Here is a 144,179-nt window from a genome sequence, read left to right on the forward strand (position 1 = left end):
ACATGTTTCTATTTAAATGGGAGAAATTATATATATATATATATATATATTAAGGAGGTTTTTGTGATCATTTTATGACATGCACCTGAAAAAGTGATCCCTGCACTCTGCCAGCATGATCGATGATCTGTGATGTAAAGCAGCTTATAGTGAAACAACAAAGTGTCAGCACTTGTAACATATGCAATATTTCTTTAAAGCACTTTATATAGAAAGTACAATCTTAATTGCACGTTAAATGTAAAATCAACTAAGTAAAAAATATATATGCTATAATTTTTACTTTTCAAGTGAACGCAATGAAAATTAGCAAAAAATATTGTAAGAGCTACCAGCTTGGTTTGTCTGGTGACAAGTGCATCATCTGAATAATATTGCGTGAGCATATTGACAATTTGCTCAGCTAGTACCAAAACACAGTGCGAACCGGCAAAACCGAAGAGATGGCATGTGAAAATACCTTAATTAGTTCCAGCCTCTGTGTAAAGGACTAACTTTAGTTTTCTTCATCACAGGTTTTAGAAAATTCTAATTCTGACTAAAATTAACTAATAATTCTTACAAAAACTTGCTGCAAAATTTTCTAACAATCATAAGCATTCTCTGATTGCCACTGAAAAGAATAAAATTTGAGGACACTTTGGCGACTAAAGTGATGAAAGGCGAAAGCCTGAGTGCTGCATTCTGCTACGCGACTGTTGCGCATGTAGCGATGAGTGCTGCTACAAGTAAAGCAAGTGACTACTCTTTCACATTCTGCAAGTGCATTTATTCAGTGCATTCTGCATGGCAGCGCAGTGACAAGATCGTGCTCCTTGTATCTTTGCAGTTGTTCTACATTTACTGTTGTGTGGTTGATTTTACCAGGTGTGTGGCATTAATTAGTAATTATGAATGAATTAGGCATTAATGTGTAATTAGTAATGAAATAAATAATAAGTCATTTATTTGCAGTTAGCCATTAATTGATTAGTAAACAGTCATTGATTGCCATATGGCCATATAAGCCACGCATTCGCGCATACTGTGGTGGTGCTCTGCGATTGGTGGAGACCTCCATGACGTCATCCTGTCTCAACCGATCAGAGCTGCCGCAAAAGTGTGATACTTTGGCTGACGACAACGATGAGGCAATATAAAGGCCTTTGCCAAACGGATGCACCTGCTTCATATTCGTGCAGTGCTGGACACCGGATATATTCAAGTGCGGGGGGTCTCAGACCTCTCGTAAAAACTGATGAGGGTTCTCAGACACAATGACACCCCCCTGACTTTAAGTGATAATCTTTTCATGTATCTAAAATAATAATGTGGGCTATTGTGAATTGCACCTTTATTGTAATGCTAGTGTAGTGCATCTGGCAAGTATATTCCCACTGAAATCAGGGCTAGCAGCTGGTAATCGATATGCCTCCAAGAGTATATGATACCTATATGATACCTTGCTTGTGACCATTGATGAGATAGAAACTTCAAAAAGGCTTGAAATTGAACCTAAGACAGCAGCAAAGGTAGGAAGAGAGCCTAGTGGATTAGTGAACCAGCAGGAGCTCAAAGGCAAGATATCCAACAGTTAGTTGTAAAGGAATGAATTCCAGGAAAAGATATATGTAACAAGGGGACCCAGATAGCCAGGTGGGCTGGTGAAGTAGATATATCTTGTATTGATAAAGCAGTTTACACTGGAGAGGGTTAGTTGGAGAAAAACTATAGATGCCTTTGTCCTAGCTGTATAGTGAATGCGATTATGCTAATGATATGTAACTTGAAACTTACATGCCCTGGAGAGGCATGCTGTGTTGAACATTTGCATGCCTAAGAGAAACTGAGATATTTAATAATTAAAACATCTCCATTGTACCGTCATATATTTAATACAAGCTGTTTTCATAGGCAGTTGAATTTGACACACATTTAAGATGGCGCACATATCAAGCACATTAATTTGAGTGTACTAAAATTGCCCTTAGTAACTAGGTCTAGGTCGTTATCCCCCATGAAAATAGACACCTAGTAGACTTTGTTTAAACGTACCCATTTCAGCTGGAAAAGCACATTTCCAGCTGAATTTCTAGCTGGACGGCCATATTTTCCAGCTGGAAAAAAATGATATTCCAGATAGAGGCTTGACTGGAGGTGTAAATTTTCCAGCTGGAAATCTCAAAATTCCAGCTGGGCATGCATGATTTCTGGTTCCATAATCTAGCAGGAAATAGATGTCAGTCTAGCTGGAATTGCTTTTTCCCAGCCGGAAATCGCAGTTTTCCAGTTGGATAATTTCGGTACACGGTTCCATAATCCAGCAGGAAATGAGTGTTTTTTTTCGTCTGGGATGAGCTTTAACATCCTAGAGCGGCTCAAGCTATGCGACATGCTGTAGTGGAGGGCTTCATAAATTTTTACCACTTGTGCACTGACATCGCATAGCACATGGGCACCTCCAAGCAGTCTCCACAGCCGTGAATCGATCCCATATTCTTCAATAGAGCAGTCGAGCACCCAATCACTGAGCCATCAGGTTGGAGCGCTATTTAAATACTTATACTTACCATGTGGATTGTATATAGACATACGCACATCAAATGAAAAAAAAAAAAAAACTGAAGTTATCTATAGGCGGCAAAATGGAACTGCAGTTTCACTTCACTAGCTGTACCATGCATGTTCTGCAGCATACAGTTTTACTGATTCTGACAGAATGTATATGATAATATCGATAGTATTAATTGGTAACTCATGGATGCATTTAGAAACAATGAGCTTTGTTCACCACTTGATGCAGCATATAACTACAGTAGAACCCCGTTGTAATAAACTCGGATATAGTAAAGTGAAACTGAAGTCCCAGTCCATCTTCCATAGACAGCTGTACTTTTTCCCCCCTTTATGTAAAGATAATTTTGGTAAAAATCGGTTATAGTAAAGTGGGCCTGGCCGCGGCGACGACTCCCAAGATATGAAATCGACGCCCGCGTACTACCTAAAATCACGGGGAAAAGATATATATATATATATATATATATATATATATATATATATATATATATATATATATATATATATATATATATATTTGTATTTCAAGACAAAAATAACACCCTGTTTTTTTAAGTGGCTTTACCACCAGACTTAGCAGTATTTAGAAGAAGCCTACTTTACAAAGACCTTGGAGCCGTGAGGGAAAGCACGCAGCGCGTAGGATAAAAAAGGAAAAAGCTGTCTACAAACATGGAAGCGGCGCGGTCCGTTCAGAGAGTAAAGGAGAGTAAAAGTGTACCAAGAAATAGTTAAGGGGAAGAAACGGGCGAACATTCCCAGCACTGTGCAGCAGAAAGCATGAGGCAGCGGTGGCAAGAAGTGAAGGTGCAGCATGTGTAGTTTTGCAGCGTTTTATATGTTCTGTATGCTGATGATAAAAGCTTTTTCTTACTGATTCGTCCATATATAAGTAACCTATTAAAAAGAGGAAACATTGTTCTTCAGTCACGGTTAAGATCAAATGGACTTGTTAAAATTGTGAATAGTAAGACATCTCTTTTGACTTTTAAACTTTAAAGCAACTTTATCAATGCCCATTTTATTTACCTTAAAAATTAATAACAGAATAGAAATTATCTACAGCTTTAAATCGCTGGGCGTCATTTTTGATGCACATACAGAAGGAACAGAACAGATTACATATATTGCAAAAAGAGTGCCACAGTCTGTTGGTGTCCTTTGCAGATGTCTCAGAATTTTCTCCAAATCTAAAGTTGATAATCTACAACACAATATTTGAATCTTATCTTAACTATTGTCATTTGGTCTGGGCCACTACATCAAGCACTAACATTAATAAGTTACTAATGCTTCAAAAGAAAGTAATTAGATTAATTGTCGGGGACAGTTATACAGCTCATAACTGCAGATTTGTTTTCTTAAATATAAGATTATTTGCATTAATGTCCTCTCTAAATACCAACTAGTATATTATCTGAGGTTCTCTTCTCCCACAGCAGCTGCTTTTCTTGTGTCCCTCGCTAAATTAAAACCAAAAGAGAAATATATCTTCACCCGATGCACTGCATGATAAATTGGTTCTGCCACCCTTAAGAATAAATTATGCAAGACACTGCAGGCACTAAAGTAGTTCTCATTGCCTCATTTAATTGGTAAATAAATATACTTCCAGGGTAAATGATTTCTTTTCCCCATCTCCGAGGGCACTGAAGTTGCATTTTGTCGTGAGTATGGTTGATGTACACCAACATTATTATTCCATTATATATATATATATATATATATACATATTGCCGTGTAATTCGTTAGCTTTGTTTGCAAGCTCCCTTGTATGCCATTTTATTGTTTATGTTGCTTTTGCACTGGGTCACTCACTTTCAAGCTACAGAGTGGTGGCTTTTTCGTCTGCGGTCGCTGAGTCACAACCATTCTCCGAGCAGAATTTAAGGTACGTGTGGTGTCGAGGGTCCGTCGAAGGGACAGATGGTGCAAGGTGGTTGAAATTCAAAACTAGTTGAAAGTGCTCAGCAGCACTCACTGTTGTGTCAGCTATAGGCACAGTGGTGCCTTACACTTGCCGTCACGGGCGAAAAGGGGGGGAGGGGGAGGAGAGACAGGTGGAAATGTTTATGGCGTGAACATTACCAACTGCAAGCTGCTGTGGTCAAGTGTAAAATATATAATGTTCATTCATTCATTCATTCATTCATTCATTCATTCATTCATTCATTCATTCATTTTATGGATAAGGAGACATGAAGCAGTAATCTACTGCTTTTGAGTACTGCAATTCCTTTATTTATATTTGCAGTCTTCTGAAAGTGAAGCTTCCAGTACAGCACGTGGAAAATATTATTTAAAATATAAGACTGAAGAGAAACAAGCCATATATATCTCCTGCTTGCTAACTTCACCTTGAAAATAAACTGACATCTGATGTACAGACCAAATGGCTAGCCAATTGAACTGAATTGAGCATAGAACTTGCTACAGCAAACAGCTCATGGTTACATTTAATGAAAACTCAAGTCCCAGTTCGTCTTCTGCAGACAACTGTAATTTTTTCACTGTATTAGTAAATACATTTTTGACAAAAATTTTAAGTGCGTCTGGCCGCGCCGACGTACTTCCCATGAATTAAAATATACCTATAGAAACGCAAAAGCAAAAAGCAAAGTTTTTAAACTCTTTACCACTAGGCTCAGCAGCTCTGATAAGCAGATATAGTAAAGAAATTTGCTGGTCCGAGTGACTTTACAAATTAAGGGGTTTTACTAGTACTTATTCAACCTGAATTAATGCTTTCAGGGCCTGCATTATACGAGCTCAGTCAAAAAAGACCAATTGGATATTTTCAACTGTAACCATTTAATTTTCCAACTGGAACCAATGGTGTTTTTTGACACTTAACCCATTGCAGCCAATAGGTGAGACCAACTGCACTCAGTGGGTCCAATGGGAATGTGCCAATGGTACGTATATACAATGGGTCACACTCATTGCATACAATGGGTCCAACGGAACATACCGAATGGGACAAAAGGTAGACTGACTTACAATTTGCATGGAAACATGCTTGATGGATATCAAGGAGTACAGGCAAGCATACGTCTCGCATAAGAAATGCAATACTGTACAGTTTCACAGATGCATTATATAACACAAGATTCCATACACCCAGCAAACATACTTCTTAATTCCTACTCTCATGCTGGGGTCAGTCTTGCCATTCTAGTGTAGCTATTTCATTTAATTTTGTAGGCGCAGCGATAGTAAGAGGAAGAATTGTGTTTTACAGGTTAAGCTACTGATAGTCATATATCCAAACCAACTCGTCTAGTTTTCTGTCTTCCAGAAGTTAACTGCTGATTGTTGTTATTTTGAATATTGTGTTTGTTTTCTTTGTGAAATATGGAAATGTTCCCATGGATACACCCAGTGCAGTTGGCCAGACCAATTGGACTCAGATGGTAATTGTCTCACTGTGTGCATTTGGGTTTGATAAAGTGGGCTAACCAGTTGGTAAAGATTCATTTAACCGAGTAATCATTTGGAACATATATGAACTGATTAATACTATAGTTATGCACAGATGGCACTCTATAGACTACTTTGCACAAGTAGTTGCAGGATCCAAGTGACCTATCAAATTGGAACCTACTGGAATGAGATTTTCAAATGGAATCAAGTGTTCCAAATAGACTTTCCAGTGGGTTCCTATGAATTCCAACTGGAACCCATTGAGCCCAATTGGGCTGCCCACTTGAAAGGAAAATTCCAATTGGAAAAAAATTGAGTGCATCAGTTGAGTGACATTCCAGGGGTTCCAATGTTTTCTTTTTTTTTTTTTACTGGGGCCACTTTAACTCCCTCTTTGCCATCGCACAGATGAATCGTAAGTGTATCATACTTTCTTGCGGTACACTAGCTTCGACGTTGACATTTGTTAGCACTACATGTTTACAGAATTTTCAACCTCTAGTTGCTTATTTCATCTGGAAGTTTTCTAAATGACATGAAATAAGGAAAAGTTTTGGTCATATATAAAAGACGAAAGAATATTTTCCAAGGGCCTTGAAAAGGTTATTCTAAGCCACCTCGACATAGTCAAGCACAATATTTTATCAAAATCTTGGCATGGCTTTCGAAAGGGCAGGTCGATCCACCCTTCTATGGTTAAAACATTAAGGCTGACATATTCACTTTTGGCATTTTTTGTTTTATTTATTATGCCATGTGACTCTTAATAAATTAGATTGTTATAGTGTCCATGCTCTTTTGCAATCATATCTAACCGGCTGAACTCGGTACATTCACATCAATGGCTATCATTCTAATTTGCTATGCCAGGTGAAAACCTTAACTGGTCTAACTGGTTTAAGGAACAAATTTCCAGTTAATCGCTGTTGAATTACAGTTGGGGATCCATTGTTATCCAACTGGGATGAACTAGAAATTTGTTCCTTAAGCCAGTTAGAGGGATTTGCACCTATGTTCCACAAGTCAGCATTCTTGGGCTGTTCTTAAATCTAATTTATACATAAATGATCTCATGCATCAACTTTTGTTTGTTTTTTAGCTCAACTAATAAACTTGATATGTTTGAAATGGCTAACGGCTAGTGCACTGTAAAAACTACTTGACCTATCAAATAAACAGCCTAAAAATTGATGAAACTAAAATCGAAGGAATTTTATTTGCTCCTAAAAACAAACAACCGGGTTAAGTGGAGAAATATGGGAGAGGCCTTCGCCCTGCAGTGGGTATAATCAGGCTGATGATGATGATGATGAAAAACAAACATGTTTCCCCAAGCCTAAATTTAAAATTAAGAAGTCATGAAATAAACGTTGTGATACAGCATAAAATCCTAGGTGTATATTCTCAAGTCAGCTGACATGGGATAGTCATATTGAGCAGGTATCCAAAAAACTCCTGTTGTAGGTATGCCCTCTTTCAGACCAAGAATCAAGTTTACCATGTCATATTCTGTTCCCACCTTAACTATTGCATGCTGGTATGGAAGGCAACTACTAAAAAAAAAGACATCAGTGCACTTCTGCCTCTAGAAAAAAAAAAAAAAGCCGTTTGTTTCATAAACAATTACTGTCAAGCTTCAACAGAGCTAACCATTCAGCATCAAATTGTCTATCTATATTATTTCTTTATAATTTATTATTACCATCTTTTTATCATTTGCACTTTGATGATGAAAAATGTCAGCAATTTAATAACCCAATCAGGGGCAACATTGTTTTAATATTTTCTACCTGTGAAAAAGGGATGATTTGACATTGCCAAACTAATTACCTCCTTCAGTCTTTTAACTTGTACAGTGCTGGTTCTACTAAATAAACTGTATTTTTCCAATATCAACCTTGTGAGTGACAAAGTTTTGTGTTTAATATTTCTAGAGGGGCCTGTGTTTTCTATTTTACTGTGCATTGCATGGTACCTTGTTCACTGAACCTATAAATGTGAATTTCGTGTGCATTTTGCTATGTTATTTTAGGAATAGTAATGTTGCATATTGTCGGTACTTTGGTTTATCTTTCATTTAATGCATGCACTCAGAAAAGGCTGAATTTCTTCATTAGAAACTTCTTGTTTGAACTTTTGATAATTCTGTCACTGCAGCCTCCCTTACCTCGTCCTAAACTGTCTCTGCAGTTTTTTGTCCGAGAGTTCATAAATGAAATGTTCAGCATAAATTAGATGAATTGAATTAAAATAATTTGAGTTACAGCTGGGCTTTTGAACGGGAAATCACTTCTTTCCAGCTGGAAACCATATATATTCCTGCCAGAATGACAGTTTCAGGCTGGATTATTGAACTACCTATCCATCTGAAAAGTATTTTTGTTTCCAGATGGAAAATTTACATATCCAGTCAAACAGCTAAACAATTTTTAGCTAGAGTGACTCCAACAAGTCATATAGTGACATATATATGATCCTGCACAACACTAAACAACATATACAACTGATCGGTGCACTCGCGTCGATACCATGCATGGAGCCAAGCATACAATAACTAGGCCATAATTAAGAGGTGCTATATAGTACTTGGTTTTATACGCTAGTGTACTGACTGTGTTTGTGTGATATTATGTAGATATGTTAACGTAATGCTTAATGTCAGACCAGGTGATTCATATGAGTGGGTGAAAATGAGTAGCCAGAGCCCTCTGCTTTATTGTTTATGTAAATAGAAAAAAAAAGGGTGCCCCACGGGGTGATGAATGGGTAGTAAGCAAGCCTTTCTAACAAAATACTATATCTGTGCATGCGCTCTGTTGCAGGCAGAATTTAAGAGATTTAGTTGCAAAGTACTGTTAGTTAAAAATGTCTTCGCGGTAAGAGACAGGGAGAAAATTCTGCAACCCACTGCTTCAAGTATATTTTTATTATGTTGTTTTACAATTATTATTGAAAAAGTGCATAATGATGTAGAGAAGACTATATCAAAGGGATTTTGCTTTGTAATGTTAAATAATGTTTATAATACACCATAATGATATTCTTTGATAATTTATAACAACATAATAATTATAACATTGAAAAGATCAGATAATTACTTATGTAACACAAACAATAATACAACTTACACAATAGTTTTATTATTCTAATGTTGCTACCAGCTGAAGAATTATTTGGCAATTGCTGATTTGCTTCTTGTTCATTGTTTATTGGCATAGATGAAGCATGTATCTATGAGCGGAAACAGATCTTGTCATCACCTTTGCATGCGGTTCACTCTGCGGAGCAAGCACTTTACATTAACATGACCAAAATATGTGCAGCAATCCCATCCTTTGAGCTAAATTGTAGAATATATTTGTAGCAAAAGTTATAAATTTTCAACATGGATCTTCTTTATTACATTAACCAATTCCTATCACTGCTTTGCCGGCTTCCGCCCACGATGCAGCATCACAGGCAGTGAAGAGGATATCGGGTACTTTTTTGTAAAAAAAATATCATAATGGGTGGGCTTTACAGCAACATAAGTTGACATGCAGAGAAGCCCCCTGTTTGTATACTGAAGACGTCCTTGCATTCCATCATTCTACAGTGTTCCTTTTTTTTTCTCTCTTTCAAAAACAGCGTACCTGGAAAATCATTGAGATGGGGCAGTAAGTAAATATTTTCCAGCGCTGAAAAATTCGGCAGATATAATATGTGCCGCGTGACTATAGTTCAACCCGCATGTATTAAATAAAGATTTTAGTTTTTTATTATTATTTTGCATGATCACCACAGCTCGTTTCGTAATATATTCAACCAGCTGTTACGCCCAAATGCGAGCACCCTGTTCTTTCTGTGGTAAGTACATATGTCTCACTTGTAATATATGTGGCACATATGATAACATGCCGCGCGCACTACCGCGACCCTAGTGTGATTCGCATTTCATATAACCTAGAATTGCTTACACGGAAGCTCTACGGATGATATATAGCTACGCTTCGGCGTCGTTTGGTCGGATGTCCTGTTCACTGCAATTCTCTGAGACACTCGAAGTTGTATACTATCTCGTGTATGGTGTTCTCGTGTCTCCCAGGCCGCGTCGTCTGCCATCTCAGCTGCAGCCATGGATGGTATAACAGAATCGGCAGGCAAAAACTAAAACACACCATCTATGCAGACCTTTATAGAGCCTGAAATTTAATTTTTAAGTGCAATATTTTCATTTGCGGTTGCTTTCTTTTTCTTTTTTTGTCAACAAATGGTACAGTGCGGCACTGCTGCAAGCTACTTTCACTGCGGGACGTATTACAAATGGCGGCGCACTGTAACAGGCGTTGACTTTAGTTATAGAGGATATTCTAGGCACTATATAGAGGCTAGTCAAATGTGCTAGCCTCTATAGTGTCATGTCTCTTTCCAGGGACCATTACCACATTGAGAACACTTCCCGCATTGACTGTTTTGGTAAGGCTCTCTTAGCATTACTGAAAGTTATATAAAAAGAATTCACAGTGGATTTATTGCATCAGTCATTTATCGTAAAATTTGCGCGTAGATACTTTAATCATTTGTGCTCCCGGTTCCTTCACGTCGTTGGGATACAAGCGGGACAGTGTGTGTACTTGCGAGGTTTGTGTACAGTGCGAGTTGCTTACAGCCCCTTCGGTCACGTCTTCTTCAAGTGTGCAGTGCTGTACTTAAAGTAGTACGTAGTACATGTTAATTTGGTGCGGTAGCTACCCTTATAGCTACTCGCTGTTGCAGTATTTTTTTTTTTTATGTTGCTTCCCCGAGAACTGGCCTTCATATGTAAGTGCATCGTTGTTGCTTTCAGCTGTTTTAAGCACAGCCTGCCTGTATGCTAGCACACCGTTTGTTGTGTATGCTTCGCCCCTCTGTACCTGTGCACTGCAGAGAAGCACCAGGGCAGATGATCATCACTGTATTTTAGTTCATGTCATGGGCTGCCGGGACTTCATGTACTGCCTTGTTGTACATGCTTACATTTTAGTAACTATTAATTCGTAAAATATAAACAAAGGTTAACTTTTCTCATATAGCTGTAAATATTTCGTCATACTGTCTAGGATGCCAAATGAGTTGTTGAAATGTCAGGATGATGCTAGAAATATATTGATCCTTGTTTACCCTTTTGTGCTGTGCTACTACCACAAATTCTGAACAGAACCAGTCAATTCATTTTCTATTGCTGTCCAAAAGAACTTCAGTATACTTTCTTCATCAGTTTAAAAGCACTTCTGCTTGTGTTGCCTCATATATGTTCTGTTTTCACCCAGAACCTCTCCACCTTCCCCAGTACTTCAAGAAATAAAAGTAGTCACTGAGCCGAGCTTAATTGTCCTTTGCTACTTTCACTAGAAAAACATGACCCTGCTCGTCCATGTCATGGGCACGGTTAATGCAGATTTTGCAGAGCATGCTTTTCTTGTCTGCAATATTTGGGCATTTTCAAAACATATTCATCATTGCTCGTAGCAGGCATGCCCATGTGGACTAAAATACTGACTCTTCTAGAAATGAGCCCCACTTTGGCTTATGTGTCATGACATCAACTGTAGTTGATGTTGGGACTTGAGTCACAGGTGCTGACTCTGTAACTACAAAAGGCCTCAATTCAACCGGAAAGGGCATTCTTACACATCTTTTGACTGTGGACCAGTGCACTTGTGCTATTTCGAAAACATGAAAAAATACAGATCAAAACAGGATTGGTGTGCTGGGTGTCTAAATGTACAGCAGTGGACAGTAGGTGCAGCAATTTCACAAGAGTCCATGTGCCTGGTACATTGCCACAAGAATGCACACAAAGAGACATATATATTACTTTGGTTGTTTTTATTCTAAAAGTCTTGTGAGCTTGAAAAATTCCTTTATGCCGACAAAAGTATGTTCTCTGTGCGAGTTCAAAGTGTTGTGGTGGTGCCTGCTGGCCACAAGGTCAAAAGACATGCACAGAGAGAGAGAGACCCTTTAATGAAGAACAGAGATTTTAGTCGTTTAAATTTCTCTGACATGCTACTCTGTGTAGGAAGGGGAATTTGGGAGGTAACGATGGAAAAAGAATCCTGAGGAGATTAAAAGAAATGAAGAGGGAGATAAAATGCAGCCATTAAGTGCGTTCTAAGGTGCATCGTGGAGTCATGGTATAAAATGAAATGATGAAATGCATAGTCCGATAAATGTGCTTATAGAGTTCACAGCGTGAAAAATGCCACAGTGTGACATTCAAGGTGAACTTAGTTTGTCTAAAAGTCCAATGTCTTTCAAATACGTAAATAAAAAGTTTGTTGCGAGTCTCTGTTGCCTAGGGCAGGCTGAGAGACCTAAAACAATGCCCATTGTTAAAGGCACTGGGGAGAGCTTTTCTATGCTATGTTCGTAGTATGCACGCTCGTCAGCATATGCAGCACACTCAAAAGACATGCACATGTTTATTCAAAGCTTTAGGCACTAAAAAAAAATTATTACTGCTTAAAAGTGTGCTTCCTGTCATAGCAGTATGTGTACACATGCATGTCCTTTTAAGAACCAGCTGGCAGTAAATTTACTACTAGCAGATTATTATACCTACAGCTGTATGCGCTCACATTTTCTGTGATTCAGTTAACTTTCTTTTCAGCCGTATAATGTGCTACTCCTGTGTGGGTAAAGAAAGATCACTTGGGGTTTACTTCTTTAGTTAATGGGTTTAACGTCTCAAAGCATAGTAGAATGGTCCAGAAATTTCAACCACCTGGGTTTTATAACGTGCACTGACATCGCACAACCCAAGGGCGCCTTGGTTTACCCATCACAAAAGGGGTCGCCGCGGCATGGAACTTAGGGTCTACCCCAGTCTTTTTGTGAGCCGAAGTATTCAATGTAAGTGTAGTTAATGCAAAAATGATCATACTTAGATCTGTACTGTAACGAAGAAATGCTGCTCTTTTGCTGTTATATACACCTGAAAAAAATTTTTAATGTGGGAAATTTAATAAAGCAAGCAAGAACACTAGTTTGGCGTAGTTTATTTTGATATACGTGATATAAGGTGTATGTAGATGACTTTGTATCTTCTTGCCTGCTGTTCCTTGTATCGCTTAGCGCAAGTTTCTTGGCATTTGACAACTGCCACAAAGGACCATTCCTGCTATTTTAAAGCAGATTGAAGATCAGGACAGTTTACATGGTTAAACCACATGAGAACATATGTCGCTGCTGATGTCACACGCACATTTAATGTAAGCAAACACAAAGGCAGGTAAATTTAAGACGGATGATGTCACAGAAACAGCCGAAAAGTGGCCAGCCATGCCACCTGCCAAAGGCATGCTGTGAGGTGGGCCGTGATGTGTGCTTCTCAAGCTGCCGGGAGTGACATAGATATAAAGCCCAACTTTAACCAAGCCGTATGAATGTGCTTGTGTGACCTAGGGTAGCATGTCTAGCCTGGGACTCAAAAGGCTATTCTGATCTCACCCTCCCATCTCAATGGCGAAGCTAAAGTTAGCAGCACTTGCTGATTCCACCGTGACGTGCGGTCTTGTGACGTCACAGGAGTCACCTGTTCATGTCACCTGCCAACTGCAAGAGGCATCCTCAAATAGTTGAAGACAAAGGCCACGGCATCAGACATACCTCACATCTTTATTTACCCCATGCTTTTGCAGTAAATTTGAATTCGGCATAATTTTTTTGCTTTATCTTGGTTATTGAAAAGTCCTACCTTTGTTAAGAAACTAAGGTGCCATTTAAAAGCACTTTATGAAGCAGAATGTATATAATAGGTCACAATCTTTTGACTCTTTTATGAGACACAAATAGCCCAAAGCTCAAGATGTATGTAAGGTGAGGATGGTCTTGTCTGCTTCCCTGAGAAACTTTGGCAGCTTCAAAAGTTCCCCATTGTGCAGCTTGACTGCACACCCCAAGGCATGGGGTCCTTTGACCAACCATGCAGGTAACCTGCATGCAACAAGTGTGCTACGAAAGCTTTAGTAAAAGTTCACGAGGAATCTGTGCTTGGCTTACTGACTACTGCTGTCAAACCTTATAGGCCACAATGTCATGCAAAAGGTGCTGTCACAGATACCAAAGCCAAGGGAGTAAGTAGACGGGGCATTGCGACAAAAGCAAGCATTTCTGAAGAGTAACAAAATCATAGGAAGTGCCAGGCAACTCTACTCTTTGTTCTGGCAGAGAATCAGGGTCTGCCATTATAGTACTCTCGGTGGAGTGGCACAAAGAAAAAAATGGGGGAGAGTACTGCTCTTCATAAACATAATTCAACAGAAAAAAAAAAAAAAAAAAAAAAAAAAAAAAAAAAAAAAAAACAATTGTAACAATGAGAGCTTCACATGCTTACCAGGAAGGAGGCATTATATGAAAGTGTTCTTTCTGTCAGGGCCCGAAAGGGGCTATCGGATAGCTTTGTAGATGGTGCCCGCCTGCCACCGTCTCTCGCCTTCCTTCGCCATAGTCATTGCATACAGTGCATTAGGAGTGCACAGTAACTGTTCAAGCTTTGAAACCTGTCACCAAAGTTGCAAGATCACTTGACTGGGTGGCAGCAGTGCCCTCAGCACTGCATGGGCTAAGATGGCCTTAGAGCTTGGGTTTAAAGTTGCGGCTCCATACGCAGAATTCTATATGGGGTTTTATGGCGCATAAGCAACTGTGGCTATCACAAATGTCTTGGCTTTTGATTCATTATTGTCAAGTGAAGTAAACTTAGGGTGTTAGAGCAGAGACATGGATGAAATAAACTATGGTGTGTGCAAAGAAAAAAGTCAAGGCTTATATACCTATTTTTTTACTTTTACCCCGCCACAGTGGCTCGGTGGTTAAGATGCTCAACCACTGAACCAGGGTACAGTGGTTTGAGCCGTGGCAGCCGTGTTTGAATTGATGCAGAAAGCATAGCACCCGTGTACTGTGCATAGTCAGTACCTGTTAAAGAAGTTAAAGGTGATCGAAATGATCCAGAGCCCTCCCCTACAGTGTCGCTCATAGCCCAAGTTGGTCTGGAATGTATACAGCTGTTGTGCTTTTCGTCCGGTTCGATCATGAATTCAACCCATAAAGCTATTGATTAAAAAATGTAATTCCACTGGCTGCAAGGATGTTTTAATATTTAGACATAGTAGGTAAAAAAATATGACTGAATAAACATGTTTACTAAATTCTAAGTAATTTAACTGCATGTGTATGCAACATTCCCCATTTAGGCTCTTGGAACGTCCGATCACTGTTAAAAAGAGAGCTTATCAGTGTAGCGCCTTAACAAAGGAGCACTATTTATTTTCATGGAAACCTGAAGTAAAAGCAGATAACCTTATTGGTGGAAAGTAGTCCTAATAAACAGCGTCGCAGGTCAGTTCCAGCCCAAAATGGGGAGACTCGACTATTCCTCCAGTAGGTGCGCTGAATAGAGCGCCTCTGCAACTCCAGCCAAGGAACAGGCCTACTGGTAGTCTACCAGATATGGTTCCCTCACCACCTTGGATACACAATGCAGTGCCTGCCTATAACGATCGTTTGTGTGTAGAAGTTGAGTGGTCTGGCTTACATTAGCTGTGTACTTGTTCTGGTCTCACAGGAGAATGGCAAAGAAATCGATTTACGCCAAAGGCTCGCTCTCGACAATGCCGTAAGCTAACCGGTCAAGTGAATTGGTAAATGAGAACATAGATGTCATTTGCCCCGTGCAAACATCTTTAGCTATTTCTGTCTGCTCATACAAAGTCGTGACTGCGACATGATGAAAAATATTGGTCAACATAATTCACTGTCCTAGTCACCGTGCAGCCACCACACGACACACTATTTGAAGGTTAGCAAAAGTAAGGAACATCCCTTTATCTTGCGCACGACAATATGCACAAAAGGCCAGAAGGGCTATGTAATATATGCAAAAGACTAGCTCATTCCTACCAAATGCCTATACCTGAATTGAGCAACACTTTACATAACCAACTACTGTTCTGAAGCACCCGGTTCGAACCAAAGAAACATAATGCAACTTGTAGCGTAGACAAGACAGCAATGCAGCAATTGACTACTCTCCAGCCATTCTGTATTTCACTTCCTAGTTTTCTTGCGTACACATGTGCAACAACACCGTCTTCATCACATTTCCACCGCACTTAAAAAAAACAAAAAACCTTGCTGGCAAATGGCTAAATATCCTCTAATACATCACAGTCTTTTAAACCTTCCGGGAAACTTCTTTTCACATTTACTTCTGCGGGGAGAAGGAAGAGGAGTAGTAGTTGCTGCTGTTGAGGCACACTTTGGTTGAGGGGGGTCTGTCGGTTCTATGTCGGGCAAGGCCAGGAATGAGGAAGTTCCCGGGCTAACATCTGCGTTATTGGGGTTATGCGAGGTTGGACTCTGGTCTGCGTTTCTGGTAGTGGACTGGTCGACACTCGGGTGCAGTCAGTGGGCAACAAAATGTTAGCGGGGAGAGCCATCAGAGCTGAGGGCTGGTTGGCGCTGAACAACTGCTTTTCTAACAGCTCATAATTTGGACGAGTGACACACTCGCCCATCATCCAGCAGGTGTGAGACTGGTCCAATTCGCTCAACAACTCTTCGAGGCTCTGAAACCGAGCAGCCAGCTTGCCTCACACAATCGGCTTGCAAACTCGCACATAGTCGCCAATCTGAAAGTCATAGTGCTTGGTTCCACTTCGCTGGTCTGCATAAAGCTTATATGTGGCTTGCTTCTGCTCTAGCCACTGGCAATAGAGCTTCAGCGCTCTTGTACGATCAGTCGAGAAGCACTGATCCGGGCAGGCACACAACGTTAAGTCTTATGCGAGGCATCTGGCCATGAACTAGGATGGCTAGTGCGATTCCTGTCGTGGAATGTGGCGCACAGTTGTAGACACAGTTATAATAGCGGTACGTAGGTCACGTCGCTCGCAAAGAGCCATCTGAGCATATGCCCTGAAAACCCTATTAAACTGTCCTACAAGTCTATTGGCTTAAGGGTCATAAACTGAGGAGTAGCAGTTACGTATACCCCGAGGATGAAAATTGTGGTCCGTGATCCGACACTATTTCTTCAGGGTAATCCTCGTGAACAAATGTACCTAGAAGCAATTCTTGAACTGTGGCAGTTGTGAAAGAAGCCTCCGGCCATTTACTGTAACAGTCAATGAGTGTTATTGCAAAGCGACAGTTACTAGGAGCTTGGTCGAAACGGCCCACGATGTCAATAGCAGGCTTATCCCAAAGCTTGCCTGGCAAAGCAACAGGTTGCAGAGGAACAGTAGAGACCTGAACAATAGCAGCACTGCTGGAAGAATCATCTTCGACTTTCTGCACTTCACTAGAACGATCAGACGACTTGCAGACAGATTCCAAATAGCCCACTTCGCTGCACCGACGACACTTTCGTTTGCGAGCTTGCCATGTGGAGTCGTTCGCCAAGTGGGCAGGAGTGCGCATGATAGACGGCCAGCAGTCCACGCCGAGGTCCTGGTTTAAACTAACATCCTCGTCGCCAAAGAGACAGGAACGCAGCAATTGACTGTTCTTCTCGCTGCGCGCGTGCAACACTTCGCCTTTACCGCACAACTCACAACACAAAATAGCTCATGCAATAATTAACACCGCCGCAACAAAATTAACACCTTTAAAGCTATGACGAGCAAATATCACACAGATGAAACGCTACTCGGCTGAACACTTGCAGAGCGCCATTTTAAACGGAAGCGCGCATCCATTGACGTCATCATGCGCGGGTCACGTGAGTGTGACGTATTTCCGTGCGTGGCAGCAGGAGAAACGTGTGTGGTGTCGGCTGCTGCCACGGGCGTGTCTCTAGCCTCGGCCTACTTTTTATTGCTCTTCCTCTGGTTGGCTACTTTCTGGCTACTTTTCCCATTTTTGTGGCGACTTTTCGTTTTTTGGACCTGGCAACCCTGGCCTTTTTCTCTTGTGCGTCTTCATTCTCTCAAGATATACGAGGCACAGAGCGCAACAAAATAGCTCGTGCGATGTGCAGAAGCGTGGTCAAGTTCTGTGTATACCTGTGCATAAAGTGTGCTGGCGTGCCCGACAGGTAGTGCGTTTCCTTTGTGCGCTTTCACTGCAAACACTACGCTGACGGCGGGACTATTGGAGGGCGGCCACCACCCGGCATACATTTGACATCTCAGAGGTAAGTTAATTTCCATCTTTCCTGTACATTCTCCTGAAAACTTTGCGCAGAACTGATGATGCATGCCAACACAGCGCTAGTTCGTAAACACCAAGACGCGCATGTTATTATAACATACAGTTGTTTGCTTTTGACGAGGGAAGGGTGAATGCGTTTGCAGTGTCTTGGAAAACAGACAGTGCCATGGGCTGCACGGTCAGAGTAGAATATGCCGTACAAATCATCACTCGTAAGCCCATTGCGGGGTGCACGATGCCGGCGCCGTACTGCGATTCAGCCTTCGGCAAAAATTTAGAATGGGCCAGTTCGAAGTGCCTCGACCTGGGCCTTATGTTGCGCTGCAGTTGAAGATCCGGCGCTTGTGCAGTTGCAACTACACAGATTGAATAAGCTGTAAAACCTACCTGCGTTACGACAGGTCTAGTCCATTATTCTTATGTTCCATAAATATTGCGGATTATAAGATAAGGAGTCGGCGAACACGCGACGGCAGTATGATTCAGCTGCAACCGTACTTAAATTTGCATTGTCGAACCTTGTATATAGAAGGGGGAAAAAAAAAAATTGAGCTATTTTGAATTTTTTTACCTGTATTGGCTTGCCATTTTCTTTTTCATACTTTCTGCCGTGACTGAAGTAATCCCCAAAAACTACAAAGCGCGTATAAATGACAGACACCAAACTCAGACCTTCAGTCCAGAAATGCCAGTAAGGTGTAAAGGTAATTATGCATTCAACAGTACCAATAGTATTGATTTTCTTGTCTAATTTTTTTACAAATGAAGCGAAAAAAGATCTGACTTAGTGCTGAGATGCCCCATTGGCATCTTCTCTGATATGAAATGTGAATCAAAATGTGTGCAGTTTTTTCGTACTCAGTATACAACTGATTCATCACAGATGTGGGATTATGAAATTCATGCAGGTTTCAAATTGAGGAGTGCATGTAGAATTCCAAGCAAAACAAGCCTTTGTTTCTTAAAGTATTATTCAGTTGTGGTATATTTGTTTAAATTTATACATGTTTTGTAGAAGCAACTGTAGATGTTGACATGGAATTAGTGTTGTGTCTGGATCTAGCTTATGAATGGCTACCACATTTATGAATTGCTTGTTTGCCACATGCACTTCCAGACATGGTTTGAACAGTCACATTACATTCTGCATTTGGCTTCTTTTTACTTTTTTGCATGGAAGTGTTTCCACTTTAGAGTGCGTAGCCTTTCACAATTCATAATTGATCAGGTGAGCATGTTTTGGCATGATAAAAGGTTTGGAAGTTTGAGAGCGTTGGCTTTTCATGAAGCACAAGGGGCAGACTGCTTACTACATTGGTACCACTATCTTCCTAGATTTCCTTTGCCTCCTTTTAGGCAAATGTCTAAGAAACAAATAAAGAAAGAAAGAAAAAAAGATTACTAGATATCACTCATATTTCGATACAGAATACATATTTCCAGAAATACCAGAAATACATATTTTTGGTCCGACTCTGCACATTCTTCAGTTGACATAATGGGAGCTAGGGACGAACATTTTGCCATTCTTGGTGCACTGCGCCTATTTCGTTTAAAGAGCCGTCACATTTTGTGTAACCCGAGTTGGGGTGCAAACACTGCATGTTCACAGGGTGGTGAAGGAGCAAACATGGTGGCACTGTGAAGGCCATGAACAATACGCTGATGATAGGCTGCCTTTAGACTGACTGGCTTGCATTTCTGGGTGTGTTTTGTATGTGCGAGGGTTCCATAAGCTGCCATATATATTGGTTTGATTTGATGTTGAGGTGACTGGCATGATTAAAAAGTCAATGTGATGATCGAAGTCTTCAGAACATTCAGAACATGCTGCGATTGTACTCCTGGCTTAAGTTGCAGACATTGTTTGCTGGTTATACCTTTGAAAGGAAATCTAGTAGATGAAGCTACTGGCAGAGTGCTTGCTTGGTATTCCAACCTAACCACCCAAACGTCACCGTTTACTGGAAACAGATTGTTCAAGCTTCCAGCCTTTCGCTTGTTCACTCGTGCATTGCAGTGAAGCGCATTTACGCCTTGGCACATGGCAGGCTCAGGCGCTCGTTCATCGCCACTGTACTAGGTTAGACCTCCAGTTGACTCGAAATGCTTTTTGCCATTGCCGTGAGATAGTGTTTAAAAGAATGTTCGATGACAGACATACTGTTTGCTCTGTTAGGAGGTAAAGAAGAGTTAGCATAACATTTCTTACGAGTTACATTATCTGGCACCTCTAGATGCGTGTTGTGCCTGCTATGGGCACTGAATCTTGGTGTGAGATCAGAGGTCCCTGCAGAATCGCAGACTTTTATAATGCTACTTAAATTATGAGCAGATCGAGGTGATATATGACAAGACTCTACTAATGGTGAATTCCAATCACAGGGTTTGGCGACTTACAGAACATTGTTTTCTGCTCTTTTTGGAGTAACTGTATTCCAAATGCAGATCCAGAACACAGGTCTCATCTTCCCAATGCAGATGGGGAGCGATTGCTGAGCCAAGATCGGTCCATGGAGCAGTCTGGATTGCTCTGCCGAAATCAACAGAACTGGCTAGAAGTTTGCTGGAGTATTTGTTCAGCTGCACCTTCCATTTCCAGTAGCATGCTCTGCTGCGCTGACTGTGCCCTCTGTGCTCCATAATAGATGATCATTACTTGCCTCTGCTATGAATGCAAATTGCTGTCCTGAACTAGTGCTTACTCTTGAGGACAGCAAGTCTAAGAGCAGCAGTATTATGCAATAATCTTTTTTAAAGACCTCAGCTCGGAGTGTAACTAGAAGACTATGTGTGGAAACTATCTTTATGTGCTATTCATGAACTTAAAGCCATTCCTGAACTCTGAAAGAGTGAAAATGGTGAACTGCGACTTCCTTTTATTTAAGAATAGTGCCAAAGATATTTTACCCTGCTTGTCCGCACTTGGCTATACGAAAGATTGGTATAAACTGTTGATGTCAATACCATCCCAAGAAGCAGCGGGAGAAATGCAGACCAATTACAGGTTTACAAACAGCTGGCACGTGTAGACAAAGCACGGGCTGGCACACAGAATAACGCAATTCTTCTGTCATTTCATGGGCACCACCTACTTGCGCAGGCATGAGTTCCAAGCTGAGTCAGGACACAATCTGTACTGAATGCAAGTGCTCTTTCGCGGAGCAGCCAGACCACTTCACTTCTGGGATTGTAATTCACTGTATGTGTGGAGAAAAAGCAGGTGAACGTGTGTCTGCTGGCATATGTCGCATTGCCTGATGTCATCCCTTTTACTTTCAATATGTGCTAGTGACAGGAATGCTCATAGCACAAGTAGGAGTGAAGACACTGATCTGCGTCATTATGGAAATGCCGAGATGTTAGCATGGGCAAACATCTCTTCACATCACCGCGAAGGTTGCGAACGCTCAGTTTCATGTACGAGCAAGCTGGTACAATGCGGGCATATGTCAGACAGCTCTTTAGCTATGGGCCTACAGCAACTGCTGCCATACCTTTAATAAGAACTCTTGACTAAAAAGGCAACATTTTACAAAGAGCAAAGTAAATGATAAGAATGACTTTTTTTTTTTTTTCATTTAACAAGGTGGTCACAGTGAAGAACTCATGCCACGACTGTTAATATGCCTCTACTGCCCCATTTGTAAAGCAAGCAGATTGAAGTTCTCGAATGAGCATGGTTACGGTCGTGAGCAGCTCTGTTAGATGTGTGTCCATAAGGGTGGCACATTGTTTCATTGTTCAAAAGAATTCTAAACAATAGGTGGTTTGGAACTTAAAGGGGAAAGAACAGAGAAGCTGGCTGTATAGGCAGAAATACTGCAAATGGTGAGTGGTGGACAGGTGCCAAGCTGTCGTGATCTGCACCTGGACTTTGCAAGGAGCCTCGTGCTACTCGATAGCCGCAGCTTGGCCATACCTAGCTTATATAAGCTTGGCTTGTACAAAACATGCCTGCAAATGTAACCCTATTCATGGCTTCCTACACCCTACTGTGGCAGCTTCAGTGTTTAGGGCATTTGACTAGTGAGCTGGGTGACGCAGGCTCGGTCCGAGCAGGGGTGGTTACATTTCGATGGTAGCAAAACGCTAAGTCCCCATGTGCTGTACAGTGTCAGTGCACATTAAAGAAGTGTAGATTGTCAAAATTATTCAGAGCTACCTACTATTGCTGGCCCTCATTGTCTAAGTTTGTTTGGCATGCTGAACCCTATCATCAAATCAAGGCTGCCTACTGTTTGCGTTAGTAGATGACCTTCGTAATGTCCCAGTCTGCCCCTCACCACTCTATGAAATTTCATTGTTTGCAACTCAACTCAGGCTACTTACAGCTTGATCACCCCTTTTCCGGAAACAGTATCAGTTGACGAAAAGAAGTTTAACAGCATATCTCACTCCCATGCAGTGAAGTCTGAGAAAAGTACTGATTTGGTCATAAAAGTTTTTTTTTCATGAGAATTTGGTCAGTGTTGTGACCCTTGAAAAGTCATCTGCTGAAATGTTCATGTGACAAGCTAGGTAGCTTTATAGATGGCTTGGATATGATATCAGAAGAGCTATGATGGTGAACTATGCTTAGTGTCTGCAATACCTTCATGATGAATGTGGTGAACGCAGATTAGACAGATTTTTGCTCCACTCTTGTTTCACCAGTGGGTGCCTGGTGAGTTGTCAGTGCAAGCTATTCATAGTTTCACTTTCTTCATGCAATTTACATAGCTGTGAAATCCTCTTAATAGCAGAAGTATTATATTTATGGGTCACTAACTACTTTTTTAAAATATAATATAAGTAAATACGCCATCAGCAACCCTGGAGTGCAGCGTGCTATTCACCTGGACGCCATATATATTTTAATCGGGCCATACTCCTGTGTTGCTTTCAGTTTTCAATTCTACAAGCCTTGATCATGGTAGCACATCACTATACTTGGGGATAACTATGGCTATGCAGCTGAAGTTAGGCAGGAAGGAGGAGGCAACATACCTCTCTCCCCTTGCCATGTAGAGTGGGTTACTTCAGCCCTAGTGACCTTGCATTAACTCTCGAACTTCCTCCCTTCACTTCAACCCTGTAAACTCCTAGCCCAAATAGTGAGCAAACCACTCTTCACGGCAAGGGGACAGAAACTTGTCTCCTTTCCTTTCGTACCTAGACTCTGCTGCATAGCCCCACAACATTGTCCCCGTGTACAGCAAGATTCAATGCCACATTTCTTCTCAGTGTCAGAGCACCCTCTGCTTGCTCTGTACCACCCTTGCAGCAGCCCAGTGTTTTGTTTACCACAGAAAATCATGTCTGTTCAAGCTGTGTTGGCATGGAGAGCTGCATTTCTGAGCCAACTTCCATGCTTTATGATGATGCTCTCATTGATTGGCTTTAAGTTTCATCAAACCTGGTCATGTGTGTTGATTAGTGTCACGTGAGGTGAAATTTCACTGACTAAAATATAATCATAAGGAGGGCAATTTGGGTGAGTTGGTAAGGTGTCACCTTGAAAGTAGCAGCACGAAAAAAGGACGTGAAAGGAAGCAAGCAGATGCTAACTCGCAACTAAAGTTTGCTGATGCAAGCAAGAAATATATAATGCCAAGCAACACTGCAAAGCACTCAATCACCAATAAGCAAACAGCAAAACATGAATCACTAAAATTTCCGAACGGTTCCATCTGAGTCGGTAGAGGTCAGCTTGGCTGTGCATTGTAAAGAATGCACTGGTTGCTTTCAGTTTCTTTCTGCTGTGCACATTCTGGCTGTCATCCATTGCAAATCATCTGGGAAATCATTGAAGCTAGACACATTTTACAACTAGGTAATGAATGTGTTAGTGAGCCATCCATAGTGTTACCATGCAGTGAATTGGGTTATCTATATAGGGAACTGTTCTTAAGTTTTAGTGAGTCATGTCTTGCTTTTTGCTTATCAGTGATGGAGTGGTTTTCATTGTTGCTCGACTTCTTTATATATATTTCATGTGTGCTTCAATAAACATTAGTTGCAAGTTAGTGCCCGTATTGTCTCCTTTCATACCCTTGTTTTTTTGTGCTGCTTCTTTCAAGATAAAATACAATCTCTGCTACTTCGGTCATAAAATGAATTGTAATGAAGTTCCACATCTCTTAGAAAAGTAGTATTGTAGTTGCAGGCATGTATTAGGCCCTGCAGTACCAATTAAGGTGCTTGCTTGATGTAAAGCATAAAGAAAGGGAGGGCTTGTCTGATCTCGAACTTAGTGGGAAGTGGTGGATTATGGATAGGCTGATGTTAAAATCCACTTGCAGTTAAAATCAAATAAATGCTTTTTTATTTGTAACTAGGGGCACTGTGATGCCTGATTTGCTTCTTTTGGCAGGCTGGCGATGAGATGGAGTGAAAGAAGGTTTTATTTCAGTGTTGGTATGTCTCGGATGATGTCAACATTGTTTCTTCTCTGGCATTGTAGGCAATCGCCCTTCAGCTAATTCAATCCCAAAGGGAAATTTTGAATTCAAAAAATATTAATTTAAGATTATTTAGCAGGCAGAGGCAAATTTCATTCAGTGACCTGCACCAGCATGTCGTGCATCATTTCAAGAAAAAAAACTATTGTGGTGTTCCTACTCTGTGCCTTTATTTCTTGCTTACAAAGCCTGTGCAAGTACGTGTTGCACTGTATTAAGTTTTCACTAATTTATTGGGTCACGGTACTTTTTACCTTACATCAAGCTCCATGTGGCTTCATAAGAAATGGCTCGTTCAAGCTCTATACCCTTTGCCAGAATTGCTTTGTGCTGTGGTGGGCAAGAAGCAGGACATTGATGTAAGCACTGAAGACATCTTTCAGCATGTGTAGATTTTTATTTGCCTAACCCACTACTGCATTTGTGACCCCTCATGTTTATTTTGACATTTAGGTTTCTTCAGTGTTTTCTTTGCTTGCTGCCGTTGCTTACTGGCTATGACATTTGGCTGTTGAGTTTGAGAATGCGGAGTGGAACGGTGCCTGTGGCCTATTGATAGAGTCAAAATGCAAATTTGCCCACATTTGGTGCCAGTGCATAGCTTGAAGAACTTTTTGGGCTCAACGTTTATGCAAAACTGCTGTGAATAAATTTGTCTGTCTCAAATTGGAACTCTTTGAGGACCTTTTTGGACTCTGGAAATTAACCCAGAGCCCTCCTTCATGATGTCTCTCATAGCTCATGTTCAGCTTTAGGGTAATAAAAGGACATTGAGGACAAGCTGAAGCTGGCTTTTATTATAAAAACTGCATTCTATCCATGAGGAGTCGGACACGACTGAACTGAACTGATCCACTAAAGTGCTACTTACTGAAAATGCAAGCTTTCTTTAAGATAGGAAAAGCCAGAAGTTTTGAAACAGATATCATTACCAGCTGATTTCATAAGTTCTACATGATGCATCCATACTTTATTGGGCACAGGCCCCAGAGGCTGGGCTGGTAAGCCATTCACTTCAATATGATGATCATGGAGTGTGATTTACACAGGCCTTTGATATCATTGAGTACCCTTGGTTTTCAGGAACTATTTCAAGGAGCTTTGGAACTCCTGAAATTATTTGCTTCTTAAAATTGTAAAAAAAATTACATGGTTTTTCTCTAAAAGCGAGCCTACATGAAAACTAACAGTGCACTTCAGAAGGAACAATCGAAGAGATCATGAGCCTATATAATATAAACCCAAAGTGACTGCCTGGCATGCGGCCAGACCAGGGTTACAAGTGGCCCACTTTTTCGCAGTTGCCACTTCTCTTGTCCCTATTCAATTTTTTTTTTCAGCATGTCTTTGTTTTCCTAAATTTCACACATTTACTCAAAACTGCTGTGAATAAATTTGTCTCAAATTGGAACTCCTTGAAGACCTTTCTGGAGGGTTATTTTTCTGGTCTTCCTGTCTTCAACTAGACCTGTTGATGGCTGCTTTCTTATAAATCAGCTCCGACAAATTTCCTCTCTAAAAGGCCCCCCTGCACTTTTTTGGTAGCTAAACTGAGTCCGAGTACATTTTGTACATAATACTATGCCATATGTAATCATAGACCATGAATAAAGCATGGGGTTTTTCTGGCAGAATATTTCTGCAATGCTTTCTGCTCAGCGAAAACCCCTTCACTGTGGCGGCCAAACCTGCTTTGGGGGCAGAAATAGGGGGCTGCCAGGAGGCATTTCTTGTGACAATGACCACATCCATTACATACATTACATTACATACTCATAACAAAATTCATAACCCCCCCGCCCCTCCTGGTTTTCAATAGTGAAGGCATGCTCCTCGTCAGATGCGTGCATAACATGAGGCTTGATACAGAAATATTCAGCATTGCTGCCCCAAAGAGAATTGGGAAAATATTTTTGCATGTCTTTAGCGCACAGTCACGTGATACATCAGTGATATAGCCTATATGTTATGTACACATATCTTGCGGAGTTTGTATTCTTGTTTTCCTTGAGAGAGAAGCACTGCTCAGTCAAAAGGCATGATGCAGGGGAATGTAGAGTGAGCGCCGATTCTGTGTGTTAGCAATCTTTTGCTTAGCTTTCGTTCTTTTTCTTCTTCCGGTGGTTTAGCGGGGTTGCTGGTATTCGAGCAATGCAAGGGCACGGAGTCAAGAGTCTGCTTCTTCACAGTGCGCTGCAGGGATTGTGCATTTGTTTTCCTCATTGTACTGAAAACATGCAAGGCCACTTACCCTATGCGGGGCCGCGAATTTATTTAGTGCTAGTGCATGAGTTATTTGCACACACGCACGCATCACAAATGCAGTTTTGCAGTGGCAGAAAAGAAATAACTATCAAGACTGAGAGCATCTTCTAAGGGCACATAAACGTTGGTGTTTGAAATTAAGCTGTAAATTCAGAAAAGATGTGTCAGCTTATGAACCAACAATTTTCCGGCACTATCGTTTCACATAACGGGTTTAGCTTAAGGTACAAAGATGGCCGATCGAGCCCTGTGCTCTAACGCGCTGCGCACAGAAGCAATCAAATCTTTAGCGCTCCCTATACTGCTGCTCAGGTCAACGCAACCCATGCCTTGTTGACTCAAAAGTGACTTGTCTATGTCACTCCTGCATGTCCTGCATTGGTTTTTTCGTTTTTGTTTTCATTCTACTGGGAAAAGGGCTGCCCGGTCTGTGCGGGAAGGTCGCCAGGGTGCTGGGAGGTTTTGCCGTTCTTTAAAACGAGTGGCGGGTGGGAAGGGGGAGGGGAGTCTAGCTGTCCTGCGAGCTAAGCGCACAGCAGCATGCATGCTTTCTTTTTTTTTTTTACTTAGCAGTGCAGAAAGAATGAAAGAATAGGGGGCAGGCTGGCCAACGCAGGCGGCACGGATTCAAGTGAGTGATGGCTTGGAGCTGCCTCAGCAAAGCACAAAGCAGTATGCACGCTTGCTTTTCTTTTTTTTTTACTTAGCAGTGCGAAAAGGATGAAAGAATCAGGGGGGGGCAGGCTGGCCAATGCAGGCAGCACGGTTTCAAGTGAGTGATGGCTTGGAGCTGCCTCGGCAAAGCACAGAGCAGTAGCACTCAAGGTTTGACTGCCTCTGTGTCCGCACATGGGCCGCTTTTGTACCTTGAGTTAAGCCCCTCATGTGATACAAGCCTGAGTCGCTTTGGGGCGTTAAACCCCATAAAGTAAACCTTATGTGAGACATCTTGTATAATTTCATTGCTTAATCCAAAAGTCAATGTTTACGTGCCCTTTAGAAGATGCTCTGTCTTGACAGAATTACTTTTTTTTGCGCCACTACAAAACTGCATGTGTATGGGTGTGCGTGTGCGCAAATAACTCACACTCTGGTACTCAATATATATGCAGCCCCGCACACGGCAAGTACTCTTGCATATTTTTTTTAGACTGCAGAAAGCAAATGCACCATCCCTGCAGCATGCTGCAAAAAAGCAGACTCCGACTCCAGAATCCCCGCGTCGCATTGCATACCAGCCGCCCCACCAAACTATCGGAAGAAACAGAACGAAAGCAAAAAACTGCTAACTGACATAATCGGTGCTCACTACATTCTCACGCATCGCGTCTTTTGACTGAGCAGCACGCCTCTGTAAAAAAAAATCTAGGAGATATGTGTATTTGACATACAGTCGAACCCGGATATATCGAACTCGAAAGGGATCGCGAAATAGTTCAATATATCGATAACTCGATATACAGAAATCGGCTTGTGACGGCACTTACGATGCGAAAAAACGATACCGTATTTGTCACATAATCAACCCACTCGCATAATGAACCCACCCTTCACTTTTGCACCCGAGAATTTGGAAAAAGGAAAAAAAAGCGTTAAGGCCAGCTCGCTCACATGCAAGCGATTGTGCGATCTCAGCCACGAGCGGCAGCGACAGAGCAAAAAATTTCAAACTTGCCGCTCGAGACACCGCGGCAGCTCAGAACAAGGTTTCTGTGTCGCCGCGGCAGAAATCGCGAGCGTTTTCGCTGCATGTCGAAAGCGCGCGCCACTCCGTTTCGGTTGTCTCATCCACAGCTCATTTCTTGGCAGCGTGCCAAGATGCTGCGCAGCGATAACGTCAAGGCGCGGGGCGGCGCGTTTATCTTTTGATAGCTCCTGCGGTGGCGGGGAGCGAACTTGGCAGAGTGCCTGTGATGGCTTGATTGCACAAGCCTGGTTCCATTTATCACGCCACGCTTGGGGCGGGTGTCATGATCGCAGCAGCTGACCACGTGCTTTCGTTGATTCATACGTGCAAGGATAAGCGACCCCCCCCCCCCCCCCCCCCCCCTCAAAAAAAAAAAAAAGAAAAACCTGCTGCTTTTTAACGTCCGCAGCCGGCCATATCTTACGATGAATGACTCGCAAAAAAAAAAAAAACAAAAAAAAAAACACACACACACAAAGAGAGAGGGAGAGATCTGCCGCTTCTTAACGTCCGCAGGCGCCATAGCCACGTCAGCCGCCGCGCGCAGAGTGTTCGCAACACATGCTGGAGAAAGTGTCCGATGTCTGTCTGAAAACGGGCTGAGCTGGCTTGACGCATGCGTAAGCTCGTGCTGAAGGAAAGAGATAGCTCGACAAAAGAAGGGGCACACCCACGCACATGTCTTGCAAATGTCGTGTACTGGCGCGCGGGAAAGGATAACTGCAGATGGGCGCGCGCCTTTGGGCAATGGGCGCGGCGCTGCCCAGACCAGCCGTCGCCGAACTGTCCCCTCATTCTTTCCCCGCGTGGCTTGAAAACGTCACGCGGCAAACGGCAAGGGTGATGCGATCGTCTTTGGGGAAGGCACACTTTCCAGTGTGTGGTGCGGAGTTCGATATATCGAAGACCGGTGAAATTGAGTTCGATATATGACGCGGCTTTCCTATACTTTTACATGGGATTTTCAAGGGGATATTCCGTGAGTTCGATATAACCAAAATTCGATATATCCGGGTTCGATATAACCTGGTTCGACTGTATAGGCTACGTTGCCAATGTGTCACGTGACTGTGCACCCAGGACGTGCAAAAATATTCTCCCACAAGGATTTCGCTATATAAGATAGGAGACGGACTCAGTTTTGCAAAGGGTCTAAGTAGGTCTTTGTGCTCCTACTTTCACCCTGGCCAATTCAATGGGCGAGACGCACTTAGGAGCACAATTACCTACTATAATCTATATGATCTCGAATGGGCCAGGTGTAGCAGACAGCTTGTGAGGTTGAGTATAGTGACAGGAAATCTTCACTTCATAAGAACACATTCACTCCACGCAGCCCTGAATTCCTGCTTTTCATTTGTTGGCAGTTATGTGACCTTGAGGGCTCATCGACTGGCACTCAACTTGTAAACACTTGACATCTTATCATTTGCTCTCTCTGTGGGCTTTGTTCTGCGGGTTTACAAGCTTTTTGCCAAAGTGGATACAGTGAGTATGCAGAGATCTGTTCTCTGAACCATTGGCTGAGTGGCAGCCCAGGTCAACCCTGGTTAACTTAGAACTTCTGGCACATTATTTTTTGTGGTTATAGCTTTGGCTACCCTCCTGACATCCCAGCTTCTGACACCAAGTATGCAAATCATGGTCTATCACTAACTCCAGTGCTGTAATTGATCATCACATACTTCTGTGGTGCTGCACATTTCAAGTTGTCACTGTATATGAGCAATGTTTCAGAACCTACTTAGTGCCAAGCTATGGTACATATTTGAGGACTAATAGCAAGTTTGCTCTGCTTGGTGGCTTCCACAGACAAGGACACACTTGTGGGGAAGGCATGTTGCATACATACCTGCAGCCAACCCTTCCGATTTTTTAGAAGACTTCAGATTTTTGACCAAACTTTCTGATTACATGATCACTGCCCTAAATCTTCCGATAAGGGGCTTCTGCCTGCAAAGAATGGCTTTTGCGGAGCCGGCACCGAGGAATCAGCAGCCGCATCTCCATCAGCGGCCACACTAGCATCATCGGCATCATTGGCTAAGCAGGAAATAAATCAAAGCAGACTTTACCCGAGCGAGAGTAAGTGTGGCTGGCTGCAAAAACAGTTGGTGTACTGCGTTTCTTGTAGGCAGCGGTGCACAGTTAATGCAGCCACAGTAGATATAGATGCTCTGCTGGCTTCGCTTTCGATCTCGGCTAAGGGCAGCCTTTCGGTGTACTTGAGGTTAAAGGCTTTGCCCAAATGTCATGCTATCTGATCCTGCTTATTGAGCTAAGCCGCATGCCTTATGTTACCAAGCTGCTTTATGCTCAACAATGGCGTGATTGCTCTTCTTTCAGAACCAACACAGCCAACAATGGTTGCGGACGAAATTACGTGTAAAAGGGCTAGTTATGGTATTGCATTAAAAAACTTAAACAGCACTCTGATGGTGGTGAGAAAAAACTTTGGTGGTGGGCATGCAGATCAGTTTTGCGTTGGCTATAGAGAAAAAACTTTGGTGGTGGGCATGCAGATCAGTTTTGCGTTGGCTATAGAGACATAGTGAGAACACTCGGTGGCGGCCTGCAGATATCTCGACGCACACCTTTAGACATGCATTGCATGCTTGCTGCTGCATGTGTTTATACTTAGGATGTTTAAATTAGGACTCATCAGACACTGCCTGAAAGTAGCAGCCCCCCCTCCCCGTTTTGTACACAAACGCAGCCTCTCTCCCCCCCCCCATTTGTGCAGTCTTCCCATTTTTGGTCTTAGCAAGTGCGTATAAAGGAAGCTGGGACCACTAGTAGTGCGATTGAGCCTTGTGAGCAATGTCAACATCTGTGCTACAGGCATCACTGGCTTGTTTGTCACATCAGGGTACTACGTACGTCTTCGGACACACAGTGCTGTCAAAGCGGTTGGTTCACTTGTTCTGTGGAGAGATATTCACGGTAGGCAGAAGGCATGGCTTTTCAAGTGCAGTGACCATTGTGGCTCTCAGCTTTGTTTAGAAACTGAAATCAGCGAGTTGAATTTGTTGGTTTGCGTGTATATGTAGCGAAAAAGCACGCATGTTTTCTTCCCTCGCCCCTAAGCCCTGCAAGGTCAAAGAGCAAGTGTAGCAGCAACTTCAAACCAAACCTTAATATACAAATTTAGTCACTAAATTTCACAGCATTTCTCAATGCATATGTCATGTTCTACATGAACTGTATCACAGCGGCAGTGACATTTTGTTGACATTAAGCGTTCATGTAGCCTGGGAAACATGTTCTGTTAGCCTGTGAATATCGAGTTTGCTTCTGAATGTTCAGAGGACTTGACATTAGGACATGAGTGTTTTGCGTGTGGAATAGTTATTTCAAATTTTACCCTTTTGGCTGAATTCACAAACATGTCTTCACTCGACACTACCTCAGCTCCATAAAGTGGTCTTTTCTCTACTTAAGGTTCAGTTCAGATTTTTGAATGTTTTTCAGAATTTTCTCTGACATCGTACCCTTTAGAAATATTTCTCCACTCCAGGCAGCACAAGTGGCATACAGGGACAAGACTAATGGCGAATTCGAGTGGGAGAGCAGGCGCCCTCGAGAGCACTTCGAAAGTGCTCTCAGACAAGCGGGTGCCCTCCAGTGGGAGAGCAGGAGTAGAATCACTGGCTTCCAGTGGTTGAGGAGGAGGTCTTTTCCTTCGTTGAGAGCATCCGAGTGCACTACCGGCTGCTCCCTCATCTAAAGCGAGTGTAGAGGAAGTCACATGACATAAAGCGTTATATCCGCGCCATCGTTTTTTTTCTCGAGTCGGCGACGCTCTAAATGGCGGCTGCAAAGCATTGCTCAGGTTAGAGAGTCGCTGCTGGCATCGAAAGGGCCAAAGGAGGCAACTGTACAAGCTAAGGTTCACATGCCCAATCAGGCACCGTAAAATGGTTTTTAGAGCTTTGGGTGAATTTGTATTACAGTATGGTGTCACAGTGTATGGCTCTTGTTCGAATTTCAGAATTTTTCAGGTGAATAAACTGCTGTACCGAATTGCAAAGAATAATATGTATGGGACTGTCCCAGAAAACTTAGACGAGAATGCTAAAGTAATCAATGCAAAAATCTGTCCTCTATCGGATCTTTTTGCTTTAGTACTTATCACAAGAAATTTTTTTTCGAATAAATTCAAACTCCCTCAGGATAGACCTAGAGTGTTTCGCAGGAATGAACGTTTTAAACTACCAAGAGTGTACACTAATTACGAAAAAAAGTGTCGTGCCTATTCCATTCCCTGTCACTTTAATAGATTGCCAAATGAAATTGTACAGTTGACATCTCTTGCTCAAGTTAAGCGAGAAGCACAAAAATGGTTGTTTAGTAATTCTACACAGCATGCTACGTGAAAGTGTTTTTTGCCATGAACTATATTGTATGATGTACCTTTAGTTTATTATTGTTTATTTTGGTGTGGAGCACGTGCCCGTCGATTGTTGTGGTTCGCTCACAAGCGCTCCTGCGCTTCTACGGGCACGAGAATGTACTCTGTATTGATGAATGGTGATAAAATTATGTATGTATGTATCGCCGCGCTGTGAGAACAAAGGCATGCAAAGCAAGCGGTTCTACACGGAGTGTTTGCGTCTCCTCGGGTTGCAACTGCCGGTACTGCGGGCAGGCGGAGAATGCTGGGGAGAGAAGGGCGGTCACGATGGTCGTGGCACACTGCTCTCGACACGCAGAGAGTGTTCTCGTGGGAGGACAATTACATCCTCGCTCTGTGTGCTCCTGTGCTTCTCTGTACTGCTTGGCACCTCTGCTCTCATCCCCCCAACCGAATGGGCCATAAGGCCAAAATTTTTCCTGGAAAGTGCATGTCACTACGTGTAACACACTCATTTTCTAATGTCAAGTCCTTGTGAACAGCATCCACAAGCTGCCTCAAGAGTCACAAGCTAGTAGGCTGTGGCGGCCGCTTTTCGATGGAGATGAAAAGTAAGGCGCCCGTGTGCGGTGCGACATCAGTGCACATTATTTCTGAAGTCCTCCACTACAGCATCTCTCATAGCCCGAGTCGCTTTTGAATGTTAAAAAAAGTCAGAGCCTAGTAAAACATGTTTTGCAGACTGCATGAAGAAGGTAGCTGCGAAAAATGGCTGTAAACAATTCATGTGTACCAACAATCGCTGCCAGTGACATATGGCTCATGTAAAACAGGATTTAGGCATTGAGAACTGCTCGAACTGTTGTGAACCCTAGTGACCTCGTTGCATATTTGCCCTCTGAGTGCTCAGCGGCGAGCGTTGAGCACATGTGAGGTGCAAAGAAGCATGTTGTAGCGCATGCACCCGGGCCAACAAATTTGACCTTCCAGAAGCAAAGGCCACTTCTGTTTCCATGCAAGCTAGGAGCTATAATCGTAAGCATACTTGAAAAGCCATGCCTTTCACCAACTGCAAATATCTCTCCGCAGCTAAAATGACAGAATTGACCCCCCCCCCCCCCCTTCAGCACTCTGCATCTAGACATACAGGTATATTTGAGGCAATCAGAAAGCCATTGATGTGTGCAGCACAGGTGTTCCGTGGCACAACTGCACCTCTGGTACCTCGCTGTCTTCCTATTTACAATATGCCATTCCCCACAATTGCACCACTGTCCACAGTGGTTCACAGAAACCACTGCACATGCTTCATTTGCTGTTACCCATCAATTGCTTTCTGCAACTTGGCACTCGGCATGCTCTGAAATGTTGCTAAGGTATCTGGTGATGACTTGAAATGTGCCTACATCACAGTAGCGTAATGTGATGGTCAACTACAGCATTGAAATCTGCAACTGACGATAGTTATCCATGCTCAACGTCAGCCGCAGGAACTTGGAAGGTTTGTCTTGGTCGTACTTGAAACAATGTTTCAGTATTTTCAAGTCAGATTGAGGTTCTCAGAGCCAATGCTTCTGAGAGTGGGTCTGTGAATCCTTATTGTATCCACTTTCATGAAAGGCTTGGTATGCATTAGAATGAAGTCCGCACAGTGTGTGAAAGCTGCGATGTCCCATGTTTGCAAGTGGAAGTCTAGGTGTCCCCATAGTAGTGTCATGGCCACTTTTAGATTCTCGGTTTTCTCCTGCACTCGAGGAGCAGCAATTCAAGTGGAGCTTATTTCTAAAAAAAAAGGGGGCCTCAAGGACCGCCTGGAGTAAATGTTTTAGTCAAGGCATGTTTGTGAATATCAGTTAACCTGATCCCCATGCACTGTTTCCACTGCCTCGGGGGTTAGGGTATTTCTCAAGACCTTATTGGAAGGAAGGCTGAGGGGCCATCATGAATCCTAACCAAGCCTTGAGTAAACTTGGGGGGAGTTGTGCCACTTCTACATGGCATTCTCGATCACCATTTAAAGATTCCATCATCTTACTGTAAGCTCTTGTGCCCCCGCTGTCGCAATCGATAATTCGCTGCTGGGCTCAAATAATACTCGTGCACTTTTGGAGATGTGTTATCAGCTGTTTTTGTACAAGTTGCAATGATGATATACTTTCCGCACTGTTCTGTGCGCAATTTGTTTTCCATCTATGATCATATATGTAGGATTGCATAATCTTTCATTTCAGGTTTGGTTTTATTCCTTAGCCCTGTGTGCTAAGCCATATTCTAGAGTGCACACTTCTATTTCTCAAAGGCCATTTAAATCTCCAGTTTTGCACTGCTCTGTTGACTCTAGTTATTGTAGCTTTCCATGAAGCAGTGCTCAAATGTCTTTGATTGATAGGATATGGTTTAAAGACCCTTGAAATATCTGTTCGACTAAGGTATTAGATTTTGTCATGGACTGATGCTGAACAGCCTGTATGCATGTGTCAGTTCTTCAGATTTCTCCCCGCAGGGGCACCTTGTGTAACGAGGTGTTGGTGCTTGGTGCCACCACGGATCCTGAGCCCCCTTACCGAAGCTGTCATCCGTACCATGGCGAAAGGTTGAGAGGTGGAGGGAGGAAACCATGAACGGTGGCGGTCGAGGCCGTAGTCAAGTCTCGACCGATGGGCTCCTCGCTTGTCTACCAGGTGAGGGGCTCCGGGACCTTCCTCTGCGTATAAGGGTGAACCAGAGGCGACATATATTAGGACCCCAGACTATCCATACTGTATGGAAAAACTATCTTAAAAAAAAACATGATCGACCCCCGAAAAGGAGTCTCACGGAAGTCACGCAACAAATCATGGCACCAATTGATAACTTCCCGAAGTTTTTTGTTCTGCACTCTGTAGTCTAGACCTGTAAACGAGCTATCAGTTTTTCTGATTGCAAACTCGCTGAAGGCCATCATTGGGGCAAACTATAAAGCCAAAAAACTAGGATCTGGTTACCTACTAATAGAGGTACCAGACAAAAGCCAGTCGGACAAGCTCCTCATAACAGACATTTGCTCACCTTGACACTCAGGTATCGCCCCACCGCAGTCTTAACAGCTGCCAGGGAGTGGTTTCTGAGCGAGACCTCCTAAACGATACAGAATCAGATCTTGAGGGCCTACAGAACCAGGGTGTAACAGCAGTACAAAGAATAACAATCAGGCGAAAGAATGAAGAAATAAAAACGAAACATATTGTTCTCACCTTCAACCGGAGCACACTTCCTGAATTGTGGAATTCATCCGATGCAAAGTTAGCCCGTACATACCAAGCCCGCGTAGGTGCTTCAAGTGTCAGCGGTACGGGCATGGTAGCCAGACATGTCGAGGACGTCTTACATGTGCAAAATGCAACGCACATGACCATGCAACCGATAAATGCAGTGCAACTGACTACAAATGTGTGAACTGTGAGGGTACCCACACTGCATACTTACGGTCCTGTGCAGTCTTTCAGGCCGAAAAGGAAGTAATCAATATAAAGGTAACGGAGAAAATAACATACGGAGAGGCGCGAAAAAAGCACAGAATGCGTTCCTCCGCTCCCTATGCTGACGCAGCCCGCTGAGGGGCCAGGCCGCGTCTAGTAACGGTGGCCACGCAGTGCAATGCTGGTGACATGCTCCCACCACGGCTCCTCACTAAGCAGCCACCGGCTGCACCAATCTTTGCAATCCCGGAGATCACTTTCTCCCAGACGTCCGGGCACCAAAAACATCTAAGAGGTACTTGGTTCCTCTTGAAAAATCTCCTGCCTCCATGCCTTCACCAGAGGCGACGGAGGTGAGCATGAACTCCGCAGCGTCAGCGGCACTTAGGGAGTCCGCTAATGAGAGGCGGGGCCAGCTGGATGGCTTCAAATAAAAAAAACACATCAATTAAGCCACCCAATAAGGGCGGCGAGTCTTAATCCTACTCTATATTCTTTACACACTTACCAAAATGGCTACCGAGAGCGTCATTTATTGGAACTGTCGAGGACTCCTAAAAAATCTGGATGACGTATATGAAATCCTTACCAAACACCAACCAAACATAGTTCGTCTGCAAGAAACACATTTGAAACCAACAGACACAAGTTCTCTCAAGCAGTATCGTGTATTCAGGAAAGATAGGCAAGGCAGTACTCACCCCTCCAGTTGTGTTGCCATTGTAACTCAAAAGTCAATTGCCTGTCGAAACTTCTCACTTAACACAGACTTAGAAGCAGTGGCAATACAAGCCTTAATATTCGGTAAGATAACAACAGTATGCTCGCTGTATATTCCGCCAGATCATAGACTGTTTAACAAAAATTTTGAAAAGCTGATAGACCAACTTCCAGAACCATGGCTGCTGGTTGGAGACTTTAATGCCCACCACCTATTATGGGGATGTACAAGAACAGACTTTCGAGGTGTACTAATTGAAAAGTTCTTGTTGTCCTCAGGATCATGTTTGCTCAACACAAAACAGCCAACATACTACAGCTCAGCTCATAATACGTACACAGCCATTGATTTAGCCATTGGCTCTCAGAGGCTCTTGACAGCTACAGAGTGGGTTGTTATTGACAATCTATATTGGTTTGGTTTGGTAAAACTTTATTTCCCACAGTAGGGGTCCTGGAGGACACTCGGCTAGGCGCCAGGTGTAGAGGGCAGCTCCCACGTCTGCACAGAGCCCGAAGCTCTCCGCCGCCGTGCGGCCCTCCTGGACAGCCCGAAGCTGATCATGTAGTGAAGCACTTTTTAACACTTTGTCCCAACGTTCCTTGTTCTTGGCGTAGGCGTCGCTCGATGCACAACCACACAGCATATGGTTTAAGTCTACACGGTCACTGCACCGTTCACACACATGTTGGCTGTCGTAGTCTGGGTCGATGTGCTTCATTCGCCAGGGGTTGGGGTACGAGTTCGTTTGGAGCAAGCGTAACGTGACTGATTAGCTGCGGGTTAATTTCTTATCCGGGAGGGGAAATGCTCGTCTACCTAGATAAAAGTGCTTAGTGAGCTCGTTGTACGTGAATAATTGATCTCTGTACTCGCGCCGCCTCGTGTGCGATCTCATTGAGATTCCGCAAGCCGCCCCCTAAGCTGCCCATGTGTGCCGGGAACCATACGATGGAGTGATCGGTGATGTTACTTCCGCCTAAGATCCGTAGCGTCGTCTTGTCTATCCCGCCCTTGGCGAAAGCTCGAGTGGCTGCTCTAGAGTAGCTGTATACAGTTGTGAAGTTCGAGTCTTTTAGAGCTAGTGCTATCGCTGCTTTTTCAGCTACCTCTGGCTTCTTGGCGTAAAGTGTGAGTGAGTTGCGCGTACGCCCGTGCCTGTCGACTACTGCTACCGAGTAGGCATGCTTTCCCAGTATGTACGCTTCATCCACGAAAGCTGTCTGGTCGGGAAACTGTGCCGCGTCCGCAGCGAGGGCTTTGGCGTGGGCGAGCCTTCTTCCTTGATTGTGAATCGGGTGTACGTTTCTTGGGAAGGGGGACACGTTGATTGCTTCTCGCACGACTTTAGGTAACTGCAGGACGTTGTCTATTTCTGCTATGGTGTTCAGGCCGAGCTTAACGAGAATCTCTCTGCCCGCTTTGGTGCTTGATAGGCGGGCAATCTGTGCCGTGTGCTGTGCCTCGATGATTTCGGCAAGGGTATTGTGCACTCCTAGGTGTAAGAGTAGTTCAGTAGAGGCATTATCGGGGAGCCCCAACGCTGTCTTGAAAGCTCGGCGTATGTGTACTTCAAGCCTTCTCTGATGCTCCTTTTTGCAGTTGAGCATTGCAGCCACGTATGTGATGTGACAGAGTACAAAAGCATGGACCATTTGAATAGCTTTGTTCTCGCTCAGTCCCCTGTGCCTATTCATGATGCGCCGAAACATCCGGATCGCGTTTGCAATCTTGATCGTGATGCTGTCAAGCATCGCCCAGTTGGACCCGTTGCTTTGGATGATTAATCCTAGAATTCGTATTTTATCGACCGTAGGTATGCGATTTCCATCCCTGTCGTGTAACTCTATACATGGTGTGTGGTGTCGACGCCAGTCGTTGGACGGGCGCCCTGGTCTTGGGGGGTGGTAGATGAGTAGCTCGGATTTTCTAGAAGAGCAGCGAAGTCCCATTGGGGCAAGATGGGCCTCGGTAACCGTGATGGCTTCTTGCATGCGCGCTTCCTATTCCGCATCGCTGCCACCGGTGCTCCAGATGGTAACATCGTCTGTGTATATGGTGTGCTCCATATCAGCAATTTCACCCAGTGCGCGAGAAAGCTTTATCATCGCCAAGTTAAATAAGAATGGTGAAAGTACTGAGCCTTGTGGTGTTCCCTTATTGCCCAGATTAAAGCTCTCTGAGACGTGTTCGCCTATCCGGAGAGTGGCCGTTCGATCCTGCAGAAACGCTTTGACGTAGTGATAGAAGCGTGTTGTGGTCAGATATGGCTTTGAGAATGGCTTGATGTTGGATTTTGTAGTGCCTTGGTGTCTTGTGTGGGGCGATCCAACAGACTTTTCTTGATTCGTAGCATAGCGTCTTGCGTTGAGAGACCTGGCCTGAAGCCAATCATATTGTAAGAGATTTACTCCTTTTCTTCTACGTATTCCGATAGTCTATTCAGCATGACGTGTTCGGCTAGCTTTCCTAGGCAGGACGTCAGTGAGATCGGCCTTACTTAGGTTGGGTAGGCCCAGCGGCTTGCCCGGTTTTGAGATGAGGACCGTATTGGCATGCTTCCACTCTGCAGGTAGTTGGCCAGTTTTCCAGACTTCATTGATTTGTTGCGTTAGGAACGTGACTGAGTCGTCCTCTAAGTTTCGGAGAGCCCGATTTGTGCTACCATCGGGGCCGGCTGCAGAGTTACTGTTGAGTTCGTGAATTGCGAAGCGTACTTCACTTTCTGTGAAGTCCGTATCTAGCTCTGAGTTTGGGGCACCGTCATAGCTTTTCCTTTGTAAGGTACTGGGTAGCCCCGATTTAAGCGGTAAGTACCATTTGGCAAGGTCATCCAGAAGGGCTTCGGCGGTACTGATTTGCTTCTCGCGATGTACTAATTTACTTAGCCTGATCCGTTGCATAGTTTTGGACTTTGTTCCATGTTCGTCGAGGAGGTGTTTTATGAGTCCCCACCCCCTTCCTCTGCGTATTTGCCCATTGAGGGAGTTACAGACTTCGTCCCATTGTTGTCGGGAGAGAACCATGCACTATTGTTCAATGGTCTTGTTGAGTTCGGCAAGTTTCCTTCGTAGTCTTCTGTTAAGACGTTCACCCTTCCACCTGGCTAGAATGGAATGTTTGGCTTCGAGAAGATTCGCTAGCCGACTGTCCATCCTCTTTACCTTAACGTCCGTAGTAATTGTCCGTTCCGAGTCTGCGATGTCTGCTTTGAGCTGCTCGGTCCAGCTTGTTATCGTGTGCTTTGTGGTTGCTCCTGATGAGTTGGATGGCTGCGCCCGTATTGCACGAAATTTGTCCCAATCGATAAGTTTGTACTCCCTTTGCCTCTTTCCCGGTATCTCTGCATCAATTCGGAGAATATAGTGGTCGTCTATTCCCGAGTTGTGCCAGGCACATTTTTCTAGGTTACGGACAAAAGTAAGGTCCGGTGTGGTGTCTCGACATGTGGAAGTGCCACATCTGGTTGGAGTCTCCGGGTCTGTGATCAGCGTGAAGTCGAGATCGGAGGCTGTCGTGAGAAGACAATTTCCCTTGCTAGAGGGATACGCGTAGCCCCAAGCCTGGTGTGGGGCGTTAAAATCTCCACCTATAATCAGCAGACTGTCTTTGGCGATGTGCGCAATCTTGGCCAGAATGCATCTAAACCCTTGCCTCGTATCCTTAGGGCTGCTGTATAGATTGGTGAGGAAGATGCTTTGCTTGTTCCCTAAGTGGTCCTTCGGTATGATCTCAATCGTGAGGTGTTCTAGATAGCAGGCTGTGTGGCGGATCTCATGCCGAATGTACGGGATCTTCTTTCCAATCAGTAAAGTGACGCCTCTGCCCTGCTCTGTCCTGTAGGCTTTGGCCGTATATCCCGTAATGGCCAGTTCGGTTGTGAGTGTTTCTTGTAGCATGATGACGTGTGGTTTCTCGGTTTCTGATTTGACCATCTGCAGGAGGACCGCCTTTTTTGAGGCGATCCCCTTGCAGTTCCATGGAAGCAACCATTTTTCCATCTCTGTGAAGTACACAGGCAATAAAAATGTAAATATGTCTAGTCCCAGGAAATTTAAAGAATATGCAGCCAACTGGGAGATATTCAGGGAACACTCAGCTCTGCCCTGTTCATCAGTTACTGCCTTAGGCTTGGACGAATTTCAACTCTTGATCATGCTGCAGAAAAATACATTCCACAAACATCAAGTAAGCCACGAAACAAACGGAGGCCCTGGTGGAATGCAGAATGTAAGACTGCCCGTGAAACACAAAACGGCATGGTCGAAGTTATGCCGATACCCCACGGCAGAAAACCTAATAGGATTTAAGCGCGCAAAGGCAAATGGCAAGCGTGTTCGACGCATCTTCAAGCGAGAAAGCTGGTCATCATTCCTTTCTTCCGGGAACTCTTATTGTGATGCACACAAAGTATACAACAGGATAAGAGCACTCAAAGGATACAGCACAATCCCAACACCCCTTGTCAGCACTAGTGGTGACTCTCTTGAACATCAAGCAGACACACTAGGGCAACACTTTGAATACACATTCAGTTCAGCGTACTTTACAGATTCCTTTTTGCGGCACAAGGTAACTGAGGAGAGAAAGCCTATGTGATAAAAGACCGTGCACAGTAGGGTACAATAGCCCTTTCACCATCTGAAGGAGCTGAAGATTGCACTAGGCACATGTGGGAGCACAGCACCAGGTCCTGACAGGATCACACATGGAATGCTCAGGCACCTGTGTATGGACACGCTTGAAACCCTACTTTGCTTGTATAATAAAATATGGGCCACAGGACGCCTTCCGAAAGCATAAAAGCAAGCAATCATTATCCCGATATTAAAACCCGGAAAAGAACCCACTCTTGCTGGCAGTTATCGGCCTACTGCTCTAACCAGCTGTTTATGCAAGCTTTTTGAAAAAATGGTAAATCATCGCCTTCTACATTTTCTTGAATACAATGGTCTTCTTCATCAAAACCATGCTGGTTTTAGAGCTAGGTGGTCAACAGCTGATCAGCTCATTGCATTTGAGTCGTATACAAGGGATGCTTTTGTACACAAACAACGTTGTTTATCTGTCTTTTTCGATCTTGAAAAAGCATATGATACCACTTGGCGCTATGGTATTATCCGTGACCTCTTCTCTCTTGGTATCACAGGGAACATGTTGAATACAATACGAAGTTACTTGTCTTAACGGACCTTCAAAGTTCGTGTTGGCAATGCATACTCAAAGCAGTACATACAGGAAAATGGTGTCCCTCAAGGTGGTGTTCTCAGTTGTACACTTTTCATAGTCAAAATGAACTCGCTAAACAGCGTGTTGCCAAAAACTATTTCTTCTGTTTATGTTGATGACGTCCAGATAAGCTTCAAATCTTGCAACCTGGCCATCTGTGAATGACAGATTCAGTTAGGTGTTAACAAACTGTCCAGGTGGGCTGATGACAATGGGTTTAAATTTAACTCTGAAAAGAGTGTTTGTGTACTTTTCTCTAAGCAGCGTGGCATCTGACCTGACCCTAACATTACACTGAATGGTCAGAGCCTTGCCTTTAAAAAGGAACATAAATTTCTTGCCGTAGTTGTTGACGAAAAACTTTCCTTTGCCCACATAAAACAGTTGCAACTGAAGTGTCTCAAAACAATGAATCTGCTCAAAATTCTCTCACCGGTCATGGGGCACAGACCGTGACTGCCTTCTGGGCCTTCTGAATAGTGTAGTTCTATCACGCATTGACTGTGGCTCGATGGTCTATGAGTCAACATCATCCTCTGCTCTAAAATTGCTCGGTCCCATGCACCACCTCGGCCTTCACCTCACCACGGGCGCTGTTCGAACTGGCCCAGTTAGTCTTTATGTCGAGGTGAACCGATGGTCACTGCAACGAAGAGAATTTTCTTGTGTAACTTATGCCGCGAAGGTACTATGCCAACTGGATCATCCATGTCGTCGGCTCCTGCTTGACACAACTAGCACAGAACGTTTCTCAAGAAAACCATCATTAACGCCATCATACCCAATCAGAGTTGCCACGCATATTGAACATCTGGACATTCCGGTTACCAGTCTTCATACCACTTCCATGAAAGATCTATTTCCTCTTTAGGAAATACACGCTGTTAATTGTGATCTATCATTCCTTAAAGTCGGGAAGCATGCGTTTCCTATTGCCATACAGCAGCACTTCATGTCACTTCAGGCAAAGTACATATGCAATGAGTATTATACTGATGCTTCAAAGTCTGCCCAAGTCTCCTGTGCAGCACATGGACCACAGTTTTCACAGTCAAACACACTGAACAGACATACAAGTATATTTACCGCTGAATGCCATGGTATCCTTTTAGCTGTGAGACACATTATAGAAAATAAAATATAGACATCGATCATCTACACAGACTCAGTGTTTTAACGACCCTATCCTTTTGGAAGTGGCATAAGAACCCAGTCCTGAATTCTATTTATAACACCCTTATGTCTGCCCATAAACTAGAACTTATAATTACACTGTGTTGGGTGCCAGGCCACCGCTGTATACCAGGTAACGAAGCAGCTGATAGGCTTGCAGCATCAGCTGCCCTTCGAAACACTAGACATTGAAAACATATATCAGGACCTGAAGCCACACATCAAAAACATGATTCGACAACAATGGCAAGAGGAGTGGGACACAGCAATTGAGAATAAACCACGCAATAAAACCGAGGATAGGCAAGTACACTACAGAAAAATGAAACAATAAAAGAAGTAGCTTTGTGCAGGCTGAGGATAGGTCACACATATACAACACATTCATACCTTTTAACAAACTCTCCTGCACCACATTGTTTGAGATGCGGTGACCGACTAACAGTGATCCATGTTTTAATTTAATGTCCAAGACTTCAACATCAAAGGAGACATCATTTTCCCGAATTACACAAGCAATATATACCCACACATTCGTCCATCTTCCTTGGTGATGATCCAATGTTCGCTTTAGATAGAGTTTTTAAATATTTATTAAAAGTATACTTTTTATACGTAATTATTCATCAACATGGCCGTAAGCCCATTTCTTTTACTTGGATAGCTTTCTTTTTCTTTTTACTCAGACCACTATACACCGCAATTCAATGTTTTAGGCCCTATACACCACTGTTTTTAGACTATACACTCTGAAAGAACTTTTAGGCCCTATAAACCACCGTTTTTAAGTACATCATTAAACACCACACCTCGGACATTTTATTAACTTCAGTCGACATCTCACCTTGTGTTTGGCGCTCTTTTGCCTAAGATGCCCTTGCGCCAAAAAAATCAGTTCATCATCATCAGTTCCTCAGATTTCTGTAGTTCAGAATCGAAGCTTTTTGAATTGCTATTAATTAATAATTGAGCACCTACTTACCCCTTTCTCAGAGTTTTGAAAAGATGAGCTGAATTTTCGGATTTTGGAATATAGTCCTGCCTTTTTTTTTGCATTTTGCAGACGTCGCACAGTGAAAACCTGTATCCAAGCTCGAATCCAATAGGCCAAGAGCAGCTGAAGAAGGAAACTTGTTCTAAGCTCGTACCTGGTGGATCGAAAGCAGATGTTTTGTGACCATGGTGTATCAGCCAATAAAGCCAATCCAGGTGACCACATGCATGTCTTTTGGAATCTTGCATTCTTTACACTAGAGGCTCATCTCATGGAGAGCATCATTTCTGCAAAATATTTTGTGTCGCAATTGTAGCAGACACTGATTGAAGCCTTGCACGAGGCCTAAAGCTGGCATATTAGTATTATGTGCAACACAAACATGAGGTGTGATGTAGGAGCCTTGCAACCATGCAGAGTATCACCATAGCATGGTAGCATTCCCATGTCGAATGTCTCTCGTCTGAGATCAGACTAATGTCTTGCACCTTCAGGGTGCACTCATTCCTTGCACTGAGTGCACACATCCATGCACTCAGAATATTGATAGCTATGCACAGATTTTGCCGTACACACAGTACACGGGTACAAAAGTCCGCAGTGTGCACGCCTTTATGCCGTGAGCACGTCGCATGTCCTCCCGTCGTGCACACATCGCACATCCTCGCGTCACATCCTCGCGCTGTGCAGGTCGATAATCATGCAGTCTCGCATAATATTTTCAGTAGGGTAAGCGCACCGTCGATTGCTCTAACACAAAAAGAACTGGCATATCTAGACCACACATGGAACTAATCTCTCCCATCACTTCCTTCATCTTGTTTGGTAACTCTTGTTTGCTTTCGTGATTATGAGGCTCTTTCTGTTTTGTTTTTACATCTTATTTTAGTAAGCACCCCCACCAGCTGTATCATGCCCTACACTTTTCCTGTACTTGATGCTATCACATTTGTTTTCGTGTGTTTTGTTTCGTGAGATGGGTATTTATTCCGTGTTTTTCAATAAAAAGTTTAGTTGTAAAAAAAGCGCTCGTGTTGTGTCCTACTCTTGGTCCTCGTTTTTTGCGCTACCTTCAAAATGGACCAGATTCAACTCGCCCAACTTTCAACCTTACTACTGTACAATTTTGACAAAGGCTGTATGTGACGTGTAACACGTAACTGGGTGCACCACATGACAACTGGCAAGAGTAAGCGGTTGAAGCGACGGTCGGTGCTGTGGAGGCTGTGTGTGCGAAGTGCACAGCTATAGTGGTGGTGCTCCTTCTGTTAGAGGTCGTTTCCAAGCATGATCTGAGCTTCAGATCTGCATGCTAGCAGTGTAGCTTCGCTCCAACATCAAGACAGAGTATGGCACATGCCCTGGAGTGGTGGCTATGTGGTTAATATGCGTGACTACTGAATGGAGTACTTAGTGCAAAAAATTTCTTTGTGATTTGTTTGTCCTGAAATGCGATTTTAAAGTTCATGCGGGCACAAAAAATAGCCGTGCTGAAAATCTGTTTTCAAGGTCGTCATTTTATTGTCAATGCAAAAGGTGGCTTTCTAAACTGATGATTTTGTGTCACAAGATTGAAACACATGACCCTTGACAGGCACTTTTGATATCCAAGCAGAGAGGCAGTTTGGTGCTGACAAGCGAAGACTAATTTTGTGAATTGGGATGCTGGTCTAGCGGGTACAAAAGGCAAGTGGCCTGCATGAAACCTTGGGCTAGCCCTGTGGGCCACATTTTTTTTATGTCAGTAAAGGCTAATTACTTCTAGTCTGCTCTTACTGCCTTGCTTGAAGTGCCTGGCTTGTGTCTGTTTAGGTACAGAACAGAACAAACAGTATTAGAGTCTTGGAAATTTATGCATCACATCTGCGCATCTAATAAATTTTCTCCCTTACAGGGGCCCATCAGAATATGTAGTACTTCAGGGCTACAATGATGAACTTGACTGGTAGGCTTCTTTCTGAAGAATCGTCTCAATTCCTATGCGAGTGTAGCAAGTGTAGGAAAATTAGAAATTAATGAGACTCATATGCATCGCCTTGTATATGGCTTGGTAACATTAAGCACTCCTATTTGCAGGTTTCCTTTTGTTATCTCAGTCGAGTACAGGCAATTTGCTACTTGCTTAGCACTATGTTGATGTAATCAAGAGTTCGACGAAACATCGTCTAGTCAGGTAGTGACAAAGAAAATTATAGGGTCACTGACCAAACCCCATTGTGAACAAGGAAGCCGTAGGGCTTCCAAAATGTTATTTCGTTTCTATTAAACTTTGACTTGGTCAGTGACCCTATAATTTTCTTTGCTTAGCACTAAAGCTCTAATGTGTACCTCTTATTTTTGCATATATTCATTAGCGTACGGTCTTAACATACCAAACTGTGAAAGACCACCCGACGCAGATACCTATAAAGCCCCATTTTAACCGCGCCGTACGAACATTCTTGTGTGGCCCCAAGGTAGCTTGTCCTACTCAACCAAGAATTCTGAAAAATTTGAATCTGATCTCACCCTGATGCCTCAAAGAGGCTAGATTTGGCTGTGCTTGCCATGGTCCCATATATCACTCAGCCCGCTGACCCAGGAGTATCTAGCCATGCCGCCTTCAAATTGCCACCTGCCAGAGACGTGCAGGATGTAGAGGTAAGCGGAAAGGTTCGATTCAGGGACCATGGGATGGTAAGGTCTCGAATTAATCTGGATTTGAAGAGGGAACGGAACAGACTAGTGAGGAAGAAGTCCATCAGAAAATTTGCGGTAAGGGTAAAAGTAGAATTATCACTTTCATAGCAGAATAGTTATTCAGTGCTAACCGAGGAAGCCAAACCTTAGCCTGAAAGCAATGAACAATAATTTCAGAGATACCATTAATGAGTGCGTCGTTGAAGTAGGCGGTGAGATAGAAAGTATGCCGGTAAACTAAGAAGAAATATTTAATTCAGAAGAGGAGGAAAAAAGGAGGGCGGAAGGCCTCCTTTTAACCAGAAAGAATGAATTCCGGTTGGCTACCCTGCACTCGGGAAGGGGAATGGGGGATTAAAGGGGGAGGGTAGAAGAAAAGAGGAGGTGAGAAAGTCAGTCTGTCAATCAGGCTAGTCTTAAAAAGCGAACAAGTGCCTTGTAGGCTTCCAGTGCCGATGACTTTTGTGGCCATGGTGCCAAGAACTTCCCTTCTGTTAAGGGGTGAGCGTCCAGGCGATCCATTGCAGTACGCAGCATATGTCATTCAGTTGCAAAACTGGGGCAATCACAAAGGAGGTGCTCAATCGTTTCATCAACGCCACATCGTTCACAAGCAGGGCTGTCAGCCATCCCGATCAGGAAGGCGTATTTGTTTGCGAAAGCAATGCCAAGCCATAGGCAGCACAGCAACGTTTCACGACGTGTGTGGTGGGGAATATGCAGGCGCAGTCCGGGGTCCAATGCCTTGAGGTGACGGTTGGAGCTCTCCGGTGTTCCACGCTGAATGTTGCAGCTCCACAGCCAAACGGTGAAGCCCGCTTGCTGCATCGGCTCTCGTTAACAGACTGGAAGTCCTTCGTTGTGGGCAGAACGGGCAGCGTAGTCCACCTGGTTGTTTCCTGCAATGCCACAGTGTCCTGGCAACCACTGGTAGATGATGTCGTGGCCTTTGGATATTGCGGTGTGGTGCAGCGTGCGGATCTCTTCAATTAGTTGTTCATTTGAGCTGTGGCGTAGTGCTGCTTGCATGCCTTGAAGCGCTGCTTTGGAGTCAGTGAAAACTGACCCTTCTTGGGGGAGTTCCTGGCTGATGTATTCGACTGCAGCCCATAGGGCAGCTAGTTCCGCGCCAGTCGAAGAGGTGAGATGTGTAGTCTTTAGCTTTATCAAGACGGACCTTGCCGGTACTGCCATTGACCCCGCGCAGCTGGCGGACGTAACTGAGCCATCCGTGTACACATGTATTCGGCGATTGTGCTTAGAGTGAAGGTGATCCAGCATCATTTGTTGCAAGGCAAGCATTGGTACCCCAGCTTTCTTCTTTATGCCAGGAATTGATAGGTGAATTGAGGTTCATGTAGGCTCCATATGGGTGTGCATGGTCTTGAAGCAGGGGTGAACTGCGATGGAAGACAAGTGCGGTGAGCTTCAATGGTTTTGGAAAAGGCAGTACATGGTCTAGTTGCTGGGAGATTTGCCAGATGGTGATTGGGAACTCGTGCGAGGTGTTTCATGTGTGTTCTCAGGGTCTCGACAGCAACACAGGTAGTGACAGGATGTTCCCCGGCTAGAAGAATAGTTGCTGCCATTGAGGTGCATTTAGGCAAACCGAGGCAGATGCGAAGAGCTTGCGCTTGCACACTTTGGAGAGTCAAAATGTTCGTCTTCTTGAAGTTGTTGAATATCGGAAGTCTGTACTGCATGTTCCCCACAAATAAAGATCAATAAAGTTGTAGCATCGAGTGCACTGATGTGCCTCATGACTCCCCCGAGGAAGGAGAGAACATGAACAATGACAAGTAGCCTCTTTTTCATGTCATTCAGATGTGGGCTCCACGAGAGATTCCTGTCAATGACAATTCCCAGGAAGCGATGGCGTTTTTCATAGGATATGGCTTTCCCGTTTATAGATATGGTGTAGTGTGACATTGGTTTTCGTGTGAAGGCCACAAGAGAGCATTTCTCACTTTAAATGCTAAGGCCCTGCAAATGTAGGTAAGACGTCACATTTGATGCTGCCCTTTGAAGTCTCGCACGGACTTGGGGACGAGTCACACTTGATTCAGAAATGCTGAAGTATGAAAGCATCCAACCCACCAGAGAAGATAGAACTTGCATAGATATTGAAGGTAATAAGCGCAAATTGGCCGGCATTACAAAGCATAACATGGGAAAATTTGAACATGCACTAAAGAACGGTGGTAGCCTGAAAGCGGTGAAGAAATTAGGCATAGTAAGAATTCAGATGTATGCACTTAGGGACAAGGTGGGCAATGCCATTACTAATATGGACAAGATAATGAAGATAGCTGATGAGTTCTATACGGACCTATGCAGTAGCTGAAGCAGTCGAGACAATGAGATTGGCTGTACTGAAGAAAAATCAGATGCTCCGCTAGTAACTAAGGACGAGGTTAAGGAAGCTTCAGAAGCTATGAAAGAGGGAAAGGAGCTGGGGAGAATCGGGTAACTAAAGATTTGTTGAAGAGCATAGGGGACATCATGCTAGAAAGCAATGCCTGATGACACTGAAGGTACCTCAATCATTGAAGGATGCTAACACTATCTTAATTCATAACAGGACACTAAGGACTTGAAAAAATACATGCCAATCAGCTTACTATCCATTACGTGCAAGGTATTTGCTAAGGTGATCGCTAATAGAATATGAATACGGATCAGAATATGAATAGAAGGATCACGCAGGTTTTCGGAAGGGGCGCTCTACCATCGATTATCCATACTATCATCCAGGTGATAGACGAGTGCTCAGAATATAACCAGCCCCTATACATAGATTCATTGACTATGAGAAAGTATTTGACTGAGTCGAAACCTGAGCAGTCATGCAGGCATTGCGAGATCAGCATGTAGGCGAGCTAGATGGGAAAGTTCTGTAAGATATCTACAGTGGCGGCAGAGCAACTATAGTTCCGCATAAAGAAATAAAATTTCAATTAGGAAAGGTCTTAGGCATGGAGACACGATCTCTACTCTGCTATTTAGAATTTACTTAGAGGGCGTATTTGGACATGGAATGGGCGCAGTTCGGCATCAGGGCTAATGGAGAATATCTCCGTAATCTGCGATTCGCTGACATGGCCTTGTCAAGCAACACAAAGGGCAGATTGCAACGAATGATTAATGACCTAGACATAGGAAACAGAAAGGTAGGTCTAAAGATTAATATGCAGAAGCAGGTAATGTTCAACAGCCTTGAAAAGGAATAGCTGTCAAAGCGTTGGAAGTGATAAATGAATGTGTCTACTTAGGACTGGTAGTAACCACAGATCCGGACAATGAAAGGGAAAAATAGATACATAATTAAAATCGGGATGGAGTGCATTTGGAAAGTACTTGCACATTATGACTAGCAGCTGAGTGGTATTGCTCAAGATGAAAGTGTATAACAGGCACATCTTACTAGTGCTCACCTATTGGGCTGGAACATGAAGGCTAACAAAATGGTTCTATTTACGTTGACAATGCAGAGGGCTATGTAACAGTAAATGGTAGTTGTAACATCAAGCGGTAGGAAGCATGCAGAGGGGGTCAGAGAAATAACTTGAGTTTCTGGCATTCTAGCCAAAATCAAAGGGATGAAATGGGCGCGGGCAGCTCATGGCAGTGTGGAGAGAGGATAACCGATGCTCCCTAACACTAACCAATTTGTTTCCAAGTGAAGGACAGTGTAGTAAGGTGCCGCAGAAAATTAGGTGGGTGGATGAGGTCAAGACGTTCGCAGGGGTAAAGTGGATGTAGCTAGCACAGGAAGATGGGAGAAGCATTTGCCCTGCAGGGGGCGAAGTCTGGCTGATAATTACGATGAAAGGCATGCCAGTTAGTTTTCACTCACAGTGCATATGGTAAATTTTCTGCAGAATAAACCCTTTATTGCTGTGTTAAAAAAAGAATTAGACCTGCATTCAGTGCTAGGCCGCTGCTTCAGCTATTATGGCAGCAACTTGAGCTTTTTTTTTCTGCGTTTCAGTGTGCAGCAGTCTAATTCTTGGCTGATTTGTATCGCACCCATTTCCTCTGCCATGGCGCTTTGCAGCAGTAGGTTTGATTCCCTACCTTTTGTTTCCATTTAGCTTTTTCATGTTGGTAGAGGATTTCAGTGACATACACTCTTCAAGAGGCAGGCATGCAACAGATTTGAAACAGAGTTCCCTTTCTATGAGTTTGTTTTGTAGCCCATGCTAAGAACACAATCTTTCAGCCGCAGCAAACTTTTTATTTCATATTGTATTTCCTTTAAGCACAACAAACTTTATTTAAAGAGTGTCTGGTGGGATGACCACATTTCTCCACATGCTGTGGTGGCCTACTCGTCGGCAGGAGTGTGGGGATGCTTTATCCCCCATCATATGGAGTGTTCTTGATGGATGTGTGCCTGACAGTCACTGTTGAGTATAAACTTCTTGTTGCAGTAGCTGCAAATGAAGTATCCACCTGTCTGATGAAAATATGCATGGGCCATGGCCGTTGCTGCGCAACCAAATTCGGCTCCACACTTCGTGCAGACTCTTTCACCAAGATGAGTGCTTGTGTGAAGTGCTATAGCTGCCTTGCTCTTGCACGTCGTGTGGCACAGGGGACATGGCCTTCCCCTTTTGTTGTCCAATCCGGCTTCGGCAGGGAGGTGCTTATGCACTCTATGTGCAAAGTACTTGCTTAGAAGATGAAAGGTTGTTTTGCATTCTTTGCAGCGATTTACAGTCATGTCTCCATTGGTCCGTATCTGTTCAAGCAGTTCCTCCTGAACTGAGATTTCAAATTTCTGCAAGGAGGGTAAAAAACAAGTCAGTGCAGTCTGGTGTTTTACTTGCTCTACTAAATCTAGTCTACTGCTGTTCAGACATACCATGCCTATACTCATACCATTTTTTTCTTGTATTAGTTTGAGTTATGATCAATTGTGGCATATATCCTGTGCATAAATGCTAGGTCAATAGGTAGCATCCTTGATTAAATGTTACCCTTCATGCTGTTCGTTTCTGCAAGCAAGAAAGGCGGCATGTCTCAAAAGAACAACAGACACACCTCAGATCCTACGTTTGCAACTTCTCTGTCCAGTTTTGATAATAATAATATTAATAATTGGTTCACAGGAAGGGAAAGGCGCTGTATCCGTCACACTTGTAGCTGTAGACACCTGAACCGCACCGTAAGGGAAGGAAGGAAGGTGGGAGTGGAAGTGGAAAAAGAGAAAGGGGAGCCGTAGTAGAGGGCTACGAAGTAATTTCGACCACCTGGGGACCTTTAACATGTGCTGACATCGCACAGCACAAGGACGCCTCTTCGTTTGGCCTCCATCAAGAACCAGGGATTATTTGGCATGCACTGACATTGCACAGGTGCCCATGGCACCACCCATGTAATTCTACAGTGCCGGTGCACTGCAGGATACGTGGCCCTCCGCTACAGTGTCCCTCATAGCTGACGTTGCTAACGGACGTAAAACCCCTAATACTATACCATACTCATACCTTGCTCTTTTCTTGGATGAGAACAGGTTCCTGCAGTACAACTACCACCAAATGCCACATTCTGTTAAACCAGTGGTGACTGCTTGCATAAAATTTTGGCGAGCTGCCTCCTCTTGCATAACAGTGCCTCTCCATACACGCAGAGTCCTTGGGATGTATTGCAAAAGCATTATATGTCCCAACAGCAAAAAAGTCAGTGCCATTCATGGCACAAAAATCATAAGGCTGCCTCTTGAGGGTAGCATTTGGTATAACTGCAGTGACCGAGTCATTATTAAGTTTCCTCCTAATTACCTATTTTCCCAAACAGTGGCTGAGAGCCATCCCTTGCATTGAAATAAAAGCTTTATTTATTCATTCATTCATTAATATAATGTGTAATGTTTGTGGATACATACACCTTGCAGTACAATGAGCAGCCAACTTAGGGAGCATTTAAAATGGCAATCGAATTCTCCGGCAACCTTGGATCCTGAGTTTGGCAGAGTATATTCTTATTCCTAGGTCATGCAGGCACAGTCGGATAGCGTAGTTTAAAGTGGGGCTTTATGTCGCTCCTGACACCTTGGCTAGCATACAGCACAGTCCTTTCGGCGAGCATGCCTCTGGCAGGTGGCATGGCCGGGCCATTGTGATCGGTTTGCAGAATTTCATGCTATGGATGACGCAATCACCGGCTTTTGCCATTGCCACCTTGTTGGCAGTTCACTGTACTGTGAGGTTCGGAGCCAGTACTGACGGGATTAAAATTGGTCACCACACTCTGCTCCTGGAAACTGCTTTACAGTGCTGTCTAGGGATAACATGTGAATGTAGAGGAAAAGCATGGCCAAGTTTGGGAACAATAACGCTCAGCTATACTGACCAGAATACCTAGGTTTGAATCTGACAGCAGCGGCTGCCCTTTGTACGAGGCAGAACGCTAAAGGCACCCATGTGCTGTGCTGTGCGATATCAGTGCATGTTAAAGATTCAGAGGTTGTAAAAACGTTTCATAGCTACCCACTATGGGACCTCTTTTGTTTCACTCCAGCCTCTCATGGTGCGGTTCACAGAGAAGTGAGACAAGCACCTTTCTATTTCACAAAAACTAATTCATTTGTTTTGCTAATGCCATGTTTGCGACCATTTTTGGTTCCGCTCTTCCCAATATAATTCTGCCTCTACAGTTTGCACTAATACATTTGCAGAGCTCACCGCGCATGCTTTTAAACGCAGGTTCTACATTGCTGGTCATGCAATGTCTACAGTCAGCGCATGACCGCGTATTAAGGAGGCTGAGTTATCCATTTTATCATGTCTAATATCACAGCAGTGGAACAGCTTTTTCTCCTTAGGGGAGTTAAAGAGCCGTACCTCACGCGCACGCTGGGCACGTGAAATGGAAAGGATAAAACGAAAAGCAGCCGCAATGCCGAAATGAAAAAAAAAAATGTTTGCAACAGAATGCCACTCCCAGTCCTAAAGGTATACCATGCCACTTCAAAAAAAAAAAAAAAAAAGAAAGAAAAAAAAATGCAGCCATCGCCGGTAGGCGTTGAAATGCAACAGCGAAAGCTGTTCAGTATTGAAGATGCTCGGCTACTGAACTGGAGTGCCCGAGTTTGATCCCGACCGCGGCGGCCGCGTTTCGACGGAGGCGAAACGCAAAGGCGTCCCTATGCTGCTCGATATCAATGCATGAAAGTTCCCCAGGTGGTCGAAATTTATTCCGAGCCCCTCCACTAGGGCATCTCTTTCTCCGTTTCTTCTTTGACTCCCGCCTCCCTCCCTTCCCTTATGGCGCGGCTCAGGTTTCCACCGAGAAGTGTGACAGATACATATGGCTTTCCTTTCCTCGGAACGAATTTAATAATTTATCGCCATGGCCCCCGAACATTGCATCCCTGTTACAGTTTCAATGACAAGAGATCATTGGTAGAGCTCTATCACACATTATTAAAGATCGACTCGATTAGCTTCACGTGCATTAACCAAATGAGCTGTTTAACACCGGTCCGAATCTTGGGTGACCAGTGATTAGACCACAATATCGAACGAACTGACCCCCTCCCTCCCCACATTTGCCACTGTAGTTCCGCATTGGCCCTTTTGAATTTGGAGCCAGACAAACCGACAGAAAATCGCCAAACTTGGTAAGCGGTTACGCTCTTAAAAGCCTAGGCGCGCTTTATCATCGGCGTCTTAGTATGTCTATAGACAGGAGAATGAAGAGTGCGCCACGGACACTGCGTTGAGCGGCCTTTGAATGCAATATTCGTTTCGTCCGACCCTTAGCTGCCGGAAGAACTCAGAGGTTGGGCATGGCTTTCGAGCCTTTCTCCAGAAGCTAAACGCAGGTCGGGCAATCACTGTGGACCACGCATCGACCAAAATATTGTCGATGGTATTTGGAAAAGAGTCGCGGCTTACCTCTTCGGACTCCAAGTCAGAGTCAACATCACAGCTTTCGTCCTCAAACTCCGTCGCTGTTTCTGCATCTGAAGAGGACCTAGGACTCCGGTTGGACGTGGAGGGATACTGGTCCATGGTGCAGGTTTATATTAGCAGGTTATATGCAGTAGCGACGATGAACAACTACCAGCAGGGCACGGAGGGTGAGTGTAGCAGCGCGGCAATTAAAGAACGCAGACGGAACGAGCAGACAACGACGAGTGAAAGGTACGCATGCAAAGAAACACTATGCAGACGAAAAAAAGTTGCACAATTCAAAAATATAGAACACTCTCAGCGGTAGTTAGCTAGCAAAAGCGATTTCTTAAAATGTGGAAGTATTCTTTATGCCACTTCCTTTACGTCTGCGCGGTGCTCTGTGTCACGGAGTTTCTTACTCTTACTTAGACGGAAAGCTGTGCTGCCATCTATGGGAGTTTACATGCAGTTTCCTGACGACTGGTTCAGCCACCATGGGCGCGACCATGGATGAAGAAAAAAACTATGAGGGAGCGCGCGCAGCCTCCGCAAGCCAACCTCCTCTGACGCCGCTCCCTTCTCTCTCTTGCGCGCAATGATTCTTGGGAATTTAGTCAACATAGTTGCCAGGCTCAAAAGCAGCAGGGTACATGGTATTTTTAGTGACTTTGAATGTCCCCGCGGAAAGCCTACCGAAGTGGTCTGCCGAAAGTTGCGCGTCTCGTCGTAACACATACGTTACTTTGTTTACAATTGTTGCATTGTACTCCGGGTTTGTAGGCACACTAGTGAGAACTGCAGGTGGCCTTTTCATCTTTGGTTTCGTCAGGGAGACTACGAATTCGACATAACCTTGCATGCCTGGGGAACTGGCTTCAGCGTAACAATGTGTATTTGAGGTCTACATTTCCTAAATGAATCAAACGATTTTCGTCTCCTGCCCTGACAAACAAACGTTTCGTTTCTCGAGGAGTGCGCATAACAGGATACTCACCGTTGGAGCGACAGCCCAGAGAGGTATATCTGTGTAGTTCTTGCATCCCGGCACGCAGCATTTCATATGGCAGTACTTTTTGTTAGGCTAGTTGGTTTGATTCCATGCTTGCGAGACTCAGCGCACCAAGACAGAGCACAAGAACACAGCGGACGACAGGACGAAGCGATGATCAGCGCTTCGTCCCCTCGTCCCTCTTGTTCTCGCGTGCTTCGTCTGATCGCCGAACCACGCAAGAATTTCATATGGCGCAGCTGAAAGAACCCAGCCATAGTTCGTGAAATACACGGGTGCACTGCGCGGCGGTGGCAGCCCCTACGGGCTCAGCCCGTCTAAAAGTCCAAAGTTCCATCTACAACCTGCTCGCAGCGCGCGCCTCAAGTTTCAAGTGCAGGCGTCGCGTAGCGAAGGCTATGGAGCCACCATAGCGAAGGCCACGCGAAGGCATTCCTTCGGAGCGAACGAAGCGTGCGAAACTGCAACCGAAACCAGCTACCGGCTACCGCTTGCCGTATCACGTGACGGCTAATTTCCCACGATTCTTTCCATTATATTTTTTTTATGACTAGGCTTCACTTTTCCGCCGCGGCGCTCCCTCCTAGATTTTTCTTCCTCCATGGGCGCGACGGAGAGCATAGAGGAAGGAAATGGCCGGATAGCTACCGAGTGAAAACTACAACTTTTGGCCAAAACTAATGCAAAGATAAACGTTGTTCTACCATAAACAATGTTCTAACATTCAATTTTGTGACTATGAATTGCAAAAAGAGAGAGAAACAGCATTCAGTGTGAAATTTATCTAATATAAGCAATGGCTCTTTCTCCTATTGGCTTAGTTTTGAGCAGCACAAATACCAATATTTTGCACCTAATAGGCACACTTTGAAAAGAAAGAAATGTTTTGGAAATATTTATGGTTGCGCAATTACTTAAGAAGTTTTTAGTGGCATTTCGGGAAACAGAAACCTTTTATTGATGACGTCTGCTTTTGCGCCTTCGCTACTATGACGTTTGCGGTCTATTTACGCCCATCGAGATGATGATGAAAAAGAAACATCATAGTAACACCACTTCGCGCACCCGAGAAAAACCGACTGTCCCGCACCAAGTAGCACACCGGCCCATGATACTTAGTGCGCGCATGGTGGCTAAAACCCTTAATAAAGTTTATTGAGGGGCTTTAATGGTGGCTGAAGTGCAGCGCCCTCAGCTTTCCCAGTAGTTAAGAGGTAAGAAACTGCTCTGTGTCCATGGAGGAAGGAAACAACTTAGGAGAGGCCCTTGCCATTCCCCATGCATTGGAGAAAGTGTGGCTGAAGTGAAGCCAAAATTTAGGGTTAGCCAAGTCGGGCCATTAGCAACGGCGGCGCTGTTGCTATGAAAATTCGGGCCACTAGCAACAGCGTTGCTAAGGTCTCTAGGTACGTGAGCGTCGCGGAGAAAAAAAATGCAGAGGGTAAAGGAGGAGGAGAGACGCAGCGTCCTGTCGCGGCGCGGCCGCGCCGGTTGGTTGGTTGGTTCTACAACTTTTAATTCCATCGGAAATGGGCTTCCTCTTCGGGGAGTCGTGCGCCCGCGGATTAGAGGCTGGCAGGTAGCCCTTAGCTTGTTGCGGCCTCTTCCGCCAGATGGACAGTGCGGTGCTGGATCGCAGGGTCCGCGCTTCACAGCAGGGTATCCCAGGCTTCTCTACTTGTAATATTTTGGCCTATCGATTGTGGGCACTCCCCAATTATGTGGTCGAGGATCCCTCTCTCCCCACAGTGTTTGCACAGATCATTGTCCCTAAGGTCTGGTAGCGCGTGAAACTCCCAGACCGGGTTCATGAACATATTAGTTTGTAGCCGCCTCCACGCGACAGCTTCTCTATTATTTAGTCTAACATCTGGCGGGGGTACCAGTCTACGTCGTGCGCTCGATGATTTCCCCGTAATTTTGCAGACGCTCGTCGTATACCCAGTGTTCGGGGGCTCGACGGCTACCTGGAAGTAGAGAGCTCGGGCTAGCTCGTGAGCCGCCTCATTAGCAGGGGCGGCAGCGTGAGTGGGTGTCCAAATTAACTGAATTTTTCTATTCAGCGTTCTTTGGGTGAGAATTTTGGCCGCCTCCGGCGATATCCTCGCCTTCCCAAAATTTTGAATGGCAGTTTTGCTGTCGCTAATTATGAACTTGGCTTCCGTTCCTACGCAAGCTAGCGCTATCGCAACTTCCTCCGCAGTCTCTATGTTGCGGCCTCTGATGGCTGCCGCGGATACCGGTGCCCCTCGGCCATGGACTACCGAAGCTACCGCCGCACCTGTTCTGCCACTTGCCGTATCAACATAGACTACTTCCTTTGCTCCCATGTTCTTTAACCGTTGCTCTAGAGCTTCGGCTCGTTTGGGCTTTCTTTCGACATTAAAGTCTGGATGCATATTTCTAGGGAAGGGGGGGACTACCAAGGAATTCCTGATTTCACTATTAGTTGTGACTTTTCTTTGAACTCCTCTGTCTGGGTTGAGGCCTACTTTTGCAAGGATTACCCTGCCCGTCTCGGTCGTGCTTAGTCTTTCTAATTGGGAGACTCACACTGCCTCCGCCAATTCTGCCCACATGTTATGAACCCCGAGCCCGAGCAGTCGTTCGCTCGAGGTACCCATGGGCAGTCCTAGCGCCTTCTTAACGCATCTTCGAATCAGGCAGTCTAACTTCTCTTTTTCGCTGGCTTTGATGTCCAGGTAGGGCGTGGCGTAACTGATTCTGCTTATTACGTACGCCTGGATTAGTTTTAGTAAATTTCTCTCCTTGAGGCATCTTCCTTTGGTGGCGACCCTCCTCAAGAGCCCGATGGTTTGCATTGCGTAACTTTCTAATTTTTTCAGGGCTTCTCCGTTATGGCCGTGGGATTGAATGACCATCCCCAAAATTCTGATCTGATCTACTTTTGGCACCGGTTTGCCCTCCACCTGAATATGAAACTCCCCGCTATTCTTGCAGCGAAGGTACTTTGGGTTATAAACGAACAACTCAGATTTATGCAGGGAGCACGAAAGTCCCCTTTTCGCCGCGTAATCGACAATGATGTCGGTCTCTGCCTGCAGGCGTTCCTCCGTACTCGCATCGCTCCCATGGTTAATCCAGAGGTTGATACCGTCCGCATACATGCTAAAATTTAGCCCCTTGATTTGGTTAAGTTTACCCGGGAGGCCTCTCATTGCCACGTTGAATAGGAAAGGCGATAGCACTGAGCCCTGTGGTGTGCCTTTGCTTCCTAACTCTATCGTAGGAGATTCTAAATTTTGAAATATCATGCAGGCTTTTCTGCCCGATAAGAAGTCTTTTATGTAGTTGTACGTTCTCTCCCCTACTCCGAGCACTTCGAGCCCTTCGAGGATAGCCTCGTGCCTGACATTGTCGAAGGCCTTGGTGAGGTCTAGGCCCAGGATCACTTCGGCGTCTCTCGACCGCGAGTTTATGATATCATGCTTTAGTCGGAGCATTACGTCCTGCGTGCACAAGTGTGGTCGGAAACCGACCATTTCGTGCGGCCACAGGTTGCTTTGCTACATGAAGCACGTTATTCTCGTCTGTATTACGTGCTCCAGCAACTTCCCTACACATGAGATTAGGGAAATTGGTCTCAAATTTTCCATTTGGGGGGTTTTCCCGGTTTGGGTATTAGTATTATGTTTGCCGTTTTTTATTGATCTGACAAACTGGCTTGTTTCCCAAACTTTTCCAATGAATTCCGTTAGAAGACTGATAGAGTCATCGTCCATATTCCTCAGCATTTTATTGGTGATCCCATCGGGGCCCGGGGCTGATTTAGTTTTTAGTCTTACAATTTCCGCCCTTACCTCTGCCTCTGTGTTGGGGGCGTCAAGCGCCTCGTTGGGCGTGCCACCGTAGCTCGGGAGGGGGGAACGCCGGTTTTCTGCAACGTACGTTTTTACTAACATATTCATAAACGCCGCATCGTCTCCTTCAAAGGCGTGTCTGACTTTTGCAAATCTTATTCCCGATTGAGGTTTTTAATTTGTTGGGTCCAGCAGATGCCGGAGCATGCCCCACGTTTTGGACAGATTCATGCCTCCCTCCATTTCGTCGCATCTGCTGAGCCAGTTTTGTTCGCACAATTTGATCGCGTAGCTTTCAATTTCCTTGTTATACCTCGCGATTCGTCTTCTAAGATTATTGTTCCACTTTTGCTTTTTCAGCCTGCGTTCCATGCTTTGTTTAACATCTCACATGTGGAGCAGTCGGCTATCTACTATACCAGGAGCGTCGTCTCCTACCAGCGTCTTTGTCGCCTCACCAACGTGGCGTTTGAGCGCCTCCGTCCATTCCTCAATGTTCTCGCCGCTTCAAAAAAATGACGTCAGGGCCTCTACAAAGTTCTTTCTTTCCTCCATGTCTGTGTCGCTCGTCGTCGTCTGCTCGTGCCGTCTGCGTACCTCAATGCTTTCGTATGAATGTTGCCAAGCCGACAAGAAAGCCCAGCTTTGGTGGTTGGTTTGTTTCCAATGGTTTAACGACCCAAAGGGTCTCATGCCATTAAAAATTGCATAATGGCGGGATCTAGAAATTTCTTCCATCTGGACTTCTTTAACATGCACTGACATTGCGCAATAAACGGACGTCCTTTTGGGGCAATTTTTTTAATCTACACTAGCTACACCAGTTCAGCAAAAATTTATTGTAAGTAAAGGAGGTTTTCTACACTGGTGTAGCTGGTGTAGGTTAAACAAATTGCTCTTTTAATGCGCAAGCATAATGGAGCTGTGTTCGAAGGAGCTTGTCTGTAGAGTTTGTCATGACGATTGCGGTGAACTGAAAAGAGTTAGATCAAAAAAGAACAATTGTATGCGAAAGAGGACTAAAGAATCTCGCCAGGAAAATCGTGTGGTCGAAGTGAAGCTTTATTTAAATAATTTAAAATAATTATAGCAAAAAAAGCCAATCATACGTCGAAATAGCCGAGCAAATTGAAGCAAACTAATGTCAACGACCAAATGGGCGTGTCGTCATTCAATTCGAAGAGAACGTGTGTTTCGAGAGAGAGAGAAAACTTTATTTCAAAAAGAAAAGAAAAAGAAAAAAAGGGGGGGGGCAGTGAGTGGAGTCTTCATTTCGAGACCCCAATGGCCTGAGCTGCCGCTCTTGCCTGAGTTACCAGCCTACGCTGGTAACTCAAGGTAACTCAAGGGTATAGTGCCTAGAAATATTTCTAGGCACTATACCCTTGTCAACATTCTTAGCGACATTGGAAAACCGCGCGCGTTGCGAAGAAGCCCAAAACGATCGCCGATCTTGCGTGAGGTAATCGCAAAAAGACCGCAGCGCCCCTCTTCCCTGCTGCGGTTGAGGGGTGAGGCCGTTGAACTAATACACAGGCGCAAATAGCCTTGATGTGGGCCCGTCCAACTCGGACCACCCTTACTGTTCTCCCGTCTCCTATATCATACCGGACTCTGTCATCACGCGGCTTAAACATGAGCGGAGGGGTTTGTTGCGGGACCTTGTCCCCGGTATTACTCCTCCGATACCTTCCGGCCTCTCTCGTCCAGCCCAAGTTCTAACTCACAAGGCGCGAGCCGGTGCAGCGTACACACCGGACATCCTGAGTCAATGGCGCCGAACCAAGATCAGCTGCCCCAACTGCCCTGCTGACTCCGTTGACCTGCAGCACTTGGTCTGGACCTGTCCTGGCACGGCTGGCCTCCGCGCACGCTACACATCTGCTCACCACATTCAGAGTTACGAAGACTGGACAGCCCCCAATACCAACACCAAGCGCAAGCTTAGTGCCCTGCTAGACTTCATGTCGGAGTCTGGCGCCCTCAACCTCACCTAACCCACCTAACCCACCCCTTCCCCTCTAGGCCTCAGGTCATCCTCATGAATAAAGGTTTATGAATGAATGAATGAAGGCGCAAATTTCAAAATACTGCTAACCCTCTTCTTTCAGCAGTGCAACAAAAATAAAATTACGTTCGCGTTTTTAAACACATGCTTGTACGAATGAAACGTAACCGCGTTTGCAGTCTCAGGCAGACAAGTAGCAGACGACACGCTTGAGCTGCTTGAGCCGCGTCTGCAATCTCCTTGCTTGAGACGCCTCAATAGACGTGGTGGCTTTCATATACGTACAAAAGTGTGTTAAAAACGCAAACGCATTTTTTTTTCTGCTGCATTGCTGAAAGAGGATTAGTGGTATTTTAAAATTTCCGCCTATGTATTAGCTTTATGGCTTCACCCATCTGCCGCAGCGGGGAAGAGGGGCGCTGAGGTTGGTTTGCGATCAACTCACGCCGGATCGGAGATTGTTTGGTCCCACTTCGCAGCGCGACGTGCCAGCACAGTTTTCCAACTGTCTATATCTAAGAGCGTTGCCCCTAATAATGCTGACGTCATGGAGGGCGCAACATGTCTGGGCGCGTAGGGCGAGTAAGCACGTCAGTACAAAAGGTTGCGGCGGCCTAGTGTAGTGCAACATTACGCCACGTGGGTATTACTGCGCCCCTTGTTGCATAATATCGTCAACGACGCAGATGTATTTCCTCAGTGTGAAATCTTTATAAAGGGAGCGCGATATACTGTGCACAGCAGCAACTTTCATTGCTAACGCATTTCTCCTGTGCAGATTCTGCACTGGTCTCAGAATTGTGCCTCCACCGAAAAGAAGTCGCCGCGACCTGAACTTGACTCCGTGTCCGTGAGTTAATCTGTAGATCGCTCTAACCATATACACGAGCCGCCGCGAAGGGGCGAAGCCTAGCAAAGCTTCGGTTATACTATACATATTCGCTTTTGTGACCATGACTACATAAGCACCAGGACCAAAGTCAAGTCCAAAGCTAAATATACGCCTATTATTAATAACTGCATTTGTGCGTGGCACACCTTAGGTACTAAATAGCCTGAACATGTCTGCACACACACGTGGCTATGTATTGTCACTTAAAGCGAAACCTCTACTCCGAGCACACTCCCCGAAACTAACAATGTATAACATTCAATTGTTTTATAGGAAAGAAAGGCGCGGTAATCGTCACACTTCTCCGTGGACACCTGACCGCGGCGTAAGGAAAGGAAGGAAGTTGAGAATATTGAAAGAGGAAAGAGACGTGCTGTAGTGGAGGACTCAGATGTAATTTCGGCCAAATAAGGATCTTTAACGTGCACTGACATCGCACAGCCCAGTGTCGCCTATGCGTTTATCCTCAATCGAAACACAGCTTCTGCGGTTGGGTTCGAACCCAGTTGGTTTAAAGGAAAGGCGCAGTATAGCTGCCACACTTTTCGGGGAACTCCTGGACCACGCAGTAAGGGAAGGGATGAAAATTATTCTGGTTTTTAGGGTTCGAGCCCCAAAGCAACTCGGGCTATGAGAGGTCTTAGTGGAGGATTTCTGGAAATTTTGACCATCGGGGATTCTTTAAAGTGCACTCGCATCACATAGCTCACAGCAGCCTGGCTTCTCGCCTGCAGCGAACAGCAGCCTCAGTGCCCCGGTTACCCTCCTGCGTACTTGGGCTCAGTAATCGAGCGCCTAACACCACTGAACCACAACGGCAGGGCAGGAAAGCAAGTAGGAATGAAAAATAGCGGAATAATTTTGACACCGTCTGGGATCTTTAATTAACGCATTCGAACTGACATCGCACAGCACAGCACGCCTAAAACGCTACCGCCGCGGTCGGGTTCGAACCCAGGTACTCCAGTTCAGTAGCCGGGAATCTTAACCACTAAGCCACCGCGTCTTTTTTTTCTTTATTGCATGAATTGGTACAAATACATCAGTAAAAGATCGTGGTTGCCATGTCCCTTGGCTGACAACCGTGTCTAATGGACTTTCATTACCACAAGTTCGCCCATCAGACTCAAGACCTCCTCCGCAGCGTCTTGCTGCTTCAAAATTTCTTTTAGTTTATACACTTGTTCAACAAAATAATCACATAGAGATCGCGCATCGACATCACAGTGTTTATAAGCCATCCACCGCGTCGTGTGATTTCCCTCGTTATAACCACGTTACGGTGGCTAGATGAATAGATGTGCCGACTGGAGTAGTCCACGCCTCCTCCACTTCATATAACAACGGAAGTGGCGCTGTGGCTCAAAGTAGCGCGCCGCCGTGAACGGCGGCCACGCGCTATATCATGACAACCTATCGCTGCGGCGCCTGCCATCTTCTGCTTGGTTCCTCTCATAAAAATCTTGTAAATACTTACATGGCTGGTGTTTCTAACTGAAAGAAAGTTTTTTTAGCGACTGTTTATTGAAATGGACACTCTTTAACCGGTATACGTTTGTTTTACGAACAGCACAAGAAAGGCCGAAATAATATTATCTTCCAACGCGTCGTTGGCACGGTCAGCTGCGCTCACAACAGCGGTATTTTCGTTATTTTTGTTAGATGGATATTGATTTCTTGTGAAATGGAATCTTGAGATGGTTCAATGCGATGAAAATTTCTAGATGATTTTGGACCACGTCGAACAGTTCCCAAACTAGCAATAACAAAAAGGGACATCACATGCTTCACGAGAGCAGAGCGGCAGGGCTGGTGTCGACGGCCATCGGCGTCCCGCTGTCCAGCGATCCAGGGATGGCCGGGGCCGCCACAGCAGCCGGGCTGCCCAGCCAAGGCAAGCCCGCAGCGGCCCACGCTCGCAGAACACCAGCACGTGGACCCCGCCGGTTTAATCGCAGCCAGCAGAAGGAACGATCGTCGTCACACCAAGGCGCTCGCCGGGCTGGGGACCGCCCTCGCTCGCAGAACACCAGCGCGGGCCAAACGGGTGGACCCCGCCGGTTTGAACGCCGCCAGCAGAAGCAGCGATCGTCGTCCCGCAGCGTGGCTACGTGGCCCTCCCAGGAGGGGGGATCGCCGCCGCTGAGCTACTACAGCGACGCCCCGTGGAAGGTGCAGCGAAAGGTGGAAGCCAGGCTTCCCCTGCACGCCGCGCCCCATCCCTTCCGCGGGGGCACCTTGCGGGACCACGAGAACGCGTTCCCGAACTCGGGAATGGCACCTGACGCTGGTGCCAGATACTGCGGCCAGTGTGGAGGGCTGCTGCTCTCTAAACGACGCCACCAGACCTCAGAGCTCCACACCGACGGGCGCCCAGCAGTGGACGCCGCCTGCGACAACGGGCAGGCGGCGGAGGCCGTGGCAGCCGCTGCTGCCTACACGGCCCCTGCGTTTCCGGACGACGCGGACCCCGTGCATGGGCCTGCCATGGAGTTTGCTGACATGGATGACCTTCTGGCCGATCTGTAATCGCGTGCGGGGGAGGCGTCCTAATTAAGGTAGGAGGGGTGTGGGAAGGCACGTATTATCCCCTCCTGGCTACAGCGAGGCGGCGAGGGTGAGGCGCTGCATCTCCTCTCCACTTCACGTGGCAGCCTCCTCCCCCCCTCTCTCCCTCGACTGCGGTGGCGAGGGAGGCGTGCGCTGTGGGTGAGTGTGGTGGTGTGCGGCCTGAACAGAGCGGACCGGACCGGCCAGCAGTGCGGACGCGTCCGGAAAAGACTGGAACCAGGTGAAGTGAATTGCTTGATCGCGCGTGCGCGACTGAGGAAAACCATTAAACCGGTTACCCTTTGGTCCTCGGTGTTCGTGTTGTTCTTGGGGGCCACCACTGTGGTCTGAGCTAGCGGAGTCGCAGCCCCGTAGAGAATCCCACATTTTGGCGCCCAACGTGGGGCTCGAACCCACGACCCTGAGATTAAGAGTCTCATGCTCTACCGACTGAGCTAGCCGGGCGCTGTTTGCTCTGAGAGCGGAGCCGCAGCCCAGTAGAGAATCCCACATTTTGGCGCCCAACGTGCGGCCCCTGTTGGCGTTCCAGCGGGGAAAGCTAGCTCTGTATGAACAACATGACCAGCCCGCGCTATGGGCTGTCTGACCTAATGATGTTGGCCGACGTCTGCAGCCAAGCTCGGGAGATCTCGAGCATTAGCCATTTGGCTACATCAAACCCAACCGCCGATGCGATGTTGGGAGGTCAATTGGACGTGTTGCATGATGCCGCAGGCGCGGCTACCGTCCGAAACGTTGCGCCGGGCATTCCCGGTAAGCACATCGAGCCGGAACAGTCCGATGGCTGTGGCTATAGAAGTTCCGTTCTTTTGAACGTGTCCCCTGGCGCACCCGCTGATGCGGCTCGCGTTAGTATGTCCGCGCCGCGAACTCCTGGCCAGCTTCCGAAGCCCGTGCCCAGTGGCAGTGGCTTCCAGGCCCAATCGCTCCGCCATGTAACAGGTGCGACTGCCAATGCAGTTCGCCAAACGAGTCTTAATACAGGCAATCCTGAATTATTCGTACAGCCATCGCCCATCGGCGGCGGCTACACTTCGCTCCTTTCAACCGCTGCGCACGCAGGCTGGCCCGGTGGCCAAATTGCGTCTACACCCGCCAATGCGGCGAGCGCTTCCCGTCCTTTGACGGAGAGGCATGCAGCGTACCCAGCATCGGGAGATCCCGAGTTGCATCACAAGCTACCGCCCGTTGGCGAAGGCTTTATCCCCCTCCGGTATTCAGTCGGAATTGCCCATTGGCCCCGATTGGAGAACGCCCGCAACAGCGGCACGCGCATCACACCCGATGGCTAGTGAGCGCGCAGTATATCACCCGGAGGGAGACGCCGCAAACGTCCTCGCATCCGCTTTGCAACAGCTGTTGAAGCAGGCGCACTCGCCTGGCCCTCGGATCGGCGTACCGATACCGACATACAGTGGCTACAGCGACACGCAGAGCGCAAATGACTTCCTACTGGCCTTGCGCCGGTATGAGCTTGCGAGTGACCTGAGCGAGAGCGATATTTTGAGACGAGTTTTGGCAGTTGCACTCGTCGATCAAGCCGCCCGGTGGTACCTATCGGTAGGCCACAAAGCGAGCACTATGTCTGACTTTCGACGCTTGTTCAGGGAGGAGTTCCTTCCGTACGATTACAAGCAGCGAATGCGGCGAGAACTGGAGCTCCGGACACAGGCACCTGATGAATCGCTTGTAGAGTTCGTACGAGCGATGCAGGAATTGTACGAGTACGCCGACACGGAAGCTTCGCATTCGGAGCGAGTGGAACGCGTCCTGCGCCAGTGCCACCCCACATTTGCCCTTTACTTGAGCAGCTGCCGATGCAGCGACCTGAACGAGCTTGCCATTGAAGCTCGCAGAGTCCAGGCTTAGATTTCTGCGGCCCGTAAATACCGGCCCCCGCCACCGGCTAGAGAATCACTAGAGCCGAGGTGTGCCTGTAAGGAGTGAGTACACTCCTGAGGCAAGTGGGATCACGAGTGAGCCGTTGCCGCTCGAAGTATCGGATCGCGCCCTGGATCCCTTTGGGTACCGGTTGCGCAGTGCTGATTTCAACCCCCGTGAGTTCACCGGGGTTCAGCCGCGAAAGTCCGCACCTACTCAGAACGCACCCCCGGAGGGCCGCATACGGCCAGACGGTCGGGGTGCCTCTGAATCCCGCCGAGCGTCGCAGCAACAAGCATGGCGATCTGTGCGCTGCTTTAGCTGTGGCCAAACTGGTCACATAGCCAGAAACTGCCCCTCGAGATCGGGAAATGAGGCAGGCCGCCGGTAGCAGCACCGGCGGAGGCTGAAAGCGCTCGGAAGCCTGTATCCGTCACGTCCGCATTCAAAGTTGGAGAGCCAACTAACACGCCAGCGCCTTTTGTTGACCTCGCCGTAGCGGGAGCAACATTTAAGGCACTGCTGGACACGGGTGCAAGCATTTCGCTCATTGGAGACGCGGTCGTTTCCCAGCTCCGACGGCGGTCCGTTCGGATGCGACAGCGAACAACGCCCCTCCTGCTCGCTAGCGGAGAGGTGCGCTCCTGCGGGGACATTCGCCTCGTAGTGCGCTTCGCTAAGCGTGTACGCAGAATGCGTTTTGTTCACCTGCCTGGCCTGACAGTACCAATTATCCTAGGCCGAGAGTTCTTGGCTAAAACTGGACTGGTGATCGATATCGCCAGTGGGGGTTATCGGGAGAGCCCATGTGCCCCGCTCAGGCCATTCGCCGAACCGCCGGTTACAACGCAGTCGTTGTTAACGCGCATGGCCGATCCGCTCGCAGACGGGAGGCATACCTCCTATGAGCGCTGTTCGCCCCCCCGACCGAGCTCGGTTAGGGCGGCCCGTCTCAATGCTCTCTCCGCAGTCGGAGAAGAAAACGCATACAACCCCGGCCACTGCCGGCGGAAAAAGAGACAGTGGGTTTCCGTGTCAGCTGCCGCGATCGGCAGCGGCGGCCTGTCAGCACGCTTTTCATCCGCATTCGGAAAAGAAAATGCAGAGATTGCTGGCCGATGCCGGTGCGCTGACAGAGCACCAACGTGACCGACTCTTGTCGTTGCTACACAACTTTGACGAGATGTTCACAGACCAGCCGGGATGTACCAATCTGGTGCAGCACCGCATAAATACGGGTGACGCGCTGCCCTGGAAATGTAACCCAAGGCCCGTCAGCGCTGCTAAAAGGCAAGCGATCGATGAGGCTCTCCAGGAGTTGCTCGATGCTGGTCTTATATGCCGTTCTCAAAGTCCATGGGGGTGCCCAGTGGTGCTCGTTCCAAAGAAAGACCGCACTTGGCGTTTGTGCGTGGACTATCGGCATCTGAACGAGGTCACGGAGAAAGACGCATACCGCTTTCCGAGAATAGACCAGATTGTTTCCAATCTTGGCGGCGCTCAGTTCTTTTCGATACTTGACGCCAGCAAGGGGTATCTGCAGGTCGAAATGCGACCAGGCGATGAGTACAAAACGGCGTTCTCATGTCACAGAGGGCCTTTCCACTTGAAAAGAATGCCCTTTGGATTGTCCGGCGCTCCGAGCACATTCCAGAGACTAATGGACCGCGTACTCGGCGATGCCCGATGGCAGCACGCCCTCGCCTACCTGGACGATGTGATCGTCTATTCCCACACATTCGAGGAACACCTCGATCACCTCAGAGACGTTCTGGGAAAGCTCAGGTCCGCTGGCCTTACGCTCAATCCCGCAAAGGCGCAGATATGCCAGGCTCAGGTGAGCTTGCTTGGATATCGAGTTGAACGGGGGCAGGTGTCTCCTGATCCAGAGAAACTTCGGGCGATCCTGGAGTTTCCTGCGCCTACAGATGTCAGCGCTGTTCGCCGATATCTAGGTATGGTGGGATACTACCGACAGTTCATTCCAAACTGTGTGCGCCTGCAAGCGCCCTTGGCACGATTGCTAAGAAAGTCTTCCCGTTGGCAATGGGGAGATGAGCAGGAAAGGAGCTTTCGCCAGCTCTCGCACGCCATCGCTGAGACAGCAGCTCTGAAGCTGCCTGACCTAAACAAGCCATTCGTTATCCAGACCGATGCCTGTGATATCGGAGTGGGCGCTGTACTCCTCCAGATGGATGGGGATCACTGCGACCAGTGTCGTTTGCGAGCCGCGCGCTCTCGCCGGCAGAACGCAATTACTCAGCGACGGAAAAGGAATGTTTGGCCATTATCTACGCACTGCGACGTTTCGAAATGTACGTAGAAGGAACAAGGTTCACGGTCGAGACCGACCGCATGGCCTTAACATGGCTGAAACGCCTGCGCGAGCCCAGCGGTCGGCTTGCGCGGTGGGCCCTGACACTACAACGCTTCGAGTTCGAAGTGCGCTACAAAAAGGGACTGCCAATGCAGTCGCGGACGCGCTGTCACGGGCGCCGGTCACTGACACCAACCGACAGGCAAAGACGAGGAGGAGACGGAAGGGCAGCTGTCTCCCCCTCTGCGTAGGGAGCGCGCAGCGGGCAGCACCCCGCCTGCGGAGCCCCGAAAGCACGTGCGCTTTGTGGGAGCAGTAGTCCCCCTCGAAGTTGCGTTCAGCAGGGAAGAGCTTCTCAGAGCTCAGCAGGAAGACTCGTACTGTCAGGAGTTAATTGTCTTAGTGAAGAGACGGATGCTCTGACAACTCAGGCCAAATTGCGCTGTGAAGCCACTGGTAGTGTGGTTGGCGCTAACTCTAGTGTAGCTGGTATTGCTACGAGTGACTTGGAGAACTTCCTGCTGGACTGTGAAGGAGCTTTGCTAAAATACGTGCCAGACAAAGAAGCCTCCAGTGAGTGCTTTAAAGTTGTGATTCCGCGCAAACTGCGCCGCACCGCTATGCGGCACTATCACGACGCCGACGGTCACGGGAGCGCCCCAAAGGCATGGCGGAAGCTTTGTCGGTTCGCTACCTGGCCCGGAATGAAGGCTAACGTATGTCGTTACGTGCGAACATGCCACACCTGCCAAGAGAGGAAGCCTCGAGGTGGCAAACCACCTGGCTTACTCCAGCCCATCATAAGCACGAAGTCATGGCAAATCCTGGCGTGCGATTTGATGGGGCCGCTGCCGCGCAGCAAAAAGGGGTACAAATACGTGCTCGTCGTTACGTGCCATTTCAGCGCTTTCGCTGAACTGTACCCGCTGCGGAAAGCTACTGCTCGGGAGATCTTGGGAAAGCTGTCGGAGGTGTTTTGTCGTTTTGGCTTTCCAGAGCGACTGATAACCGACAACGCCACGTATTTCACGTCGAAGGTGTTTCGTGATACGTGCGCGGCAATGGGTGTACGGCAGCAGAAAACCACGTGCTATCATCCCCAGTCCAACGTGAGCGAGCGCCGCAATCGGGATATCAAGCCGCTCCTGGGCGCATATGCGCGGTCGCATAATGATTGGGATGAGCACTTGGACGCCATATCCTTCGCTCTGCGCACGAGTGTAAATCGCTCGACCGGCTTCACGCCGGCTTTTCTCATGTTTGGCAGGCAGCTGAACACGTCAACGGACACGGTTCTGACCCATCGGTCGGACTATGTTCGCAAAGTCGAGGCCAATGTCGACGACTACGCACGGCGATTACGAGAGCGTTTGGCCAATGCCATTAAGGAGGCGATCCGCAGCCGTGAGAAGGCCAGGGCAAGCCAAAAGGCGAGCTACGACCAAGCCCACAGGGACCTTGAGTTCCAGTTGGGAGACACGGTTCTGAGGCGAAATCATGTTCTCAGCGATGCATCCGCGGGATTCGCGGCCGGCCTTGCGCCCCGATGGGCCGGGCCTTTTGTGATCGCAGAGAAACAGTCGCGGCTGATTTACCGACTGAAAGACCCGCACTCGGGCCGAATAAGCGGACCCATTCATGTGGGAGAGCTGAAGCAGTATTTCCAGAGAGATGCTGCGGAAGCGGAAACGCCTCTCGCTCCGGAGAGCGCCGAGGCGGGCGATGCTGAGAGCAGTCTCAACCGACATGGCTATAACACCCGCAGCCAGCGAAATCGTTGAGGCCGCATGCGTGAGAGCGCACATGCAGGCCTCAAACACGGTCCTTGCTTGCACAGTTCGCATTCGAGCTGTTGAAGGAGGAACGCCAGACGCGCGAGTTCGAGCGCAAGCACATGCAAGGGAAGGCAGTCCTTTCCGCGATGTTACAGTGCGGAAGGTAGGCGAAGTCGCCTAATGTCAACCGCGAGGGCACGAGAGGTCTCGTGTTTATCCGGCGCGTGTCGATACACAAGCCGGCAGTGTTCTTTACGCGAAGCCTGTTCTGAGCACGTTCAGAGGGACCTAGCCCGCCGACTGGCCTTATTTATGACACCGGAACTCCGGGCGCATGGGCCACGCTGTCTGCGTTCAGGCGGCGATGAACGGCGAAGGTGATGTTTAGTCTGGCAGCCCAGTGGCTGCGCAGTCATACAGTGGTTCCCGCAACAGCTCGCATTCGAGTTCGTTCTTGGAGAAGCTTGCATTCAAGCTCGAACGAATATATCACAAGCGGGAGGGCGAGGAAATGCTATTGCACTTCGACCCTCCCAGCGCAATCCCGGAGCTCGCAGACGGAGGCCCGCCAGCTAGACTCGAGCTGGAGATGAACAAGAACGCACCTCTTCGAAAACAGACCGGACCGGACGGGCCAGCAGTGCGGACGCGTCCGGAAAAGACTGGAACCAGGTGAAGTGAATTGCTTGATCGCGCGTGCGCGACTGAGGAAAACAATTAAACCGGTTACCCTTTGGTCCTCGGTGTTCGTGTTGTTCTTGGGGGCCACCACTGTGGTCTGAGCTAGCGGAGCGCTGTTTGCTCTGAGAGCGGAGCCGCAGCCCCGTAGAGAATCCCACAACTCTCAGCTATACATGCACTGGCTTTCCTTGAATACCTGACTGTGCGATTCATGTTTACAATGACGAGATTGTCTCTAGACATTTGGAGCTCTAGTTTGGAGTCTTGCGTCAGGTTTTAGCAGCAATGATCAACCGACCCCGGCCAGCTTCTATCATCATCATCAGCCTGACTATACCCACTGCAGGGCGAAGGCCTCTCCCATATTTCTCCACTTAACCCGGTTCTGTGCTAGTTGCATCCACTTGACCCCTGCGAACTTCTTAATCTCATCCACCCACCTAACTTTCTGCCACCCCCTGCTACGCTTTCCTTCCCTTGAAATCCAGTTTTTTACCCTCAGCGACCATCGGTTATCCTCTCTTCGCACTACATGTCCTGCCCATGTCCATTTCTTCTTCTTAATTTCCACTAGAATGTCGGTAACTTGAGTTATTTCTCTGACCCACTGTGCACGCTTCCTATATCTTAATGTTACCCCTACCATTTTTCGTTCCATAGCCCTCTGGGTTGTCCTCAACTTAAGTAGAACTCTCTTGGTTAGCCTCCACGTTTCAGCCCCATAGGTGAGTAGAGGCAAGATGCAACTGTTGTATACTAATTCCTCTTGTTGTGTCGACAAAGAGCGTTTAGAGAGGGAATTGATTTTATAAAAAAGGCAACGCGCCGACGGTTCACTGGTTTGTCGACACGTTCTGTAAATGGACACGCAGTAAATTAGCTAGGTAGTTAAATTAAACATATTGTATCACCTACACATACTATGCGAATTCGCATGACATTTATGTACTATCTACCAGCTTGGTGCACCCAGCGACGTCAGGTACGCATCACCTTGCACGCAGCCAGGCGCCAAGGTGCCGGAAGCCGCCGAAACCAGAAGGGAGGATATTTTTGCAGACCCTCGGTGCGCAATCATGTGACACATGAGTGACGTAGCGTACACGTCACGTTCATGATGCTCGTGGTTCTTTTATATTTTCTAGAGGCGCGCTGCTCAGTAAAGGGCGCGATAGGGGAGAGAGTAGGAGAATGAGCGCCGATTCAGTGTGTTCGCGATCTTTTGCTTTCGTTCTTTTTTAGTCCGTTTTTTTGAACTGTGTGCGGAAATATTGCTCTTTTGTGTACAAAACAAAGGACAATGACCCAGTGAGTACCTCCGGTGAGTGCGGAGTGATTTTCGTAGATCTGAAGTCATCGTTTTTCCGCCTGCAACAACGTTTTCTGCGACAGACTGCTAACCCTAACAACACCCAGACGCAGCTCAGCTGCTGCCCCGGCCGGGCTTTCAGGACGCACCATGCCGAAGCCGGCGTCGGTTCGCTCACACCCGAGTGGCGCAAGTGCGGGAGCTGTGGGTTCATCAAAAAGTGTAGGCACCAAAAAAACTGAAAGCAGCCTCCAAGAAAAGGCGTTCCGACGCCCAACGCGCGATGAAGAGGACGGAACGCATCAGCTGCCGAACGCGGACGCTGAGAGTGGTCTTTCTGTGGGACTCACTAAGACTAAGGAGCAGCACGCAAGCGACCAAATGGACACCGAAGATGAAAGTGAGAACGTCGGCGACTACGGCGACTGGAAATTAATCAAGAAACGGAAACCTCAAAGGAAAGTGAAGCCTGAACAGCTTCGTCTTGAACGGGTAAGTCGACCTCTCTTTCCACTCTCGATCAGGCCACTCAACCGAGTACATGTGCATGATATACCTAAACAAGCTATTACAGAGGCGTTAGAAATGACCGCAAAAAGTTGGGAATTGGCAGATTTGGCTGCTTTCCGCTACGATGTGGTAGCAAATCGCGTCAAGGTCACTGTTAGAGATGAGGAACACGCAAATAGGCTCACCGCATTAACGCGACTGGCCGGAAAAGTGAACGGACGCGTCTGCACGTACGAGGTCACGATTGAACGAACGCCAACACGAGGCGAGGAAAAAAGTCGGGGCGTTATCAAGGTGCGTCCTGGTCAAACCATTGAGTACATCAAGGACCACCTAAGATGTGAAACTGCAACTATTCTTGACGCGCGTCTCCTAGGAAAGACAAACATGCTGCTGTTAAAATTCGATACAGAGCAGCTACCCAAAAGTGTAGTTTTTGATTACGAAATCACAAGGGTCTACGAGTACAGACCGAAAATTATTGCCTGCTATAACTGCCACGGACTGGGACATATTGCTAGGTATTGTCCAGCAGAAGAAGTTTGTAAGGAGTGCGGATGGCTGCGCTCTAAAGACACAGAATGCGATCAAGAGTTATTCTGCGTCGCCTGCCAGAAACCGGGCCACATTTCAATCAATTCGGCTTGTCCTAGTCGTGTACCAAAAGAGCCTAAAGAAAATAAGCAGAACCCTGATGCAGTTAAGGGAGAAGTTACATGGGCAGACAAGGCGCGACAGAACTCGTCGACAGAAACTGCGCTGCCCCCTGTTTACCAACAACAACTGGAAGAGTTGCGAAAAGAAAATCAGCAACTTAGAGAAATGCTGGAGAAAGTCCTTGCAAGGCTACCACCGGAACAAGACGTTCGTGCATCTCAGACGCAGCGGCAACATGCTTCAGCCTCGCCCACTGGGCGGATGCAACGCGTGCGTTCGAAAAGCCGGGCCGGACGGTCGTCCAGTCGTAAAACAACTGCAAACTCCATAAAGCACCAACATACCGAAACATCACTGACTCAAACGCCAAAGACTCATCAGACGACAAAGGCACTTACCGCACAAGACTCGGCGTATGCGCAAATGCTGAGCATCATGAGGCAAGAGCGACACAACGAGACACAGCGTCTAGAAAAAAGCCTGCGGGATGAGTTTCAAACGATAACAAACGCGATACAGACTCAGATTGAAGCAATTTTTATAGAGTTGCACAAAAGCATCCAACGCCAGAACGATGAGCCAAAAAGACGTAAGCCCGCAGAGGCGCAATAAGAATGAGATCAATATGTCTACAATGGAACTGCAGAAGTTTCACGCAGACTGGACCTACCCTAAGGGAACAAGTCAGAAAATTGAAGCCTCTGGTCATCCTTTTGCAAGAAACAAGAGGACCTTGCACTATTCGGGGTTACCGTACATTTCAACAGCCTACCATACTTCACCAGAACAGAGGAAACCAACATGCACAGGGTCAAGCTGCTCTCCTTGTCAGAAACGAATGTACAACAACCGAATTACAAATTCCTGATCTAAGTAATGAGTTCAGAGAAGTAATCGCTGTTAAAATATGTCCTCCTGGGCAGCGGCCCATGGTGGCAGTCTCCGTGTATTATAGGCCTCTTACTGGCAGTCATAATACCGACTCATACGAGTGGCTCGCCAAAGTCCTGGCCCTGTCAGGAAGCCTCCCCATCCTGGTGGGAGGAGACTTCAATGCTAAGCACCCGACATGGGGCTACGCCACAGCTGACCCAAGGGGACGCATGCTGCACGACACTGTAGAAATGTCTGGTCTATACATATACAACACCCCGGACACACCAACACGCATAGGACTACACGCCCGACAACGAGATACGACACCAGACCTGACGTTGGCCACACCAGGATTCATCAGGCAATGGGAAGTCGAACAGACAACATGGGGAAGCGACCATTTACCAATTTTGATCACCCTTAACCGAAAAAAGATTCGTGAAAAAAGGCAAACGGTTACCATCGACTGGGAAAAGTTTCGGACAGCCACTGGCGGCAACTTCATGGACTTCGCGCAATTCAGTGCCATGGTTGCGGAAGCACGGCCATGGTCCCGAGACACAATAATATGTGACGACACTACCACACACATGGATAGGCACCTTGCCAACTTGTGGCGAAAGGTCAATATCCTTACGCAACAATACAGGTATAAAGGAAAGCGCCACCGGGATCTCATGAGCCTTAAGCGCCAATATCGACTCATCAAGGAGTACCAACAACAGCTCGAAACAGATTCATGGCACAGCACTTGTGCGACGCTCGGACGCAAACCCGGCCTTAAAAAGCTGTGGGGAATTCTACGAAGTCTGCTGGGGAAAAAGAAAAGCGCACCACCACTGGCAGAGCTGTTCCTGCGCGAGAACCCAGCTGCACTCGAGGAAAAGGTGATCCACACGTTCTTCCGGCATGCTTCTGAGATACCCACGCCACCATTGCCGGCGATCACGATTGACAACACAGTGATGGAACTTGAAAAACCATTTACATTTGGCGAGCTATTGGCAGCATTAGTCCACGGCAAACCGAAATCGGCTCCGGGACACGACGGAGTAACATGGCAGGAGCTCAAAAATCTTAGCGACGAAGCCCAAGATCAGCTCTTAACTATCATAAATGATTCATGGGAATCCGGAGTGGTGCCAGATGCACTATAGTCAAATGCTTTTTCGTAATCAATGAATGCTATGTATAAGGGCTGGTTATATTCCGGGCATTTTTCTATCACCTGATTGATGGTATGGATATGATCGATAGTAGAGTACTGTTTCCGAAACCCTGCTTGATCCTTTGCTTGATTGCAATCTAAGGTTGTCCTGATTCTATTAGCGATTACCTTAGTAAATACCTTATATGTAACAGACAGCAAGCTGATTGGTCTGTAATTTTTAAGGTCCTTAGAGTCCCCTTTCTTGTGAATGAGGATGATGTTCGCATTCTTCCATGGTTCCGGTACCGTCGATGACACCAGGCACTGCGTATACAGGGTGGCCAGTTTTTCTAGCACGATATCCCCCCCGTCCTTCAGCAAATTTGTAGTTATCTGATCCTCTCCAGCTGATTTCCCCCTTTTCATAGTTTCTAGTGCTTTCTTGACCTCGTCCTTCGTCACTGGTGGAACGTCTGTTTTTCCCTTCCGCCAATCTCATTACGGTCCTGACTACTTTGGCTACTGTAGAGATCTGTATAGAACTCCTCGGCTACTTTGACTATCTTTTCCATATTAGTGATGACGTTGCCCGCCTTGTCCCTTATCGCATACATCTGGTTTTTGCCTGTGCCCAATTTCTTCTTTACCGCTTTAAGGCTTCCCCCGTTCTTTACAGCATGCTCAATTTTCTCCATGTTATACTTCCTTATATCGGCCACCTTGCGCTTATTGATTAGCTTTATTATCTCGGCCAATTCGATCTGGTCTGTTGGATTGAAAGCTTTCATACTCTGGCGTTTCTTAATCAAATCTTTTGTCTCCTTAGACAGCTTACCGGTATCCTCTCTAACTCACCTACCGCCTACTTCTACCGCGCACTCAGTAATTATATGTTTGAAATTATTGTTCCTTGCCTCTAGGGTAATGTCGCCATCCTCAGTTAGAGCTGAATACCTATTCTGTAGCGAGATCCTGAACTCTTCTGCCTTCCCCCTCACCACCAATTCGTTGATGGGTTTCTTTCTTACTAATCTGTTGTGTTCCTTCTTCAGATTTAGGCTAATTCGGGACCTCACCATCCTGTGGTCACTGCATCGCACTTTCCCGATTACCCCTACATCTTGCATAATGGCGGGGGTTGAACACATTATGAAGTCGATTTCATTTTTAGTCTCTCCGTTAGGACTTTTCCATGTCTATTTCCGGTTCTTCCCTTTGCTGAAGAAGGTATTCATGATTCTTAAGTTATTGCGCTCTGCAAACTAGTAACTCCCCCCTGCTATTCCTCGAACCAAAGCCATAGTCACCTACTGCCTGGTCTCCAGCCTGCCTTTTCCCTACCTTGGCATTGAAGTCGCCCATTAGTACAGTATACTGCGTCTTTACTTTTCGCATTGCCGATTCTACATCTTCATAGAAGCGTTCAACTGCCTGGTCATCATAACTACATGTAGGTGCATAGGCCTGTACAACCTTCAGTTTATACCGCTTATTAAGCCTAATTACGATGCCTGCAACCCTCTCATTAATACTATAGAGTTCATCTATATTGCCCGCTATATACTTATTGACAAGGAGACCTACTTGTAGTTGTCGCCTCTCTGGTAAACCTCGATAACACAGTACATGCCCATCCTTCAGTACAGTATATGCCTCATTCGGCCTCCTAGCCTCACTAAGCCCTATGACATCCCATTTCCTGCCCTCCTCTAACAGCACTGCTAAACTAGCTTCACTAGCTAGAGTTCTAGCATTAAACGTTGCCAGGGTCAGTTTCCAATGGCGGCCTGTCCAGCGGAGCCAGGCTTTCTTAGCACCCCCTGCTGCGTCACAGGTCTGACCGCCGCCGTGGTCAGTTGTTCCGCAGCCGCTGGTGACTGAGGGCCGGGGTTTTATGGAGCTTATCATAGGAGGTTGCGGCCAATTGCTGCACCAGGGTGGCCAACTCCTGTTCTGGTGAAGGAGTGCGTTGCCGGAGGTGTTCACCGGCATCAGATCGCACCCCAAACCTGTGTATGCAATTCCATCGACACGCGTTTTTTTTTTTTTTCATCCGGTGGAGAATTGCTCGGCACCGGGATTTGAACCCCGGTCCTCTTGCATGCGAGGCGGATGTTCTACACCGCTACGCCACCGCTGCACTTATCTTCAGAACTCAATATTTCTTTAATTGTTGCCGATTCATCAGGCGATAAATTGTGCCGGAAAGGCACTTTATTCTTATATATATGCTCCAAATATGTCCCGCTGCACCGCTTTTATATACCGTCTTTGACAAAAGTAACTATTCTGCTCCAAAGGCTGGCGGAGCAAGCGCGCGGCCGTGTGGCAGCGTTGAGCTCGCTGTGGCTTATCGGTGCTCGTCAGCTCCGAGGGTACAGTCGCTGACGTAACTTCGCACCTCACTTTCGCCCTTTGGATGATGAAACCTAGGTGCGTATGATATGCCGGCTGCGGTTTCATGTGTGCGAAGCTTGGTTGTGCCCAGCGAGGGCGCTCAGTATAGCGACGGGGCTATTCGCTCTTCTCGGCAACTTCCCTGAAGCAGATATGTCGCGTTTCTTGCTATATAATTATACATGCTTGTGTTCTCCAATCCGCTGCTGAAACGCACTCGCAGTATTGAGCTTTACTGCGTGTTTGATGCGCCCGTGCATTAAAGATTGATAACGCACCTCGAAATTTTAATATGCTTTCTCCAAGGGGCCTTGCGTAGTGCCACATTACGGGTCGTAACTCCGGTACAAAGATATGGGAAAGCTTGTGAACCCTTTCAAGCCACCCTATCTCTCTTTTAGGCTTGCAAATTTGTATTAGCCCCTTGGGGAGGCTGTTTAAAAATAAGTGCAATGATTGATTCTAACAAATATTTGCATTTGCTTGTGTAAGTTTTGGTTTAAGTAAGGAACTAAAATGAAACCTTCCTTGCGCTCAGCCATTATATGCATATGATTGCTTTCTCGTTCCCGGAACACTTATTTCAGGGCGACACTGTCTGGCAAACCTAGCACATATTCGTCTTAGAAACGAACAAGAGCTCACCGTGTCTACTATCACCTGCTTTTTTGTTTTCCGCAGTTGCCGACAAGAGCGAATAGCCCCGTCGCTATACTGAGCGCCCTCGCTGGGCATAACCAGGCTTCGCACACGTGAAACCGCAACCCGCACATCATACGAGCCTAGTTTTAATCATCCGACGGGCGGGAGTGAGGGTGCGTAGTTACGTCAGCTGTTGTACCCTCGGAACTGACGAGCACCGATAAGCCACAGCGAGCGCAACGCCGCCTCACGGCCGCGTGCTTGCTCCGCCAGCCTTCGGAGCAGCCTGGTTACTTTTGGCAAAGACGATACATGCCTAGATATTTATTACGCTGTACTGAAGGAGTCGAGTGTTTCAGCGAAGGCAATAGCTCACGCGACAGGAGACTCCCTTCAGCGCTGGAGAGGCTAGCACTGGATAGAATGACAATACTGGCGGAGGGTGGCGGTCGCGCTTCATCTATGGTATCAGTTTTAGATGTGACCGCGGAACAGTCATGCAACATGCCTATGGGGTGGAAATACATTACCACGGACCATTTTTTTTAGTTTTGCCTTTGTGATCTATGCAGTCTTTTTCTTTCGTATTGGTCCAATAGGGCTAACTCACTTGTTTGAAGTATACAAGAGGAAACAAGTTGCTTTTCTTAATCTCGCAAAGATTTTGCTGCTGACCTGTAAGGTCAGTGACAATAACCATTGGTCAAGTGCTGCCTTATTTAGAACCGTTTGCCATCTATCTTTGTTACAGGCTGACATTTCAGAGGTTGCTGGCTGCATAACAAGTCTAAAGCCTTTTGGCACAGTGGAAGCATATGCTTACGCTTTTAGAGATGTGACATGCAGCTCCAAATGGGTGCGTTTTTCAAATGATTTCCGAACTTTAAAAAGGTTTCTAGATAATGTCGAGTTCGCATCACCGGGCAATCGGCCTTTCTGCTACGTACCGACGCTCCGTGGTGTCGGTGGGTACAGCAGTCAGTGGCATGGACGCCTCGTAGACTGAAGAGACCGGTCTTCGTCGGAAGAAACTAGACTACAAGCAGTGCCCTATATTTATACGCTAGTTGTCTCAGTATCAGCACTGATGACGGCGACCATTCAATAATAAACCAAACTAATATAGGTAACACTCATGCAGTCACACATGGGCAATGACGCATATTACAACTCGTTTAAAATAACAAGAAAATAATAGCTCGTGGTGGCACGACATTACCGAGCATCCTACGGAGCCCACGCGTTCGCAAAAGTGCATCGCCATTCATCGAATTAGTAAGCATATCAAGGCCCGTGGGTAAACTGCGCACAATGAGGTGGTCGCAATGCGTACACATAAAGAAAAGAAAATGAAGCAGACAGAAAGAGAGAAAGAAGATTATCTGACATCACGTTCGCAGTGCGATCGAAATCCAGATTCCAAGATAGTGATTTTTAATTAATTTAATGATCGTTATTACTCCGTTGTCTCCGTGTGTCTGTCTTTCTTTTTTTTAATGGGTAGGTATTGTGACCCCCTCATTGTCGCAGTTTAGCTACGTGCCTTGGTATGCTTACTAATTCCACGGATGGTGATGCACTTTTGCATACGCGTGGTCTCCGTAGGAGTCTCGATAATGTAGGGTCACCACGTGTTATCATTTCCTTGCTATTTTCAACCAGTTGTATACTGCATCATGACGCATGTGTGCCTGCATGAGTGTTACCTATATTAGTTCGGTTTATTATTAGATAGTCAGCGTTATCAGGGAAGATACTGATAGACCTCGCGTATAAATATAGGACACTGCCTGTAGTCTAGTTTCTTCCGACGAAGACCGGTCCCTTCAGTCAACGAGGCGTCCACGCTACCGACTGCTACACCCACCGACACCACAGGGCGATGGTACCCTCTGTGCTGCAAGGCCAAAGGATAATCTGGATCAACGCAGCTGGGAGACTGACTACCAGGTGATTCGAACTCGACATTATTGAGACACCTCTTTAACATTAGGAAAATAGTTGAAAAACGCATTTGTTTGGAGCTGCATGCCACCTTTCTAAAAGCATGCGCAGATGCTTCCCCTGTGCCAAGAGGCCTTAAAATTGTTATGCAGCCAGGAAACTCTGAAATGTCAGTCCGTAACAAATACACATGGCAAACGGTTCTAAATAAGACAGCACTTGACCTAACGGGTATTGTCATTGACCATTAAAGGTCAACAGGAAAATATTCGCGAAATTAAGAAAAGCAGCTTGTTTCCTCTTGTATACTTCAAAGAAGTGAGTTACTCCTACTGGACGAATATGAAAAGAAAAAGACTGCGTAGTCCACAAAGGCAAAACTAAAAAAAAAAACTGCGGCGGACAACTTTTACATTTTTTGCCTGTAATTAATAACCTAATAACCTTATCGGCTCAATTATTTTTGGACACAACATTACGCCGCACTCTATCGATTGACACCACTCATTAACCTCTATCACTTCTCAATAGACCTCTCCCTCGTTTAAACAACGTGACGTCACGGAACGCACGTGCGGCGACTGCAGCGCTCTTCGATGCAGCGGCGATGGGCAAAATCGGTCGTTTTTCTCGGCCGCGGCCGTATTGAATGCAGCGGCGCTGCGCTTGTGTCTAGATTATTTCTTACACCATGGTCTCGACCAAGGCCCATTCCTTGTCTCGACTAGCCTCCAATGCGTTCCTGTGTGTTCCAAACCGATGGAGCTGTCCGAGTACGCGATGTTATTGCCTGAAATCGCTCGCCAGCGGTATATGTTGAAAAGTTAGTAGTTGACTGGGACCAATACCCCAACCCCTTCGTTTTGGAGGACTGGAAAAATGATCCCAAAAATTGGCCAAATGTTCGTTTTGGTGACATATTCGTGTACCTTGTTCAGACGCCCGGCCTTAGCTACACCACGGATAGCTTGAAGTCCTATCGCTCGTTGAAGGCGGCTTACGTTCTTGCAGCGGAAGGGCATGTGCGCAAAGTTTTCATTGCCGACGCTGGCTTAAAGTGCCGCTTAAAAGATAAAGTGGCACCGTCGTAGAGGACCACCGGCGAGCTGTATGAAGCTTGCTTTTGCACGAGGACGGAACCGTACAGGCAGCCCAAAGCACATGCATGGCCGGCTAAGCTTTGTTCGGTGAGACGTCGAGCAATAGCGTTTTAACAGGTTACTTTGATAGACAAGACTATGAATGCATGCGGCAGATTGGAAGTGCATTACACGCAAATCGTCCCGCCAGAATATATCCTTCACGCGTGAAATCAGCCTGCGATACGCAGATCATAGGATCTCGCATGTTTTGATCGTGTTATAAGGTTTTCGACGTCGCTGGTTCGATCCCGGCCGCGGTTGCAGCGGCGGCAACTTATCGATGGGGCCAAAGTTGAAAGCGTGCTCTTGCGTCGTGCAGTGTCAGGCCTTAGGTGGCCAAAATGCTCCGGATTCGTGCTATGCGACGTGCCTCACAACCCATGTGCCGCCTGAGCACTTGAGACCCTGCCTATCTAGCCTTTACGCTTGCAAGTCTAGCCTTTGCACCTGTAAGTAGTACTATGCTACCAGTTTGCTACAATTAAAATGTTTATTACCCTCTACCATCCCTGTGCACGCTGAACGTTTTCTAGAGGTTCTGGCACTTTAGTTGCTGCAATAGCCCGATTGGTAATCTACAAGTTTCAAAATGTGTGCACTCTTGTAATGCTTGATGCATTTAACAGTAATAAACATTTATTTTTTAGGTTAGCCACGCATGTAGCTTATTTACTCTTCAAAGTGGAAATGCTCGTTTCATCTGGACTCACTCGGTCCACTACTTCACAGCTTTGTGAGTGGAACAACAAGTTCCGGGAAAGTGTACGTAGCGATTTTTTATTCCCTCTAACTACTTAGCCTTTATTACCTCAGTTTTAGCTTAAACGCTCCGACAACGTACCTTACTAGTTGTTACTTGCCATTGAGATGAGCTGCATATATATGAGCCCAACAGAGGTTGAGTTGAGCACCCTTTTTGAGGAAACATGAAAAAAACGTTAACGAAGAAGGTAAAGAATGAGTTACGGCTTGCCTTCTCAAAGCTCCTCATTCTGTGGATACAAAACAACCTGCAGTCAAACAGTTTTATGTAAATCACCAAATAGTGTAATAAGTCCAGTGAATGATAAACTAGCTGAACTCTAGAACAAATCAGCATGGACAAGTTCCGCAGATCCGGTCTGTGGGTGTTGGCTTCCATTTATCTCGGCGCAGTGCTTGCACACACACTTTCGGGAAATTTTCGTCCCGTGGAAAACGAAAAAAGCGTATACCAGAGCCTTTCTTGGCGCGGTTGGTGCACAGCAGCTCGTAGGGATTACGATTCAGGGTCGGAGCAAAGGTTCCAATGCCCGCAAGGAAGATTTTTTTGGCTCGCTCAACGGATCGCATGCATTCAGGCGGCTGTTTTGCCCATCGGCGTCTGCGGCGCAAACCGGACACGTCACCACCGTGACGTCACTCGCATCGCGTGACGTACCCGAGGAGAGGTCTATTACTCACCACTGCTGCGGACACGATTTTACTGACGCGGTCTGCGGACAGAAATCTGAATATAGCGAAGTAATGATTTCGCGCTAAAATTAGCGACATCCACGGAAATTGTGATAAAGCCGGCAGACAAGGGGGGTGCCATTCTTATTATGAATACGTCAGATTACTTTAGTTAAGGCCTGGGACAACTAGATGATAACACATTTTATAAACGCAAAGGTGCTGATCCAACAACGCAATACAAATCAGAAGTCACTGACACACTAGATGGACTGTTGAAGGCTGCAAAAATTACATATTGAATAGTGAACTCAGATTCCTGTCAATCCAATTGCCGGCAAATTTTACTTATTACTAAAAATTCATAAGAACAACCAAGGGCCACCTATACATTCTGGTGTTGGAACGATCACCGAAAACCTCTCGCGCTATGTCAACTCCCTCATTAAGAAAATTCTTGCCAAGTTCCCTTCACAGGATACCACTCATTTTCTAGCTGATATCACTGGCTGCAATATCCCACCTGGCTCGCTTCTTGTTACCTTGGATGTCAATTCACAGAATACAAAATACCGCATAGCGATGGTATTCGGTCTGTAATTGCCGCTTAGGATGAACACTGCCCTCATAGACCTGTTGATACTTCGACATTAGGTACTCTGTGGAGGCTCATATTTAAGCTTAACAATTTCGTATTTAATGATTTCCACTACGTTCTGTGCTGTTATCATCTGTTTCGGCTTGACGCGCCACGTCAGCAGCCACTGCCAGCTGCGACTGCGATAGTTGATCTGCGGCGCAAGTGTATAAAAGCGGAGTGCGATAATAAACGGGGGGTCATTTTCGTCACTGGACTGCTCTGGACTGCTTTCTCGGACAGCGCTCCGGCGCGTGTGCGGCTACGCCCCCTGCCTGAGCTAACACGACATGGTGTCAGAAGTGGCCGTCTACGACATGATGTCAGATGGTCAAGAATCTTCCCACTGAGCGAGGCACCTTCCATCCACGATGTCGAAGACGCCTTCAATGCGGCTGCATGGACTGCAGCAACCGCCACCGCTGGACGTTGACCGCACGTCAGAGTGGCCGGCGTGGACCTAACATTTCGACGACTTCCGATATGCAACGGGACTCAACGAATGCTCCGGGGAGGCTCAGGTACGCACGCTTTTGTACACAATGGGGAGGCAAGCTCGTGACATATTCAGGACGTTTTCACTGTCTGACGAAGACGCCAAGAACTATGAAACCGTAAAGAAAAAGTTCGACGGGCACTTTGTAAAATAGAGCAACATCGTGTACGAAAGCGCCTGTTTTCACAGACGTGTACATATGCCAGGAGAGTCGGTAGACCAGTTCGTCACTGCGCTACACGGCTTGGCGGAACGTTGCGACTACGGTGAACTAAAAGAACGGATGATCCGAGACAGACTGGTTGTCGGGCTCCGCGACGCAAAGCTCTCGGAAGCTTTGCAAATGGATTCTCAGCTCACGCTGGCTTCGGCGCTGTCGAAGGCTCACTTAAAGGAAAGCGTCCAACAGCAGCAAAGTACTCTACGAGGACAACACAGCCAGCAGTCATTGGAAATTCGTGACCAGGACCCCAATGTGGACGCGGTGGTTCAACAGAGGCACAAGGGACGTCTGCAAGTGCACCCGCAGCATGGGCAACGAACGCCGGAGGTGTGGTGCCCTTTCCGCAGTGGCGACGCCCACCTCAGGACAGTGTGCCCAGCCAGAGCTGCCAAGTGTCTCCACTACGGCAAGAAGGGACATTTCGCACAGGCCTGCTTGAAGAAAGCAACGGCTTCCGCTCAACGAAAGGTACGCGTTTCAGCGGTCAACCAGGAAACTGGAGAGACGTTCGTGGGATCAATAGATGCATGCAGAAAAGCGCGATTTGTTCAGGTGCTCATAAATTCTGTGCCCATTTTTGCAAAGGTTGACTCAGGTGCTGAAGTGTCAGTATTACCATCAACGTTTCCGGGATTACCGTCCCGACTGGTAAAAACTGATGAAATCTTGCAAGGTGCAGGAGGCAGTAAGCTTAATGTACTAGGCAAATTCGTAGTAGAGATCGCATGGAAAGAGAAAACAGTGTATCAAACATGCTACGTTGTCAGTCCGTTACGCGACGTCCTTCTAGGATTACCTGCACTTGAGGTCTTAGGTATCGTGAAATTTGCAGACGCGGTCGAGTCAGGAAACCTACAGTACGAGACTCATTTTCCAGAAATTTTCCGCAGTCTAGGTACGATGCCAGGGCAGTACACCATCAGGCTACAAGCTGGCGCTATCCCGAATGCCATAAGCGCTCCACGCAGGGTACAAATTCCCCTGAGGGAGTCCCTGAAGCGTGAAATAGATAAAATGGAGCGTTTAGGCATAATCAGAAAAGTGGATGGCCCCACCGAATGGTGCGCCGGAATAGTTCCGGTAGTGAAGCCTTCAGGAGACCTGAGAGTTTGCGTAGACCTCACTAAATTGAACGAATGCGTAGTTCGAGAGCGATTTACGTTACCAACTGTGGATCAAGCTCTAGGGGCACTGTCGGGAGCGAAATGGTTTTCAAAGCTCGATGCCAACTCAGGCTTCCACCAGGTGCGACTCAGTAAAGACTCAGAAGAGCTAACCACGTTCTTAACACCCTTCGGTAGATACTGTTTCACGCGACTACCCTTTGGAATTACCTCCGCTCCGGAGTACTTCTAAAAGAGAACGTCTGAGATACTAGGTGGCCTGCCGGGGGTCGTTAATGTCATGGAAGATGTCCTAGTGTTTGGCGACAGCAAAGCTCAACACGACGAGCGCTCAAGTAACGTGGTCACACGCCTAGCAAGGGCAAATGTGACATTAAACAAAGAGAAATGCTTATTCGGGGTTAGGCAAGTGCGTTTTTTGGGTCCCATTCTGAATGAAGGCATTCATCCTGATCCAGCGAAGGTCAGTGCTATCAAAGATTTGAGAGCACCCAGAAACGTTCTGAGCTTAGAAGCGTTTTGGGCATGGCGAATCATTTGGGCCGCTTCCTGCCACATTCAGCCCAAGTGACTGCTCCCATGCTTGTTCTTTTGCACAAGGATAGGGACTGGGTCTGGGACAGCAATCAGGAAAAAGCGTTCCAAGAACTCAGAGCTCATTTGTTCAGCGCAATGTATGGCTTTGTACGACGCTTCGCTACAAACCACTCTTTCAGCTGACGCATCGCCTTTCGGTCTGGGAGCAGTTTTTGTTTCAAAAGCAAAAAGACGGGCAACGTAGACCAGTTGCATTCGCTTCTCGTTCGCTCACCAAAACCGAGCAACGGTACTACCAGATCGAAAAGGAAGCGCTGACGTTGACGTGGGCAGCGGAAAGGTTTGATGAGTATATACGTGGTCTAGAAGTTGTTTTTGAAACTGACCACAAGCCCTTGGTGTCGCTGTTGGGTCACATGGCAATCGATGCTATGCCGCCAAGAATTCAACGTTTTCGCCTGCGCCTGATGCGATAGTTTTTCTGTATTATATGTACCAGGCAAATCGCTAACCACTGCTGATACTCTTTCACGTTCGCCGTTAGCTCGTACTAAAGTGGGAAGCTGTTTAACTGTCTCGGAGGTAACCGCTTACTCGAAAGCTTGTTTACTGGGTTTAGAAACAGGCGACGATTTCTTGAAAGAGTAAAAGAAGGTCAAGCAAAAGACGAAGTGTGTCGAAGCTTGCACACAGTGTGCAAAAAAGGGTGGCCCAGGAAACAAAATGTTCCCTGTTATCTTCTGCCATACTGGCAGGAACGTGCATGCATTACTTTGGTGAACGGGTTTCTACTCGGAGGTATGAGGCTTATCATTCCTCAGACTCTTCGCAAGGAAGCGCTAAGCAAACTGCATGACGGTCACCAAGGCATCTCGCGATGCCGCAGTGTGGCTAAAGGTTCTGTCTGGTGGCCGGAACTTAGCACTGAGATAGCGTCTTTCGTGAAACAGTGCAACGTTTGCGCGATGCATGCGCCAGAACAGATCGAACCGATGATTGTATCGCCAACGCTCTCTTTTCCTTGGGAGGGAGTAGGGGTCGACCTGTTTCAAATTCAGGGACGGCAATATCTTGTCGTAGTAGACTATCTTTCGCGATACCCAGAGATCGCCATTCTTCCGTCAACAAAGTCTGCTACCGTGATAAGCCGAATGAAAAGCCTTTTTGCGAGGCATGGCATTCCCGAGTGTGTGGTGACCGACAATGGTCCCCAATTTGTCAGTGCCGAGTTCGAGAAATTTGCAAAACTTTATGGCTTCCGTCATGTCACCTCGAGTCCGAGGCACCTCCAGGGAAACGGGGAAGTCGAACGTATGGTAAAGACTGTTAAGAATCTCATTCTAAAATCATACGACCCTTACTTAGCCTTGCTGGCTTATAGGGCCACGACTGGTATTTTGAACGGCAGCCCAGCGGAGATACTGATGGGTAGGAGGCTTAGGACGAGAGTCTCAATGCTACCTTCGCACCCCAATCCGGGACAATGCTGTCTGCAAGAGGCGGCAGCCAAGGACCGTAAAGTCAGAAAGGAGCAAAGCCGCCACTTCGACCGATGTCACCGGTCTAAAAATCTCCTAAAGCTGGAAGCAGGTGATGTGGTGTGGGTGACTGATCTCCGTACCAAAGGCATAGTGCTCGGAGCAGCACCACAGCCGCATTCATACCGTGTTTAAACGGAAAACGGAGTTGAAGTCCGTCGAAACAGGAGAATGCTTAACCGTCTCCCAAAAGACCGGGTAGATAGCGGGAACTACGAGTTTCCGGATAGTCTGGAACAGCCCAGCAGGGCCGAATTGGTAACTGGAGTAGACAACCAATTTGACGAAGCTCCGGAAGCTTTGGTGCCTCTAACTCAGACGGAGACTGACGGTGGCAATTCTCAAGCTAGGATTGTAACTGCGACCAGATTTGGCAGAGTTGTTCGCAAACCTATAAGGCTGGGCGTGGACGACTGATGCTTGGAGTGACTGTGTTCTGTCTTGTTTTCTTGGGTGTGTTCCAATGTCATTTTGAAGTGTATGCATGTAAAGTTAATAGTTCTTGAAAAGGGGGATGTGCAGTTATCATGTTTCGGCTTGACGCGCCACGTCAGCAGCCACTGGCAGCTGCGACTGCGATAGTGGATCTGCGGCGCAAGTGTATAAAAGCGGAGTGCGATAATAAACGGGGGGTCATTTTCGTCACTGGACTGCTCTGGACTGCTTTCTCGGACAGCGCTCCGGCGCGTGTGCGGCTACGCCCCCCTGCCTGGGCTAACACAACAGTTCAGGTTAATAATACTTCATTGGGTACCACAATAGGTCCTAATAATGCCAACATCTTCTTGGGGTGCCTTGAAACAGAGTTCCTTGATATTCGTCCGATAAAATCGTTCTTTTCAGGCGCTTTGTTGATGATATTTTTATAATCTGGCAGCGTGGCGAGCAACAACTCCTTGCATTTAATGCGGATTTCAATAATTTTCATCCATCAATTTCTTTAACGCACTCGTACTCGGCTTCAACTAGTAGTTTTCTTGGTGTAAAAGTAGTTTTACGGTGAAACACTAACTGCCAACAGAATCTTCACGTTCACAGCAGCCATGTAAAGCATTGCAATACTAGTATTCCATACAGTAAGGCCGTTCGTTTTAAAAGGATATGTTACAAACCATCTGTCTTCTACGGGAATTGCGAAGACTTTCGACGCGTTCTAACTAAACAAAAATATCCCGCAAAGTTAATTGACGATGCCGTTGAACGCACAGAAGCACTTGACCGCGAGTCATTACTTAATTCAACAAACGATCCTGTTTCGTAACAGCAAACTAAGTTTGTTTTTAACCTACTCAGCCTCTCTCTTTAACGTAACAGGTATTCTAAGGAGACAACACGACATCCTGATGCAAAGTGACCGCCTAAAAGCATCTTTAGGGAACCGCCCCGAGTTGTATTCAGAAGTGCTTAAAATTTAGGTGATATTTTGACTTCAAGAACCACCCTCAGTGGTTCGAGAACATCTCAGTAGTTTATAGCACGGCTTCCAACTACCAAACTAAAGGCAAAATCACCTGTGACACTGTCAATGTAATTTACTTGCTTGAATGTTCCACCTGCCAGCTGCACTATATAGGACAGACTGCGACATTATTTGCTTGCGTTTTAACAGTCACAAGGCGCACAGTACAAACCTACCCAACCTACCATTGTCGAAGCATGTAAGCATTCAGGGTCAATCATTCAATCAATTAAAGATAACTATACTGGAATCTGGGCTTAGATCACATTGCGACCTTGAAGTCAGAGAATTTTTAATTCAGAAAGTTAAGGCTGTGTCGTCAGGTAGTAACGAAAGCGTAGGAAAGCTATTTCTGATTACTGCACCTTAAAAAGATTAGCCGCGAAATGACTGGTATCTTATTACTCCGTTCTCTCTCTCTGTCTCTTTCTTTTTTTTTTTTTTTTGTAATGCGCACGTATTGTGACCACCTCATTGTCCACAGTTTAGCCACGTGCCTTAGTATGATTACTAATTCGATGAATGGTGATGCACCATTGAGCACGCGTGGGCTCCGTAGAATTGTCGATAATGTCGTGCCACCACGTGTTTGATTTTCTTGTTGTTTTAAACCAGTTGCAATCTGCAATCATGACGCATGTATGACTGCACTAGTGTTACCAATATGTATATATGTATATATGTGTAATATGTATATATTTGTATATATGTATGTATTTGTGCATACCATGGGTAAATCGTAATCGTTAGAGGCTGGGTTATATATACGGCGAAGACTAAGTGATTTTAAAAAGTGGGTGACTCAAAACAGAAACAATATTTGCAGGAACACACTCTATGTTCTAGCAGACAGAACATGCGGCAAAACGCCTCTAATTATGAGTAACAAAAGTTCACTAATTAACTTTTTATTTATCATAGTTTGGCGGTTAGTTCCAATGCTTAATTTGAATACGTGAACGAGACGATGCCAAATCAGTTATTCAAACGATGAAAAACTCATTTTTCTAGAGCCATGCAGCTGGATGAAATCCGAAATGTTTTTCCGCACGCAGCCTAAACTGAGCGCGCAAGGAGCGCTGTAAGAATGGCGGAAGCGCAACGTCAGCTGGTGACGCCAGGTAAGGATTGCAGCGCGAAATTTGAAACGTATGTGCTAATCTTCCTAGCTACGGAGCCTCGGCGCTTTGCTTTGGCCACGGCCGGCGATATCGTCTGCTTCATCGTGTGTTGTAAGGAAGATGATAGTCGTCAGCTATAACAACGTCGCTTTGGAAACACTGATAAGCTCTGTCTTGGAACTCTGCCTGATGGGTTACCTTTGGAAGGAACTTTTATATTTTTTTAATTGGTCGCTAGCATTGTGAATGAACAACGCCACACTTGTATGGCAGCGTTTAGATGGCTGTTAAACGCTAAATTGTGCCGGTATATTGACATGGATTGCATTATTTTGTCGAGCGTCTATTTCTTTTACGCAATATTTATTGTCTTGTCAGATGACAAAAGAAAGGAAAAAAATATTCGTAAGTTGAAAAGATTGCTGAAAACATTGGCATTTCGCCCGGACTGCTTTGCACAAGTGTGCTGGACACGATTTCTGTTTGCTGGATCACACACGTCTCCTGTTTTACGGACTGGTGGTCCTCGACGGCCGATGTTAAGCCTGCACTTTCTAGTTGTCAGCATAAAAACGAGGAATAAACCGAAATGGTTAACTTTAATGACTCAGTTCGTTGCAGCTCCACTTGCATACCCACGAAAGCAATAATCCTTGGGATGGCAGGAAATGAGTTGCACATGAGGTGTTCGAACTTATTGCCGTCCATTATGATACACAGAAGAACGCAGTCTTTAAAGAAGTTGAATGCAGAAATGAGCATCTGTCCGGGAATCTCCTCAGCTAAAGTATTGACGTGCGACATCAGGTCTTCGAGGTTGGTTTACCGATATCTTGAAAACTTCGTACTTAGCGTATCCCCAGACGGTAACTAGCCGTGAAAAATCGGGCTACCTTGGAGTACACGAACCTCTCCCTCACCCCCTCTCCCCCATCCACTGGCAGGGAAATGTGCTTGCCAGGAATGGCGAAAGTCTCTACAGGGGTTCGTCCTGCTCAATTCATTATTTGTTTTCTTTTTCCAACTACCACTGGTAACTCAGAGTGAAATTTAGAGACACGCCTTTTAGACCGCAGTCTGGATGTGTTCTTTTTACAACTAAGGCTTCCTTCAATGAAGTAGGGACTGACAATACGCCTGTTACTGATGCCACACCAAGCATTTGCCGTCCACCTTACATGCTTCTTGTGCTGACGTAGCCAATGGGGGTTATTGTCGCACCAATATTGGCCATTGTGCGATATGACATTCATGTCCCTGGAATAGTGGACCTCGTCTGTCCGAAGAATTATACTCAGAAATTCCGGATATTTATCACATTTATTTAGCAAAACTTAAAAAAAAAATCCGAGCACTTTCTTAGTCATTTGATGACTGTTCTTGGTTAAGCCGCACATTATACGGTGACAGCTGTGCCTTTAAAGTGGCCCCGAAACTTAAGCCGCGCTGTGTCCCCATCCATTGGAAGTTTACCTCACACTGAGCTTCCAGCGTGACAAAACGTAAGCTAGAACACCGATGCCAAAATGATCGGTTCCACTACGTGACGAATTTCCTTTTGTAAGCATGTACTGATCCAATATATTCTTAAATCAATTAAATAATGATATGAACTTGGTACGATTCGGCACACAGCAAGCACGATGCTGGGCAGCATATAGTCTTAAAGTCGGTTTCGCGTTCATTTCCGCCCTGAAATAGGGGCTTACAATATCTACCTTCTAGGCAGTGAAGTTTCGGAGTGGAGCTGGCGTGGCCATTCCCACAATTTACACGGTGCGACGTGACGTTTTAATCTCCGGCGACACTTCCACACATTGAATATGATTCGAAACACAGGCACTACAATGGGCTTGTCACACGCGCACCTAAAACAAGGGCACCTCAAATCCAAACGTCTGCATTTTTTTAGAAAAAGAGGCTAACACATGGTTACAACAACCGCAAGAACAACAGCCTCATAGCATGCAGCCACTGTCGCGCAAGCCCCCCTTGCCACGCGGACAAACCTTTGTTTTCCGAACACCATTAACCACATACGCAGGGAGTATAGGAGACTGGAAGCTAAACCTAATTGAGTAAACGAATGCATGATGAAGGCTGGAATCGAGTTCGCCGGGAAGCCATAACAAAAGAGGAGAATACAAAATAAAACTGCGGCTCAGCCTATCTGGGCTCTAAGAACCGATGTCGTCGTGGCATTATTGTTTGCTTCTTCGGTCGAAGAAGCAGACAGTAATGCCGGATGCGGTCTGAGCTCAAGCGCCCAGGCTCCCTAGCCAGGGAAATCAGCACAGGCGTTTCGAATTGGGTTCTGCATTCATTAGAACACGTCAACAGCGAACGTTGCGCTTGCGCCATACTTTTGGCGCTCTTCGTGCGTTCATTTTTGGTTACGTGCGAAACAAAAAACAAAAAAAGAGTGATTTTATCATGCTGCGGAGTCCTAGAAAATGTTTTTATTCGTCTCAAAAACGGATGTGACATTGTCTGGACCATGGCATCAAACTGCCCATTGGAACTAACCGCCTAATTAAGATAATCAAAAACTTTTATTCCTGAAAGTTTGTTAAATGCACTCATAAATAATACATCTGCGTATCATCATCATCATAAGCCTGACTATACCCACTGCAGGGCGAAGGCCTCTCTCATATTTCTCCACTTAGCCCGGTTCTGTGCTAGCTGCATCGACGTAACCCCTGCGAACTTGTTAACCTCATCCACCCACCTAACTTTCTGTCGCCCCCTGCTACGCTTTCCTTCCTTGAAATCCAGTTTGTTACCCTAAGCAGCCATCGGTTATTTTCTCTTCGCACTACACATCCTGCCCATTCCCATTTCTTCTTAATTTCCACTAGAATGTCGGTAACTTGGGTTATTTCTCTGACCCACTCTGCACGCTTCCTATCTCTTAATTTTATCCCTACCATTTTTCGTTCCATAGCCCTTAGGGTTGTCCTCAACATAAGTCGAACTCTCTTGGTTAGCCTCCACGTTTCAGCCCCTGAGGTGATTACAGGTATGATGCAACTGCTATATACTTTCCTCTTTAGCGATACCGGTAAGCTGCTAGTCATAATCTGTGAGTGCTTGCCAAATGCGCTCCATCCCAATCTTATTCTTCTTGTTATTTACTTTTCGTGGTCCGGATCTTCGGTTACTACCTGCCCTAAGTAGACATATTCGCCTACTACTTCCAGCACTTCGATACCTAATGGAAACTGCAGTTCCTTCCCGAGGCTTTTGAACATTACCTTAGTCTTCTGGATATTGATTTTCAAGCCTACCTTCCTACTTTTCGTCTCTAGGTAATCAATCATTATTTGCAGTTCATCCCCCGAGTTGCTTAGCAAGGCCATGTCGTCAGCAAATCTGATTACTGAGGTATTCTCCATCTACACTTATCCCTAACTGCTCCCATTCCAAGTCTCTGAATACTTCCTCTAAGGAAGCTGTGAATAGTAGTATCACGGCCGCTCGATGGAAGCGCAGGTGCGGCCTTAGTGCGGCCTGCTGCGTCGCGCCGCCGTCAATGGGCGAGCGTGTCCTTGGGGAGTTTACAGTTGCGCCCGCTGTTTCTGCTGAGGGCGCCACTGTTCAGGGACACGTGGAAAATGGAAAATGCGATACCGAAAGTGGAAAATGCAGATCAGGAAGGAAGATTTCTTTGATAACTCAAGAGGCAGTGCCCTACTTTTTGAAGCTAGATCAGGGTGCCTTAGAACACGTAGCTACAAAAAGAAATTTAACAATGGAGATGACGCATGTGCTGTATGTGGAAACTCCAGTGAAACAATTGACCATATTATACTCGAATGCAATGGTATCCGTCCGGAAGTTGATGCAGGCGCAATCACTGTTCCTGAAGCTCTTGGCTTTAGAGATAACAGTGGCCGGGTGAATAAACTGGCGGTGGAAACTAGCAAAAAACGGCTGGAAGATTGGTGGCTTAAAAGCAGAGAAGTGACATAATGTTAGTAATGTAGGAGCAAAATTTAATAAATAGAATGGTGGTTTAGTTAACCATTCTAAATCAATAATTAAGATATAGGGAGAAAAATGAGCATGATAGCTACTGCTATCACCCCGATTCAAAGGGGACGCTCCTATATTCCATCCATCCATCCATCCATCCACGTCACCGTCGGGATTGCGGGCTCGGGGCGCGCGGTTTTGTTCGTCTCTGGACGCGTTCGCCTCAGGTCGGCGTAATCAATTCAAGTTTTATTGTGTGCGCGTGTGTGAGCTCGTTTACGTCTAGACGGGACGCGTTTACGTTGTGTGCTGGGCTCGCTTCGTGCTTTTTGCTGTGCGCACGTGCGGTGGTCCGTCTCACACGTGCGGCGCAATGCCGCGAAACTGCTGTGTGCCGCTCTGCGACACAAACGCGAGAAAAGACCCTACCGTGAGGTATCATGAGTTCCCATGCGACCTCCAGCGTAGGGAAGCTTGGCTCAAGAATATCTCCCGCCAAGGACAAGCGGGAAAAAGTAGCAAGTGGGCGCCTAGCGACAGGTCTCTGGTATGTTCCTTACATTTCACAAAGAATGACTATAAAAAGAATACCAAGGTGAGGCTCCTGCTTCCCACTGCAGTCCCGACAAAGCAATCAAGCTTTGTCAGCTTACGTGCGTCTTCATTAACCGGATAATGAAGTCTCAAGAGGTCCGGCGAAGCAGCAAGCTGTGTGAACTGTTAATTTCAGTATTGCTTCCGCACTTTACACAGTACCCGCAGCTAATCTGTGAAAAAAAGAACCGTGCCCACACTCAGGAGCTTTGCAAGATATTCCTAAGTAAGTTGCTGCGCCCACTGATAGCTAACTGGGCCGGGAATCTCAACGCAACAGTGGAGCGACTTTTAAGGCTATGCCATAAACCTCTCTCCAGGAAGGTTCTCCGTTTGTGAACGTCTTCTTCCTCTTTTTGTGTAACTGTGAAATAAATGTATCTAGTCTTGCTGAAGCAGTTTGTGGTTTCCTCGGCTCCAGTTGCGCTTAGAAAAATTCACAACTTCACTATACTAAACGTATTTGTTTTTCTAAATTACAACAGTTTACAACCTTGATGTTCCACGGAAATGTGCTGAATATTAGCGAAGCATTAAGCAATTTTTCTGATCGCGGGTAAGTTAGTTTCAAACTGAAAGACTTGATGCGCAATCTTGAGACTAGAAATTGTTGAACGCTAGCTGTAAGTTGCACAGTAGAGTACAGTCGCCCAGTCACAGTAGGATCACATTTTCTTATTGGATTGCGCTGGCAGCATAGAACAGGTTGACATCAATCATTTGTATACGCGTTTTATGCAAGAATGAGTAAACGGTGTGAAAATGACACGCGAGGAATTCGCGACATTGTGATGTAAAGGATAATGCATTGTGCTACCTTGGCCGCTAAACAGCTTCCAATTGCTGACAGACGAGTGAAATTTTCATCTGACAACCAATTTGACCCGAATGCACATCACAGCAAAGCGCGAACTATCGAGCGGCTTTGAACTACCGTACCAATAAGTTTTTGGTGTACACGCCAGTATATACATCCTTGCGAAGAAAACGCGGTAGTGCTGACATGTTCACACTAGACATGACAGTATATAGGAATTCATGTTTCAAAATTGTGTGAAACGGAGCCCTTAAATCTTTAAAACAGTCAGCTCCGACCGTACCGGCGCCTCGCTCAAAGCGCAGCCAGGCGCAGCTCCGCGCGCGGCTGTCCCCGAACGGTGGCGCCGCGGCGGTGGCGACGGGAAGTAGGCGCCTCCCGCGGGTTTCGGGCGATGTAGCAGGCCGCACCTAGTGCGCGCTTCCATCGAGCGGCCGTGGTAGTATTGTCTCCTTGCCTAACACCTTTCTTTATGGGAATTTTGTTATTTTCTTTTTGCAGAACTATGGTTGCTGTGCAGCCACTATATATATATCTTCGAGCACTTTCACGTACGGCTCGTCTACCCCCTGATTTCACAATGCCTGCATCACCGCCGAGGTTTCAACTGAGTCAAATGCTTTTTCGTAATCAATGAATGCTATGTATAAGGGCTGGTTATATTCCGAGAATTTTTCTATCACCTGATTGATGCTATGGATACGATCGATAGTAGAGTACCGTTTCCGAAAACCTGCTTGATCCTTTGCTTGATTGCAGTCTAAGGTTCTCCTGATTCTATTAGCGATTACCTTAGTAAATACCTTATACGTAACAGACAGTAAGCTGATTGGTCTGTAATTTTTAAGGTCCTTAGAGTCCCGTTTCTTACGAATGAGGATAATGTTTGCATTCTTACATGGCTCCGGTACTGTCGAGGACACCAGGCACTGCGTATACAGGGTGGCCAGTTTTTAACACGATATCCCCCCCTTCCTTCAGCAAATCGGTAGTTATCTGATCCTCTCCAGCTGATTTCCCCCTTTTCATAGCTTCTAATGCTTTCTTGGCCTCGTCCTTCGTCACTGGAGGAACGTCTGACTGTTTTTGCCTACCGCCAATCTCATTACGGTCCTGAATACTTTGGCTACTGTAGAGATCTGTATAGAACTCCTCGGCTACTTTGAATATCTTGTCCATATTCCTGATGACGTTGCCCGCCTTGTCCCTTATCGCATACATCTAGTTTTTGCCTATGCCCATTTTCTTTTTTACCGCTTTAAGGCTTCCCCCGTTCTTTACGGCATGCTCAATTTTCTCCATGTTATACTTCCTTATATCGGCCACCTTGCGCTTATTGATTAGCTTTGTTATCTCGGCCAATTCAACCTGGTCTATTGGATTGGCAGCTTTCATACTCTGGCTTTTCTTAATCAAATATTTCGTCTCCTTAGACAGCTAACCAGTATCCTCTCTACCTATCCTACCGCCTACTTCTACCGCACATTCAGTAATGATATCTCTGAAATTATTGTTCATTGCTTCTAGGGTAATGTCGCTATCCTCATTTAGAGCGGAAGATCTATTCTGTAGCGAGATTCTGAACTCTTCTTTCCTCCGACTCACCGCTAATTCATTGATGGGTTTCTTTCTTACTAATCAGTTGCGTTCCTTCTTCATATTTAGGCTAATCCGGGACCTCACCATCTTGTGGTCACTGCATCGCACTTTCCCGATTACCGCTACATCTTGCGTAATGGCGGGGGTTGAACACATTATGAAGTCAATTTCAATTTTAGTCTCCCCGTTGTGACTTTTCCATGTCTATTTCCGGTTCTTCCGTTTGCTGAAGAAGGTATTCATGATTCTTAACTTATTGCGCTCAGCAAACTATTAACTCCCCCCTGCTATTCCTCGAACCAAAGCCATAGTCACCTACTGCCTGGTCTCCTGCCTGCTTTTTCCCTACCTTGGCATTGAAGTCGCCCGATTCTACATCTTCGCAGAAGCTTTCAACTGCCTGGTCATCATAACTACATGTAGGTGCATAGGCCTGTACAGCCTCTCACTCAGCGCTGGCTGAGCACCGCCGGTTCCATTCGAAGGGCACTAAGACCCGATGGGGAGCAACAACGCACTGCTACGGCTGTGAGTATGCCTTTGAAGGAGAAAATGAGGTAATTGTTTATAACCTCCATGGAAAGGGCGAAGTGGTATTAAAAAAAAAAATCTCTCATATGCATAGGAATACAGGAAGTGGATCGGGGGATGGGGGGAGGGGGGGGGGATGCTTTTTATACACTTATGTACGACAGACTCCAACAATCATTAGTGAGATAAATTTTACTGACCCGTGGGAAAACTTTATCTGCAAAATTGTGGAGCATCACCAAAGTTCCACTCACGCGTTGGATCAGTGGTCCGAGCATTATTCACACTTTCGTCATTTGGTTTACGCTAGAAAACTTTGAGTCTAATTATATAGTGTGCGCTGCAAAAGCTAACAGTTAACTGTTCCTTACGATAAGACTAAAGGAGGGGAAAAATTGGTCCCATTACTCAGTTTCATAACTGTCAGCTCCTGCACGCTGACCGTACATCTCCTAACGGAGGTCTCTCTAAGAGAGAACAAAGCACATGTAACGGCGAAACCAAGGCATAAATTTCTCTGCCAGCGATTGAGATTCGTGATGAAAGCGTCGCCCCAACGTACAAAGGCGCCCAAGGCCAAGTGGCTAAAAGATTACCAAAAGAGATAAAATGGCTAACTACGCCTCATGGTAACTCTTCGAGGTATCTCTGGCTCGCCTCTCGCTGATTGCGCGACGCCAGATGCATATCATAGGAATTCTTAGTGCTTGCAGTGGTGCCCTTGATGTTGTATCCTGGACTAAACTCTTTCCCAAGCTTCCTCGCCACCGCTTAAACATGGTTTCCTCTAAAAAGGGCGCCGCGCCGCCACTATGACAGATTTAGTTAGAATTTCTGAGGACGTCTGCCTCTCGGAGCGACTTTTTCTTCTCCTTTTTCTGCAAGAAGGCATGCATGGTGGCGTCGACCATATTGAACGCAGGTGATGTCAGCATGTGTATACGTAATTGGTGGCCCATGAAAAGGGAAAACAAAACCATTTGCCGTTGAAATGCGCGCCATTTAGTTTTTATTTGCCAAAGCTATAAAAAAATCGAGATGAGGAGCATATTGAAAATAATTTTTACCCTACTCTTCGTAGATATACTTTGCTGTGCCCGTGAATGGATGACCGAAAAAAAAAAAGATAAAGCGGCCGATTTTTTTTTCTTCTTCGATCTATTATTCTGCATCTCTGCGTCTGATAGCTGCAGACTGGTACGATATCAAATACCACGCTCACATACCGACAATTAGAGAAAGTAACGAGTAGAATAGTTAAAAAATAGCTGTGTGAAAGCATGTGCAAATAATGCCAATAGCTGTGAGAATGTATGACCTGGTCTAACGCGAGCTTATTGGAATTGTAAAAATTCTGCCCTTCTTTTAATGTTTCTCAACCGGTAAATATTCATTAAAATAGTTTACTAGCTTTTCCTTAATGAAGTATGTATAAGTGGCGCCGAGAAATAGGCCTAAATGAGCAGGAAGATGTGGTGTTTGGCGAGCATCGGCGAGGATGTTAGCCCTGTTGCAGACGAGACCTTAAAATTGAGGAACAAGAAGTGTGTGCGTGCGAAACAAAGGTGTGACGTCAAACCGCATTCGCAAGACATTTCGCCAACCAGCCAAAGCCACGGCAAAAATAAGTGGCAAATAAAAGTTTACGTCACTGCGAAAACTAGTCAGATAAAGGAATTGTTTGTACTCTTGACTTTCGTCGTCTACTGGGCCAGTAGATGAAAAGCGCCAAATGTAACCCATTGATACCTGACGCTTAAAAGGTTTAATATCTGAAACGTTTGAGAGTACAGAGGAAGAAATGCCGACTGTGCAATACGTCCCATATCGCTTCTATTTAAGCGGAGTGGGGAATGAGCGTCTCATTAGCGTTTAAGGTCCTACTGCATCATCGATTACGGGCTGAGCTCTATAGTTACTGCGCTGTTTCCACGCACCGTTACTTGCTTTGCGCCAACTGAAAAGGCTGCTGGTGCACATTTCACACTCTCCTCCAGAACCTACAGAAACTGGAAGCCTAGCAGCCCCAGTCGCCTGCCACGCACAAACGTACCAATCGTATGCAGCAGAAACCCACTCCATCGAAGAGTTTTTCTCTGCGCCTGCTGCCTCCCGCCAGAATTCTTTCCATATTTTCTTTTCTCTATATACGGCTGCGGGCCTGCGGCATGCTTTCTTCGTCTCCTTTCCCCCTCTCGCCTACGTTTTGCTCTTCTCTAAAGTCCCTTGGGGCTTTACTCTTCTCAGCTGCTGCTCGGTGTGCAACTCTTTTATTTTTCCGCTCTTCTTTCGTTCGAGTCATTACATTTTTCTCGACAGTGCATGTCTGCGCGCTCTCCCGCCCGCACCCGATGAAGTCATTCCAGCCTGGTTCTTGTCGCATGGCAATACGCATCCCTTCCCCCATCGAAACCCTATGGGCCATTCAGCGGGCCCAGGGCCGAGCCTGTCAGCACGAGTGGGGCCTTGCGGCACGATCGGAGCAGGAAGAAACGCGCCGCCGTCGGCGCACCTGCGCCCCATTGTGGAATCGAGAGCGCAATAATGAGCGAGCACCTGCCGGCAAGGCTTCCTCCCTGCTGCTTCCACTCCCTCTTCCCCTTTCGTCCTCAGGAAGGGAACTTTCTGTTCCCGTTCTACGCTTATCCCCAAAAAAGGCGGCATCTGTCTCCTCGCTATAACGCTATGCCTCTCCATCCTTCCTTCCCGGCATTTTCATTTTTTTTTATTCTGGCCGTTCCAGGATTCCACGCAACTCCACGACCACGTACGGCAGGGAGCCTACGACGACGCTCGACGCAATGCTGCCGCACTTAACCAACGAGGACACCTTTGACGTCGCCGCCTACCTGCAGCGGGCAGAGGAAGCCCGATGACTCGCATGGCTGCGTATTAGAGACCAACAGCCCACCGACACCCGGTGATACAACTTATGACAACGCCACGCAGAGTAGAATCCAGGAGACCACGTGTGGGTTTGGACTCCAATTCGCCGCCGTAGACTAAGTGAAAATCTACTGCGTCCATACTTTATGCCATACACAATCCTTCGACGCGTCGGACATATCGACTATGAAGTAATTCCCGACGGTACGACAGCGTCACAATGGCAACGCGCGCCCCCAGAAATCGTATATGTTGTTCATCTGAAGTGTTATTACGCGCGTTAAAAAAATCTGCGATGTTTGAACTTTGTAATGTTTATATATAAGTTGCTTTGTTTATTTTGGAGCATCGAGACGATGCCTTTTTTTAGAGGGGAGTAATGCCGCGAAATCTACCAAACTGTATGTGTTGTTTTGTTGCAGCTGCCAGCATGCGGCCTTATCACTCTGTTTCTCGATCGCGTATCAGTTCTGTATTCTTTGTAAATAATCGATGTCGCGAGACGCCGCACATTTATCAATTTCGTTCTCGCGCAAGATGCATCGAGATCTGTCTCGAAGATTGCGATTATTTGCGTATGTTTCTACAATGTTCCAGGTTTGGCTAATAGCAGTTTTCAACGTTATCTAGAGTGTTCTGAGCAGCCTTTCAATTGAGCATTGACGAGTGCGACGGACATTCTTGGTTCGATGATCAACGAGCAGTTTGTTGCTATCGCCGCCACCGAGTTGCTTAGTTCTCATTCGGGCGCAAGTCAACCCAATAAAGAGTGTGTCTGTGTCTTCTTTTGATGTGCACGGCTTGGCACCACTGCGTGACACTATTCTATTTTGTCTAATCCAATCCATTCTAGTCTATTCCGTTCATTCTGTCTATACCATTCTAATCTTTCTTTTCCATTCTATGCTCTCTATTCTATTCTGTTTATTCTAATATATTGCATTCTATTCTGGCTATTCCATACTACTTTATTCTTTGAGTTCTATTTCGCCTATTCTATTCTTTCTCTTCTACCATTCTATTCTTTTTATTCTAATCTACTGTTCTGTCTACTCTGTTCCAGTCTACTGTTCCCTGTATTCTATTCTGTAATATCCATTCCATTCTAGTCCGTTCTGTCTATTCTATTCTGTCTATTTTCTCTATTGTATTCTTTCTCTTCTATTTTGTTTTGTCTATTCTATTCTACTGTCTCAATGTTATTGCATTCATTCTATTCTATCCATTCTAAATTTTCTATTCTGTCTATTCCATTTTAGTCAATTCTTTCTATTTGTCTTTAGCACCTATTCTATTTCAACTATACCAATATATTTTGTCTATTCTATTCTATTTAATTCTAGTTCATTCTAATCTTCTTATTCTATTATAATCGAGTATATTCATTGTATTCTAGTCCATTCTGTCTGTCCCATTCTGTCTATTTTGTCTAATGTATTCTGTTATTTCTTTTCTCTATTCTGTCAATTTTATCCTATTCTTTCTATTTAATTCTATGCTTTCTATTCATTTCTATTCTATATAATCAATTTTATTTGATTCTGGCAATTCCATTATACCTTATTCTTTCATTGCTATATTGTCTATTCTATTCTTTGTTCTATTCCATTGTAATCTTTTCTAGTATACTGTTCTGTTTTTTCATTTCCATCTATTGTAGTCTACTGTTGTGTTCATTCTATTCTATTCTACTCTCTCAATTCCATTCCGTCTATTCTTTTCTAGTCTATTCTATTATACTCTGTCAAATCCTTTCTATCTATTCTGTTCTATCTATTCTAGTCCATTTTGTCTTCTGTCTTTTTCATTCTATGTTTTCTATTCTATAAAATTCTATTTTGTATACCATCATATCTTGTCTTTTCATTCTAAACCATTCTAACCTTTCTAATCCAGTCTATTCTTTCTAGTCTAGTCCATTCTGTCTAATATTTCTGTTGTATTCCAATTTTATTATGTTCTGTCCTTTCTAATCATTTTATTTCATTTCGTCTAGTTCATTCTATTATATTCTACTCAGTAAATTCTACTCAGTAAATTCTATTCAGTCTATTCTATATATCTATTCTAATTTATTCTATTCTGCTTATTAAATTCCATTTCTATTCTATTCCAATCTGTCTACTCCATTCTATTATATTCTAGTCTGTCATGTCTATTCCACCAATTCTATTGTGGCTACTGCAGTCCATTCTAGTCTATTCTGTCCATTCTATTCTGTTATTTCTCTTTGGTCTATAGTATTCTATTTTGTCAATTCCAATATATTTTGTCCATTCTATTCTATTCCATTTCAAACAATTCTATAACTTCTATTACATTCTATGCCTTCTATTCTATTCTTTTTGTCTATTCCAAACTATGGTATTCTATTCTGGCTATTGCATTCTATTTTATTTTTTCAATTATGTTTAGTTCTATTCTATTTCATTTTAGTGTTTTTATTCTAGTCTTCTGTTCTATTTATTCTATTTTATTTATTCTAGTCTTCTGTTCTGTTTATTCTATTCTATTTATTCTAGTCTGCTGTTCTGTCTTTTCTACTCTGTTTTTCAATTCTGTTCTAGTCCGTTGTCTATTCTATTCTGTTTTTTGTCTATTGTATTATGTCTATCCTATTCTTTCTATTCCATTGTTTCGTTTATTACATTGCATTCTACGCGGTCACTTTTATTCTGATCATTGTATTCTATCTATTCTAAGCTTTTCTCTTTTGTCTATTCCACTCTGTCCATTCTTTCTATTCTGTTTTCAGTATTCTATTTTGTCTGTACCGTTATATTTTATCTATTCTATTCTTAACCGTTCTATTCTTTCTATTCCATTCTACGCTTTCTATTCTATTTCATTCTTTTCAATTCTATTCTATCAATTTCAGTCCGTCTATTTTATTCTACCTATTTTATACTACCCTGTCAATTCTATTCCATTCATTCTATTCTATCTATTCTAAACAAGAGATTGGATTAGAATTGAATAAAATGGAGTAAAAAAGAATAGAATATACAAAATATAATGGCATAGACAAAATAGAACACTATAAACAGAATAGAAATAGTGGACTAGACCCAGCAGGGGCACCTTGTGTAAACTAGGTGTTGGTGCTTGGTGCCACCACGCACCCTGAGCCCCCATACCGAAGCTGTAATCCGTACGGTGGCGATAGGTTGAGAGGTGGAGGGAAGAAACCTTGAACGGTGGCGGTCGAGGCCATGGTCAAGTCTCGGCTGAAGGGCTCCTCGCCTGTCCACCAGGCGAGGGGCTCCGGGACCTTCCTGTGCGTATAAGGGTGAACCAGAGGCGACATATATTAGGACCCCTTAAACTATCCATACTGCTTGGAAAAACTACCTTAAAAAAAAACCTGATCGACCCCCGAAAAGGAGTCGCACTGAAGTGACGCAAAAAATCGCGACACCAACTGAGAACTTCCCAAAATTTCTTGTCTTGCGCTCTATAACCGAATCTAAACCAGTAAATGAACTGTCAGTCTTTCTGATTGCCAACTTTCTGAAGGCCGTCATTAGGGAAAACTATAAAGCGAAAAGACTAGGATCTGGTGACCTGCTAATAGAGGTATCAGACAAAAGTCAGTCTGACAACGTCCTCACAACAAAAACATTTGCTCACCTTTACGTTCAAGTATCACCCCACCGCAGTCTTAACAGCTGCCAGGGAGTGGTTTCTGAGCGAGACCTCCTAACCGAAACAGAATCAGATCTTGGCCTACAGAACCAGGGTGTAATGGCAGTACGAAGAATAACAATCAGGCGAAAGATTGAAGAAATAAAAACGAAACATATTGTTCTCACCTTCAACCGGAGCACACTTCCTGAATTTATAAATGTGGAATTCATCCGATGTAAAAGTTAGCCCGTACATACCAAGCCCGCGCAGGTGCTTCAAGTGTCAGCGGTACGGGCATGGTAGCCAGACATGTCGAGGACGCCTTACATGTGCAAAATGCAGCGCACATGACCATGCAACCGATAAATGCAGTGCAACTGACTACAAATATGTGAACTGTGAGGGCACCCACACTGCATACTTACGGTCCTGTGCAGCCTTTCAGGCCGAAAAGGAAGTAATCAATATAAAGGTAACGGAGAAAATAACATACGGAGAGGCGCGAAAAAAGCACAGAATGCGTTCCTCCGCGCCCTATGCTGACGCAGCCCGCTGAGGGGCCAGGCCGCGTCTAGTAACGGTGGGCACGCAGTGCAATGCTGCTGACATGCTCCCACCAGGGCTCTTCACTAAGCAGCCACCGGCTGCACCAATCTTTGCAATCCCGGAGATCACTTTCTCCCAGACGTCCGGGCACCAAAAACATCTAAGAGGAACTTGGTTCCTCTTGAAAAATCTCCTACCTCCATGCCTTCACCAGAGGCGACGGAGGTGAACATGAACTCCGCAGCGTCAGCGGCGCTTAGGGAGTCCGCTAATGAGAGGCGGGGCCTGCTAGACCGCCTCAAATAAAAAAAACATACACCTGTTAAGCCCCCTGATAAGGGCGGCGAGTCTTAACCCTACTCTATATTCTTTCCACACCTACCAAAATGGCTACCGAGAGCATCATTTATTGGAACTGTCGAGGACTTCTAAAAAATATGGATGATGTATATGAAATCCTCGCCGAACACCAACCAAACATAGTTTGTCTGCAAGAAACGCATCTGAAACCAACAGACACAAGGTTTCTCAAGCAGTATCTTCAGGAAAGATAGGCAAGGCAGTACTCACCCCTCCGGTGACGTTGCCTGGGCGGTCAACAGCTGATTAGCTCATTGCATTTGAGTCATATGCAAGGGATGCTTTTGCTCACAAACAACACTGTTTATCTGTCTTTTTCGACCTTGAAAAAGCATATGATACCACTTGGCGCTATGGTATCATCCACGACCTCTCCTCTCTTGGTATCACAGGGAACATGTTGAATACAATACGAAGTTACTTGTCTGAACGATCCTTCAAGTTCGTGTTGGCAATGCATACTCATAGCAGTACATACAGGAAAAGGGTGCCCCTCAAGGTGGTGTTCTCAGTTGCACACTTTTCATAGTCAAAATGAACTCTTTAAAAAGTGTGTTGCCAAAAACCATTTCTTGCTCTGTATATGTTGATGACATCCAGATAAGCTTCAAATCTTACAACTTGGCCATCTGTGAACGACAGACTCAGCTAGGTGTTAACAAATTGTCCAGGTGGGCTGATGACAATGGGTTTGAATGTAACTTTGAAAAAAGTGTTTGTGTACTTTTCTCTAAGCAGCGTGGTGTCAGACCCGACCCCAACCATTGAATGGTCAGAGCCTAGCCCTTAAAAAGGAACATAAATTTCATGGCGTAGTTGTTGATGAAAAACTTTCCTTCATTGCCCACATAAAACAGTTGCGACTGAAGTGTCTCAAAGCAATGAATCTGCTAAAAATCCTCTCTCACCTTTCATGGGGCACAGACCGCGACTGCCTTCTGAGCCTTCTGAATAGTGTAGTTCTATCACGCATTGACTATGGCTCGATGGTCTATGGGTCCGCATCATCCTCTGCTCTAAAATTGCTTGATCCCGTGCACCACCTCGGCCATCGCCTCGCCACGCGGGCTTTTCGAACTAGCCCAATTGCTAGCCTTTATGTCGAGGCGAACCGATGGTCACTGCAACGAAGAAGAGAATTTACTTGTGTAACTTATGCTATGAAGGTTCTATGCCAACTAGATCATCCAAGTCGCCGGCTCCTGCTTGACAAAACTAGCACTGCACTTTTCTCAAGAAAACCATCTCTGACACCACCATACCCAATCAGAGTTGCCACTCATATTGAACATCTGGACGTTCCAGTTACCAGTCTTCATACAACTACCATAAAAAACTTAATTCCTCCTTGGGAAATGCACACTGTTAATTGTGACCTGTCGTTTCTTGAAGTGGGCAAACATGCATCCCCTATTGCCATACAGCAGCACTTCATGTCACTTCAGGAGAAGTACACTTGTGATGAATATTACACTGATGCTTCGAAGTCTGCTCAAGTCTCCTGTGCAGCACATGGACCACAGTTTGCACAGTCAAAAACCCTGAACAGACATACTAGTATATTTACCGCTGAATGCCATGGTATCCTTTTAGCTGTGAGACACATTATAGAAAATAAAATACAGACGTCGATCATCTACACAGACTCCCTCAGTGTTTTAACGCCCCTGGCCTTTTGGAAATGGCATAATAAGAACCCAGTCCTGAACTCTCTTTATAACACCCTTATGTTTGCCCATAAACTAGAAATTAAAATTACACTGTGTTGGGTGCCAGGCCACCGCTGTATACCGGGTAACGAGGCAGCTGATAGGCTTGCTACGTCAGCTGCCCTTCGAAATGACACAGGCATTGATAAGATAACTTATCAGGACCTCAAGCCACACATAAAAAGCATGATTCGGCAACAATGGCAAGAGGAATGGGACACAGCAACAGAAAATAAACTGCACACAATAAAGCCAAGCATAGGCAGGTACACCACAAAAAAAAAAAACAAGACATTTAAAGAAGTAGCTCTGTGCAGACTCAGATTTGGTAACACATACACAACGCATACATATCTTATAACTAACTCTCCTGCACCGCATTGGTTGAGATGTGGTGATCGGATCACTGTCATTCATGTTTTAATTATATGTGCACAACTGGAACCAGAAAAGAGACGTCATTTCCCCTCCTTGTACACTCTCAAATACCTGCACACCCATCCATTTTTATTGGTTGCAATCCAATATTTCCTATAAATCAGGTGCTCAAATTTTTATCACAAGTAGGTTTTTTACATGGAATTTTTTATCGACGCGGGTCTCAGCCCGTTCCTCCATGAGAGGACGGATGAGATCTTTTAAAGCAAATACATATACTTTCTTCAATTTTTTTCCCAGCTCATTATTCATCGGAAGTTAATTTTAGGCCCTATACACCACTGTTTTTAGTGATATTACAGAGCAAATGAATTTTTAGGCCCTATACACCACTGTTTTTTATCCCTTCATTAAACACTACAACTATCACATTACGCAAACTTGAGTTTGGCGCACTTTGGCCTGAGTTGCCCTTGCGCCATTAAAATCCAATATCATCATCATCAAATAGTGGACTAGAATGGAATCGACAGAATAAAATAGATTAGAATAGATAGAATTGAAAGATCGCAATAGAGTTGACAGAGTAGAATAAAATAGAATGGAAGGGAAATAATACAATGGAATGGACAGAATAGAATAGACAAAGTAGACAGAATAGAATACAATAGAAAGAATGAACTGAATGGATTAGAATACAGAGAACAGATGGAATGTAGTTGACAGAGTAGAATGGTATAAACAAAATAGGATGGAATAGAAAGAATACAATAGAATAAACAGAATACAATAAACAAAATAGAACGGAATGGAAATTACAGAATAGAATAGAGAGAAGGGAAGACTGGAATGGATAGAATAAACAGAACAGTACACTCCAATAATAATAGAATGAAATAGAATAGAAAGAATAGAAGAGAATAAAATAGAATACAATAGATTGGAATAGACAGAATAGTATAAAATAGAAATTATAGAAAGGAAAAAAATTATAGAATGGGTTAGAATAGAATGAACAAATTGTAATGGTATTGACAAAATAGAGTACATTAGACAGAAGAGAAAGAATAGAAGAGAAAAGACAATGAACGGAATAGATTTGAATACATAGAATGGATTTGACGGAATAGAATAGAAGAAAATAGAATAGACAAAATGGAATAAAAAGAATGGAGTCGACAGAAAAATAAAACATTAGACAGACTGCGCTAGGATAGAAAGAATAGACTGGATTAGAATAAAAAAGGTAAAATATATTGGTATAGACAAAATAGAATACTATAGACAAAATGGAAAGATTAGAATGGAATAGACAAAATGACTAGAATAGAATAGAGAGAAAAGAATTGAAAGGGTAGAATAGAACATATAGTATAGAAAGATGGAACAGAATAGAACGAATAGTAAATAATGAAAAGAACAAGAATGGAATAGAAAGCAGAAAAGAATAGACAGAACAGTAGACTAGAATGAAAAGAATAGAAGAGAAAGAATTTTGTAGACAAATTATACAGAATACCATAGACAAAATAGACAGAATAGAATCGATAGAATGGACTAGAATGGAAAGAAGAGACTGGATTGAATGGAATGAAATAATACAATAGATTAGAATAGACAAAACGTTATGATATAGACAAAATAGAATACTAAAACACCAGAAAGAATGGACTAGAATAGAATAGACAGATTAGATTAGAATGCATAGAATAGATAGAATAGAATGATTGGAATAGAATTGACAGGGTAGTATAAAATAGGTAGAATAAAATAGATGGAATGAAATTGATATAATAGAATTGAAAAGAATGGAATAGAATAGAAAGCATAAAATGAAATAGAAAGTGTAGAACGGATTAGAATAGATAGAATATAAAGGTACAGACAAAATAGAATACTAAAAACAGAATCAAAAGAATGGACAGAATGGAATAGACAAAACAGAAAAGCTTAGAATGAATAGAATACAATGATCAGAATAAAAGTGACCTAGTAGAATAGAACAGAATGTAATAAACGAAACAATGGAATAGAAAGAATAGGATAGACAAAATACAATAGACAAAAAACAGAATAAAATAGACAACGGGCAAGAACAGAATTGAAAATCAAAGTAGAAAGGACAGAACAGCAGACTAGAATAAATAGAATAGAATAATCAGAACAGAAGACTAGAATAAATAGAATAGAATAAATAGAACAGAAGACTTGAATAAAAATACTAAAATGAAATAGAATAGAACTAAATAAAATTGAAAAAATAAAATAGAATGCAATAGCCAGAATAGAATACCAAAGATTGGAATAGACAAAAAAGAATAGAATAGAAGGCATAGAATGTAATACAAGTTATAGAATTGTTTGAAATGGAATAGAATAGAATGGACAAAATATATTGGAATTGACAAAATAGAATACTATAGACCAAAGAGAAATAACAGAATAGAATGGACAGAATAGACTAGAATGCACTGCAGTAGCCACAATAGAATTGGTGGAATAGACATGACAGATTAGAATATAATAGAATGGAGTAGATAGATTGGAATATAATAGAAATGGAATTTAATAAGCAGAATAGAATAAATTAGAATAGATATATGGAATAGACTGAATAGAATTTACTGAGTACAATATAATACAATAAATTAGACGAAATGAAATAAAAAGAATGGAAAAGACAGAATATAAAAAAATTGGAATACAACAGAAACATTAGACAGAATGGACTAGAATAGAAAGAATAGACTGGATTAGAAAGATTAGAATGGTTTAGAATAAAAAGACAAGATATGATGGTATAAAAAATAGAATTTTATAGAGTAGACAACAAAGAATGAAAAAGACAGAAAAGACAAAATGGACTAGAATAGATAGAACAGAATAGATAGAAAGGAATTGACAGAGTATGATAGAATAGAGTAGAAAGGAATAGACGGAATGGAATTGAGAGAGTAGAATAGAATAGAATGACCACAACAGTAGACTACTATAGATGGAAATGAATAAACAGAACAGTATACCAGAATATAAATATTACAATGGAATAGAACATAAAGAATAGAATAGACAATATGGCATCGAAAGAATAAAGTATAATAGAATTGCCAGAATAAAATAAAATTGATTAGAATTCAATAGAAATGAATAGAAAGCATAGAATTAAATAGAAAGAGTACGATAAAATTGACAGAATAGTGTAAAGCAATGACAGAATACATTAGACAAAATAGACAGTATGGACTAGAATAGAATGCATATACTAGATTATAATGAAATAGGAAGATTACAATGAATTAGAATAGAATAGACAAAATATATAGGTATAGACGAAAAAGAATAGGTGCTAAAGAGAAATAGAAAGAATTGACTAAAATGGAATAGACAGAATAGAAAAGATTAGAATGAATAGAATAGAATGAATGCAATAAAATTGAGACAGTAGAATAAAATAGACTAGATATTATTGATTAGATGGAATGCATTTGACAGAGTTGAATAGAATAGACAAAACGAAATAAAGCAAAGAATACAATAGAATAAACAGAATACAATGGAGAAAATAGACAGAATAGAATAGACAGAACGGACTAGAATGGAATGGATATTACAGAATAGAATACAGGGAACAGTAGTCTGGAATAGAGTAGACAGAACAGTAGATTAGAATAATAAGAATAGAATAGAAAGATTAGAATGGTATAGACAGATTGAACAGAATAGACTAGAATGGATTGGATTAGACAAAATAGAGTAGTGTCACGTAGTAGTGCCAAGGCCGTGCACATCAAAAGAAGACACAGACACACTCTTTATTGGGTTGACTTGCGCCCGAATGAGAACTAAGCAACTCGGTGGCGGCGATAGCAACAAACTGCTCGTTGATCTTCGAACCAAGAATGTCCGTCGCACTCGTCAATGCTCAATTGAAAAGCTGCTCAGAACACTCTAGATAACGTTGAAAACTGCTATTAGCCAAACCTGGAACATTGTAGAAACATACGCAAATAATCGCAATCTTCGAGACAGATCTCGACGCATCTTGCGCAACGAAACTGATAAATGTGCATCTCGCGACATCGATTATTAACAAAGAATACAGAACTGATACGCGATCGAGAAACAGAGTGATCAGGCCGCATGCTGGCGGCTGCAAAAAAACAACAAATACAGTTTTGTAGATTTCGCGGCATTACTCCCTTTAAAAAAAAAGGCATCGTCTCGATGCCCCAAAATAAACAAAGCAACTTATATATAAACATTACAAAGTGTAAACATCGCGGATTTTTCAACGCGCGTAATAACACTTCAGACGAACAACATGTACGATTTCTGGGCGCGCGCGTTGCCATTGTGATGCTGTCGTACCGCCGGGAATTACTTCATAGTCGATATTTCCGACGCGTCGAAGGATTGTGTATGGCACAAAGTATGGACGCAGTAGATTGTCACTTAGTCCACGGCGGCGAATTGGAGTCCAAACCCACACGTGGTCTCGTGGATTCTACTCTGCGTGGCGTTGTCATAAGTTGTATCACCGGGTGTCGGTGGGCTGTTGGTCTTTAATACGCAGCCATGCGAGTCATCGGGCTTCCTCTGCCCGCTGCAGGTAGGCGGCGACGTCAAAGGTGTCCTCGTTTGTTAAGTGCGGCAGCATTGCGTCGAGCGTCGTCGTGGGCTCCCTGCTGTACGTGGACGTGAAGTTGCGTGGAATCCTGGAACGGCCAGAATTTCAAAAAATGTAAATGCCGGGAAGGAAGGATGGAGAGGCATAGCGTTATAGCGAGGAGACAGATGCCGCCTTTTTTGGGGATAACCGTAGAACGGGAACAGAAAGTTCCCTTCCTGAGGACGAAAGGGGAAGAGGGAGTGGAAGCAGCAGGGAGGAAGCCCTGCCGGCAGGTGCTCGCTCACTCTTACGCGCTCGATTCCACAATGGGGTGCAGATGCCGACGGCGGCGCGTTTCTTCCTGCTCCGTTCGTGCCACAAGGCCCCGGTCATGCTGACAGGCTCGGCCCCGGGCCCGCTGAATGGCCCCAGGGGTTTTGATGGGGGAAGGAACGCGTATTGCCATGCGACAAGAACCAGGCTGGAATGACTACATTGGGTGCGGGCGGGAGAACGCGCAGACATGCACTCTCGAGAAATATGTAATGACTCGAACGAAAGAAGAGCGGAAAAATAAAAGAGTTGCACACCGAGCAGCAGCTGAGAAGAGCAAAACGTAGGCGAGAGGGGGAAAGGAGACGAAGAAAGCATGCCGCAGCCCGCACCCGTATATAGAGAAAAGAAAATATGGAAAGAATTCCGGCGGGAGGGAGAGGGCGCAGAGAAAAACTCTTTGATGGAGTGGGTTTCTGCTGCATACGATTGGTACGTTTGTGCGTGGCAGGCGACTGGGGCTGCTAGGCTTCCAGTTTCTGTAGATTCTGGAGGAGTGTGTGAAATGTACACCAGCAGCCCTTTCAATTGGCGCAATACAAGTAACGGTGCGTGGACACAGCGCAGTAACTATAGAGTTCAGCCCGTAATCGATAATGCAGTAGAGACCTTAAACGCTAACCAGACGCTCATTCGCCAATCCACTTAAATAGAAGCGATATGGGACGTATTGCACAGTCGGCATTTCGCCCTCGGTACTCGCAAACGTTTCAGATATTGAACCTTTTAAGCGTCAGATATCAATGGGTTACATTTGGCGTTTTTCATCTACTGGCCCAGTAGACGACGAAAGTCAAGAGTACAAACAATTCCTTTATCTGACTAGTTTTCGCAGTGACGTAAACAATTATTTGCCACTTATTTTTGCCGTGGCTTTGGCTGGTTGGCGAAATCTCTTGCGAATGCGGTTTGATGTAACGCCTTTGTTTCGCACGCACACACTTCTTGTTCCTCAATGTTACGTCTCGTCTGCAACAGGGCAAACATCCTCGCCGATGCTCGCCAAACACCACTTCTTCCTTCTCATTTAGGCGTATTTCTCGGCGCCACTTATACATACTTCATTAAGGAAAAGCTAGTAAACTATTTTAATGAATATTTAACGGTAGAGAAACATTAAAAGAACGGGTAGAGTTTTTACAATTCCAATAAGCTCGCGTTAGACCAGGTCATACATTCTCACAGCTATTGGCATTATTTGCACATGCTTTCACACAGCTATTTTTTAACTATTGTACTCGTTACTTTCTCTAATTGTCGGTATGTGAGCGTGGTATTTGATATCGTACCAGTCTGCAGGTATCAGACGCAGAGATGCAGAATAATAGATCGAAAAAGAAAAAAAAATCGGCCGCTTTATCTTTTTTTTTTTTTTTGGTCATCCATTCACGGGCACAGCAAAGTATATCTGCGAAGAGTAGGAAAAAAACGCTTTTCAATATGCTCCTCATCTCGATTTTTTTATAGCTTTTGCAAATAAAAACTGAATGGCGCGCATTTCAACGGCAAATGGTTTTGTTTTCCCTTTTCACGGGCCACCAATTACGTATACACATGCTGACATCACCTGCGTTCAATATGGTCGGCGCCACCATGCATGCCTTCTTGCAGAAAAAGGAGAAGAAAAAGTCGCTCCAAGAGGCAGACGTCCTCAGAAATTCTAACTAAATCTGTCATAGTGGCGGCGCGGCGCCCTTTTTAGAGGAAACCATGTTTAAGCGGTGGCGAGGAAGCATGGGAAAGAGTTTAGTCCAGGATACAACATCAAGGGCACCACTGCAAGCACTAAGAATTTCTATGATATGCATCTGGCGTCGCGCAATCAGCGAGAGGCGAGCCAGAAATACCTCGAAGAGTTACCATGAGGCGTAGTTAGCCATTTTATCTATTTTGGTAATCTTGTAGCCTCTCGGCTTTCGGCGCTTTTGTACGTTGGGGCGACGCTTTCATAACGAATATCAATCGCAGGCAGAGAAATTGATGCCTTGGCTTCGCCGTTACATGTGCTTTGTTCTCTCTTAGGGAGACCTCCGTCAGGAGGTGTACGGTCAGCGCGCAGGAGCTGACAGTTATGAAACTGAGTAATGGGACCAATTTTTCCCCTCCTTTAGTCTTATGTTAAGGAACAGTCAACTGTTAGCTCTTACAGCGCACACTATATTATTAGACTCATAGTTTTCTAGCGTAAACCAAATGACGAAAGTGTGAATAATGCTCGGACCACTGAGCCAACGCGTGAGTGGAATTTTGGTGATGCTCCACAACTTTGCAGATAAAGGTTTCCCACGGTTCAATAAAATTCATCTCACTAATGATTGTTGGAGTCTTTCGTACATAACTGTATAAAAAGCACCCCCCCCCCTCCCCCGATCCACTTCCTGTATTCCTATGCGTATGAGAGTTTTTTTTTTTTTTAAATCCACTTCGCCCTTTCCATGGAGGTTATAAACAATTACCTCATTGGCTCGTTCACAGGCATACTCACAGCCGTAGCAGTGCGTTACTGCACCCCATCGGGTCTTCGTGCCCTTCGAGTAGAACCGGCGGTGCTCAGAGGCTGTACAGACCTGTGCACCTACATGTAGTTATGATGACCAGGCAGTTGAAAGCTTCTACGAAGATGTAGAATCGGCAATGCGAAAAGTAAAGACGCAGTATACTGTACTAATGGGCGACTTCAATGCCAAGGTAGGGAAAAGGCAGGCTGGAGACCAGGCAGTAGGTGACTATGGCTTTGGTTCGAGGAATAGCAGGGGGGAGTTACTAGTTTGCAGAGCGCAATAACTTAAGAATCATGAATACCTTCTTCAGCAATGGGAAGAACCGGAAATAGACATGGAAAAGCCCCAAAGGGGAGACTAAAAATGAAATTGACTCAATGTGTTCAATCACCGCCATTATGCAAGATGTAGAGGTGATCGGGAAAGTGCGATGCAGTGACCACAAGATGGTGAGGTCCCGAATTAGCCTAAATATGAAGAAGGAACGCAACAGATTAGTAAGAAAGAAACCCATCAATGAATTAGCGGTGAGGGGGAGGACAGAAGAGTTCAGGATCTCGCTACAGAATAGATCTTCAGCTCTAAATGAGGATAGCGATATTACCCTAGAAGCAATGAACACTAATTTCATAGATATCATTACTGAATAAGTAGGCTGTAGGATAGGTAGAGAGGATACTGGTAAGCTGTCTAAGGAAACGAGAGATTTGATTAAGAAAAGCCAGAGTATGAAAGCTTCCAATCCAACAGACCAGACTGAATTGGCCGAGATATCAAAGATAATCAATAAGCGCAAGGTGGCCGATATAAGGAAGTATAACTTGGAGAAAATAAGAACTGTCACTGAAAGTTAGCATCTTTCGAAGTAAGGGAAGATCAGAGTAATATGTTATATGAGGAGCGCCTGAGGAATTTGGACAGTAACAGATGGGCCAGTCACAATGCAAGTATTTAAATACATATACCTAAAAAGCGTTGACTCACAATGTAGGGAAAAAACTAGGAAACTAACCAGTAAGTATATTGGTCACAAGGACGAAGAAATAAAGAGCATCAAGCAACAAGTGAAAAACACAGAATTTAAAAATTGGATAAATACGATGGAAAAGAAACGGAGTGTGGAATTATGCCGAAAGTGGAAAAGGCAGATCAGGAAGGAAGCTTTCTTTGATAACTCAAGAGGCACTGCACTACGTTTTGAAGCTAGTTCAGGGTGAATTAGAACACAAAGCTACAAAACTAAATTTAACAATGGAGATGACGGATGCGCTGCATGTGGTAACTCCATTGAAACAATTGACCATATTATACTCGAATGAAATGGTATCCATCCAGAAGTCGATGCAGGCGCAGTCACTCTTCCTGAAGCTCTGGGGTTTAGAGATACCGGTGGTCGGGTGAATAAACCGGCGGTGGAAACTAGCAAAAACCGAAGGGAAGATTAGTGGCTTAAAAGCAGAAAGTGACATAATAATATTATTGTAGAAACGAAAAATCAATAAATAGAATGACGGTATAGTTAACCAATCTAAAACAATAATTAAGATGTAGGGAGAAAAATGAGCATGATAGCAACTGCTACCGTCCCGTTTCAAAAGGGACGCTCCCATATTCCATCCATTCATCCATCATACTGTTGCGAGAGCGGAATCACGCGCAGCTGCGGCAGGGAGATTATTTGAGCTTGGTTGAGAACACGTTCAAAAAAGGTCAGACGTGAAAAGAAGAATGTATTGACGTTTCGGCGGCGGAACCGGTCTTCGTCGGAAGAAACTAGGATACAGGTAGTGTCCTATATTTATACGCTAGGTCTCTCAGTATCAGTACTGATGACGGTGATCATCTAAAAATAAACCAAACTAATATAGGTAACACTCACGCAGTCATACATGCGTCATGATCCAGATTGCAACTGGTTTAAAATAACAAGAAAATGATAACACGTGGTGGCACATTATCGAGAATCCTACGCAGCCCACACGAGCGCGGAAGTGCATCACCATTCATCGAAATGGTAATCATACAAGGCACGTAGCTAAACAGCAGACAATCAGGTTGTCGCAATACGTACACATTAAAAAAATATAGTGACATAGAGAGAATGGAGTAGTAAGATACCAGTCATTTCGTGGCTGATCTTTCAAAGTGGCAGAATTTAGAAATAGTGTTATTTAGATTGTCAACATAGCTTTCCTACGCTTTCGTTTATATGACGACACAGCCTTTAACTTGTGGATTAAAAATGATTCTCTGACTTCGCGGTCGTAGTGTGATCGAAAAACAGATTCCAATATAGTGACTTTTATATGATAAAATGAATAAGCCTGAATGCTTACACGCTTGGACAGTGGTAGGTTGGCTAGGATTGTGCTGTGCGCTTTGCGATTGATAAACGCGATCTAAAGATCGTCTCAGTGTGCCCTAAATAAAGGAGCTGGTAGGCGAAACATTGAAGCAGGTAAATTACATTGACAGTGTCACAGGTGAAGATGCCTTTAATTTTGATACTGTAGTTGAAAGCCGTGCTAACAACTATTGACTGTTGTCATTTGGGAACATATTTTACAGCGAGATTTATTGCATGGTGTACAGCAACTAAAATCGGGACGGGTGGTTTTCGAAGATGTCAAAATATCACGCATATTTTTAGCGTGTCTCAATACCGCTCGGAACGGTTCTCGGAAGGTGCCTTTTAGGCGGTCACTTTGCATCAGGATGTTGTCATATCTCCTTAGAACACCTGTTACATTAGGGGAAGAGGCTGAATAGGTTAAAGCCAAGTTAGCTTACTGTTTCGAGACAGGATTGTTTGTTGAATAAAGTAATCACTCGCGGTCAAGTGCCTCTTTGAGTTTAACGGCACCGTCAATTAACTTTGCGGAATATTTTTCTTTAGTTAGAACGTGTCGAAGTTCTTCACAATTCCCGCAGAAGCCAGATGGCTTGGAACATATCCTTTTAAAACGAACGGCCTAACTGTATGGAATACTATTATTGCAATGCTTTACATGGCTGCCGTTAAAGTTAAAATTCTGTTGACAGTCAGTAGGTTTCCTATAAGTCAAGTAGTTAGTGTTTCATCGTAAAATGACACTGTCACATAGAGAAAACTAATAGTTGAAGCCGAGTACGAGTGCGCGAGAGAGATTGATAGATGAAAATTATTAAAATCTGCATTAAATGCAAAGAGTTATTGCTCGCCGTGCTGCCAGATTATAAAATAATTGTTACGGGGCGGCAAGCCAATGAAGAAAAGAGACAGAACATGATCGATGACGATGGTAGATGACGTTTAATGAATGATGGCGGGCCTAGCGCGAGCGCGCCTGGCCACTCCATTGCCCGCTTCTTCTTCGCCCGTAACAATATCATCAATACAGCGCCTGAAAAGAACAGTTTTAACGGACGAATATCAAGGAACTGTGTTTCAAGGCACCCCATGAAGATATTGGCATAACTAGGACCTATTCTGGTACCCATTGAAGTACCACTAACCTGAACGTAGGGAGAGTCATTAAATTAGAAATTTTTAAGCTTAAGTATGAGCCTCCACAGAGCACCTAATGTCGAAGTATCAACAGGTCTATCAGGGCAGTATTCATCATAAGCGGCATTTACGGACCGAATACCATCGCAATGCGGTATTTTGTATACACTGAAGTGACATCTAAGGTAAAGAGAAGAGAGCAACGTGGGTTTTTAAAGCCACTGATATAAGCTAGAAAATGAGTGGTATCCTATGAGGAGAACTTGGCAGGAATTTTGTTAATGAGGGAGTCAACATAACGCGAGAGGTTTTCGGTGATCGTTCTAACACCAGAATGTATAGGTGGCTCAGGATTGTTCTTATGAATTTTTAATAATAAGTAAAATCTGCCGGAATTTGGATTGAGAGGAATCTGAGTTCAATATTCAATATGTAATTTTTGCAGCCTTCAACAGTCCATCTAGTGTGTCAGTGACTTCTGATTTGTATTGTGTTGTTGGATCAGCACCTTTGCGTTTATAAAATGTGGCGTCATCTAGTTGTACCAGGGCTTAACTAAAGTAATCTGAAGTATTCATAATAACAATGTCACCCCCCTTGTCTGCCGGCTTTATCACAATTTCCGTGGATGTCGCCAGTTTTAGTGCGAAATCATTACTTCGCTATATTCAGATATCTGTCCGCAGACCGCGTCAGCAAAATCGCGTCCGCAGCAGTGGTGAGTAATTGAGATGTAATAGAGGTTAATGAGTGGTGTCAATCGATAGAGGGTGACGTAATGTGTCCGAAAAAATAATTAGGCCAATATGGTTATTAGGTAAATAACTGGAGGCAACAAATGTACACGTAAAGGCTGAAATGGTCTCATTAGCCGATGGCTTGACGCCACATTTGATAGCATCAAATAATAAAATAGGTAATTAAATCAGTCAGTTAAGGTTACGTCTATACAATGTGACGGCACACAATCTGAAGTCGAGCCGACAAACAGCACAGGAAGATATTGGCGTGCTATTTGAAAGTACCAAAGAATGAAATGGGTAAGCAAGAAGTGAATTAAGCAACTAGAAGCAACCAGAAACAACCAACAACAGCATCCGTCTTTTCGCATTACTCCAATGCAGATTCTGCAGAACTCATTTTTTTTTTTAACTGCTGCCGATTAATCAGGCAATAAATTGTGCCTGAAAGGCACTTTATTCTTATAGGTGCTCTAAATATGTCCCGCTGCACCACTTTTATATACATGCCTAGATATGTATTACATTGTACTGGAGGAGTCCAGTGTTTCGACGAAGGCAATAGCTCACGCGACAGGAGACTTTCTTCAGCGCTATAGAGGCTAGCACTGGTTAGAATGACAATACTCGCGGAGGGTGGCGGTCGCGGTTCATCTTTGGTATCAGTTTTAGATGTGACCGCGGAACAGTGATGCAACATGTTTTTTGGGGGAAATACATTACTACGGACCATTTTTTTTTTGTAGTTTTGCCTTTGCGATCTATGCAGTCTTTCTTTTCGTATTGGTCCAATAGGGCTAACTCACTTGTTTGAAGTATACAAGAGGAAACCAGTTGCTTTTCTTGATTTCGCGAAGATTTTGCTGTTGACCTGTAAGGTCAGTGACAATAACCATAGGTCAAGTGCTGCCTTATTTTGAACCGTTTGCCATCTATTTTTGTTACAAGCTGACATTTCAGAGGTTGCTGGCTGCATAACAATTCTAAGGCCTGTTGGCGCAGTGGAAGCATCTGCGCACGCTTTTAGAGAGGTGGCATGCAGCTCCGAATGGGTGCGTTTTTCAACTGATTTCCTAAGTTTAAGGAGGTTTCTTGATAATGTCGAGTTCGCATCACCGGGCAATCAGCCTTTCTGCTACGTACCGACGCTCCGTGGTGTCGGTGGGTGCAGCAGTCAGTGGCATGGACGCCTCGTAGACTGAAGGGACCGGTCTTCGTCGGAAGAAACTAGACTACAAGCAGTGTCCCATATTTATACGCTAGGTGTCTCAGTATCAGCACTGATGACGGTGACCATTCAATAATAAAGCAAACTAATACAGGTTACACTCATGCAGTCACACATGGGCAATGATGCCTATTACAACTCGTTTAAAATAACAAGAAAATAATAGCTCGTGGTGGCACGACATTACCGAGCATCCTACGCAGCCCACGCGTCCGCAGAAGTGCATCACCATTCATCGAATTAGTAATCATACCAAGGCACGTGGCTAAACTGCAGACAATGAAGTAGTCACAATACGTGCACATAAAAAAAAAAATGAAGCAGACAGAAAGAAAGAAAAACGATTATCTGACATCACGGTCGCAGTGCGATGGAAATCCAGATTCCAAGAGAGTGATTTTTATTTGATTTAATGATCATTATTACTCCGTTGTCTCTCTGTGTGTGTTTCTTTTTTTTTTTTTAATGCGCATGTATTGTGACCCCCTCATTGTCGCAGTTTAGCCGCGTGCCTTGGTATGCTTACTACATCAACGGATGGTGATGCACTTTTGCGCACGCGTGGGCGCCGTAGGATTCTGGATAATGTGGGGCCACCTCGTGTTATCATTTCCTTGTTATTTTCAAGTAGTTGTAATCTGCATCAGGACGCATGTGTGCCTGCATGAGTATTACCTACGTTAGTTCGGTTTATTATTAGATAGTCAGTGTTATCAGGGAAGATACTGAGAGACCTCGCGTATAAATATAGGACACTGCCTGTAGTCTACTTTCTTCCAACGAAGACCGGTCCCTTCAGTCAACGAGGCGTCCACGGTACCGACTGCTACATCCACCGACACCACGGAGCGACGGTACGCTCTGCGCAGCAAGGCCAAAGGATAATCTGGATCAACGCAGCTGGGAGACTGACTACCAGGTGATTCGAACTCGACATTATTGAGACACCTCTTTAAAATTAGGAAAATAGTTGAAAAACGCATTCGTTCGGAGCTGCATGCCATCTCTCTAAAAGCATGCGCAGATGCATCCCCTGTGCCAAGAGGCCTTAAAATTGTTATGCAGCCAGCAAACTCTGAAATGTCAGTCCGTAACAAATACAGATGGCAAACGGTTCTAAATAAGACAGCACTTGACCTAACGGGTATTGTCACTGACCATTAAAGGTCAATAGGAAAGTATTCGCGAAATTAAGAAAAGCAACTTGTTTCCTCTTGTATACTTCAAAGATGTGAGTTAGTCCTACTGGACGAATACGAAAAGAAAGACTGCAGAGATCACATAGACAAAACTAAAAAAACATTGAACGCGATAATGTATTTCCACTCATGGGCATGTTGTTTTGCTGTTCCTCTGCCACATCTAAAACTGATACCATAAATGAAGCGCGACCGCCGCCCTCAGCCAGTTTTGTCCTTCTATCCAGTGCTAGCTTCTCCAGGGCTGAATGAAATCTTCAGTCGCGTGGGCTGAACTTTTTGCCCCGCATCCGGTAGATATAAGGAGTTTACTCTTGCAAAAACCTACGAAGCTTCTCACGCAGCCTGATACTTCGAGAGTATTTTCGTGACCGTCCGGTTGGGAAAGACGAGGATAATTCATTGACCTCGTCTGAACACTGCACTCCTGCAGTACAACGTAATAAATATCTTGACACGTATATAAAAGCGGTGCATCAGGTGATATTAGGAGCATATAAATATAAAGTGCCTTTCCTGCACAATTTATGGTCTCATGAATACGGCAGCAAAAAAATATAAAGAGCACTGCATGCAGTGTCTGCATTGGAGTCATGCGAAAGCACGGATACTGTTGGTGGTTGCTTCTGGTTGCTTCTAGTTACTAAATTGATTGTTTGGTTACACATTTTTGTCTTTGGTACTTTCATTTTGCACGCCAATGCCTTCCTATGCCCTTTTTCGGTTCAATCTCCGGTTGCGTCATGTCACATCTTCTACTTCATATTTATTCACTTCTTGTGTATTCATTTTGGTCTTTGGCGGTTTCAAATCTCGCGCAAATCGCTTCCTTTGCCTTTTTAGACGGTACTTTCGGTTGCGTGACGTCACATCGTTGACGTCACAATAATTCATTTTTTGTGCACCCATTTTAGTCTTCGGTACTTTCAAGTTTCGCGCAAATCCTTTCCTATGCCCTTTTGTCGCCTTTACTTCCGGTTGGCGTGCCCTCACATCCTAGAAGTAACCTCAACTGACTGCTTTAATTAACTATTTCAGTATTTCATACATTAAAATGTGGCGTCAAGCCATTGGCAAATGAGATCATTTCTGCATTTACTTTTGCATTTGTTGCCGGTAATTAATTACCTAATAACTTATTGACCTAATTATTTTTCCGGACAGAACACTACGTCCCTCTATCGATTACCCTCTACCGATTGACACCACTCATTATTCTCTACCGGTTCTGAATTACTCAAAACTGCAGCGGACAACTTTTAGATTTTTTGCCTGTAATTACAGCCTAATAAACTTATCGGCTTAACAATTTTTTGGACACAACATTATGACACTCTATCGATTGACACCACTCATTAACTTCTATAGCTTCTCAATTACTCACAACTACTGCGGACACGATTTTGCTGACGCTGCCTGCGGACAGAAATCTGAACATAGCGAAGTAATGATTTTGATTCAAAACTAGCGACATCCACGGAAAAAGTGTAAAGCCGGCAGACAAGGTGGGTGCCATTGTTATTATGAATACGTCAGATTACTTTAGTTAAGGTCTGGGACAGCTAGATGACGACACAGTTTAAAACCGCCTAGATGCTCATCCAACATCGCAATACACATCAGAGGTCATTGACACACTAGATGTACTGTTGAAGGCTGGCAAAATTACATATTGAATAGTAAACTCACTGATTCCTCTCAATCCAATTGCCGGCAGATTTTACTTATTCCCAAACGTTCAGAAGAACAACCCAGAGGGAGCTATACATTCTGGTGTTGGAACGATCACCGAAAACCTCTCGCGCTATATCAACTCCCTCATTAACAGAATTCCTGCCAAGTTCTCTTCACAGGATACCAATCATTTTCTAGCTGATATCACTGGCTGTAATATCCCATCTGGCTCGCTTCTTGTTACCATGGATGTCAATTCACAGAATACAAAATACCGCATTGCGATGGTATTCGGTCCGTAAATGCCGCTTATGATGAATACTGCCCTCATAGACCTGTTGATACTTCGACATTAGGTGCTCTGTGGAGGCTCATACTTAAGCTTAAAAATTTCGTATTTAATGATTTCCACTACGTTCAGGTTAGACTTCATTGGGTACCAGAATAGGTAATAATACTGCCAATTTCTTCTTGGGGTGCCTTGAAACAGAGTTCCTTGATATTCGTCCGTTAAAACCGTTCTTTTCAGGCGGTTTGTTGATGATATTTTTATAATCTGGCAGCGTGGCGAGCAACAACTCCTTGCATTTGATGCAGATTTCAATAATTTTCATCCATCAATCTCTTTGACACACTCGTACTCGGCTTCAACTATTAGTTTTCTTGGTGTAACAGTGTCTTTTTACGCTGAAACACAAACTACTTGACTTTATAGAAAACCTACTGACTGTCAACAGCATGCATCTTCACGTTAACAGCAGCCATGTAAAACATTGCAATACTAGTATTCCATACAGTAAGGCCGTTCGTTTTAAAAGGATATCTTGCAAACCATCCGCCTTCTACGGGAATTGCGAAGACCTTCGACATCTCCTAATTAAACAAAAATATCCCGCAAAGTTAACTGACGGTGCCGTTAAACGCACAGAAGCATTCAGAAAGTTAAGGCTGTGTCGTCAGGTATTAACGAAAGCGTAGGAAAGCTATTTCTGATTACTGCAACTTAAGATCAGCCGCGAAATGGCTGGCATCTTATTACTCCGTTCTCTCTCTCTCTCTCTGTTTTTTTTTTTTTTTTGTAATGCGCACGTATTGTGACCACCTCATTGTCCGCAGTTTATCCACGTGCCTTGGTATGATTACTAATTCGATGAATGGTGATGCACTTTTGAGCACGCGTGGGCTCCGTAGGATTGTCGATAATGTCGTGCCACCACGTGTTTGATTTTCTTGTTGTTTTAAAGCAGTTGCAATCTGCAATCATGACGCATATATGACTACACGAGTGTTACCAATATGTATATATGTGTAATATGTATATATTTGTATATATGTATGTGTTTGTGCATACCATGGGTACATAGTAATCGTTAGAGGCTGGGTTATATATACGGCGAAGACTTTAAGTGATTTTAAAAAGTGGTAGACCCAAAACAGAAACAATATTTGCTGGAACACACTTTGTGTTCTAGCAGACAGAACTTGCGGCAAAACGCCTCTAATTACGAGTGTGAGTAACAAAAGTTCACTAAGTATCTTTTTAATTATCATAGTTTGGCGGTTAGTTCCAATGCTTAATTTGAATACGTGAACGAGACGATGCAAAATCAGTTATTCAAACGATGAAAAAATCATTTTTCTAGAGCCACGCAGCTGGATGAAATCCCAAACGTTTTTCCGCACGCAGCCAAAACTGAGCGCGCATGGAGCGCTGTAAGAATGGCGGAAGCGCAACGTTATCTGGTGACGCCAGGTAAGGATTGCAGCGCGAAATTTGAAACGTATGTGCTAATCTTTCTAGCTACGGAGCCTCGGCGCTTTTCTTTGGCCACGGCCGGCGATATCGTCTGCTTCGTCGTGTGATGTAAGGAAAATGATAGTCGTCAGCTATAACAACGTCTCTGTGGAAACACTGATAAGCTCTGTCCTGGAACTCTGCCTGTCGGGTTACCTTTGGAAAGAACTCTAAAATTTTTTTAATTGATCGCTAGCATTGTGAATGAAATAACGCCACACTTGTATGGCAGCGTTTAGATGGCTGTTAAACGCTAAATTGTGCGGGTATATTGACATGAATTGCATTATTTTGTCGAGCGTCTATTTCTTTTACGCCATATTTTTTGGCTTGTCAGATGAAAAAAAAAAAAAGGAAAAAACATATTCGTAAGTTGAAAAGATTGCTGAAAACATTGGCATTTCGCCCGGACTGCTTTGCAGAAGTGCGCTGGACACGGTTTCTGTGTGCTGGATCACACACGTCTCCTGTTTTACGGACTGGGGGTCCTCGACGGCCGATGTTAAGCCTGCACTTTCTAGTTGCCTGCATAAAAACGAGGAATAAACCGAACTGGTTAACTTTAATGACTCAGTTTGTTGCAGCTCCACTTGCATGCCCCAAGAAAGCAATAATCCCTGGGATGGCAGGAAATGAGTTGCACTTGATGTGTTCGAACTTATTGCCGTCCATTATGATACACAGAAGAACGCAGTCTTTAAAGAAGTTCAATCCAGAAATGAGCATCTGTCCGGGAATCTCCTCAGCTAAAGTATTGACGTGCGACATCAGGTCTTCGAGGTTGGTTTACCGATATCTTGAAAACTTCGTACTTAGCATATCCCCAGACGGTAACAAGCAGTGAAAAATCGGGCTACCTTGGAGGACACGAACCTCTCCCTCACCCCCTCTCCCCCATCCACTGGCAGGGAAATGTGCTTGCCAGGTATGGCGAAAGTCTCTACAGGGGTTCGTCCTGCTCAATTCATTCTTTGCTTTCTTTTTCCAACTACCACTGGTAACTCAGAGTGAAATTTAGAGACACGCCTTTTAGACCGCAGTCTGGGTGTGTTTTTTTTACAACTAAGGCTTCCTTCAATGAAGTAGGGACTGACAATACGCCTGTTACTGATGCCACACCAAGCATTTGCCGTCCACCTTACATGCTTCTTGTGCTGACGTAGCCAATGGGGGTTATTGTCGCACCAATATTGGCCATTGTGCGAAATGACATTCATGTCCCTGGAATAGTGGACCTCGTCTGTCCGAAGAATTATACTCAGAAATTCCGGATATTTATCACATTTATTTAGCAAAACTTTAAAAAACCGAGCACTTTCTTAGTCATTTGATGACTGTTCTTGGTTAAGCCGCACATTATACGGTGACAGCTGTGTCTTTAAAGTGGCCCCGAAACTTAAGCCGCGCTGTGTCCCCACCCATTGGAAGTTTACCTCACACTGAGCTTCCAGCGTGACAAAACGTAAGCTAGAACACCGATGCCAAAATGATCGGTTCCACTACGTGACGAATTTCCTTTTGTAAGCATGTACTGATCCAATATATTCTTAAATCAATTAAATAATGATATGAACTTGGTACGATTCGGCACACAGCAAGCACGATGCTGGGCAGCATATAGTCTTAAAGTCGGTTTCGCGTTCATTTCCGCCCTAAAATAGGGGCTTACAGTATCTACCTTCTAGGCAGTGAAGTTTCGGAGTGGTGCTGGCGTGGCCATTCCCACAATTTACACGGTGCGACGTGACGCTTTAATCTCCGGCGGCACTTCCACACATTGAATATGATTCGAAACACAGGCACTACAATGGGCTTGTCACACGCGCACCTAAAACAAGGGCACCTCAAATCCAAACGTCTGCATTTTTTTAGAAAAAGAGGCTAACACATGGTTACAACAACCGCAAGAACAACAGCCTCATAGCATGCAGCCACTGCCGCGCAAGCCCCCCTTGCCACGCGGACAAACCTTTGTTTTCCGAACGCAGGGATTATAGGAGACTTGAAGCTCAACCTAATTGAGTAAACGAATGCATGATGAAGGCTGGAATCGAGTTCGCCGGGAAGCCGTAACAGAAGAGGAGAATACAAAATAAAACTGCGGCTCAGCCTATCTGGGCTCTAAGAACCGATGTCGTCGTGGCATTATTGTTTGCTTCTTCGGGCGAAGAAGCAAACACAAATGCCGGATGCGGTCTGAGCTCAAGCGCCCAGGCTCCCTAGCCAGGGAAATCAGCACAGGCGTTTCGAATTGGGTTCTGCATTCATTAGAACACGTCAACAGCGAACGTTGCGCTTGCGCCATACTTTTGGCGCTCCTCGTGCGTTCATTTTTGGTTACGTGCGAAACAAAATACAAAAAAAGCGTCGGATTTCATCATGCTGCGGATCCCTAGAAAATGTTTTTATTCGTCTCAAAAACGGATGTGACATTGTCTGCACCATGGCATCAAACTGCCCATTGGAACTAACAGCCTAATTAAGATAATCAAAAACGTTTATTCCTGAAAGTTTGTTAAATGCACTCATAAATAATACATCCGCGTATCATCATCATCATCATCATCATCATCATCATCATCATCATCATAAGCCTGACTATACCCACTGCAGGGCGAAGGCCTCTCTCATATTTCTCCACTTAGCCCGGTTCTGTGCTAGCTGCATCCACTTAACCCCTGCGAACTTGTAAGCCTCATCCACCCACCTAACTTTCTGCCGCCCCCTGCTACGCGTTCCTTCCATTGGAATCCAGTTTGTTACCCTAAGCAGCCATCGGTTATCTTCTCTTCGCACTACATGTCCTGCCCATGCCCATTTCTTCTTAATTTCCACTAGAATGTCGGTAAGTTGAGTTATTTCTCTGACCCACTCTGCACGCTTCCTATCACTTAATGTTCTCCCTACCATTTTTCGTTCCATAGCCCTTAGGGTTGTCCTCAACTTAAGTCGAACTCTCTTGCCTAGCCTCCATGTTTCAGCCCCATAGGTGATTACAGGTAAGATGCAACTGCTATATACTTTCCTCTTTAGCGATACCGGTAAGCTGCTAGTCATAATCTGAGTGCTTGCCAAATGCACTCCATCCCAATCTTATTCTTCTTGTTATTTCCTTTTCGTGGTCCGGATCTGCGGTTACTACTTGCCCTAAGTGAACATATTCGCCTACTACTTCCAGTACTTCGCTACCTAATGTAAACTGCTGTTCCTTCCCGTGGCTGTTGAACATTACCTTAGTCTTCTGCATATTGATTTTCAAGCCTACTTTTCTACTTTTCGTCTCTAGGTAATCAATCATTATTTGCAGTTCATCCCCCGAGTTGCTTAGCAAGGCAATGTCATCAGCAAATCTCAGATTACTGAGGTATTCTCCATCTACACTTATCGCTAACTGCTCCCATTCCAAGTCTCTGAATACTTCCTCTAAGCAAGCTGTGAATAGTACTGGGGAGATCGTGTTTCCTTGCCTAACACCTTTCTTTATGGGAATTTTGTTTTTTTCTTTATGCAGAACTATGGTTGCTGTCACTATATATATATATATATATATATATATATCCTCGAGCACTTTCGCGTACGGCTCGTCTACCCCCTGATTTCGCAATGCCTGCATCACCGCCGAAGTTTCAACTGAGTCAAATGCTTTTTCGTAATCAATGAATGCTATGTATAAGGGCTGGTTATATTCCGCGCATTTTTCTATCACCTGATTGATGGTATGGATATGATCGATAGTAGAGTACCGTTTCCGAAAACCTGCTTGATCCTTTGATTGATTGCAGTCTAAGGTTGTCCTGATTCTATTAGCGATTACCTTAGTAAATACCTTATACGTAACAGACAGTAAGCTGATTGGTCTGTAATTCTTAAGGTCCTTCCTTTCTTATGAATGAGAATAATGTTTGCATTCTTACATGGTTGCGGTACTGTCGATGACACCAGGCACTGCGTATACAGGGTGGCCAGTTTTTCTAATACGATATCCCCCACTTCCTTCAGCAAATCGGTAGTTATCTGATCCTCTCCAGCTGATTTCCACCTTTTCATAGATTCTAATGCTTTCTTGACCTCGTCCTTCGTCACTGGTGGAACGTCTGTCTGTTTTTGCCTACCACCAATCTTATTACGGTCCTGAATAATTTGGCTACTGTAGAGATCTGTACAGAACTCCTCGGCTACTTTGACTATCTTGTCGATATTCGATTGTGTATTCGATCTTGTCGATTGTGACGTTGCCCGCCTTGTCTCTTATCGCATACATCTAGTTTTTGCCTATGCCCAATTTCTTCTTTACCGCTTCCCCCGTTCTTTACGGCATGCTCAATTTTTCTCCATGTTATACTTCCTTATATCGGCCAACTTGCGCTTATTGATTAGCTGTGATATCTCGGCCAATTCAATCTGGTCTGTTGGATTGGAAGCTTTCATACTCTGGCTTTTCTAAATCAAATCTTTTGTCTCCTTAGACAGCTTACCAGCATCCTCTCTACCTATCCTACCGCCTACTTCTACCACAAGTTCAGTAATGATATCTCTGAAATTATTGTTCATTGCTTCTAGGGAAATGTCGCCACCCTCATTTAGAGCTGAAAATCTATTCTGTAGCGTGATCCTGAACTCTTCTGTCCTCCCCCTCACCGCTAATTCATTGATGGGTTTCTTTGTTACTAATCTGTTGCGTTCCTTCTTGATATTTAGGCTAATTCGGGACCTTTCCCGATTACCTCTACATCTTGCATAATGGCGGCTGTTGAACATATTATGAAGTCAATTTCATTTTAGTCTCCCCGTTGGGACTTTTCCATGTCTATTTCTGGTTATTGCGTTTGCTGACAAAGGTATTCATGATTCTTAAGTTATTGCGCTACATTTATCAGTTTCGTTGTCGCGCAAGATGCTTCGAGATCTGTCTCGAAGATTGCGATTATTTGCATATGTGTCTACAATGTTCCAGGTTTGGCTAATAGCAGTTTTCAACGTTATCTAGAGTGTTGTGAGCAGCCTTTCAATTGAGCATTGACGAGTGCGACGAACATTCTTGGTTCGAAGATCGACGAGCAGTTTGTTGCTATCGCCGCCGCCGAGTTGCTTAGTTCTCATTCGGGCGCAAGTCAACCCAATAAAGAGTGTGTCTGTGTCTTCTTTTGATGTGCACGGCTTGGCACCACTACGTGACACTATTCTATTTTGTCTAATCCAATCCATTCTAGTCTATTCCGTTCATTCTGTCTATACCATTCTAATCTTTCTTTTCCATTCTATGCTCTCTATTCTATTCTGTTTATTCTAATATATTGCATTCTATTCTGGCTATTCCATACTACTTTATTCTTTGAGTTCTATTTCGCCTATTCTATTCTTTCTCTTCTACCATTCTATTCTTTTTATTCTAATCTACTGTTCTGTCTACTCTATTCCAGTCTACTGTTCCCTGTATTCTATTCTGTAATATCCATTCCATTCTAGTCCGTTCTGTCTATTCTATTCTGTCTATTTTCTCTATTATATTCTTTCTCTTCTATTTTGTTTTGTCTATTCAATTCTACTGTCTCAATGTTATTGCATTCATTCTATTCTATCCATTCTAAATTTTCTATTCTGTCTATTCCATTTTAGTCAATTCTTTCTATTTATCTTTAGCACCTATTCTATTTCAACTATACCAATATATTTTGTCTATTCTATTCTTATTAATTCTAGTTCATTCTAATCTTCCTATTCTATTATAATTGAGTATATTCATTGTATTCTAGTCCATTCTGTCTGTCCCATTCTGTCTATTTTGTCTAATGTATTCTGTTATTTCTTTTCTCTATTCTGTCAATTTTATCCTATTCTTTCTATTTAATTCTATGCTTTCTATTCATTTCTATTCTATATAATCAATTTTATTTTATTCTGGCAATTCCATTATACATTATTCTTTCATTGCTATATTGTCTATTCTATTCTTTGTTCTATTCCATTGTAATCTTTTCTAGTATACTGTTCTGTTTATTCATTTCCATCTATTGTAGTCTACTGTTGTGTTCATTCTATTCTATTCTACTCTCTCAATTCCATTCCGTCTATTCTTTTCTAGTCTATTTTATTATACTCTGTCAAATCCTTTCTATCCATTCTGTTCTATCTATTCTAGTCCATTTTGTCTTCTGTCTTTTTCATTCTATGTTTTCTATTCTATAAAATTCTATTTTGTATACCATCATATCTTGTATTTTCATTCTAAACCATTCTAACCTTTCTAGTCCAGTCTATTCTTTCTATTCTAGTCCATTCTGTCTAATATTTCTGTTGTATTCCAATTTTATTATGTTCTGTCCTTTCTAATCATTTTATTTCATTTCGTCTAGTTCATTCTATTATATTCTACTCAGTAAATTCTATTCAGTCTATTCTATATATCTATTCTAATTTATTCTATTCTGCTTAATTAATTCCATTTCTATTCTATTTCAATCTGTCTACTCCATTCTATTATATTCTAGTCTGTCATGTCTATTCCACCAATTCTATTGTGGCTGCTGCAGTCCATTCTAATCTATTCTGTCTATTCTATTCCATTTCAAACAATTCTATAACTTCTATTACATTTTATGCCTTGTATTCTATTCTTTTTTGTCTATTCCAATCTATGGTATTCTATTCTGGCTATTGCATTCTATTTTATTTGTTTTAGTCTTCTGTTCTGTTTATTCTATTCTATTTATTCTAGTCTGATGTTCTGTCTTTTCTACTCTGTTTTTCAATTCTGTTTTAGTCCGTTGTCTATTATATTCTGTTTTTTGTCTATTGTATTATGTCTATCCTATTCTTTCTATTCCATTGTTTCGTTTATTACATTGCATTCTACTCGGTCACTTTTATTCTGATCATTGTATTCTATCTATTCTAAGCTTTTCTGTTTTGTCTATTCCACTCTGTCCATTCTTTCTATTCTGTTTTCAGTATTCTATTTTGTCTGTACCGTTATATTTTATCTATTCTATTCTTAACCGTTCTATTCTTTCTATTCCATTCTTTTCAATTCCATTCTATCAATTTCAGTCCGTCTATTTTATTCTACCTATTTTATACTACCCTGTCAATTCTATTCCATTCATTCTATTCTATCTATTCTAAACAAGAGATTGGATTAAAAATAGAATAAAATGGAGTAAAATAGAATAGAATATACAAAATATAATGGCATAGACAAAATAGAACACTATAAACAGAATAGAAATAGTGGACTAGACCCCGCAGGGGCACCTTGTGTAAACTAGGTGTTGGTGCTTGGTGCCACCACGGACCCTGAGCCCCCATACCGAAGCTGTAATCCGTACGGTGGCGATAGGTTGAGAGGTGGAGGGAAGAAACCTTGAACGGTGGCGGTCGAGGCCATGGTCAAGTCTCGGCTGAAGGGCTCCTCGCCTGTCCACCAGGCGAGGGGCTCCGGGACCTTCCTGTGCGTATAAGGGTAAACCAGAGGCGACATATATTAGGACCCCTTAAACTATCCATACTGCATGGAAAAACTACCTTAAAAAAACCTGATCGACCCCCGAAAAGGAGTCGCACCGATGTGACGCAAAAAATCGCGACACCAACTGAGAACTTCCAAAAATTTCTTGTCTTGCGCTCTATAACCGAATCTAAACCAGTAAATGAACTGTCAGTCTTTCTGATTGCCAACTCTCTGAAGGCCATCATTAGGGAAAACTATAAAGCGAAAAGACTAGGATCTGGTGACCTGCTAATAGAGGTATCAGACAAAAGCCCGTCTGACAACGTCCTCACAACAAAAACTTTTGCTCACCTTGACGTTCAAGTATCACCCCACCGCAGTCTTAACAGCTTGCAGGGAGTGGTTTCTGAGCGAGACCTCCTAAACGAAACAGAATCAGATCTTGAGGGCCTACAGAACCAGGGTGTAACAGCAGTACGAAGAATAACAATCAGGCGAAAGAAAGAAGAAATAAAAACGAAACATATTGTTCTCACCTTAACCGGAGCACACTTTCTGAATTTATCAATGTGGAATTCATCCGATGCAAAGTTAGCCCGTACATACCAAGCCCGCGTTGGTGCTTCAAGTGTCAGCGGTACGGGCATGGTAGCCAGACATGTCGAGGACGTCTTACATGTGCAAAATGCAACGCACATGACCACGCAACCGATAAATGCAGTGCAACTGACTACAAATGTGTGAACTGTGAGGGCCCCCCCCACTGCATACTTACGGTCCTGTGCAGTCTTTCAGGCCGAAAAGGAAGTAATCAATATAAAGGTAACGGAGAAAATAACATACGGAGAGGCGCGAAAAAAGCACAGAATGCGTTCCTCTGCTCCCTATGCTGACGCAGCCCGCTGAGGGGCCAGGCCGCGTCTAGTAACGGTGGCCACGCAGTGCAATGCTGGTGACATGCTCCCACCACGGCTCCTCACTAAGCAGCCACCGGCTGCACGAATCTTTGCAATCCCGGAGATCACTTTCTCCCAGACGTCCGGGCACCAAAAACATCTAAGAGGAACTTGGTTCCTCTTGAAGAATCTCCTGCCTCCATGCCTTCACCAGAGGCGACGGAGGTGAGCATTAACTCTGCAGCGTCAGCAGCGCTTAGGGAGTCCGCTAATGAGAGGCGGGGCCTGCTAGACCGCCTCAAATAAAAAAAACATACACCAGTCTTAACCCTTCTCTATATTCTTTCCACACCTACCAAAATGGCTACCGAGAGCATCATTTATTGGAACTGTCGAGGACTTCTAAAAAATCTGGATGACGTATATGAAATCCTCGCCGAACACCAACCAAACATAGTTTGTCTGCAAGAAACGCATCTGAAACCAACAGACACAAGGTTTCTCAAGCAGTATCGCGTATTCAGGAAAGATAGGCAAGGCAGTACTCACCCCTCCGGTGGCGTTGCCATTGTAACACAAAAGTCAATCGCTTGTCGAAACATCTCGCTTAACACAGACTTAGAGGCAGTGGCAATACAAGCCTTAATATTCGGTAAAATAACAACGGTATGTTCGCTTTATATTCCGCCAGATCATAGACTATGCAACAAAACGTTTGAAAAGCTGATTGACCAACTCCCAGAACCATGGCTGCTGGTCGGAGACTTTAATGCCCACAACCCATTATGGGGATGTACAAGAACGGACTTCCGAGGTGCACTAATTGAAAAGTTTTTGTTGTCCTCAGGATAATGTTTACTCAACTCAAAACAGCCAACATACTAGAGCTCGGCTCATAATACGTACACAGCCATTGATTTAGCCATTGGCTCTCCGATGTTCTTGGCAGCTACAGAGTGGGTTGTCATTGACAATCTATATGGAAGTGACCATTTTCCCATCTCTGTGAAGTACACAGGCAATAAAAATGTAAATGCATCTAGTCCCAGGAAATTTAAAGAATATGCGGCCAACTGGGAGATGTTCAGGGAACACTCAGCTCTGCCCTGTTAATCAGTTACTGCCTTAGGCGTTGACGAATCTCAACGCTTGATCACGCTGCACATTATAGATGCTGCAGAAAAACACATCCCACAAACATCAAGTAAGCCACGAAACAAACTAAGGCCGTGGTGGAATGCAGAATGTAAGACTGCCCGTGAAACACAAAACAAGGCATGGTCGAAGTTACGCCGATACCCCACGGCTGAAAACCTAATAGGATTTAAGCGTGCAAAGGCAAATGGCAAACGTGTTCGACGCATCTCCAAGCGAGAAAGCTGGTCATCATTCCTTTCTTCTGTGAACTCTTATTCTGATGCTCACAAAGTATACAACAGAATAAGAGCACTCAAAGGATATAGCACAATCCCAACGCCCCTTGTCGGCACCAGAGGTGACTCTCTTGAACACCAAGTAGACACACTAGGGCAACACTTCGAATATGTATTCAGCTCAGCGCACTCTACAGATTCCTTTTTGCAGCACAAGGTAACTGAGGAGAGGAAGCCTGTATGTGATAAAAGACCGCGCACAGGAGGGTACAATAGCCCATTCACCATGCAGGAGCTGAAGATTGCACTTGGCACATGTGGGAACACAGCACCAGGTCCTGACAGGATCACATATGGAATGCTCAAACACCTGCATACGGACACGCTTGACACCTACTGTGCCTGTATAATAAAATATGGGCCACAGGACGCTTCCCTAAAGCATGGAAGGAAGCGATCATTATCTCGATATTAAAACCCGAAAAAGAACCCACCCTTGCTGCCAGTTATCGGCCTATTGCTCCAACCAGCTGCTTATGCAAGATTTTTGAAAAAATGGTAAATCGCCGCCTTCTACATTTCCTTGAATACAATGGTCTTCTTCATCAAAACCAAGCTGGTTTTAGAGCTGGGCGGTCAACAGCTGATCAGCTCATTGCATTTGAGTCATATGCAAGGGATGCTTTTGCTCACAAACACTGTTTATCTGTCTTTTTCGATCTTGAAAAAGCATATGATACCCCTTGGCGCTGTGGTATCATCCACGACCTCTCCTCTCTTGGTATCACAGGGAACATATTGAATACAATACGAAGTTACTTGTCTGAACGATCCTTCAAAGTTCGTGTTGGCAATGCATACTCATAGCAGGACATACAGGAAAATGGTGTCCCTCAAGGTGGTGTTCTCAGTTGCACACTTTTCATAGTCAAAATGAACTCTTTAAAAAGTGTGTTGCCAAAAACCATTTCTTGCTCTGTATATGTTGATGACATCCAGATAAGCTTCAAATCTTGCAACTTGGCCATCTGTGAACGACAGATTCAGCTAGGTGTTAACAAATTGTCCAGGTGGGCTGATGACAATGGGTTTGAATGTAACTTTGAAAAAAGTGTTTGTGTACTTTTATCTAAGCAGCGTGGCGTCAGACCCGACCCCAACCATTGAATGGTCAGAGCCTAGCCCTTAAAAAGGAACATAAATTTCTTGGCGTAGTTGTTGATGAAAAACTTTCCTTCATTGCCCACATAAAACAGTTGCGACTGAAGTGTCTCAAAGCAATGAATCTGCTAAAAATCCTCTCTCACCTTTCATGAGGCACAGACCGCGACTGCCTTCTGAGCCTTCTGAATAGTGTAGTTCTATCACGCATTGACTGTGGCTCGATGGTCTATGGGTCCGCATCATCCTCTGCTCTAAAATTGCTTGATCCCGTGCACCACCTCGGCCATCGCCTCGCCACGGGTGCTTTTCGAACTAGCCCAATTGCTAGCCTTTATGTCGAGGCGAACCGATGGTCACTGCAACGAAGAAGAGAATTTACTTGTGTAACTTATGCTATGAAGGTTCTATGCCAACTAGATCATCCATGTCACCGGCTCCTGCTTGACAAAACTAGCACTGCACTTTTCTCAAGAAAACCATCTCTGACACCACCATACCCAATCAGAGTTGCCGCTCACATTGAACATCTGGACGTTCCAGTTACCAGTCTTCATACAACTACCATAAAAAACTTAATTCCTCCTTGGGAAATGCACACTGTTAATTGTGACCTGTCGTTTCTTGAAGTGGGCAAACATGCATCCCCTATTGCCATACAGCAGCACTTCATGTCACTTCAGGAGAAGTACACTTGTGATGAATATTACACTGATGCTTCGAAGTCTGCTCAAGTCTCCTGTGCAGCACATGGACCAGAGTTTGCACAGTCAAAAACCCTGAACAGACATACTAGTATATTTACTGCTGAATGCCATGGTATCCTTTTAGGTGTGAGACACATTATAGAAAATAAAATACAGACGTCGATCATCTACACAGACTCCCTCAGTGTTTTAACGCCCCTGGCCTTTTGGAAATGGCATAATAAGAACCCAGTCCTGAACTCTCTTTATAACACCCTTATGTTTGCCCATAAACTAGAAATTAAAATTACACTGTGTTGGGTGCCAGGCCACCGCTGTATACCGGGTAACGAGGCAGCTGATAGGCTTGCTACGTCAGCTGCCCTTCGAAATGACACAGGCATTGATAAGATAACTTATCAGGACCTCAAGCCACACATAAAAAGCATGATTCGGCAACAATGGCAAGAGGAATGGGACACAGCAACAGAAAATAAACTGCACACAATAAAGCCAAGCATAGGCAGGTACACCACAAAAAAAAAACAAAAAAAACAAGACATTTAAAGAAGTAGCTCTGTGCAGACTCAGAATTGGTAACACATACACAACGCATACATATCTTATAACTAATTCTGCTGCACCGCACTGGTTGAGATGTGGTGATCGGCTCACTGTCATTCATGTTTTAATTATATGTGCACAACTGGAACCAGAAAAGAGACGTCATTTTCCCTCCTTGTACACTCTCAAATTCCTGCACACCCATCCATTTTTATTGGTGACAATCCAATATTTCCTATAAATCAGGTGCTCAAATTTTTATCACAAGTAGGTTTTTTACATGGAATTTTTTATCGACGCGGGTCTCAGCCCGTTTCTCCATGAGAGGACGGATGAGATCTTTTAAAGCATATACATATACTTTCTTCAATTTTTTTCCCAGCTCATTATTCATCGGAAATTAATTTTAGGCCCTATACACCACTGTTTTTAGTGATATTACAGAGCAAACGAATTTTTAGGCCCTATACACCACTGTTTTTTATCCCTTCATTAAACACTACAACTATCACATTACGCAAACTTGAGTTTGGCGCACTTCGGCCTGAGTTGCCCTTGCGCCATTAAAATCCAATATCATCATCATCAAATAGTGGACTAGAGTGGAATCGACAGAATAAAATAGATTAGAATAGATAGAATTGAAAGATCCCATTAGAGTTGACAGAGTAGAATAAAATAGAATGGAAGGGAAAGAATACAATGGAATGGACAGAATAGAATAGACAAAGTAGACAGAATAGAATACAATAGAAAGAATGAACAGAATGGATTAGAATACACAGAACAGATGGAATGTAGTTGACAGAGTAGAATGGTATAAACAAAATAGGAGGGAATAGAAAGAATACAATAGAATAAACAGAATACAATAAACAAAATAGAACGGAATGGAAATTACAGAATAGAATAGAGAGAAGGGAAGACTGGAATGGATAGAATAAACAGAACAGTACACTCCAATAATAATAGAATGAAAAAGAATGAAATAGAATAGAAAGAATAGAAGAGAATAAAATAGAATACAATAGATTGGAATAGACAGAATAGTATAAAATAGAAAGCATAGAAAGGAAAAAAATTATAGAATGGGTTAGAATAGAATAGAATGAACAAATTGTAATGGTATTGACAAAATAGAGTACATTAGACAGAAGAGAAAGAAGAGAAAAGACAATGAACGGAATAGATTTGAATACATAGAATGGATTTGACGGAATAGAATAGAAGAAAATAGAATAGACAAAATGGAACAAAAAGAATGGAGTCGACAGAAAAATAAAACATTAGACAGACTGCGCTAGGATAGAAAGAATAGACTGGATTAGAATAAAAAAGGTAAAATATATTGGTATAGACAAAATAGAATACTATAGACAAAATGGAAAGATTAGAATGGAATAGACAAAATTGACTAGAATAGAATAGAGAGAAAAGAATTGAAAGGGTAGAATAGAACATATAGAATAGTAAGATGGAACGGAATAGAACGAATAGTAAATAATGAAAAGAACAAGAATGGAATAGAAAGCAGAAAAGAATAGACAAAACAGTAGACTAGAATGAAAAGAATAGAAGAGAAAGAATTTTGTAGACCAATTATACAGAATACCATAGACAAAATAGACAGAATAGAATAGATAGAATGGACTAGAATAGAAAGAAGAGACTGTATTGAATGGAATGAAAAGAGTACAATAGATTAGAATAGACAAAACGTTATGATATAGACAAAATAGAATACTAAAACAACAGCAAGAATGGACTAGAATAGAATAGACAGATTAGATTAGAATGCATAGAATAGATAGAATAGAATGATTGGAATAGAATTGACAGGGTAGTATAAAATAGGTAGAATAAAATAGACTGAATGAATTTGATAGAATAGAATTGAAAAGAATGGAATAGAATAGAAAGCATAAAATGGAATAGAAAGAATAGAACTGATTAGAATAGATAGAATATAACGGTACAGACAAAATAGAATACTAAAAACAGAATAGAAAGAATGGACAGAATGGAATAGACAAAACAGAAAAGCTTAGTATGGATAGAATACAATGATCAGAATAAAAGTGACCTAGTAGAATAGAACAGAATGTAATAAACGAAACAATGGAATAGAAAGAATAGGATAGACAAAATACAATAGACAAAAAACAGAATAGAATAGACAACGGGCTAGAACAGAATTGAAAAACAAAGTAGAAAGGACAGAACAGCAGACTAAAATAAATAGAATAGAAGAAACAGAACAGAAGACTAGAATAAATAGAATAGAATAAATAGAACAGAAGACTAGAATAAAAAGACTAAAATGAAATAGAATAGAACTTAATATAATTGAAAAAATAAAATAGAATACAATAGCCAGAATAGAATACCATAGATTGGAATAGACAAAAAAGAATATAATAGAAGGCATAGAATGTAATAGAAGTTATAGAATTGTTTGAAATTGAATAGAATAGAATGGACAAAATATATTGGAATTCACAAAATAGAATACTATAGACCAAAGAGAAATAACAATAGAATGGACAGAATAGACTAGAATGGACTGCAGTAGCCACAATAGAATTGGTGGAATAGACGTGACAGATTAGAATATAATAGAATGGAATAGACAGATTGGAATAGAATAGAAATGGAATTTAATAAGCAGAATATAATAAATTAGAATAGATATATAGAATAGACTGAATAGAATTTACTGAGTACAATATAATAGAATGAACTAGACGAAATGAAAGAAAAAGAATAGAAAAGACAGAATATAATAAAATTGGAATACAACAGAAACATTAGACAGAATGGACTAGAATAGAAAGAATAGACTGGATTAGAAAGATTAGAATGGTTTAGAATAAAAAGACAAGATATGGTGGTATAAAAAATAGAATTTTATAGAGTAGACAACATAGAATGAAAAAGACAGAAAAGAAAAAATGGACTAGAATAGATAGAACCGAATAGATAGAAAGGAATTGACAGAGTATAATAGAATAGAGTAGAAAGGAATAGACGGAATGGAATTGAGAGAGTAGAATAGAATAGAATGAACACAACAGTAGACTACTATAGATGGAAATGAATAAACAGAACAGTATACTAGAATATAAAGATTACAATGGAATAGAACAGAAAGAATAGAATAGACAATATAGCATTGAAAGAATAAAGTATAATAGAATTGCCAGAATAAAATAAAATTGATTAGAATACAATAGAAATGAATAGAAAGCATAGAATTAAATAGAAAGAATACGATAAAATTGACAGAAAAGTGTAAAGAAATGACAGAATACATTAGACAAAATAGACAGAATGGACTAGAATAGAATGCATATACTAGATTATAATGGAATAGGAAGATTACAATGAATTAGAATAGAATAGACAAAATATATAGGTATAGACGAAAAAGAATAGGTGCTAAAGACAAATAGAAAGAATTGACTAAAATGGAATAGACAGAATAGAAAAGATTAGAATGAATAGAATAGAATGAATGCAATAAAATTGAGACAGTAGAATAAAATGGACTAGATATTATTGATTAGATGGAATGCAATTGACAGAGTTGAATAGAATAGACAAAACGAAATAGAGCAAAGAATACAATAGAATAAACAGAATACAATGGAGAAAATAGACGGAATAGAATAGACAGAACGGACTAGAATGGAATGGATATTACAGAATAGAATACAGGGAACAGTAGACTGGAATAGAGTAGACAGAACAGTAGATTAGAATAATAAGAATAGAATAGAAAGATTAGAATGGTATAGACAGATTGAACAGAATAGACTAGAATGGATTGGATTAGACAAAATAGAGTAGTGTCACGTAGTAGTGCCAAGGCCGTGCACATCAAAAGAAGACACAGACACACTCTTTATTGGGTTGACTTGCGCCCGAATGAGAACTAAGCAACTCGGGGGCGGCGATAGCAACAAACTGCTCGTTGATCTTCGAACCAAGAATGTCCGTCGCACTCGTCAATGCTCAATTGAAAGGCTGCTCAGAACACTCTAGATAACGTTGAAAACTGCTATTAGAGAAACCTGGAACATTGTAGAAACATACGCAAATAATCGCAATCTTCGAGACAGATCTCGACGCATCTTGCGCGACAACGAAACTGATAAATGTGCGTCTCGAGACATCGATCATTAACAAAGAATACAGATCTGATACGCGATCTAGAAACAGAGTGATCAGGCCGCATGCTGGCGGCAGCAAAAAAACAACAAATACAGTTTTGTAGATTTTGCGGCATTACTCCCTTTAAAAAAAAAGGCATCGTCTCGATGCCCCAAAATAAACAAAGCAACTTATATATAAACATTACAAAGTTTAAACATCGCGGATTTTTCAACGCGCGTAATAACACTTCAGACGAACAACATGTACGATTTCTGGGCGCGCGCGTTGCCATTGTGATGCTGTCGTACCGTCGGGAATTACTTCATTGTCGATATGTCCGACGCGTCGAAGGATTGTGTATGGCATAAAGTATGGATGCAGTAGATTTTCACTTAGTCCACGGCGGCGAATTGGAGTCCAAACCCACACGTGGTCTCCTGGATTCTACTCTGCGTGGCGTTTTCTTAAGTTGTATCACCGGGTGTCGGTGGGCTGTTGGTCTTTAATACGCAGCCATGCGAGTCATCGGGCTTCCTCTGCCCGCTGCAGGTAGGCGGCGACGTCAAAGGTGTCCTCGTTGGTTAAGTGCGGCAGCATTGCGTCGAGCGTCGTCGTGGGCTCTCTGCTGTACGTGGACGTGGAGTTGCGTGGAATCCTGGAACGGCCAGAATTTAAAAAAAAATGTAAATGCCGGGAAGGAAGGATGGAGAGGCAAAGCGTTATAGCGAGGAGACAGATGCCGCCTTTTTTGGGGATAACCGTAGAACGGGAACAGAAAGTTCCCTTCCTGAGGACGAAAGGGGAAGAGGGAGTGGAAGCAGCAGGGAGGAAGCCCTGCCGGCAGGTGCTCGCTCACTCTTACGCGCTCGATTCCACAATGGGGTGCAGATGCCGACGGCGGCGCGTTTCTTCCTGCTCCGTTCGTGCCACAAGGCCCCGGTCATGCTGACAGGCTCGGCCCCGGGCCCGCTGAATGGCCCCAGGGGTTTCGATGGGGGAAGGGACGCGTTTTGCCACGCGACAAGAACCAGGCTGGAATGACTTCATCGGGTGCGGGCGGGAGAGCGCGCAGACATGCAATCTCGAGAAAAATGCAATGACTCGAACGAAAGAACAGCGGAAAAATAAGAGTTGCACACCGAGCAGCAGTTGAGAAAAGCAAAACGTAGGCGAGAGGGGGAAAGGAGACGAAGAAAGCATGCCGCAGCCCGCACCCGTATATAGAGAAAAGAAAATATGGAAAGAATTCCGGCGGGAGGGAGCGGGCGCAGAGAAAAACTCTTCGATGGAGTGGGTTTCTGCTGCATACGATTGGTACGTTTGTGCGTGGCAGGCGACTGCGGCTGCTAGGCTTCCAGTTTCTGTAGGTTCTGAAGGGGTGTGTGAAATGTACACCAGCAGCCCTTTCAGTTGGCGCAATGCATGCAACGGTGCGTGGAAACAGCGCAGTAACTATAGAGCTCAGCCCGTAATCGATAATGCAGTAGAGACCTTAAACGCTAACGAGACGCTCATTTGTCACTCCGCTTAAATAGAAGTGATATGGGACGTATTGTACAGTCGGCATTTCGCCCTCGGTACTGGCAAACGTTTCAGATATTAAACCTTTTAAGCGTCAGATATCAATGGGTTACATTTGGTGCTTTTCTTGTACTGGCCCAGTAGACGACGAAAGTCAAGAGTACAAAAAATTCCTTTATCTGACTAGTTTTCGCAGTGACGTAAACTTTTATTTGCCACTTATTTTTGCCGTGGCTTCGGCTGGGTTGGCGAAATGTCTTGCGAATGCGGTTTGACGTCACGCGTTTGTTTCGCACGCGCACACTTCTTGCTCCTCAATGTTACGTCTCGTCTGCAACAGGGCAAACATCCTCGCCGATGCTCGCCAAACACCACTTCTTCCTGCTCATTTAGGCCTATTTCCCGGCGCCACTTGTACATACTTCATTAAGGAAAAGGTATTAAACTGTTTTAATGAATATTTAACGGTGGAGAAAGATTAAAAGAAGGGGCAGAGTTTTTACAATTCCAATAAGCTCGCGTTAGACCAGGTCATACATTCTCACAGCTATTAGCATATTTTGCGCATGCT

The 144,179-nt window shown here is 44.4% G+C and overlaps 1 long non-coding RNA gene and 1 other non-coding gene across 2 annotated transcripts; one reads left to right on the forward strand and one right to left on the reverse strand.

Moving 5' to 3' along the window:
- Positions 1-17,892: 17,892 nt before the first annotated feature.
- Positions 17,893-45,465, forward strand: LOC146201787 (uncharacterized). The gene is made up of 5 exons (XR_014703584.1): positions 17,893-18,139; positions 20,638-20,727; positions 24,865-24,958; positions 35,409-35,586; positions 44,550-45,465. It is a non-coding gene; the product is annotated as an uncharacterized LOC146201787 (long non-coding RNA).
- A 20,270-nt stretch (positions 45,466-65,735) lies between these two features.
- On the reverse strand, positions 65,736-65,808 carry TRNAK-CUU (transfer RNA lysine (anticodon CUU)). Its single transcript has one exon. It is a non-coding gene; the product is annotated as a tRNA-Lys (tRNA).
- Between the last annotated feature and the right edge of the window lie 78,371 nt (positions 65,809-144,179).

Source organism: Amblyomma maculatum, chromosome 1 (assembly GCF_055883805.1).
Source record: "Amblyomma maculatum isolate TAMU_Amacu chromosome 1, ASM5588380v1, whole genome shotgun sequence".
Lineage (NCBI taxonomy): Eukaryota > Metazoa > Arthropoda > Arachnida > Ixodida > Ixodidae > Amblyomma > Amblyomma maculatum.